A 144,179-nucleotide genomic window follows, 5' to 3' on the forward strand; every position below is an offset into this window, starting at 1 on the left:
TTGTTTCTTTGCGCCTCTTCCTTTCTCTGGTTATCTTCATGCTCCTCCTCCCCATGTGTCCATCTCACTTTTTCTCTTTCTGTCCCCCATCAAGTCTCTGTTGTGCTCTATTGCTTTGTTCCCCTGTCAGTCGATGGCCCATTGTGTGTGTCTCTCCATTTCCCTGTCTCTTCATCTCTCCATATGTAGTTCTCATGTACATATACAATGGTGAAGACAGAGCTCATGGTCAGAAAAATCAGTGCTGGAGTGTGAGGCAGCCTGGGAGAGCAGGATTCCGAGAAATTGGAAATCAGAATGGGAGAGAGGCTCAATGAGTCTAGAAACCTGTGTAGAAAGGCTCCACGAGTTTAGAAACAGTGCAAGGGTAGGGCTGTGACTTAACAGTGCAGGAAAGGTGTGGCTGGAGAGATGGTGCAGAATGAAAGGCTTTCAATTCTTGGCGCATTGGGACCAGTTCTGGTGGGGGGGGGGGGGGGGGGGGGGGGGGAGGAGGGGGTGGGATTGGTTGCACCTCCGGGAGCTGGGACTGTTCACATGGAGGTTCACTAGTTCTGTGGGAGGAGCAAAATAAGAAGGTGCATGAAATAGGAGCAGGAGTAGACCACTTGGTCATAGAGAGGTAGAGCATGAAAATAGGCCCTTTGGCCCACTTAGTCCACAGTGGCCATCAAGCACCCACTTTTACACTAATCCTACCCTAATCCACTTTATTTTACCCACATTTCCTATCTACACCGCCCCCTCCCCCCCTCAGATTCTCCCACTCACCCACACACCAGGGGCGACTTACAATAACCTACCAACCCGCACGTCTTTGGGATATGGGAGGAAACTGGAGAACCTGGGGGAAACCCATGCGTTGACCGGGAGAACTTGCAAGCTCCACACAGACAACACCGGAGGTCAGGATCGAACTCGGGGCCACTGAAGCCATGAGGCAGCAGCACTAACTGCTGTGTCACTGTCCTGTCCTTCAAGCCTGCTCCAGCGTTCAACAAAATCTGACTTCTTCTATCTCAGATCCATATTCCTGAACTATTTCCATGTCCATAGTTTCCCTTAATATTTAGAAATTCGTTGATCTTTGTTTTGAATACATTCAATTGCTAAGCCTCCATGGCTATCTGGGGTAGAGAAACCCATAGAATTAGTACCCTTTGAGTGAAGAGATTTCTCCTCATCTCAGTCATAAATGACTTGCCATTTACTCTGAGGCGGTGAGCCCTGTTTCGAGACTCTTCAGACAGGGGAACATCCTCCCAGCATCTAATCTGTCGAGCCCAGTAAGAAATTTTTAAGCTTTAATGAAATCTCTCATTCCTCTAAACACTGGAGAATATTGGTCCAGTTTACTCAATCTCAGTTTATACAGCAGACCCACCATCCATGGAACTGTCCTATACTCCGTCAATGACAATATATTCTTGATCATTTGGTAAGACAGGCGGAGCTGTGGCAGATGGAATTTAATTCTGAGCAGTGTGAAGTGATGTACTTGGGAGGGCTAATAAGGGTAAGAAATATACAATGAATGAGAGCGCCACAGGGAGTATTGACAAAGAGGGAACCTGGTGTACAAGTCCAAAGATCCCTGAAGGTGGCAGCACAGGTGGACAAGGTGGTGAAGAAAATGAAAGGGATATGTACTTTCATGAGCTGGGGCATAGAATATATATCAATATCATCCTGTCGCCTATCCTCTTCGCTATCAACAGCACTACAGATTTCTATGCCACCTGCACACTTATTAATCATATCTCCTACTTTCATATCCATATTGTTCAGGTATATCACAAATGGTAGGCTCCCAGCACTGATTTCTTTGGTACATGACTGGTCATAGACTTTAAATCATAAAAGCAACTCTCTGCCTCCTATTAACAAGCCAATTATGGATCCAATTTACTAAGTTGCCCTGGATCCCATGGACTCTAACCTTTTGGACGAGACTCCCATGTGGGACCTTGCAACGGTCCTTACCACCCTCCTCAATGCACTTTGTTGCCTCTTCAAAAAATACATTCAAGTTGGTCACAACGAGTCAGGCAGCATCCATGGAGGGAAATGGACAGTCGACGTTTTGGGTCAAGACCTTTCATCTGGTCCAGATGAAGGGTCTCGACCTGAAATATCCACTGTCCATTTCCCTCCATAGATGCTGCCTGACCCACTTGAGTTCCTCCAACACCTTTGTGTGTTGTTCCACATTTCCAGCATCTGCAGTCTCTTGTGACTTCAAGATCTCCCCCTAACAAAAACATGCTGGCTATCTTTGGTTAATCCCTGAATTTAAAAGTGCAGATTAATCCAGTCCCTCAGAACTTTTTCTAATAACTTCCCTATCACTGACATTAGACTCACAGGCCTGTAATTACCTAGTTTATTCCTGCTGACCTTCTTGAATAAGGATACTGCATTAAGGAATCATCAGGCCCTTCATGATGACGAGTATTTGTAAGTCTTGATGACATGACTTCTCATTCTTCTGAACTCTGGACAATTCAATCTCAGTAGTAAAATGACTGTTTAGCAATTTGAACTAACTGTACAAGGCAGAACTTCTAAATTTTCAGATAACATAAACTTCAAATGTAATGAAATGTAAACAGATTAGTACTAGACTTTTAAGAAGATGTCGTTAGTGGAATGAATGGTCATATCGCAGATGAAATTTGACACAGAAATTCAAAATGTTGCATTTCTATGGGAAGGACAATTAGAGGCAACATACTCCAGAGGACAAAATAACAACAGGGGTATAAAAACTGAGAAATCTCATGGCCTTCTAATATCCTCCTGATATGTTGCAACTTTTCTGCAATTCTGTTATTGGCAAGTGATTAGTATGTGTCTAAGCTTTGAAAGTAGCAGATTAGTTTGAGACAGTGGTTAAAAATTCATGTCAAATTTCAGGGTTCATAAGCAGAGAAAATGAGTATGAAAGTGAGGAAATTATGATGAACGTTTGCAGAACACTGCTTTGGCCACAACTGAAGTGTATCCAGTTCTTGATGTGAAGGCCTTGGAGTTACAGTAAACACTTGCTAGAATTGTCTCAGGGATAAGGGACATGAATTAAAGGGTAAAGCTGGAGAAAAGTTGGTTGAGGGGAGTTGTGATAGAGAAGTTCATAGTAATGAAGGGTGTAGACAGAATAGATGGAGAGAAACCACTCCCACTGGTGGAAGGGTCAAGAGCCAGAGGACACAGATTTGATTGACTCAAAAAACAAAGGCAACATGAGGTAAAGATTTTATGTACATGGAACATAGAACTGTACAGCACAGTGCAGGCCATTTGGCCCATGATGTTGTGCCGACATTTTATCCTACTCTAAGATCTATCTAACCCTTCGGTCCCACATAGCCCTCCATTTTTCTATCATTCATGTGCCTATCTAAGAGTCTCTTAAATGTCCCTAATGTACCTGCCTCCACCACCTCTGCCAGCAGTGCATTCCACACACCCACCACTCTCTGTGTAAAAAACTTATCTCTGACATCCCCCCATACCTTCCTCTAATCACCTTAAAATTATGCCCCCTCATGTTAGCCATTTTCATCCTGGGAAAACATCTCTGACTGTCCACTTGATCTATGCCTCTTATCATCTTGTACACCTCTATCAAGTCACCTCTCATCATCCTTCGCTCCAAAGAGAAAAGACATAGCTCGCTCAACCTATCCTCATAAGACATGCTCTCCAATCGAGGCAGCATCCTGGTAAGTCTCCTCTGCACCCTCTCTAAAGCTTCCATATCCATCCCATAAAGAGGCGACCAGAACTGAACACAATACTCCAAGTGTGGTATAACCAGAGTTTCATAGAGCTGTAACATTACCTCGTGGCCCTTGAACTTAATACCCCGACTAATGAAGGCCAACACACCATATGCCTTCTTAACAACCCTATTAACCTGCGTGACAACCTTGAGGGATCTATGGATGTGGACCCCAAGATCCCTCTGTTCCTCCACACTGCTAAGAGTCCTGCCTTTAACCTTGTATTCTGCCTTCAAATTCGATCTTCCAAAGAGTATCGCTTCACACTTTTCTGGGTTGAACTCCATCTGCCACTCCTCAGCCCAGGTCTGCATCCCATCAATGTCATGTTGTAATCTACAGCAACCTTTTACACTATCCACAACACCAGCAACTGCAAACTTACCACCCTTCCACATCCTCATCCATGTCATTTATAAAAATCACAAAGAGCGGGGGTCCCAGAACAGATCCCTGCGGAACACCACTGGTCACCGACCTCCAGGCAGAATACACTCCATCTACCACCACCCTCTGTCTTCTATGGGAGCCAATTTTGAATCCACACAGCCAAGTTTCCCTGAATCCCATGCCTTCTGACTTTCTGAGTGAGCCCTCCATGAGGAACCTTTTCAGATGCCTTACTAAAATCCATGTACACCACATCCACTGCTCTACCTTCATCAATGTGCTTTGTCACATCCTGAAAGAATTCAATCAAACTTGTGAGACACGACCTGCCCCTCACAAAGCCATGTTGCCTGTCCCTAATCAGCCTATGGTTCTCCAAATGCTCATAAATCCCGTCTCTAAGAATCTTCTCCAGTAATTTGCCTACCACTGAAGTAAGACTCACTGGTGTAATTCCCAGGGTTATCCCTACTCCCTTTCTTGAACAAAGGAACAACATTTGCCATCCCCCAATCATCTGGCACTACTTCTGTGGCCAGTGAGGACATCAAGATCATCACCAAAGGCGCAGCAATCTCTTCCCTCGCTTCCCGTAATAACCTTGGATATATCCCGTCTAGCCCAGTTGACTTATCTATCCTAATGTTTTTCAAAAGTTCCAGCACATCCCCTGTCTTCACATCGACATGCCCTAGCGTATCAGCCTGTTGTACACCATCCTCACAAACATCAAGGTCTCGCTCACTGGTGAATACCAGACACGTTTCCTTTTTTTATCCCTGAACTGAGGGGTTAGCATCTCGAATGCAATGCCTGACAGGATAGTGGAAGGAGATTCAGTCAGGGCTTTCAAGGCAATTGGATCAGTACTTGAAAGAAAAATAATTGCAGTGCCACAGGGTAATGGCGGAGGAAGTGGTACTGCCGGCATCGTTCTTGAAGACATGTGGCATGGATTTAAAGAGCTCAGAGGCTTCCTATTAGTTACTGTTTTGTTACATCATGATAAACATTGATGGAAACCAATTGAGCAATGTTCATGGGGTGACTGGTTGTTTGCAGGATTGCCTTGTATGAAGGGCATGAGATCAAAAATAGTACATGTGCTTGTAACAAGCTTAGTGCAACCAAAATTAAACATAGATAAAGGGTATCTGCAACATCACAAGCAGCAAAGTGGGGCTGTAGTTTCTTCACTCTTTCTTCTCCTTCTCCAAACTTTATCCCTTAAAATGTTAAGCTCTTTGCAGATTCAGCATATCAGAACCATACTGCATACCTTGACTCCTGTGTTGTGAAGGTTGATTTCCAATCTGACCGAGGGCTTTCAGAGCAACTGAATGGAGGTGTTCTGCAAAATAGTCACCCGATCTGCATTTGGTGTCTCCAGTGTAGAGAAGAACACATTGTCAACACTGATTGCCGTAGATTAGATTGGAAGAAATTCACATGAATCGCTCTTTCACCTGGAAGGACTCTTTGGGTCCCTGGATGGTGGGAAGGGTCAAGGTAAACAAGCAGGTATTATCTTTTTGAAATGGAAGAACAAACTGGGAAGTCATTAAGGGAATGGTCCCTTTGGAATGATGAAAGAGAAGGGAGAGGAAGTCAAGCTTAGTGGTAGGATCTCTTTGAAGAAGACAGAAATTGTGAAGGAAGAACGGTGAATGTGAAGGCTGATGTGCTGACAGAGGAGGATCAGGGGAACCCTATCATCACTCTGGCTGGGACAGGACAAGGTGAAAGCTGAGGATTAGGTGAGATGTGGTTGAAAGCTGTGGCTACTGTGGTAGAGGGAAGTCACAGTTAAGGGAAAAGGAAGACATCTCAGAAGCATCTGTGCGGAAAGTCTTGTTGTGAAAGCAGGTATGATGGGAGGCAGAGGAACTAGGAAAATGGAATTTAGCCCTGACAGGAGGCAGAATGAGAGTAGCATATGCAGTATAGAACATAGAACATTACAGCACAGTACAGGCCCTTTGGCCCACAATGTTGTGCTGACATTTTATCCTGCTCTAAGATATATCTAACCCTTCCCTCCCACATAGCCCTCCATTTCTCTATCAGTCATGTGTCTATCTAAGAGTCTTTTAACTGTCCCTAATGTATCTGTCCCCACAACCTCTGCAGGCAGTGCGTTCCACGCACCCACCACTCTCTGTGTAAAAAACTTACCCCTGACATCTGCTTATATCTTCCTCCAATCACCTTAAAAATTATGTCCCCTCGTGTTAGCCATATAGTTGTGGGCTTGTAATGATCTGTTTATTTTAATTTATTCCCTGAGATGGAGACAAAGAAATACAGAAAAAGTAAAAGGGAAGAATTAAAAATGAACCATGAGGGCAGGATGGAAATGAGTGCTGAAAGCAGAACCAATACAGTCATTAATATACTAGAAAATAACTGAGGGAAGGGGCCTGAATAGGATCAAACAAGGATGTTTCCACATATCCTCATATCTCATGAAGAGACAGGCATAGCTAGGGCCCATGTGAGTGCCCATAACTCTGCCCTTGAACTGGAGAAAGTGATTGGAGTTGAAGGTAATGTCCAGTCTGACAGCAAGTTCAGCCAGGTGAATGAGTGTGTTGCTGGATGGATCTGGTCAGGTCTCTGTTCAAGGAAGAAGTAGAGGGCCCTCAGACCCTCCTGGTATGCGAGGGAGGTGTAGAGAGATTGTATGTCCATGGAGAAGATGGGCTGGTTGGGACCAGAAAACTGGGGCCATCACGGTAGCAGAGAGCATCAGAGGTGCCACAGATTTAAGTGGGAAGGAACTGGTCAGGGGGCAAAGGGTGGAGTCAAGGTGAGTCAAGAGCAAGAGCATGCTGAAGCAATGGGGTTGTCTGGACTGTTCTGCTTGTGGATCTTGGTGAGGAGATAGAAGCAAGCTCTGCAGGTTGGGAGATTATAAATTGGAGCCTACAGAGGGTAAATCTCCTGAGGAAATGAGGTCAGCGAGAAACAGCGAACAGATGTTCAATGGTGTTGGCATGACCCAGAAGGATGTATGAGGAGGTGTCTGATAGCTAATGTTTAGACACTGCGAGATTGAGCTCATTTTGCCAAACCACAAGAGTACCAGCCTCTAATGAAATTATTAGGGTAGGTCCTTCATAAGCAGAGTTCTACAAGTTCAGAAGGGAGTAGGTTAGAGTGAGCAAGGGAAGTGGAAAAGTTGAGAGTGTCAATATTACATCAGCAGTTAACAAAGAATAGATAGGAGAGTAGAAGGACGAATTCTGGAGAAAGCAGAAAAGATCCATCGCCTGGGGAAAAGATTCCTGGTCAAGAAATGGGCATGGAGACAGAGGTGGCAGAAGAATTTAATGTCAGGCCAGACCCTGAGCTCATTAAGGTGGAATTAAGGGGATGTAGCTGAGGCCTCATTCAAAATTGGAGAGGGAAGGTCAGAAAGGATTTTGAAAACAAGGTAGGGATGGGAATAGATATAGTCTGAGGAAAGTGAAGCAAGATCCAGTGGAGTATTAGAACTTTAAGAGCTGTTGAAGTTTGCAATCTTTGATGTCCAATAAGAAGGAAAAATTCTTCTGTTGCAGCACCAAATGTGGCAAAGGATAAAGTGGAATTGACAAGCTTGAGACAGAGTGAAACAATTTTGTTGCAGAGAGAGGTCAAGAGCATGAATGTGCCAATGCGTGGAACTCAGGATGTCATGAGAACCGTCCCTCGAAACACCAGATAGTTTGAATGTACCTGTGACCTTGGGTGGATCCGAGTTGTGAAAGGTGGAGTTTCAGTGGGAAGCACATGGGATGAGCAGGACTATTAAAGTGAAACTGTGCTCTTGGTAGAAATCATCACTGAGGGTGATGGTCAGGGAATTCAAATCACCGTGACCTGAGTTTTGCAGTGTTTTGCCTCCAGCTCTGCCGCCATCTGCTGGTGTTTACCTTTGCCAGCTGGCATGAGACTGCAGCACCTACTTATCCAAATGTGAAGTCCCCAGTGGTTCTGTTGGCTCCGCGCTCTGCCATTCAACACTTTGTGGATTCCAGGAGAGGCCAAGAACTTGCTGGGATTGCCCAGCGTTTAAGTTGGGGACTCTATGCTAGTTAAAGTGTGACACAGGATCACCCACCCACCACCTCCCTGAGCCCAGTCATTTGAAGGAAGTTTTCTTAACTGTGAGGACGGAAGGCATGATTAAAGTAAGTCACAATTTTAAGATTATTTTTGTCTGCTGTAATATTTTTTAATAATTTAAAAATGTTTATGAGTTTTAAGTGATTTTTTTTTCTAATTTTTCACAATTGAAAATGTTCTCTGAATTTTTGATAGCTATTGGCATTGGTATTGGTTTATTATTTTCACTTGTACCGAGGTACAGTGAAAAACTTGTCTTGCATTCCGATCGTCCAGGTCAATTCATTACACAGTGCAGATACATTGAGTTAATACAGAGTCCATTGATGTAGTACAGGTAAAAACAATAACAGTACAGAGTAAAGTGTCACAGCTACAGAGAAAGTGCAGTGCAATAGGTGCGAGGTCACAACAAGGTAGATCGTGAGGTCATAGTCCATTTCATTGTATAAGGGAACCGTTCAATAGTCTTATCACAGTGGGGTAGAAGCTGTCCTTAAGTCTAGTGGTACGTGCCCTCAGGCACCTGTATCTTCTACCCGATGGAAGAGGAGAGAAGAGAGAATGTCCTGGGTGGGTGGGGTCTTTGATTATGCTGGCTGCTTCATCAAGACAGCGAGAGGTAAAGACAGAGTCCAAAGAGGGGAGGCTGGTGTCCCTGATGCACTGGGCTGTGTCCACAACTCTCTGCCGGTTCTTGCGGTCCTGAGCAGAGCAGTTGCCGTACCAAGCTGTGATACATCCAGTGAGGATGATTTCTATGGAGCTTTTAAATGCTTTTGAATATCAGAGACACTTAAGACTGGCGGCACTGTTTTTCATCTGTCACAGCTATTTTGTGGCAAGGCTTGTGATAGCCACCTCACATGACCCAGTTTTGTCACACAGATTTGGACTGTACTGGCCAAAAATGAACTTCAGGCAAATCCTGCTTATCAGCTCTTGATCCATAAGCATATGCCTCTTCATGTAGTCATCCAGGTACTTTTTAAATATGATGTAGATTTCTGCATCTACTACTTTCAGCCTGTGAGATGTAGCCCTCCATTGCTCTTGGATGCAAAAAAAAATCCCTCAACTTCCCTCTAGTTGTTCTACCAATTAACTCACATTTATGGTCTCTGGATATTGTTTTCTCTGGCAAGGGAAATGTGTCTTATTCTGTTTGGGGCTCTCATGAGTTGCACTGTGGGTAGTGCAGCTATCTCACAGCTTTCGTAGCTCAGATTCAATCCTGACATCTGGTGTTGTAACCCCTGGTTCTCTCTGTGACCATATGGGTTTCCTCGCTCTTCCTGGAATGCATCTTTCTGCTTTGTCGCTGGATTTACCATCAAGTAGCTCTTTCCAGCCCATCAGCTAAATCATATCCTGTTCTAGAATTGCAACAGCTAAGTTTTTATTTGTACTACCTCAATGTACTTATGAATGAAATGATCTGTCTGGATGACATGCAAACCACAGCTTTTCACTGTATCTCGGTACATGTGACAATAATAAATCAATTACCAATTACAAAGTATTGCACTTAAACTTGTTTCCCACCCTCTACCCTCTCCACAACCTTTTAGACACCTTACATACTGATTGAAACAATTCTACTTTAATCTGTGTCTTCTACACCCTAATTGTTCCTGTCCCAACTAATGTTAATGTAAGCTGAGGCTGTATTTCAATAACGGGCACCATATCATGCTTGTGTCCTCAGTTTATCACCCTTATTTCCCAGACTTTTTGCATGAAACAATTAGGCACAAGCAAAATACTTTGTTTTCTTTTTTCCACTTTCTATTTCCTCTGTCCTCCAAACTCATTTCTCTGCCTTATTGGCTTATTTACTGCTGCACAGCTTTCCGCATCCTCCTGACCAGGTCCCCAAGCTAGTTTAAGCCCTTTCCGACAGCACTGGAAAGGACTTCAGGCAACTAAAAGCATGAGGGCGCAGATGGGGATGTGGGACTATGAGATCCTGGCTAACGCAATGAAACATGACTTACAGATATTGGTTTCAGCCCTATTGAGTTAGAATCCCCAATACTGACTGCTTTGTTATTTTTGAATTCTCAGAACTTGTTCCTCTTGTTCCTCTATCTCCCTCCGATGGTTTTGTGGTCTGTAGTATACTTCCAGGAAAATTTTTAAGACTTTTCTGTTCAATTCAATCTCATGGCCTCAAATGTTAACCTTTCAAGCATATCATCCTTTCTCATTGTTTCCTTAACTAATGCTGGCACTTTTCTTCCTAATTATCCCCATGTCTACCTTGTCTGAAAACTCTGTTGCCAGGAATGTTGATCTGCCATTCCCATCCATCGTTGAGCCATGTTTCAGTAATGGTCAAGATATCACACATCTGCCGGTGCCCTTGTGGCCTTTATTAAACAGTCCTTGTATTAAATTGTAAATAAATAAACCAACAGTGAAATACAACAGATACTGGAAATCTGAAAAGAAGCAAAAATGCTATAAATGCTCAACAGATCAGACAGCATTTGTGGAGAGTAGTACAAAATTAATGTTTCAGGTCAATGACTTTTGATCAGAAATGTTAACTCTGTTTATCCCTCTACAGATGCTGCCCGACCCACCTCACAACTACTTCCAGCATTTTCTGTTTCACGAAACAACTTTGTTTCCTTTTTCCCAGCATTTATTTCCACTGTTGTCTAGGCTTTTTTATTAAACCTCTACTTTTCACTTCCAACTTTGCATCTTTATCTTCTGAATCTGCTGTCAGGTTACCAAGGTTGTTTAAACACTCTGTAATTGCACTAGAAAACCTTCTTGCAAGGTCCTGGCCCTGTTGAGATGTGACCCATCCTGTTTCCCTGGAATTGGCCCTGATGCGCCAAGAATCTAAAGCCCTCCCTCTTGCCCCATTTCTTCAATCACATGTATAGGCCTTTGTGTTGTTCCAGAACGTTCTTGGGTGTGGTTTTTGTGAAGGTGTTAAGCAAATCTGCAGCTTGAAAATTATGTTGTTGGTCTGTTTTACTTTTCCATTAAAGTTAGTTTTTCTCTGTTTCAAATCTGGACTATGCTTATGATCTAAAGACAAATTAATATAACCACTCAGCAAAATCTGGCCCAGTGAATATTGGGAATGTGCTATCAATGGCCACTCTTATAATCCTCTATTTGTTCTTCCAGAATGCCTATTGAAAATAATTTTCATACATTTTGTTTAAAGATATGTCTCAGTAATTTCACTATTAAAATTGTAGTTTATAAAGCTAATGGAATATGTGATCAAATAAAAGCATAATCCCTCCAAAAAGGAATGATAATACAAGATAATAATAAATGATCAAAGGAGACAAAGGGTATATTTGTAAACTTACAGGAACTGAAGGTATCAACATCCATGCCCATCATGCATTCCAAAGCTAATCCTTTTGAGTAATTAATTATGTCATAATAATTCACCCAGGATGATTCAGGCCAACACAGTGTTGGCAGAAATCCAAGTCTGGGAGAAAAGATAACTCACAAAGCTTATTGTCACTTGTACCGAGGTACAGTGAAAAACTTGTCTTGCATACCGTTCGCACAGATCAATTCATTACACAGTGCTTTGAGGTAGCACAGGGTAAAAACAATAACTGAATGCAGAGTAAAGTGTCACAGCTACAAGGAAGTGCATTGCAGGTAGACAATAAGGTGCAAGGTCAAAACAAGGTGGATTATGAGGTCAAGAGTCCATCTCATCGTATAAGGGATAAGTGTGATAAGTATAGAAGCTGGTGGTACGTGCCCTCAGGCTCCTGCCTGATGGGAGAAGGGAGAAGAGAGAATGAGCCGGGTGGGTGGGGTCTTTGATTATGCTGGCTGCTTCGCCAAGACAGCAAGAGGTAAAGACAGAATCCAAGGAGGGGAGGCTGGTTTCTGTGATGCACTGGGCTGTGTCCACAACTCTCTGCAGTTTCTTGCGGTCCTGGGCAGAGCAGTTGCCATACCAAGCTGTGGTGCATCCAGATAGGATGCTTTCTATGGTGCATTGATAAAAGTTGGTGAGTGTCAAAGGGGACATACTAAATTTGTTTAGCCTCCTGAGGAAGTAGAGGCACTGGTGAGTTTTCTTGGCCATGGTGTCTACGTGGTTAGACCAGGACAGGCTATTGGTGGTGTTCACTCCGAGGAACTTGAAGCTCTCAACCCTTTCCGCCTCAGCACCATTGATGTAGAATTGGAAACAGTGCAGTATTTTGCAAGATATTTTAACCAGCCAGCCTTTACAGATTCACATGGGAATATGACCTGGAAGATATGCTGACAGTGGAAAAGGTAATTCAATGTCCAACTAGAGTAGTTCAGTTGCATAACCACTGATTGAGTAGGACAAGTCTTGATGTCCTAGGAGCAGGCTGTAAGGGAACCAATGAGAAACTTTCTTGACTTTGTCTTCAACAATCTCACTAATACAGTTGGATCTTTCTTTTCATTTATTCATTTTCAAGGACCTGGACATTGCTAGCAATGCCAGCATTTATTTTCTGTCCTTTATTGTCTATGAGAAGGCTTGCCTTCTTGATGCACTGGGCTGTGTCCGCAACTCTCTGCAGTTTCTTGCGGTCCTGGTCAGAGCAGTTGCCATACCAAGCCGTGAAGGTACAAGAGCTACCTTCTTGAACTGTTGCAATTTTTCTAGTGCAGGTACTCCCACAGTACTGTTGGATAGGGTGTTCCAGGATTTAGATCCATTGATAATGAAGGATCAGCAATACGTTTCCAAGTCAGGATGATGTGCAACTAGGAGGGGAACATGTAGGCAGTGGTGTTCCCATGCACCTTCTACCCTTAACTTTCTGGTGGTCATGGGTTTGGGAGATGTTGGAGTAGCCTGGGTGAGTAATAGGAGGGTGCTTTGTAGATGTATACATTGTAGCCTTTGTACAATGTGATGGAGGGAATAATGCGTCCATCACATGTGTACAATTTCTGGCAGTTCATTCCAAATACATATCCCCCTTTGCATGAAGAAGTTGCCCCTGATGACCCTTTTAAATCTCTTACCTCTGATCCTAAACCTATGCCCTCTTGTTTTTAGCAACCCTTCCCTGGGAAAAAGACGATGTGCTTTCACCCTGTCCATGCCCCTCATGATCTTATATACCTCTATCAAGTCACCCCTCAGTCTCCTGCATTCCAGAGATTCCAGAGATGCACTGTGTAATGAATTGATCTGTACGAACGGTATGCAAGACAAGTTTTTCACTGTACCTCGGTACAAGTGACAATAATAAACCAATACCAATACCAATACCAATTCCAATGACTAAAGGTTTAATGATGAATCTGTCACTGTGGTACACTTAAAAGCCATTTAGATAAGCACATGGATAGGAGGGGTTTAGACGGCTATGGGCCAAATGCAGACATATGGAACTAGCTCACTGGGCAACACCGCTGACATGGACAAGTTGGGCTGAAGGGCCTGTTTCCGTGCTGCATGACTCTATGATATGTAAATGCCCAGGAATTTGAAGTTGTTTACTCACTCCACCTCTGACCCACCAATGAGAACTGGCATGTGGTCTCCGGTCTTCCCCTTTCTGAGGTCAACGATTAGCTCCTTGGTTTCATTGACGTTAACTGTGGGGATGTTATTGCAGCACCACTCAACCAGATGTTCTACCTCAATCCTGTACTCTGACTCATTGCCGCCTGTGACCCAGCCAACAACAGTGGTGTTGTCAGCAAGTTCACAGGAGGTATTGGAGCTGTGCTTCGCCACACAGTTGTGGGTGTAAAGAGAGTAGAGCAGGGGGCTAGGCACTTAGTCTTGAGGTGCACCCAACATCTCCTCACTGATTGAGATGTTTGCAGAGTGCCTGCGGATCTCCCCAATTCAAGCAAACTCTGGGACATCAAAATCACAAAATATCTGTCATGTTTTTTCTCCATGGTACCACAATTACTTTGATTCAAGAGCATATTTCTAAATAAAAGAATAATTTATGTAATTGTTAAGGGCGCATGTTTAGTTTCTCAGCAGCATAAGACAATTGAAAGCACAGTGAAAAACAGTGAAAATTCGTAAATAGTTCCATGCCCATTGATCGACAAGTCTAATTTCAGTGTTATAGAGATGTACTGAAAGTTACAAAAGTTAAAGTGATGTTATTGCTAATTTATAGGCTAAAGGATATTTCTCGGATCGTCACAAGGCAACCAGTTGGGGGCATTGTCCCCATTTCTTTGGAATTACGTGATTCTCTTTAATCTTCTGTAATATTTATTTCTGTTAATTTAGCCTGACATCAAATCATCTTATTCTTAACATGGTGCCCGTTAAAAACAGTCAAGGGATATTTTAGAAAGAGCAAAACTTTTTTAATATCAGTTTGTTACTTGGCTTACCTCCCCATTACCAGAGTCAGTAAGGAAAGGGTGTGGGCAGAAGAATCTGTCAATAATTACATTTACGCTCACTGCACGATGACTAAAGTTTGTTTAATTTATTTTTCTTCTTAATATTTGCATAGTAAAATTTATCTCCCAACACAAATCAAAGTTCTGCTGTTGATTGATCGGAATAGATAAGGGGACTCCTTTTAAAGGGAAACAGGTGATTATTTGCATCGTTCGTAGGAAAAACTCAGCAAAACCTAGAGGAATCGGCGTGGCTTGGGTGAAGAAGCGGGATCATGAGTGGGTGTCCATTCCGAGGGAATAAACCGATGTAAGTTTTCCTCTAATTCAAGAAAATAAACAACTGTAATTCGAGAATTTTAACATCTGTGTGCTAGATTTGAAGTGTTATGTTTTTCGACAGTTATGTACCTTTGGACCCTAAAATTACTGGTGGTTTCGCGAAAGTAAAACGTAAAAGTAGTCTAATTGACTCAGTGCCCATGTTGTTTTCAAATTAATGTGAAGGTATCGGGCCGCTGTAATTGTCACGTTGAAACCCTCAAATCATGTGAATATTTACATAACAATCACTACAGTTCAAAAGTAACTCGCTTGAAGCAATTTGAGACAGTCAACATGATAAGGCAATGTATGATTATAAAGACATTTTTTACGATTTGGCACTGTCTTGGTGTAATTTGCATAAATACATTTAACGTTTAATGATAGGGTAACTGTACTTATTAAATCTTTGATCCACGTTTTAAGCTATAGAAACATAACTGTTTGTCTTGGCCTTAATGAGAAAGCAAATTAATTTTCATTTTAATCTTTGGCAACAAAATAATGAAAATGGAAAGCAAGATGGTCTGACAAAATTGTCATGGTGTATTAGAAAAAGTAGTTACCAACTGGAATGTGCTGCCTGAAAGTGTGATAGATCCAGATTCACTTGTAGCTTTCAAAGGTGATTTGGATAAATGTTTGAAGGTTAAAAAATGTAGGGCTGGGGGAAAGAACACAGGAAAGGATTCTGCTTAAACGTGCAAGTATTGACTCAAATGGGCAAGTGGCTTCCTTTTGTGCTGTAATGAATTTGTGAACCAATCTATTGATTCTAAGTACAAGGTAGGAATAGGCACTTCATTTCCTCATGACTACTCCACCTTTCAGTGAGATCACAGCCTACTTCCAGCCCAATTGCACTTTCCTGCCTTTGCATCATATTTCTCTAGGCCTTTACCAAATATGTTTATTACTTCCACATTTGTGGTTATCAGTGAGACCAGAAGGATAATATTGACATGAAACAGGCCTCTACACAGTTCACCAGGAGTAGTTATGCACACAATTCCCAACTACCTGCTTTGGTCTTCCACTCAACCAACTCTTTGAGCTTTATTGTGCTTGAGGAAGAAGGAGTCAGTCATATCACATAGCCTCACAATATTATTGTCTCAGCATAATTTATTTATAAAATGAGACCAACTACTAGATTAGAACAAACTTTCCTACCTACATAACTACCATCTCATCACCAGTTTCTAATTATGCAGTTAGTTACAAAAATATTTAAAACTTTTGGCCACTGATTTGAAGGTTTGATCAGGTAAAATGTTACAACAAAAGAAAGACAAATCAAGAAACTGCTCTTCATCTGGTCATGACCCAATATGTTGTGATTACGAAAATGTTTGTACTATACTGCTGACTTTAGTTTGACCTGCAATCATTAAAAAATGTGGCTCTGCCAGCTTTCTATTACATTTCTCAAATAAACATCTGAGCTAAAATGGCCTTTAGTTACAGAGCTATTGGATTACAAAACATCATCTTTTTCTGAAGACTATATATGGACATCTATATTGGAAATTCACTGAATAGGTTAATAAACACACAAGGCATAAATTTACAATGGAATAACTTGTTCATTGTTTTTAATCTTATTGATGAATGGACCTCAAAGCATAATTTACCTTGTGGCAAAGTACGTTGGCATCCTAGCTCAAACTGAGTATGTACTTGCAGAGTAAGATCCAAATTTTAATATTGTTGTAGTATCCTCTTTAGTTTGAACATGCATGTTTTTCACCTGATGACTTTGCATTAGGTGCTATCTGATTCTGATTAAACTAGTTTGAACCAAATATGATGACTGTATAACTTATTATTGGATAACTTTGACTAAATGAATAATCCAGAAACAATTTCTAATACTATTATACTTATGTAATGGATAAATAGCTCCCATACAGATTTCTGTTCATTTTATCAAAAAACAAATAACTGTTTTACCAATCTGCAAATCGGATACAACATACAGTAAAACCGTGAGGTCAAATTTTACTCCACTAGTTTCCCAGGTGTATGTAGATGATCTATTCAGAAACATGCAGTGAGGTTTCCTGGATCATGTTTCTTCTTCAATGGGAAGCAGATAATTTAGTCATTCATTGAATTATTTGCTGTGACTAAACTTCAAATTGGTCATTGTTCCTAACACACTTTTGAACTTTGGGTAAGAATAGATAAATAAGTCTTTCCTAAATTAAAAATCATTGAGCAAACTCCAAACTTTAATTTGGAAGCTCGAGCTGTGAATTCTGATACCTGTAGTGCAGTGATCCTTGCCTCCTCCCTGATACTATGACCCCTGAATTTGACTTGAACTCATCCAGGTGAGATAAAACCAGCTCATAAAGCAGTACAACTCATTTTTCTTTTAATAGTTTATTGTATTTTAAAAATTGCACGAATTCCAACCTGCTATTCCCTTTAATTCCCCATGTGCAAGCAAAGTTCTCTTTTAAATGTGGTTGATTTTGAACACTGGTGGAGTCTTCTCCATGTGCATAGGTGATCAATCCTGGATGCAGTTCCCTTGCAAGTTAGTTTTTCCCCTCAAAGCTGCTGCTTTTGAAACATAAAATTTTTCACCCATGACAATTTGATTGATGCAGCCTTCGTCCTTTTTGCTGCACCATCTTGGTCACTTCTAATTATTGTAAGTGCATAGATTGGTTGATTTAGTTAATTAATCTATTGTAATCAAGAAAATATTATCCTATTTGATGGTTACTATTATCACACAAAAAAGTATTTTGATTAAGAGAAGTTCTCAGTTTATCAGCATTTTTGAAAGGTTGTTAAATGGCATATACTTTAATTTTACCACAATGTGATACTCCTTCATATGGTGAAATGCAGCAGAATGCTAGGTCCATTGTTTTTTTTCAAACATATGAATGACTTGGCCTTAGCTATAGGTGGCATGTTAAGAAGTTTACAGATAGTGACCGTATGTTTAAGAGTGAGAAAGGTGAAGATTGCAGGAAGATGTCAATGCAGTGATCAGATGGACAAAAATGTAAATGGATTTCACACTGTAAAAGTGTGAGTAATATATTTTGGAATGTTACACAATAAATGGTAGGTTACCAGAAATGTATAAGAAACACAGGAGCCTAGCATTGTATATCCACAAATTCTAAAGATAGCAAGGCAGCTAGATAAAGTCTATTCTACATATAAGAAACTTTCCTTTCTATGCCTCAGCCAGTAATGTGATCAGGAAGACAATTCTAAAGAGGGTGCAGAGAAGATTTACAAGGATAATGCCAGAGTTGGGGAAGTATGTTTATGAGGAAGAATTGATTGGATTGGGCAGCTTCCTTAAGAAAAGAAGAGGCTGAAAGGAAGTTTAATCAAAGTGCATAAAATTCTGTGAGGCCTGAAAAGGGTAAATAGGAAGAATTCATCAGAAAAGAGGTCAGCAACATGGAGACATAGATTTAACTTAACAAGTATGAATTAGAGGGGAATTTTTATTTTCACTCTAAAAGATGGAATTCATTATCTGAAAGGATGGTGGAGGCAGAAATCTTCAACACATACAAAAATGATTTCACATTATTTAGTAGTGTACTCCATAATGGAACCAAATAGCTATTGCACAATAGGATACTCTATCACATAACACACTGCACTATAGAACATCCCAATATACAATAAAACTGCAACACCTTGTCCTTAGAGCAGTGAAGCATCATAAGGCAAATCAAGGGAATAAAAAAATTGACATTGAACCTTTAAATTTTCTGACAGGTAATCACAAACTTGGGCAAGAAAATTAAATTTTTAATGTGTTTTAAACCATTCAGCATTTCTACAATATTTTGTGGAAGTAATTCCACAGCTTGGGGCCAAGACAGCTGAAGGTGTGACAGAGTGATGGAAATCTGGGGTGCACAAGAGTGCAAAGACCTCACAGGGTCATAGAGTTGGATGGGATGACAGAGGTAGGAAGGGAGTGATGTCATGGACAGATATAAAAACCAGGATGATAATTTTCAGGAAGCACCAGGGTGAGGATGTGAAATGCACCTGGGAAATGAGAATTTATTTTGCAAACATACAGGGAAACTTTGGAATAGTTGATGCTAGAAGTGACAAAGGCATGAGAGATTTAGCACCTTATGAACTGAGACAAAGGTGGTGATGGGCGATATTGCAAGATTCATGGGGTCAGAAGATAGGTTCAAGGGTTTACTGAATTATAGAACATCTCATTTTTAGTAAGATGTGATTATAATGTAGCAAAACACCCCATAATATTCTAACTGTAACTTGTGTCAAACTTGTTTCAGACATCCAATTCCTTCAGACGTGCAGGAAAACTATGACACATCACAAGATGGAACGAACAAAGCTAGTAAAGGTGGATTGATATATGTGGACTACCTCCAGGTACTAAGGAGCTTGCTGCAGTGTTATTCCTCACTGAATTTTATCTTTTTACCCCAATAGAATATCCCTACTTGCATAACTTTTTGTGTTAGTGTTGGTGAAACTAGATACAGCTAATTTCTCAACATTGGAAACCATTCAACTTTTAATGGAAAAGCTGCAGCACTGGGCAGCTTATCGCCACCTTTTTCTGTTGATTTCTTCACAGTTTACCACTCAAGATCACATTTTTTTTGCCCATCAAGAACTATTTGGCAAAATGAATAGCATTGTACCATATACAACATGTGCATAATCCATAAATTTCCACAGAAGATGCTTGATGGTATCAGTCCTCGTGCAATGTTTCTTTAACTCCTGCCCTGCCAAATTAGACTTCAGTAATCCAGGTAACCATTGTTTAAACCATGGACATGACCTAAGCAACAGGGAAAACCTTACCATGTGCTATTTAGAATCATAGAACTATTACTGTAATGAAGGTAAGGCATTTGGTCCATCATGTCTGCTTTTGCACTTAAACAGAGCAACTCACTAGTTCCATCTCTGTCCCCTTCTCAGCAGCCTCCACATTCTTCTTCACCAATATATTTATCCAAATTTCCCCTTGAAGGCCACAATAGAACCTATGTCTACCATATCTGCAGACGGTGCATTCCAAATTTCTAATTGTTACACTGTATTTAAAGAAAAGGCTTTTATCATCTCACTTTATATTATAACTGTGACCTCTAGTTATCGACTCCCATACCAATGGAAGCAACTCCCACAATCCATCCCGTCCCCAACTGCTCATCATTTTATGTATGTCTATCAGATCTCACCTCAGCCACCTTTTCTTCACAAACAGTCCCAGCTTTCCAATCTCTTTTTTTTAACTTTAGTCCACTCATCCCAGGAACCTCATTAAATTCTCCTCTGCCCTCTCCCCAGTGCCTCCACGTTCTTCCAATAATGAGGACTTTCGAAAACACTGATCCAGCTTCAGCTGGACTATTGTGTTCAGTTTTATCTCAGTAAAGCAAAGGTGTGGAAGAACAGAGGAGAGTCAGAGGAGATTTATGCGAATGTATACGTCTATCTTATTAACCTTCCCAAAATGCATCACCTTGCATTGTTCAGAATTAAACTATATCTGCCATTACTCTGGCCGTCTTACCAACTGATCACTATTGTTCTGTAGCTGAAGACTGCCTCTCCCCAACAGCAATTTTTGTTTCAATCTGTGAACTTTACTAATAATGTCCCCTACATTCACTTCCAGATTGTTAATGTGTATAAAGAAAAACACAGCAAGGGTTCCAACAATGATCTCTGTGGTACACCATTGTTCACAAGCTTCAAGTCGCAATAACAACCCTCTGCCTCCTAACACCAAGCCAATTTCAAATCCACTTCACCAACATGCCAAGGGTCCCACGGGCTCTTGCATTTTTGACCAGTCTCAAATGTCAGTGGCCTTTCTGTAGTTCATGTAGAGTCCATAAAACGCATCACGTTTATCGATGCACTAGGTTATCTCTTTCACTGCTTATCCAACTGCATATTAATCCTATTCCTCTGTGAATTTTTTTTCAATAATTTCCCTACCACTGATATTCAAGTCACTGGCCTGTAATTGTTTAGCTTATCCCTGCTTCCCTTCTTGAATAAAAGTACCACATTTGCTCTCCATCAGTCATCTGGCACCTCACCAGTAGCCATAAAGGTTTAAAAGTCTCGGTCAGGAACCTGGCAATCTCCTCTCTTACTTTCCCCTAGCAGCCTGGGATACATCTCATTGGACTCTGGAAATTATCCACATTTAAGTCCATTAAGACATCCAGTACTTTCCCCTTCAATAGTAATTTGCTGCAGCATTTCATGGTCCTCCTCTCTGAATTCTCCAACTGCTATGTCCTTCTCTATAGCAAATACTGATGAGAAATATTCATTTAAGACCTCACCTACATTCTCTGACTGCCTGCATAGATTGCCACTTTGATCCCTACTGGGCCCCACTCTTTCCCTGGTTACCCTCATGGCTTTAATTAAAATCCCAAAGAATTTTATAAGTATTTTAATTTTGTCCATCGCTGATATCTCATGCAGCCCGCCCCCCCCTTGCCCTTGTAATTTCTTCGTTAAGTAACCCCCACTACACTTTCTATACTCCTGAAAGACCTCCCCAGTGTTGAGTTCCTAATTTGCCATATGCTTTTTTTAAGGTCCAGCCCTCTATATCCCTTGACATCCAGAGTTCTGTGGACTTGCTGTCCATATCTTTCATCCTTGTGAAAATATGTTGGGTCTGAGCTCTTTTTTTTCGGTGTTGATTCCCTCCCTCTTGTAGGATGAAGACCTACCTATAAGTAGCTGCTGCCAATCTACTTTTGTCAGGTTCTTTCTTATCAAATTGGAAAACCTCCTACCCCCCAATTTAGGACCTGAATTTAGTGCCCGTTACCAGTGGAACAATCTATGTAATGGTTCAAAAGCATTCCCAAACAGACTTTAAAAATTCTAACCCTTCTACACCTTTCATATTAAATAGGGCCCATTCAATATTGGAGAAATTGAAAACCCCTATTACTATAACCTTTTTGCCCTTGCATCCCTCTGTGATTTGCCTGCATATCTGCTTCTCTATTTCATGTGACTGTTTGGAGGCCTGTAGTGTACCTCCAGCAAAGTGATTGATTACCTGCTGTCTGCCCCTAAGCTCTACTGATATGGCCTAATTTTCAGAGCCTTCTAAGATATCCTCCCTCATTACCACACTAATGGACTCCTTAATTAATATTGCAATGCTCTCTCATATTTTACATCCTCCCTACACTCCTGTCAGTGTACTTTGGAATGATGAGTTGCCAGAATTGCCCTTATCTCAACTTTTGCTCTGCGATAACAACAATATTATAATCCCATGTACTGATCTCCACTGTTGGTTTTGCCTTACTAGAGGACTCCTTGCTTTAAAATATACTGTATTTCTCCCATGTGCCTTATCATGTTCATGTCTGCTCTGCCTACTGGACTGACTTAATTCCTCCTATAATGACTGCATCTTCCCACATCCACCCACCCCCCCCCGCCCCCATAGTATATATATTTTGTATCCCACTTCTCTGCCAAATTAGTTTGTACCTTTCTCAAAAGCAGTAGGAAACCTCCCTGCAAGGATGTTGGACTTGGGGACGCAAGAGAATGCAGATGCTGGAATCTGGAGTGAAAAAATGAACTTCTGGAAGAACTCAGCAGGTCAAGCAGCATCTGTGGAGGCAAAGGATGGTCGATGTTTCAGGTCAAAAACCCTGCATCAGGATTAGGAAACCTTCCTGCAAGGATGTTGGCCTTCAGGTGCAAACCATCCAGCCCCACTTTCCCCAGAAATCATCCCAGTGATCCAGAAGTCTAAACCCCTACCTCCCACACGCTCTTCAACCATATATTCATCTGACCTATCCTATTCCTATACCCACTAGCATGTGGCACCAGAGGTAATCCAGTGATTACAATCATTGAGATCCTGCTCTTAATCTCTTTAATCCATGGTGTAGCACGGTAAATTCACGTTGCAGGACCCTGCCCCCGCCTCTCTTTTTACTTAAGACTTTAGTACAACCTCTTTTATCCTCTCCCTATAGAATGCTCTTCAACCATTCTGTTACATCCTTGACTGTGGCACCAGAGACTCAACATACCAACCTGGATTTTTATGTATGGCCAAAGAAGCTCCTGTCTGTTCCTCTCATTAGCAAGTCTCCCACCACTATTATCTTTGCTCCTCCACCACAACCTCCCCCCCCACCCACCACCACCACCACCCCACCCCCCCCCCACCAACTCCCTGCCGTGCAGTGGAGCCATCCACAATGTCATGATCTTGGCTTGGACTGGACTCCTCAGAGAAATGTTCACCTGTACCATCTTCCAACACAAAGAGTTTTGAAAGGCGATGCACTCTGAGGGTTCCCTGACTGCCTGTCTGCTTCAATTCCTTCCTGGTGGTCACCCGTTCCTTGTCTGACTGCTTTCCCTTAAGCTGCAGGGTGACCACCTCTAAAGATGTGCTTTCCATGTAAGTTTCAGCCTTGTTGACGCACTACTGCCTCCAGTGATTGCTCAAGTTCCAAATGGTCAAACCATAGACACCTCATTCAGATGTAGTTATCCAGATTGCCTACATGCTGTAAACTGTAGAACACAAGGGACTTAGCTATACTTTTAATTTAGAAAATGGCCCTTAATGTGATCCAACCTATTCCCACATTTTATGTGAACTATAGAAAAGTGAAAATACTCACTAATCGCCTTTCTGACTGTCATACTGTCCAACCAAAGGCTAGAATTGAGAAGATTCCACAGACCCTCCTCAGTGAAGCCCCCTCACTCACCAAAGCCCTCTCACTGAATCTGCAATACTCTCCCATCTGCTGTAAAAAATGGTTTCAATCAGTGCCAGTAGCTTTGGCTGATGCTGATGACTCACTGAACAGCTCCGTGTGGGTTGCACTAATGTAATAAATGTCACCGAGCCTGCACTAACTGTGCTGCAATCATGATACTGAGGTGAGAACACAAATTTTGAGTTCAAACAGAAAGTGGTAATATGTTCACTAGTTATTCCCACTTCACAATTCCAATGCATGTAAATCACAGTGACTTAATTTTATCCTGTCCATCTTTGTTTTTGTCACTGTGACTTTTGCTATATTTAAAAAGTTGATTATAAATTTAATCACATGAGAAAAAGGCATAGCTATATTGGATAGCCTCAGTAAATGCACAATAGGATAGTCATGCATGCTTAATTTGTGCCATTTGCTTCTGATGTAAACAGCTTACCAACATTGTGCTGCCTATTAATTTTAAAATGCTTGCTACGTACAGCCAGAGCAAATCTTACTGTTAACTGGAGTTTTGCTTCAATAGAAGGTCCAATTATGTGAGCGCTTAGCCCACTTAAAGCCTTTCTTGATGCCAACCTCCAGCACTTGTATGGAGGTGCTTGTGTTTGTAGCATGTGCAGGCATTCTGCAGACCATCGGGATTTGTGAAATATTTAATAATGGTCTCATACAGGAGCAAGTGGGCTCCAGTTTTCCAACCACACCAGGAACCTTTCTACAGAAAACAGAAGCAAAGGCATCCTGCTTCTGCACGTGGTTGAGAAGCCCTACAGGCACACATTGTCCAAATTCCTTTAGCAATTGTTTGCATCCTACTTCACATATTGTATGAAATGCATAGTTCCCTCTTTTCCAGGATAAAGTAGAAGCCATGGAGGCAAAAACAATAAACCAGGAGGGAAGAGGCAAGTGACCTCCTCTTTCTCTCCAGAGGGGACATTGGCTGACATAATTGGGGTGGATATTTATGAGACAGTGGTTGGAGCTGGGGCTGAAATTATACCTTTTCAATTCTCGCTTCTGCCTCATCTCAACATTATTTCTGTTTTACAAACCACTGATGGTTCAAGCATGCAACTTGAACAACTTCTTCACAACCTCTCACCATAACCCCTTTTCCTGACAGCTCATGAAGAACTGTATCTTGGTCAGAAGCTGATAGAGGAGTAAGAAAAAATGAAGATGGTGACACACAGGAAGCATCTGTGGAAAGCAAAAAAAAAGTTAACATTCCAGTTTGGAGACCCCTTGTCAGAACTGGGAAAGAGTTAAAATAAGTAATTTTAAATTGCAGCAAAGGTGGCATAGGACATGGGGAATATCTGTGATGGGGTGAGACCAAGTCAAGCAGATTAATGGGGCAGTAAGAAGGTAACAATGTTTCTTTGTGTTATGTGTTGCTAATAACAGGCAGTGGGTCATGGCCAGCAGGTCAGACTATACTAATAGAGAGACGGCAACTGAGTCAAAATCACAGGTGGATAACTGGCATTAGAAATGGACAGTCCCGATGCAGTCGGAAAAGGCTGTATTACCTAAAGTTGGAGAGTTTGATATTGTCCAGAAGGCTGCAACTTGCCCAAATGGGCACAGTGGCATTCATTCTTTTTTCCTCTCCCTTTTCTCCCAGTTCTGATGAAGGGTCTTCCACTTGAAATGTTAACTGCTTCTCTTCCCCGAGATGCTGTCTGGCCTGCAGAGTGTTTTCATATCGGATTTCCAACATCTGCAGTTTTTTCATAGAGCATTTTTAGACAGGACCATCCTAATAGAAAGTGAATGAAGGTCTGAGGTAGGTTTACAATGCATGCATGTAAACTGCAAGAAGTGTTAAGCAAGGTTTGTTAAACTGCAGGCACAATTAACCATAAGGAATTATCATCTGGCAGTAATAGAGACTTGGTTACCAAGGTGCAGGGATGGGTTCTGTGGTATTCCTGGATACATGGTGTTCAGCAAAGAATGTGAAGGGAAGAAAGGAGGGGAAGTGGCAGTACTGATTAAGGAGAATGTAGCACTATATATATATATATAGAGAGAGAGGGAGAGAGAGAGAGAGAATATGAGAGAATGAGAAAGTCTTGGTGCAATCAAGGACTGAAATTGATCTGTTTCAGCAAAAATAGAAGTATGATTACATTCTATAGGTCACCAGCCAGTGAAATGGTACTACAGAACAAGCTTGCAAGGAAAGTGCGGAGATGTGCTAAACCCATAGAATAGTGATTATGGGATCTCTGACCTTACAGACGTCCAAGTTGGGAGAACAACAACATAAGCTGGAGGAGGACCGTCTGAAATGCATTCTGGAGAACTTTTTTGCTCAGGATGTCTTTGGCTAGCGGTGAAGGACTTGTTTCTAGGAAATGAATAAGGAACACCAAAGAAACAGCAATCATGATATCATTTGGTTAAGAATAGATAGGGGGAAGGATATAAACCACTCCAAGTAGTGCATAGGAGAGGGTGTGTTGAAGTAATCCAACTATGTCCGTTTCAAGGCTGATTTTGTGACCTAGAGTCCAAGTGTGAGAAAAGTAATCTTGTCATATCCAGTGAGTTCAGAGAGTTCCTCACTGTACCGTTTCAGGTACAGGTCAATTATTTCAGTCGTTGCATTTAGTCGCCGTTTCATGTCTGCTCAAGCATGGCCTCTACTGGCAGAGGATGTATCCCTTCACCCAACCTTGTCTATTTAAAATTGGGGGCACACTCTCTCCTGCACTGTCTCTTGCTACCATATCAATTCAGTCAACAGAGAGAAAAAAAAATCACTTCCAATGAAGTATGAGGCTTGCTAGTACCTGGACATTGTTCTGTAGATAAATGGATTGATGACGGGTATTGGGTACTCAGCCACCAATCAGTGTGAAGTGCACATTTGGAAGAGAAGGGAAGCATAGTGCACTCAAGATTTTTACAGCTACAGAGTTTGGATATCATGTCCAATATTCATCAGCTTGAATAGAGATGTGTAACTGTGCTGCATTGTTTTAATGGCTCCATTTAGCAGTGATTCCACTTGCAGACAATATTTTGTCAACCTAACACATAATTATATACGTTAAGGATTTAAGTGTGTGTTTGAAAATTGTGGTAAAATTAATTTTCACAGTGCTTGTCAAACTGGAACTTGTGCAGAAGATGAGCAGACATACTGAAAGACCAATTTAAAATGGCATTTCTGCTGTTTCAACTGGTCTTTTCATGAAAGAATTTGGGAATTCTCTACAAAAACGTTTGTTCTTGCTGCCTCCCTTTCCTTCTGACTGTACTGTTTCTTTTTCTCCCTCTGTGTGATGTACTTGCTACAGTTTAGAGAATACGAAACAAAAAGCTACAAAAATACACAATCAGAATTCTTAGCTTTTTTAAATCTCTAAAGCACTTCCCTGCTGAAAATAAAACTTTATTCTTTTGTTAAAGTTGGATAAAATAATCAACGCACAAGAACTACAGAGTGAAAAGAAGGGAAATAAAATACACGATGAACACCTTTTTATTGTAACCCACCAAGGTGAGGAGCTAACATTTGTTATTAAAAATAAGTTTGTATTTGCAAATTGTTCATGAAATAATTCAGCATTAATTCAGTAAATTATTTGTAACTCTAACTCTATTTGTCTTTACAAATCGCAGCTTATGAATTGTGGTTCAAGCAGATTCTTTGGGAATTGGATTCAGTTCGGGAAATATTTCAGAATGGTCAGGTGAGTAATTTACATTGGTAACTATTCTGAATACACTGGAGCAGATGGAGGAGATGTTTTGTTCTTTTAAACAGTTGGGTGGATTTCTCCTGGGAGAGTAAATGGGTAAAATTTACCAGAGGACTTATCCATTGGAAGCAGGGGAGATGGACTAATTGGTTAATTCTTTTTATAGCTAGCACAGACATGATGGATCAAATGGCCCCCTTCTGTGTGTTTCCATGACATTCTAACCAGGTCTTGGTTTGTAATTTTTACAGGCACTTCTGCTTGTAAAGCTAAGCCAACCACTCAAAGCCAAATTATGCAGATCAATGTCAATATTGAATACAAGTCTGCCATTGTAATTTAAATTCCAAGTTGAGCAGTAAATTGTTGCAGTGTGGGTTTATTGGAAGAAGATAGAGGCACAAAGTGGCTCTTAAAGATGAGTCTTGTTTAATCACGTTTGTGGGCCTCCTGAGACCTTTTCCAGTGTGACAAAGTGCTACCAGTTAGCCAAAGCTACTCAACATTTCACAGGCTTACAACTTCCATCCATTCTTCAAGCATTGCAAAAATAAAATAAAAGACGTCTTTTGTAATGATTAAGCAGGCTTCAACATAATAGATAGCCAGGGTACACTATTTTGTAAGGGATCATTTGATTATATTACCTCTAATACTGCTTATTGCAAGGAAATGTGCTCAAGGCCAGATCAATAAACTGAGCTATAAATCTTCCAGATAAAGTGATAGGAAAGTGATTAAGTTGGTAGAATGGCAACAGAGGATTAGATGGGCTGAAGAACATTCTTCCTTCTAAAGACAAAACTTACTGTACATGCTGAAAATCTGAAATAAAAACAGAATATCCTGGAAATAATTAGCAGATCAGGCTGCTGAATGACACAAGTGACGGTGGTTCTGGCAGCTGTTCCTGCCACCTGCTTACAGCTTGGCACCACCACCATCATCAGTAGCAATCAGTAATTCTCGGTCTCCGCACTACACACAGATTCCCTTTGCTGTCTCCGGCCCTCATTCTCTCTACAACGAAACAGCCTTGATGTCTAACTTCCTTGTTCTGATGGAAGATCACTAACCTGGAATGAGAACTTTTTATTTCCTTCTCCACAGAAGCTGCCTGATCCATTAAGTATTTCCAGCATATTCTGTTTTTATTTCATTCTTCCTTCTTGCCTCTCAAGTGATTTTGCATCGAGAAAGCTATTGGCCCGTTCTTCCATTTTTCTTTTCAGTGAAATGGACAGGAATTTTTGTTGGAAATTCTTTTCTTCTCCTTTTCACCACTTTAGAAGGACGTTCTGGAGAAGCTATATCAAAAGACTAGAAATGGCCTTTCATATTTCTCCAGGGCTTTCACCAATCTCCCAATGAGTTCAGGATAGCTCCTGTGGGAATTCAAAGTCAATAACCTCAGAATTCTGATTTCTATACAGCTGAACTGACCAAATGCAGAGTAAGGGTCCCATTTCTATCTCTGTCTCTACCTTTTCCATCTCCTCCCCCTCCCACCCAACTCTATCGGCCCATTGTTTTCCTTATGTTTCCACCTATTACCCACCAGCCTCTGTCTCTAGACAACTCCTTCTCCTTCCCCTCCCCTGACCTTGGTCCATTTGCCCATCATCTCCCACCTCACCTGGTTCCACCTATCACCTACCAGCCCTAGTCTTGCCCTCCCTCTCACCTGTTTATGCTGACTATCTTCCCTCTCCAGTCTCATTCCTAATACAGGGTAATGACCCAAAATGTGAACTATTCTTTTGCCTCCACCGATGCTGCTCAACCTGCTGTTCCTCGAGCAGTTTATTTTTTGCTCCCAATTCCACCATCTGCAGTCTCTTATGTCTCTATAAAAAGATACAGTACTTATTATACTGTGTCATGAGAACTAAATGTTTATATTTGATATTACAGATGCTTAAAGGAGTTAGTTTATGAAATAACAATGTTTGAACACTTTCAAATCAGACTGGCATTTTAAGAGCTAATTCCCATGCTTCCAGCAGAGTGTACATTGTGGTATTAACTTCTAATACTCTTGAATAGATGATTACTTTCCCCAAATGACAGTAGCTTCTTTGATAATTCAGTAGCTTTCAAGGCTATTTACTAATACTAACCCTCAAATAGCCAGATTTAATTACCTCTGTGGTCAGTGGCAATCTGCTTGTACTTCCCTTGTGTGGTTCCTTCAGTGAGAACCTGCAGGCAATCAGATCCTCAGCAGCAAACCCCATATAGCTGCAGAGCTTTCAGCAACATATAATATGGAGGGTCCAGGAAAAAGTGTCTCCCACAAAACTGCTGAAAAAGATTTTGGACTGGCAGCTGAGCCATACCTCTTGGTTTAACAGGCTGTCAATACAGTCAAAAACTGCTTCTGATTTTCCAACGCTATAAGTAAAATGTAGAGGTCTTTAATGGGAAAATAAAGAATCTAAACATCTTAAAAATATTAAAGCATTTAAAAGAAACTAACTCAAAGGAAAACAATACTGACACTTAATCTCTTGCAGCCAGCCAGCCTCCATTGAATCAATGGAGAATAACTTCTTACATTGAATCCAACCTTGTATAAGTTGTTTCAGTGGGATCGCCAACATAAGTTGTGGAGAAATGCCACAATCATGTGCTTCCTCACTGGACACTATCGGCAGGCTTGCGATTTCTGTGTTAATTTGCATGTGCGACAGTCCCAGATTTGCTGGAACTTGCTCAAGGAGAAGTAGGAAGCTCCACACAGAAATGGCACCTTTTCTCTGCAAGATTTGGTGCCATGAATTTAATTGTAGAACTTCAGTGCTAGAGTTTATATTCACAACTTCCCGAATGTTAATCAGTGTCCTAACTGTTGGCACTTGAGAGAAAGCAATAGTTTTCACTTATTCTTTCTGAACAATTAAAAACAGATCAGAACATGTAATACAATAAGACCAAATCAGAAGTAAAGCTAGAAAGTATTCCTAGCCATTTAGTAAATTTGATACATTTCAGAATCTTTTTGTATTGTTTTTATTTGTTCTTGGTATGTAGGAGTTTGGACATCCCAACTTGTCTTGAGGATATTCAATTTTGTCTTTTTTTTAATAGAGTGAATAGTGAATTATAATCCTTGGAAAAATGTGTTCCAGGTAAGAGATGAAAGAAATATGTTGAAGGTGGTCTCAAGAATTCATCGAATTGCGATGATCCTTAAACTCCTAGTGGATCAGTTTGCAGTTCTGGAGACAATGACAGCTTTGGATTTCTTTGATTTCAGGTAGTAAACACTTACAATTAAATGCTAAAACAGAATGAAGGTAAAATAATGTACAATGCATCTGAATTTGGGAACAAAACCTTTGTCACTTGCCATTTTACTGGAGAATTTTCAACAAGTACAATTGCATTCAATTTCTGCACATTGGTATTTGTCTAATAAAGCTTTCCAAGTCAGAGAGACAAAAGACAGAGCCATGGGGTTTAATTAGTAATGTAAACTTAATGATGGATTTTTGTAATCTTCCGCCTCTAGAATGATCAAGTACCATGGATGCACTGACCAAATGAAAGCTTGCTGGGAACTCTGAGACTATTCCAAGGGACATTTTGGCCTGTGTCTTCAGCAGCTGCCATTGGTCGGAAGCACTCTAGTGAGGCATAAAGTTGTGATGTGACTTGCTGCTGGACTTGTGCCCCAAGTTATATAAATGGTAGAGAAAGGAAGTCCCAGTGATTCCGGGTCTGGTGTCCTTGTCTAACCTTGGTCGTATGATGGTGTAGGATTGAGGGGTTGTGTGAGGAACTTTGGGGAAGTAGAATTTTCAGCCATGGCTATGCTGGTTATTTTCCTGCCCCTGATATCCAGACATACAGAGATTCCTGACAGCAGTAGGCTGAAATTCTGCAGGGGTTTTTACTGGGAACTTGGAATCCACGCTGCAGCACTGGTGACTTTTGCTTTAATCTCACCAGACCCACACATGGCTCAGCATTCAAATGAGCCATACAATTCAAAGCTGTACCATGCTCAGATCTTCAAAGGACTTTGCACATCAGATGTAATATAAGCATGGTAGGAAGAAATTATCTGCCTCTGAAAATGTGTGGGGATTCTGGTCCAAATTAACCTGAACCCCTGTGCTGCTTTGTGGAGATTGGCTGAGAAATTTAAAAAGGTGAAAATCTGAAAAGTAAATCAATAATTATGATAAAGTTATTTCTGAATTGAGTAATCCATGAGAGCAGTTCTTGAGAGTGTGTTAGCACAGAGTGGATGCAGTTGCATCTGAATGTAAAAGTTGAAATTAGGCAAGTCTGGGAACTGGGTGAAGTGATGGAAAGAAGTGCCAATTTAATATTTTACAAAACAACTAGGGCTAGAACACTGAAAGGTGCTGAGTATAGAAAGTGTAGATTTGAATAATGCATATCCTAGGTATTTGGTCAGAGTGGGCTGGAGTTACTACTTTTCAACTAATGCCTCTATCTTAAACTGGAAAGATAAACAACATAAAAAAAAGACAGGAGCATTTAATGGTCACAATTGAATAAACATTTCTAAAAGTGATTAGAGATTCTTTGAAAGGACAGCTAAAGAAGTTTTGCTTGTAGTTCATGCAATATTTGGGAACTTCAGTATATAACATGTTTCTGCAAGGACCATATATGGAAGAAGTGATAGCAGGTGCTTGAACTTAAGGTCAAGATTTCCAAGCATGAGGGGCAACTGGACCACAAGAGGTTTGGGGTAACATGTTAGAGTTGTAGAATCATGCAGCACAGGAATGGGCTTTTTGGTCCACCATATCCCTCTTGGCTATTGAGCACCCAACTATATTAATCCTATTTTGCTTTCACACCTTGATCCAGGGTTCATCTAGACACTTCTTAAATGTTGTGAGGGTCTCTTCCTTCACCAGCCTCTCAACAGTGTGTTCCAGATTCAAACCTTCCTCTAGGTAAAAAATGTTTCCTCAGATCCCATCTAAACCTCCCATCCCTTGCCTTAAAGCTATGTCCCTTGGTTTTACATACCATGGCTATGGAGGAAAAGTTTCTCACTATCTTCCCTATCTATGCCCCTCATAATTTTGGATACCTCAGTAAGGTCCCGCTAAGACTCTGCTCCAAGGAAAACAAACCTAGTTATCCAGTCTCTCTTCTTAACTGAAATACTCTATCCGAGGCAACGTTCTGGTGAATCTTCTCTGCATCCTCTCCTTTGCACTCACATCCTTTCTATAGCGTGGAAATGCTCACAATACTCCAGCCTATCCATTGCTTTTTTTTAAATAGTTATATCATAAACTCCTTGCTGTTATATTCTATGCAGTACCTAATGAAGACAAATATCCCATATGCCGTCTTCATCACCCGTCTAACTGTGCTGCAACCTTTTAGGGATCCTTGGACTTGCACAGGAGACTTCAATACTCCTTAGGGCCCTACCATTCATTGTGTATGTTTAACTCTTTTTAGTTTTCCCAAAGTGCATCATGTTCCATCTGCTATTGATCTGCTCGTCTTACCAACTGGTCAGTATTATCCAGTAGCCCAAGAGAACCCCCTTTGTTATTAACATTACCACCAGAATTTGTAACATCTGCATCCTTAATAATCATACCACCTACATTTACAATCAAATCATCAATGTATTTAACAGACAGTTGGAGTCCTAGCAGGTCGACTACATAAGTCACACTGCCCTTATTAATACTACTTTGTGGTGAAAAGGGTCGGTGAGCTTCAAGTACAAGTAGCCATGTGGGAGTATATTGTAGCTATGATAATCAATCCATGACTTGGAAAAGAACAGGACTTGGTATCATGTGCCAGGATACTTAAGAGGAGATAAGGAAGGGAAAAAGAAGATGGAATGGCAGCACTAATTAGGATGGCTTTAAAATTCTGGAGATACAGGATGGCCTTCAGTGTTTAATTATAGAATCCGTTTGTTTGGAATTTGGAAACAAGAAGGGAGCTATCATTGCTTAGTGGGTTATACTATAGGTCACAAGATACTAAGAGAAGCTGAGACAAATATGTAGGGAAACCACAGAAACGTGCAACTTGTTGGGCAAATGGCCTGTTTCTGGGCAGTATATCCAATGTAACCAATGGGATAATAAAGGATATGGCTAGGATACTCTGAACCAAATATTGGTAGGTAAACCTGTAATTGAACAATGTGTGACTTTAAAGAGCACATGTTTCTGATAGTTTACAAGGGGGAGAGGGGTGGTGCTGGTGAAGGAGCCAAACCAGAACTCCTTGGACGACAAAGGAGATAGAGAAAAGTTAGGTGCATGAAGCATGTCAGGTGAATCCCTCTAGTGAGAAACAGGCTGAATATAGTAACCAGTGAGGAGCAGTATAGAGGAATATAAAATGATTATGGAGACTGCATGAGAAGGAAATGGTTCACAATGTAGTGAACATAAAAGGCTTGTACTCAGTAAGCATGTGCTAAGAGTAGGGATGGAGCTGATTAAGGGTAAGGAAGGGATCTATGTAGAATCTGATGGAATATTAGATGAGTACTTTATATCATTCTTTTGCTAAGGAAGATTCTGCAGCCAACATCTCAGTAGAAGGAGAAGCAGCAGAGAAAATGATGGGTGAGAATAGGGTACTGGTAAGGCTGGCTTTGCTTAAGCACCACAAGGTATGGATTGGATGAGTCTCTGTTGCTGGTGGAAGTGGGGGTGGATATCTCAGAAGGGCTTGCCATAACCTTTTAATCCTCTTTAGATACAAGGGAGGTGCCAGAGAACTGAAATGCAAATGTAACACTCCTTATATCCTAATATCTTATGAAATGTATGATTGTGTCCTTGCAGTTTTCCTAGCTTCCAAATGGTAACCGATAGATACTTTTGTGAGTCAATGTACCAGCTTATTTTTTCAAATAATGTATTAAGTACCAATTTCTAATTGTGCATGCAACATGCTAATTATTTTCTGTCATTATTTTTGAAGAAATCATTTAGTACCTGCATCTGGATTTCAGAGCCTACAATTTCGCCTTCTAGAGAATAAGATTGGTGTTCCAGAGAATCTGCGAATTCCTTGCAACAGAAGGCACTATAGGGACAACTTCAAAGGGAAGGATAATGAGTTACTACTTAGATCTGAGCTGGAACCTACGCTCTTGCAACTCGTTGAGGTATTTAGCCCTGAGATTCAAATATTACTCAATGACATTGCAGGACACAAATGATATCAATAATTGTGCTGTGGTGTTGATTGAGGGCAAATATTTGGCCAGGAAATTGTGGATAATTCCCAATGCTGTTCTTCATAATAGTGCCAGTTACATACACCTCAAGAGCAGGCAGGGCTTCACTTCTGATAATGTTTTCATTCCTTCATGGAATCTGGGTATCACCAGCTATGCCAGATTTATTTCTAATCACTAATTTACCCCTAAAATAAGTGGTAAGGTCTTCTTCATTGCTGAGGGTCTTGAGTCACACATAGACTAGATGGGTAATAAAAGCAAATTTCCTGCACTGACAAACATTTGTGAACCAGAGGGCTTTTATGACATCACCAAAGGCGCAGCAATCTCTTCCCTCGCTTCCCATAATAACCTTGGATATATCCCATCTGGCCCTGGTGACCTATCTATCCTAATGTTTTTCAAAAATTCCAGCACATCCTCTTTCCTCACGTCAACATGCTCTAGTGTATCAGTCTGTCGTACGCCATCCTCACAAATGTCAAGGTCTCTCTCTCTGGTGAATACTGAAGCAAAGTATTCGTTAAGGACCTCCCCGCCTCTTCCGATTCCAGGCACATGTTTCCTCTTTTATCCCTGATCTGTTCTACCCTCACTCTAGTCATCCTCCTATTCTTCACATACGTGTGGAACGCCTTGCGGTTTTCATTGATCCTACTCGCCAAGGACTTCTCATGCCCCCCTTCTAGCTCTCCTAAGTCCATTCTTAAGCTCCCTCCTGGCTACTTTGTAATTCTTCAGAGCCCTGACTGATCCATGCTTTCTGAACCTTGGGTAAGCTTCTTTCTTCCTCTTGACAAAATATTCTACATCTCTTGTCAACCATGGTTCCTTCACTCTACCATCCTTGCCCTGCCTCAATGGGACAAACCTATCCAGAAGCCCATGCAAGTATCCCTTAAACAACCTCCACATTTCTGCTGTGCACTTGCCCAAGAACATCTGTTCCCAATTTACGCTTCCAAGTTCCTACCTAATAGCATCATAATTCCCCCTCCCCAGTTAAATACTTTCCCATATCATCTGCTCCTATCTCTCTCCAAGGCTACAGTAAAGGTCAAGGAGTTATGGTCACTATCTCCAAAATGCTCACCCACCGAGAGATCTGAAACCTGATCAGGCTCTTTGCCTAGTATCAGGTCCAGAATGGCCTCTCCTCTAGTCGGCTTGTCCACATACTGTGTCAGGAATCTTTCCTGGACACACTGAACAAACTCCACCCCATCTATCCCCTTTACACTAAGGAGGTGCCAATCAACATTAGGGAAGTTGAAATCACTCATGACAACAACCCTGCTTTTTTTTGCACCTTTCCAAAATCTGCCTCCCAATCTGCTCCTCAGTGTCTCTGCTGCTATTGAGGGGTCTGTAGAATACTCCCAATAGGGTGATCGCTCCCTTCCTGTTTCTGACTTTCACCCACACTGACTCAGTGGACAATCCCTCCGGGACATCCTCCCTTTCTACAGCTGTGACACTGTCCCTGATCAGCAAAGCCACTCCCCCATCTCTTTTACCTCTGACCCTGTCCCTTCAGAAACATCGAAACCCCGGAATATCCAGCAACCATTCCTGCCCTTGCGACAGCCACGTCTCTGTAATGGCCACCATGTCATAATTCCACGTACTTATCCATGCTCTAAGTTCATCAGCCTTGTTCCTGATACTTCTTGCATTAAAGTAGACACACTTTAGCCCATCCAACTGACTGCAATTTTGCCCTTTCAAATGCCTATCCTTCCTCGCAGTCTTTCTACACTTTGCATTTACTTGTACACTAAATGAACCAACCTCTGACCTATCACTCTGGTTCCCATCGCATAATGGTTAAATAACTGGGCTAGAAGCCAGATTTCCAGACCATTTGATCCAGAAACATAAGGTGTTTTTCCACTATAGCATCTGGGGAATTTGAAAATTTAAATAATTAAATAAAATTGTAATATTAAAATAAAAAGGCTAGCATCAATAACCATGAAACTGCCAGATGTCATAAAAGCCAATTTAGTTCATGAATATCCCTCAAGAAAGGAAATGTGCCATACATACTTGGTCTGGCCTATATATGTTTAAAACAATAAGAAATGGGAATGGGAGTAGGCCATTCAGCCTCTCAATCCTGTTCTGCCATCCAATAACATCATGGCTGATCTAGCTGTCCTCAAGTCCATTTTCCCACCCTCTCCCCTTAACGCTTGATTCCTTTACTGATTTTAAAAATCCATATATCTTGGCATGGAATATATTCCCGGGGGAAGGAATTCCAAAGACTCGCAATCATTTAATTCTTAACTGATCTCCAGTCCAGGGATGGACAATAAATGCTGGTATTGCCTGTGATATGTACATCCTGTGATTGAATAAATTAAAGAAAAAGACCCCAAAATGGCAATGGTTAGTAGATTTTCAATCATGTACCAGTGAGATAGAGCATTATAAGATCAAAGGTAAGTACAGCTCCACAACTCAAGAAACTCAGCAGAATCCAAGACAAATCAGCCTACTTGATTGGCATGCCATCAACCACCCCAAGCATTCATTTTCTCCATTATTACTGCAGGGGGTCCCATGTACAAAGTGCACATCAGTTACTTGTCTAAGATACCCCAACATACCCATGACCTCTATGGTCAAGAATGACAAGGGCAACGGACACATAGGAACATTACCACCAGCAAGTTCATCTCGAAGTCACATGCCATGATAACTTGGAAATATATCACTGTCCTTCCACTATCTAAATCATGGAATTCCACATTCAGTAGCACTGTGGGAGTACCTTCATCAAAGGGACTGCAATGGTTCAAGAAAGCGGCTTGCCACCACCTCCTCAAAGGAAATCGGAAGTGCAGTAAATGCGGGTCTTGCCAGCAACACAAAGATCGCCAAAAATGAATAAATGGGGGGGGGGGGGGTGCTGAAGTCTTTATTTTGTTTGCCAGTTAATCCAAAACAATGATTGTCCAGGTTCCATCCAAATGTCAAGTAGCAAAAGTTGCCAAAGGCTGTAGAGTGCAAAGGGAGGTCAAATTAACAACTTCATACTACTGATAGAAATTGTTTCATGTCTGTCCTTACCCACTCTGGAATTTATGTACTTCAGACCTACCATTATGGTTGACTCTCAACTGCTCAATTTTAGAACTAGTAGGGATAGACATCCTAAAATTCAAAATAATCAGGTTGTCACAAATTCAAACCTCACACAAAGGAATTCCACTTCAGGGGATTCCTTTGTTTTCAGAGGACTTCGTTCTGTGAAACAGCATGATTTATTTGGTCTTGGGATGTGGATATTGCTAGCAATGGTAAGCTTTACTGTCTAATTGATCTAAAACTGAGGAGCAGTTAAGAGCTAACTGAAATGGTGGGAGTGGAGTCACATAAAGACCAGATTGGCTAAGGATGGACAAGAAGTAATTTCTGTCGGACAATTAACACAAACTTCTGAAATCCGTTGCACTCCAGGGACTGACTGCTGACTCCGAAGCCTGTTCCTGCTGACTGCAATGATTTTAGATGAAGTGCACAGCTACTTAAATGCATTAAACCTTTTTATTATAAATGCTTCATTGATGGTTCTATAGGGAGTGCTGCAGGAGGTGGAGCTGCAGGAGAGGGTCAAGGACAAGGCAAAATGCCCAATTACTCTGAGAATTGAGCAAGGTGGGCTACTATCTGCGTAAATAACTACAGTGCATTTTGTAGATGGCACACGTGGCAGCCACAAAGTATTGATGCAGCTGAGTTTCTGCTTGGTGGTGTCCCCCAGGATGTTGACGGTAGGGTGGTTGGCAATGGTAATGTCAGAGTAATGGGGATGGCAGAGTCGTGCACTGGCACAGCCAGTAGAGCTACTGCCTCACAGCTCGAGCAACCTGGGTTCAATCCTAACATCTGGTGTTATCTGCGTGGAGTTTGTGCATTCTCCCTGTGACTACATGGGTTCCTTCCTCTCGCATGCCTCTTCCTCTCACATCCCAAACATATGGTGGTAGGTTAATTGGCTGCTATAATTTTCCCTTAGTGTGTGGTAGGAGAATTGGCTGGATTTGATGGAGGTGTGAGGGAGAAAAGGTTACAGGGAAATAAGTGGGGAAATGGGACTGATGGAATGTTCTGAGAGATGTCATAGACTTGATAGGCTGAATGACCTCCTTCAATGTCATTATGAAATATTTGTACTATGTCTGGTACCTTATGGTATGGCACTTTTGTGACACAGATGTTATTTGCCACTTATCAGCCCGTGACCTGAATTGTTCAGGTCTTACTGCATGCAGGCTTGGAATCATTTAAAAAAAAATGTACAATACTTTCAGCCCATCATTTCTGTGCTGGTTGAAAATAACCCACTCAGCCTAATCCAACCTCCCAACACTAGTTCTGTGGCCTACCAAGTTCTGTTTGAAGAGGGTTTTGAGTTCCAGACCAATGAGTGAACGCATTTTATCTCACCTCCCCTCTCATTCTTCTACTGATTACTTTCACTCTCTCAGCCCCTTGGTTTTTGTCCCGTCTGCTAATTGAAATATGTTTTTCCTTTTACTCTGTCTGGGCTCTTCATAACTTTACATTTCTCAATTAAGTCTCACCAAGGCCTCCTTGGTTTAAAGAGAACAATTCTTACTTATCTGAACAGAAAATACTGGAAACACTCAGAAATGGGAAAGAGAGAAAAGTTAGTTTTAAGTTGCAGAGAGACTGGGAGATGAATGGATAGGCCTAAGGAAACATCTCTGAGAGGGAAAGGACATAGTTGCTGTGGAAATAAGTTGTTAATGAAGGAACCTGGGTTAATGGGTTCATGAGGGCCATTTATGAATGTGTGTGTGAGAAAGAACATAAACAAAGGAATGTAAAAGTCGTGAAATATGGAACTGTATGAAATACCCAGCAAATTTTTCTTTACAGGGAAGGTGCCTGACCTGCTAACTGTTTGCAGTATTTTTTTGTCCTTATTTCAGATTTCCAGCATTTGCATTTTCTTTGATTTTTCACTAACTTATCCAGTCTTTCCTCTGAGCTGAAATTTTCTAGTCCTGGCAATTTCTTTGTAAATCTGCTCACCCTCTCCTGTGCAATCGCATCTTTCCTGTCATCCAATGACTGGAGTTGGACACATTTTACAAAATTCTAGCGCATCCTCCCTGCTCTTATAGTCTGTGCCAATACTGATAAAGGTAAACAGCCCATACGTCTTTTCAGCCATCTTATTCACATTCTGGTTCCCTTCAAGGTAGTACACTCCCAAGTTGAATTGTTCTTCACCATTCAATGCCTCTTCATTTATCGTAGAATCCCTTGGTTTGTCACACCTCCTTAAGTGCTTGACATTACATTTCTCCAGGTTAAATTCAATTTGCCACTTTCTACCCAAATGATCAGCCCATTTTCACCTTCTGGCAGTCTAATACTTGCATCCTCACTGTTAACCACAAAGGTTTTTTTTACATCACAAGCAAACCTTCAACATTTAGCATAATGTGCCCTATGGAACTCCACTGTTAGCAACCTTCCAGTCACAAAAAGCATCTTTTGCTTCCTACCACTGAGCTAATCTTGGATCTAGTTTGTCTCTCTGTCTTGGATCCCACAGTGTTTTATTGACCAACCTGCAACATAGGAACACCAAAAACCTTGCTATAATCCCTGTGGACTACAGATCTAATTGGCCGGTGTGGGCTCGTTGGGCCTGAAGGGCCTGTTACTGCGCTGTATAAATAAAAGTTTGCATTAAAATGTTAGAAACTCTATCAGTGAATTATAAATAAACAGGGGAATCTGAACAGGAAGTAAATGGTGATGTAAACTCATCTGGGTAGGTTATTGTACATGCAGCAGCAGGGATTTGTTTGCTATGCACTCAGTATAATTTGGTAATTTCAGTGACATGGCTATTACATTACTAGGATTCCAAATTCCACATCCTGTCCAAAAATCGATGAGGTACTTTGAGTTGTTGCTGTTGAACTGTGTGGGTGGTGGGGGTGGGGCTGGGAGTGGGAACCCACTAACTTGCACACAAGAAGCTTTCAGAAACAGCAAAATGATAACTATCAGATCAACTGTTTCAGTGATGATTATTGAGGATCAAGTATCAGCCAGGTCATCAAGGTTAATGCACCTGCGATTCTTCAAAATAGTGTGATGGTATGTTCACTTAAGAAAAGGTCTTCATTGTAAGATTTTATCCACGGGTGCACGCTTTCCCAGTTCCATTCTGAGTTCTCAACCTAGATTGTACAAGTTGTAGAAAATGGTGGTAAAGCCACACTTGGAGTTCTAGTCACCACACCATGGGAAAAATGTGAGTAAGCTGGAAAGGGTGCAGAAAAGATTCAACAGGATATTGCCTGGATTAGAGGGCTTGAGTTATAAGGAGAGATTGGATTGGATAGGCTGGGTTGGCTTTCCCTGGAACAAGGGAGGCTGAGAGGTGACATGATAGAGGTAGATAGCCTATAGTCCGTTTCCCATGGTAAGGGTGTCTAAAACTATAGATTTAAGATGTGAGGGAGGAGGCTTAAAGGGATCTGAATAGTACATTTTTTATACTATGAATAGTTGGTACCTGGAATGAGCTGCCAGAGCAAGTGTTGGCGGCAGGAACAGTAACAACATTTAAGAAGCATCTGGACAGGTACTTGAATGAGCAAGGCATGGAGGGATATGGAATTATTGTAGATAAATGGGATTGGCATGATGGTTGACGTACGTAGGTGCAGTTGGCTGAAATGCCTGTTTCTATGCTGTACAACTCTATGACTCTAGATTTGTATACTCTGGAATGTGATTTGAAGTCATAATTTTCTGACATGGGGATGAGAGCGCTCATAATTGAGCCTTGGCTTACCCATTATATTAATTATTCTCTGCTCCTTAAACTAGATGAGGGTCATCCTCTTTACCTGGAGCACATGAGAGGCATTCATTAGGGTTGAGAGTGAAGTCGCATATGCCTGCATCTATTTTCAGTCATGATTAAATATTACAATTTTTCACTGATTTATTTCCTTCAGCAATGGCTAGAGAGGACTCCTGGACTTGAACCTGATGGGTTTGATTTCTGGGGCAAATTGAAAATCAACATTGAAAGAGGACTGAGAGAAGAATTCACAGATATTCAGGTAACTTGCACCTTCAGATTTAAACAAAAGCAGAAATGCAAAGCATATTCATGCATACACTAATAAAATGCAGTGCATTTGGTTGATTTTCTCCAATGTACGTTGATGCATAATTTAAACTGAGGAAAGGAATTAATCATTCTAGTAATAACAAAAAGTTATTTATAATTGGATAAATATATGAATGTACAAGATTAAAATTTAACATTTTTGTGGTACTATGATTTTAAAGCAAATCTACTTAAGAAACAAGGTTGTAAATCATATTTCAAGTTAAATGAATAAAAATTAATTTTAAAAGCTAAAAACATTTTCAGTCTTAAAGTGGTAAACTATTGTGCAGTTTTTCTGTCTTTCAAAAGTCAAAGCCTGCATTTGAGGAGAAGGAAGATATGCTCTTGGAACTTAACAAACAAAAGGAAGTGCTCACATCACTGTTTGATGAAAAGCGTCATGAACATCTGTTGAGTAAAGGTATGGATACAAATTGTAGAGTAGAGATTCTGATGTATGTTTTTTCTAATAAAGCACAATGTCATGAGGAAACTGGAAACTTTATGGATTCCTCAATCTCCTGCCATGGAGGTGCTTTTACCTTGTTCAGAGAGGAAAGTTCCAAACTAGTTTGTGCCTTGAGTTACTAGGAATTTTAGAAGGCAAGGATATCTGCCTAGAGCCAGTGGGGTGCATGTAGTATATACACAATAGGTTCTGTTCTGTTTTTCCTGCTAGCTTTGCTCTGTAGGATATTGAATTGAGCCTTGAAGAGGCCATGAAAAATAATTCAATGGCCTGGGTGTTAACAGGGCTGAATTATGTGGGTAGTTGGTGAGGTAACTTTAGAAAGGAAACAAGATGATTTCCCTGCAAACCACAGTTTTGACAGCTTGAAAACAGTGTGGTCCCAGTAACTGTGAAGACTCCAAAAGAGAACACAGGACACTCGAAGTGTGTACGGCCCAGAAACGTCTGATTCCACTGTGGGAGCATTTAATCTACTGGGACTGGGAGTGAGGTTGGAGGAACTTGTGGTGCTGTTTCTCCTGGCCCACAGATCATAAGAATAACAAAGAACTACAGATCTACAGTGAATGAGAAATTCAAAGAAATTGGACTTATAAGCAACTAATAATGGAGAAATTAATGGGTCTGAAAGGCAATAAATCCCCAGGAACTGAAGAAATGAATGCAATAGCCAGAGTTTTGAAGGAGTTTGCTGTGGAGACAGTGGGTGTACTGGTTAGTCATTTCCCAAAATTCCATATATAGTAGAACAGTTCCCATAGATTGAAAGGTAGAAAATGTATTTCCACTATTTAAGAAAGAGAGAGAACAGGAAATGACAGATCAGTTAGTTTGACATTGGTAATTTGGAAAATGCTAGCATCTATTAATAAGGAAGTGGTAACAGGGCAATAATAGGATTAAGAAGAGAAGTGAAGTTATGAAAGGCAAATCATGTTTGATAAATCTATTTGAGTATCTTGAATTTGTAACTAGCAGAATAGATAAGGCTGAATTAGTTGATATGGTGGATTTGGACTTACAGAAAGCTTTTGATTAGATACCACACAAGAGCTAGTTAAATTAAAATTAGAATACACAGTATTAGGGATAATATGTTGATTTAGTTTGAAGATTAGTTAATGAATATAAAAGGGAGATTAGGAATAAATGGGTCATTTTTTTGATTGTTAAAATATGACATGCATTTAGTGGTTGGACCCAGCTGTTCACAATCTATAAAAATGATGTAGATGAAGGGATCACATGTGATATAAACCAAGTTTGTTGATGATACATAACTAGCTGGGACTATGGGCAGCAAAGAGGATGCAGAGAGGCTTCAAAGAGCTCAGAGAATGGACAGAGTCATGGCAGATGGAAGGTAAATGTAAGGTCCTATACTTTGGTAGAAAAAAAATAGAAAGGCAGAGTAGCTTTTAAATAGAGGTTTAAAGCATTTGTGTCCGGAGGGACCTGAGTGTCCTTGTGCATGAATCCATACAAATTAACATACAGGTACAGAAAGTAAATCTGAAGGCAAACATAATGTAAGCTTTTCTTGCAAGAGGATTTGAGACCATGAGTAGTGACATCTTGCTTCAGTTATAGAGTCCAAGAATATGAAGTCATACAGCACAGAAACAGGCATTTTACCCACTGCCCTTTGGTCTACGCCAGCCACCAATTATCCATTTATTCCAATGCCATTTACCAGCAATCAGTCCATTGTCTTCCATGCTTTTGCAATTCAAGTGCTCATCTAGGTACTTCCTCAGGCAATGCATTCCAGATTCCAATCTCAAAGGTTCTTGCTTGGATTCCTTCTAAACCTCTTATCCCAAACATATCCCCTCTACTTTCAGACCTGTGAAACAGCCTAAATCAGATATCTCTGCCCCAGACTTGTACATCTACAGATCCTTAAGGGTAACTGGGATTAAACATGCAAAACAGACTAAATCAGTGGGAGGAGACACAAGAGACTGCAGATACTGGAATCTGGAGCAACACACAATCTGCTGCAGGAACTCAGCATTTCAAGCAGCATTTGTGGGGGGAGGGGGGGAATGTATTGTCCCCCACAAATGCTCCCCCACCTGCCGAGTTCCTCCAGCAGATTGTTTGTTCCTCTAAATCAGAGGGTGCTGCTTATTAAAGTATTTAAAACTCTGAAACTATTCTCCATTGTACTAACTGCCCTCACATGTTCTCTATAACTACCCTGTCAAATCTTCTTTGAATTTTATGTGTTTCATTATTAACGACTTGGGTGTAAATGTAGTGGGTATGATTAATAAGTTTGCAGATGACATGAAAATTGGCGGGGCTATGGATGATGAGAAGAGTTGTCTGGGGCTGTAGCAGGATATAGATCAGATGGAAAGTTGGGTGGAGTGTTGGCAGATGGAATTTATTCTCAACAAGTGCAAAGTGATGCATTTTGTGAAAGTAGAGGTAGGATATGTACAGTAAAAGGTAGGGTGTTCATGAACAGAGGGACCTTGGGTTTCAAGTCCATAGTTCCCTGAATGTGGCAATACAAATAGATGAGGTGGTGAAGAAGACATATGATATGTTTGCCTTCATAGATTGGGGTACAGAATAAAATAAAGTTGTCATATTACATTGTAGTTTTACAAAACATTGGTTAGGCCGTATTAGGAGTATTGTGTGCAGCTCTGGTGGCCATAGTGTAGGAAGGATGTGATTGTGCTGGAGAGAGTACAAAGGAGATTCACCAGGATTTTTTCTGGATTGGAGGACTTTGGATATGGGGAGAGATTGGATGGACAACAGGCTGGGCTTGTTTTCCCTGGAGCGAAGGAACCAAAAGGGAGAGTTGATAGAGGCATTTAAAATTATAAGAAGTATAGACCGGGTAAGCAGAATCTTTTTCCCATGGCAGAGGTATCAAAAACAAAAGGGCATAGGTTTAAGGTAAGAGAAAGGAAATGTAAAGGGGAACTTGAGGGGAAAGTTTTCATGCAGAGTGGTTGATACCTGGAATTCACTATCAGAGGAGGTGAAGGAGTCAGCTACAGTCATTCTGTTTAAGAGACATTTGTACAGGCACTTTAATAGGCAAGGCATAGAAGGCAAATGGGATTGGTTTAAATGGGCATAAGGGTTGGTATGGATGTAGTGGACCCAAGGGCCTGTTTCTGTGCTATCCACCTCTATGACTCTAAGATCATATCTTGGTCTTCTAAACCCCAATGGCTATGGACCCAAACAGCTACATTGTTCCATAAAGCACAACTGCTTCATCCCAGGAATCAACTTACTGAATCTTCACTGGACTGTCACCAGTACAAGTAAATCTCTCCTTAAATATGGTGAACATAAATGTGTACAGTACTTAAAGTGTGACATATTAATGACATAGTTCATTTGTGCTTGCATACTTTCATACTTTATCTCCTTGCAATAAAGACCAGCATTCCATTTGCCTTCATAATTACTTGTTGTACCTGCATGCTTAAGGTGTGAGTAACGCCTTATCCCTCAGTATAGCTACATTTTGTAGACTCTCTCCATTTAAACAGTATTCTAATTTTATTTCCCCTGCCAAAGTGTATAACTTCACACTGTCCCAGATAATATTCCAACTCTCATTTTTACCTATACAATGAACATATTTATAGCACTTTACTGACTGTATCCCCCTTATGGGGGAATGCTAGAAATACTCAGCAGGCCAGGCATCATCTGTGGAGAAAGAAAACGTTTTAGATAAATAACCTTCAAGCAACTTCTGTTGTTATTTCGGATTTCCCACATTTAAAAAAAACTTCTTGATTGCTTTACCAGCTATCTTTTTAATTGTTAGAAAATGTGTTTATAATCCACTCAGTCCTTTCATCTGGGTCAGTAAAGTAGTTTGCCAATAGTTGATGTTTCTGCACTGAATTGCATGACACCTCACCACAATCTGCAACCTTATGACTGATCAAAATAAAAAAGAAGGAAGAATATGGAAGGTTTAGGAAGAATATGGAAGGTTTAGGAAGCTGAAGTTGAAATTTAAAGGAAGTGGGAGAGAAAAACAAGGGATCAGGAGAGCCAAAAGTAGCCATGAAATGTCCTTGGTCAGTGGGATTAAAGAGAATCCCAAGGCATATTATGCATTCTTCAACAACAAAATGGTAACTAGGAGGAGGGTAGGACCATTCAGGAACAAAGTGGAATTTATGCCTGGAGCCAGAAGAAATGGACAAGGCATCACATCAGTACTCACCAAGGAAAAGGAAATGGAGGATAGCAAGGTCAGGGAGGGGCACAGTGATATTCTAGAGCATGTTGGTATTAAGAAGGAGTAAATGTTGGGGCTCTTAAAGAGTATTCAGGTGGATGTCCCCAGGGCCTGATAGGATTGATCCCAGGTTATTAAGAGAGGAGACTGCTGGGGCCTTGACACATATCTTTGTACCCTCTTTAGCCACAGGTGAGGTCCCAGAGGACTGGAGAATAGCCAGTGTTGTTCCTCTGTTTAAGGAGGGCAGTAGGGACAAACCAGGAAGTTATAGGCTAGTGAGCCTTGCATCAGTGATAGGGAAATTATTGGAGAAGATTCTTAGGGATAGGATTTACTTGTATTTGGAAAAACAGAGACTTGTTAGGGATAGTAAGCATGGCTTAGTCTGGGAGAAATCATGGCTTACAAACTTGATTGAGTTTTTTGAGGAGGTGATGAAACTAATTGAGGGTAGGGCAGTAGACGTCAAATATTTTACTGAAGTCCATGTAGACAAGGTTCCTCATGGTAGGCTGATCCGGAAGAATAAGGCACATGGGATCCATGAACACTTGGTAAATTGGATTCAACATTGGCTTGGCCATAGAAGACAGAGGGTAGTGGTGGAGGGGTGTTATCTTGACTGGAGGTCTGGGACCAGTGGTGTTCCACAAGGATCAGCGCTGAGACTTTTGTTGTTTGTGATAGATGTATAAAATATCTGGATGAAAATTACCTGGCCTGATTAGTAAGTTTGCCGATAACACAAAAATTAACAGAGTTGTGGATAGTAAGAAAGATTGTTAAAGGATTCAGCAGTATACAGACCAGCTGGAAATGTGCGCAGAGAAATGGCAGATGGAGTTTAATCCAGACAAGTGTGAGATGTTGCACTTGGGGAGGTCAAACCTAAGAGGAAAGTATACAATAAATGACAGGATGTACAGAGGGATCTTGGGGTGCATGTCCATAGCTCCCTGAAAGTGGCAACATGGGTAGATAGGGTGGTAAAGAAGCCTAATGGCATACTTGCCTTCATCGGTTGAGATATTGAGTATAAAAGTTGGGAAGTCATGTTGTAGGTGTATAGAACTTTAGTCAGGTCACATTTGGAGTATTGTGTGCAGTTCTGGTTGCCACATTACAAGAAGAATGTGGAGGCTTTGGAGAGGGTACAGAAGAGGTTCACCAGGATGTTGTCTGGATTAGTGAGTATTAGCTACAAGAAGCAGTTGGACAAACTTGGATTGTTTTCTCTGGAGCGTCGGAGGCTGAGGGGGCGACCTGATAGAAGTATATAAAATTCTGAGAGGTAGATAGTCAGAGTCAATGTCAAATACTAGAAAGCACAGCTTTAAGGTGAGAGGGTGAAAGTTTAAAGGAGATTTATGTGGCAAGCTTTTTACACAGAGTGGTAGATGCCTGGAACAAGCTGCCAGGGGAAGTGATGGATGCAGATACAATAGCAATGGTTAAGTGGTATTCAAGCAGGTACATGTACAGGCAAGGGATGGAGAGATGTAGACCATATGCGAGCAGATGTGCAGTTTAAATTGGCATCATGGTCGGCACAGACATTGTGGGCCAAAGGGCCTGTTCCTGTGCTGTACTGTTCGATGTTCTGTTTCCATGTTCAGGTCAGGGGATCTGAAGGAGGAGTACAGAAGGACATGTCAGAATGGCACCAGCCATATCTTAAAATGAGGAGATGCCAACCTAATGAAGCTACTAAACAACAATAATGTGTTGCAATAGAGAGTGCTAAGTTCTCCCTGTGGAACAATCAATGAAACAGATCAAAGCTCTGCAGTCTTATTAAATAGAGTAGTGAATGGAGTTGGAAAATTAGAGAGTTAACTGGAGGAGAAGGTGCTAAAATTGCTCCATCTCGTATGAATGTTAAAGATAAGGCTGAAGCATTCACATTCAGCCAGAAAATTTGAATGGGTGATTTCTTTCACCTTCATCTTGAGATTCCCATCATTACAGAAGTCAACAGCAACATAGCTGCAACTCTGAAGACCTGTGCCATAGAACTAGTTGGGCCCCAAGCCAAGCTATTCCATATAGTTGCCTCACTGGCATCTATCCAACATTGTGGAAGATTGCCATGATATGTTCTGTTCACAAAAAGCTAGACAAATCAAATCCAGCTAATTGCTACTCATTCAGTCTACTCTCAATCGTTAGCAAAGTGATAGAAACTGTCATCAGTAGTGCTATCAAGGAGCACTTACTCACCAGTAATCCAAACATTGATGCCAACTTGGGTTTCATCAAGGGCCCACCACTCTTGATCTCATCACAAACAAGAACAAAAGAACTGAATTCTTATGGTGAGGTGAGAGTGACTGTCTTTGATATCAAGGCAGCATTTGACTCTTCAAGGAACTCTTAAAATGGAAATCAATGTGCATTCAGAGGAAACCACTCCAATGGTTGAAATCATATCTTGTGTAAAGGAAGAAGATTGTGGCTATTGGAGGACCATCATATCAGCCCTAGGACATCACTGCAAGGGTTTGTCAGGGCAATGTCTGAAACCAAACCATTTTCAGCTTCCTCATTAATAACCACCACAAGGCTAGTGATGGGAATGTTTGCTGATTTCACAGTGTTCAATGGCATTCACAAGCCATTAGCAAATGAACCAATCCAAACCTGCATGTAACAAGACTTAGACAATATTCAGGCATGGATGATAAGTAGCAAGTAAAATTCACACCAGGCAATTACCATTTCCAGTAAGAGAGATTCTAATCAATTCCCCTTGACGCGCAATGGCATTACCATTGCCAGGTCTAGCGTCATCAACATTTTGGTAGTCACCAGAATCTTAGCTGTTCCACCCAGATAAATGTGGTTTTGAGAGCAGGTCAGAGAGTGGGTCTTTGGTGGCTTGTCAGGAGCTTGATAGAATACTTTACGTTTGTTTCATCTCCAACAACTCTCGGGAGGCTTGATTTGTCCAGGAAAAGAAAGCCTCTTTGATCGGCACCACTTCAAACACTCTATATATCAATTGCTGCACAGTGGCTGTGGTATGTACTGTCTGCAAAATGCACTGTAGTTACTGCAAGTCTATGCTGATAGCACCTCCCAAATGTGTGACCTCTACCACCAAGAAGGATTAGGGCAGTAGGCACATGGGTAACCAAAGCCCACAGTCTCTTCTCCGTCATAAACCATTCTAACTTGGAAAGATATTGCTGGCTCTTTGTCACTGGGTCTAATTCCTCTCTGACAACATATTACGAATACCTTCTCCAGAAGGATTGCAGCGAATCAAGAAGGCAGTTCCCCACCACCTTTTCTATGGTAATTAGAGAAGGGAAATGAATGTCGAGATTCCAAAAAAAAGGAATAAAAATTTGGTTGCCTGCCAACCTGAAAATAGCCCTATAAAATTTTTTATTAGTCAATCTTCTAATGAAGTTCATTAATTAATATTTGCCCCCAACTCTATGATCCTTAACTCGTGCAGTAATCGTTGATGTGACACCTTATTGAGTGCCTTTTGGAAATCTAGATTTGTATCAGTTCTGACGAAGGGGCTTTGACCTGCAGAATTAACTCTGGTTTTCTTCCCGCATGTTAAGTATTTCTGGCATTTTCTGCTTTTATTTTGGATTTCCAGCATCTGCAGTTTTTTTTCATACCTCTTGCATACACCTTGCCCTTTACATCCTCAGTAAATTCCAATAAATTTCTCAAACACTATTTCCCATTCACAAAAGCACATTGAGCCTACTTAATTGGATTACGATTTTGTTAGTGCTCTGCCCATTTTTCTTTCATGTATTCCAAAAGTTTCTGAATGACAGCTGTTAACGAACTTCCTGATTTTTTTTTTCCTTTCCCTCCTTTCTTGAAAACTGCATTCCATTTGGTTGTGACTTTTGCAGAATCTAGGGAATTTTGGAAGATGGCACAATGCATCTACGATCTCTGCAGCTAATTATTTTGAGACCTTGGGATGTAGGCAATCAAATCCTCAGGGCTTTAGTTCCATTAGTTTGCCTAGTAATTTTCAAGTTCCTCTTTCCCTTTTACCCCCTGATTTTCTGTTATGTTTGGGTTGCATATAGTGTTTTTAATGTGAAGAGAGAAAGAAAATATTTGTTCAAGGTGTTTGTTATGTTTATGATTTCCCATGACCAATTCCCAAGCCTCTTACTCCTCTAAGATGAGAATATTTACTTTAGCAACTCACTTTTATATACTTGTAGAATCTCTATTTTTTATAGTTCTACTCTCATAATCTTTTTTTCTGGCTTTTTTTTTAGTCATGCATGGCTATCTCAAATGTCTTTCTTTCAGTTTGATACCATTGTTAACTTTTATTCGTTAATCATCAATGAATCATCTTTCTCATAAGGCCTTTATTTCTCAATGAAATATTTCTTAGAGCAATCATCATAGAATCATACAACATGGAAACAGATCCTTTGGGCTAGCAAGTCTACACTGACTGTATAGCACCCATTTACACTAATCCTACACTGATCCCATTTTATTCTTCTCATTTTCCCATCAACTCCCTGTGATTCTGCCACTCACCTGCACACTAGGAGCAATTTACAGTGGCTTGTTAACTTATCACCCTGCGTGTCTTCGGGATGTGGGAAGAAACTGGAGCTCCCAGAGGAACTCCATGCAGTCACAGGAAACTCCACACAGACAGCACAGCAGTTTAGGATTGAATCCGAGTCAGTAGAGCTGTGAGGCAGCAGTTCTACTACTTGTGTCACTGTGCCTCCCACCATGCTTTGTTGTGAATTATGAAACCTTTCCTTGAATATCTGCCACTACTTATCTGCCATCTTACCTTTAATCTTTTTTCATGATCGACTTTATTCAACCCTGCTTTCAACTCTTTGTAATTGCCTTTATTTAAGTTTAAGAGGTTAGTTTTAAACCTAGAGTTCTCGCTCTCAAACTATATGAGAAATTCTAACATGTTATGATTATTCTTCCCAATGGATCCTTTGCTACAAGACCACTCATTACACATGGCCAGACCTAAGACAGTCTGTTACCAGGATTTTTTCTGGCATAAATTTACTCTGTGACCTTGTCTTCAATCTATATGAAGATAAAAATCACTCATGATTATGTAGTATCTTTCTCACAAGTCCCTAAATTTCTTGATTTAGATGCTATCCTGTTGTGTAACTACAGTTTTTCCTCATAACTGAGACACTTCATCCCAGGCAGCATCCTGGTGAATCTCCTGTTCAGCCTCCCTCAAGCAATCACGTCCTTTCTATATTGTGGACCAAAACTGCACACAATATTCCAGGTGTGGCCTCACCAATGTTTTATAAAACTGTACCACAATTTCCAAGCTCTTGTATTCTATGCCCCAGCTAATGAAGGCTGGCATCCTGTATGCCTTCTTTACCATCCTTTCTACCTCTGCTGGCACCTTCAGGCATCTTTGGATTTGTACACCAAGGTCCCTATTTTCCTCAGTAGTTCATAGGGTCCTACCATTCATTGTGTAAGTCCCACCCTTAATTGACCTCCCAAAATACATTAATTCACACATATCAAGATTAAATTCCAGCAGCTATTGCTCTGTCCAATTTATCAGCTGATCAATATCTTTCTGTAGCCTGAGTTTATCCCCCTAGCTGTCCACGACGTCCTCAATTTTATCCATACGTTCATGCCGATTGTTTTGCCATGTGAAATTCACACTGTTTTATAACTCTCCAGATTCCATGAATTCCCAGTATCTCAGCAAGTGAATGTGAGTTAAGTGCGGCAATGCAATGCCTCCCTTGTTGCTGAGAATAGACTCTTCAACAAGGCCAAGCAGAGTGCTTGGCAGGTGGAATCTCATGCAGTCCAGGGCAAATTGGATCTAAAATTGGCTTGTTAATTGGAAGTAGAGAATGGTAGAGGTTTGTTTTTGTGGTTGGAAGTCTATAATCAGTGGTGTACCATGGGGATTGGCGCTGGAACCCATACTATTTGTTACAAACATTAATGATTTGGATGTGAATGTTGGAGGTAAGACTAGTAAGTTTGCAGATGACATGAAAATTGGTGCTGCTGTCAATACTAAGGAGGATGGACTTGGGGTGCAGGATGATATTAATGTGTTGGTAAAGTGGGCAGAACAATGGCAGATGGAAGTATGAGGTAATGCATTTTGGCAGGACTGATAAGGGTCGGGCAGACACAATGAGTGCTAGAGCTGTAGAGAGTATTGATGAATTGAGTATTGGTTCAAGAATCCATGAAGGTAGCAGCACAGATACTGTAGATAAGCTGGTGAGGAAGCCATATGGGATACTTGCCTTCATTAGGCAGGGCAAAGAATATAAGAGCAGGGAGGTCATGGTGTAATTTCATAAAATATTAGTTTGATCACAACTGGAGTTGTGTGTTCAGTTCTGATTACAACACTATAGGAAGGAGAGGGTGCAGAAGAGATTCCCCAGAATGTTGTCTGGGATCAAGCATTTCAACTGTGCAGAGAGACTGGATAGCCTGTGTTTGTTTTCCTGGGGGCAGCAGAGAGGGTAGATCATAAGAAACTTTTCCCTGTAGTAGATGTGTCAATGACCAGAGGGCATAGTTTCAAGAAAAAGAGATTGGAGATTCAAAGGGGATCTAAGAAAGGAATTTTTTCACCCGGGGGAGTTGGAATCTGGATAGCACTGTCTGAGAGTGGTGGAGGTAGAGTAACCCACAACATTAAAGAACTATTGTGACAAGCTCTTGAATCAGCAAGGCATTAATGGCTACAGAGCATGTGCTGGTAATTGGAATTATTATAGATAGCAACTTGATGGTTAGTATGGAGATGGTGGGCCAAAGGGCCTGTTCATGTGCTGTATGTCTGTGCAACCGGTTCATTCTGCAGACACTACATGTGGATGTGCACTTAGGTTGTATGTCCACACTGTATGTTCACATACGCTAAAAGCCTAAACTCTTTCTTTACTTCTTTGCACTGTGCTACTACTTCTGAGGAGATAATGATCAAATGTTCTTTCAGTAAATGATTATCCAGAAGCTCAGTCAACAACTGGGATCCAACCATCAGTATTGTTATAACTGAAAGTGCTGAACTGAGAAGTTTTCAGTCGAGCATTCCCTTCATAAAAAGAATGTTGAGGTGCAGAAGTTCATAATAAGCATTGTTAAATGAGCCTCAGATGTATACGTGAAGAATTAATGGTCTAAAGGGCAACAATTTATAATAAATATCATTGGCTTTTACATTTCAACTGCTTATGATGAATTACCTTTTTTTGAAATGCTGTGACTACTCTTGCATGGAAAAAAACTTAAGCTGTTGTGTGACTGGCACTAGGCTTACATAAGCAACAATGGAAATCCATTGCAATCCTTGAGAAATGTATAAATCTATTCTATTCTAATATCTCATTTACCAAAGTCATCTTTGTAAAATTCTTAAACAGTACAGGTAAAGATAGTGAGTATTTACACCCAAAACTAATCATTATGTTTTGAACTAGCAATCTCCATTTTTGAAATCAAATTCCTGATAACATATGAGAAGTGATTTAATGACTCAATGTTTCCAATGTGGTTCAGTGTACACACTGTACGCATTTCTGGAAATCACAGGAGCATACCTAATGTTCTCTTTGTACACTTACTTACAATGGGCAGTAAGTCACAGGAAACGTGTTTGCCAATTCCTGAGATGTTCTTTCTCTGATCACTACTTTCTGCTATGTGCAACAGATGATTATACCATCCCTGTAGTACATTTGTCTTTCAACATTTCATTTAGATCATAATCAGAAATAATTACCGAGGAAATTCTTTTGTGTTGCTCACTATTTTAGTGTGCTATGTGTGTGAATGTTTTGGAATTTATGGATGAATTACTGAAATGCAGTCATTCTGCATGGTGCGCTAAGTTCCAGAGACTTTGTCCAATGTGTATGTTTGCACTACATACAGGGATGTACACATCTGGCTTATTGGACATGCACAGAAAGATCACAGGGCAGATCTTCTTCTACCTTGTGTTTGATGGTTGTCTACGTCCAGGACCACAGTGTTCATTTTGCACTATCCACACCGCAGTCTTCTGTGGAGAGCTCAATCTACAACACATTGGTGGATGTGGGACAACACAGGACTCTTACTGATACAAGTAGTCAGCCACAGGGATACAAATGAGGTTGGCAATGGTGAGGCCTGCCTCTGACCAGTGTCAAACCAGCTGATTAAATTTAATGTTTACGAATGTCTTTGATATGTACAAACATTCCTTATTGCTAAGGACCTATGAAAGATTGAAATTGTGTTTAAAATGTTTATAATTGTTGAAAATAATGAAGTTAAAAGTGTAAAATCTTAATTAGACCAATTAAAAAAAAATAAACTAATGAAATCAAGTATAAACACTTTAACTCATCTTTTCCGTGGCAGTCAATTTCTCAGATTGATGTTAATTGTCTTGTTACTTGCTGTAGCTTCAGCCAGTGGATTTTTCTGCCAGAAGGTTGGGAATTCTGAGGAAGCTTGCCCTGTCTGGTAGGGTGACCAGACAACATAGACATCCCACGTCTGGCACTCTGGCATTGCAGGCTTCCTCCTGACGTAGGGTCTTTGACCTGAAACATTAAGTCTGTTTCTCTTTCCACAGATGCTGCCTGATCTGCTGATTTATTTCCAGCATATTCTGTTTTTATTAATCTTCAAAATTGTCCAGTTTCTGGGACGTCTGCTGACAGATCCAATGTAGATCTCAGTGGAAGATTTGTCCCAATATTCATCATGTCATGCTTATTTGGATGATTTACAGTGGAAATTGGATTTTTTTTCTGATTTAGAAACATTGTGGCGTGCTCACAGAGAACCTGGATTTGAAGACAGTTCATTCACAGCAGCTTTGCCATTTATACTGCTACTCAGCCACTTCTGCAGAGTGCCCCACTGCACAGTGGAATCTTACTAGGGTAGAGAGACCATCAAAGACTGTCCCTAATGCAATTGATGAGGTGCATGGTCTTTTTTCAAGTTATCACCTCTTTTTCATGGGTCGCCCTGCTGGGATTACTGACAGACGTGGCCAGGGACTTTGTGTTATGAAGGGAAAGAGGACTTGAGTTCTTAAACCACAAGAGAGCTGAGAGTCACACTCTTACCTCCAGCTCCCTGAGGACCAATATATCCATAGATTTTCTAAGTGGGTATATATAAAGATCTTTTATGGGCAGACCTCTGTCAATGCATTCATGCCTGGACTCCACTGCCTATTAGTTGCATAGAACTCCATTCATGCCTGGACTCCACTACCTATTAGTTGCATAGTTGCATAGAATTTTCTGGCCTTGTAAAGCATTTCACAGTTGTGCAGCAGGTTGAGATACTGCCTCTCAGTGCCAGAGATCGGGTTCAATCCTGACCTCAGGTACTGTCTGTGTGGAGTTTGTACATTCTTCCTATGACTGCGTGGCTTCCTTCGAGTGCTCCAGTTTCCTCCCATATCCCAAAGACGTGCAGCTTGATAGGTTAATTGGCCACTGTACATTGGCCCTGGTGTGTAGGTGAGTGGTTGAATCTGAGAGTATTGATGAGAATGCAGAGAATAAAAAACTCGGTTAATGTAGGATTATTGTAAATGGATGGGTGATAGTCAGTGCAGAGTTGGTGGGCCAAATGGCCTGTTTCTGTGCTGTATCTCTCTATGACTTTAGGAATCATTTGAGACTGCTGTGGCTAAGCAATGCTACATTTCCCTGTTTCTTGCTTTAGGAAGGTCCACTGGTGCTCTGTACTCATAGAAAAGGGACTTTGTTGAGCAGACATATTAGTTGGAGTAGACAAATGGATTTGTGAGGATTACGGACACCATGAAAGTTCAGGCTCCACTTAAGCGCACAAAGTAAAATGAAGTGCCAGGGCAATTATTTCCAGAATTTGCAGCTGGAGTTCTGTCCATGCTTTGTGGCTGCAGCGTGTGGCATATTCCTGCTAGAACCTCCTTACTATTGTCTCCTATCATGAAGTTGAGATGACTTTGTAGACTTGCTTCCTGAAGACCATTGATAGATAGGGAATAACTGTTGCGAGCTCTTCCATTCCTTCTGCTTCTTTCACTTTCCTCTCTGTTCTTGCCCTGTCCACATTTTTGTAATAATGCTGGGAATGGCAACAAAAGCACTCACGTATGGGTTTTGCTCAAGTTTTGAAAGGAAAGCACACGGTTCTTCTTCATACTTATTTATTTAACTCCCCTTGTAATGAATAATAACCTTCTGCTAGCTTTCCTAATTACTTGCTGTACCTGTTTAATTGTCCTTTGTGAATCATGCATGAATCATGCACTGGGACACTAGGATTCCTCTCCATCTCAGAGCTCTGCAATCTCCCACCATTTAAAAAAAAATGTTTATTTATTTTTCCTGCAATGGACAACATCATCTGTCAGTGAGTGACTAAAATGTGCTGCCCATGTTGATGATGTCAACATGTGCACAAAATACGACAGAGACATAAAACTCATGCTTGGGTGAATTGTGACAGGAGGTGTCCCGTCCGGTTTCCTGATGGACAGGACTTCAGTGGGAAATGGGCATAGACATTTCAAACCAAGCACAAAATGCTTTTATGCAAAAAGTATGTCTATAAAGGAGGTGCAAATCAGTCCAGTTTCCAGTTTGTGTCCAGAAGCTGAACTGTGGGTTCCAATCTCAGTAAACTTGTGCTTTTTCTCTTCAGGTGAACGGAGAGTATCATACAAAGCATTGCAAGGGGCTCTCATGATCTACTTCTACAGGTTAGTAACATCAAAATAATAGGGGGAGAGGTGGAGGAGGTGTAGGTGTATCAGCAGATGTCTACAACCTCTGATTAAATTTAGTCAGTTTATTTCACAAGCTTTGATTCCCTGCTTATGTACTTCCAACAGGTAACAGATGGAAAGTTCTTTGCTGTGTACTTACATTTCCCTCCACATTCTTCCTGTGAGTGCTACTTTGGCAGGGTTGGAGCATGGAATTGGTCATTATAACATCCAGAATGAATATTGACTGCAACAAATGCAGAATTGTTTAACAATGTAAGCAATCACAGTACACAAGCATTGCTGGTTATAATATTTGTAGTATGAATCCTGATATGAAATTAGAATAAGTAAAAAAACAATAAGGGGTTAAACTTTTTGAAGAATTCTGACAGTGAACCATAACTTAATTGGAAACCCCTCTGGAATGGCATTATTAGCCAGTTATCTTGTTTCTTCAGTTTCTAGTAAAGTTATAGAAGGAGATTTGGATAACCTCTGCATAATGTTTGGATGATTCAGAACAGGGCGTTATTGCATATATTCCTATATCCTAACTTGCGAATGCTTCGAGTAGAGGCTATTATGGCTAAGCTTTTGACCCGGTTGAGGTTAAAAAAAACTGCATTAGTAACTGGCTGCCTATTATAAAACCATACTGATTTTTGGATGGGGTGTAGAATGAACATCTGAGCTGACGCATTAATTTCTTATCCTTGTCAAAGCTGAAAATTGATCCTGCATGTACAGAAGAAAATTTGGATGTTTGTGGCAGGGGAAGAAACATATTTATGAGGAAAGTGTGCAGACATTTGATTCTTTGGATTGTTTGGCCAAAGAACCAATTGAAATACAGTGAGCCAACTGAACTCCTTGTGTGATATAATTCTCAATCGTTTTACATTAAGCACAAGACTTTCATTCAGGTTCCTGCAGAGAGGTGAAGGCAGACTTTTTTGCTCACTCTTTTGGTGCATAGCTTCAGAGGACTGAATATTGAACTAACTTTAAAATGGAGATGAAATTGTAAAAGGTAACTATCATTTACTTCTACTGTCTCCAGAGAAGAACCACGTTTCCAGTTGCCATTCCAGTTACTGAATGCACTCATGGATGTTGATGCACTTATGACTAAATGGAGATGTAAGTTAGTTATCCTTCAAACTATATATATTTGCATAAGATGCATAAAAGCATGTTATTGTTAAAGTTGTAATTCTTGTTTTTCCTAAGATAACCACGTTTGTATGGTGCAAAGGATGATTGGTGGTAAAGCTGGCACTGGTGGATCATCTGGTTATCAATATTTACGTTCTACTATGAGGTAGGTTAAAGGACAACCATTTCCCTGGCCTTCCATTAATCTTCTCCCAAAGTTGCAGTGGAAAATTGACAGAACTCCAATAGAATTTGATGATGGTTATTACAATTCAATATATATATTAATTTGAACACTGAAGTCACATCTCCTTTTTGCTTCTCTAGGTAAAATAATCCCTCATTTTTCTCAAGATTTAATTGTGGTCAGTTCAATGGTGCTTGTCTGGACTGCTTCTTGATGCTGAATATCTTTGCTGTGGTATTATAGGATATGTCATTATCATGTTAACTGTATCCCTCTGGCTATACTACTAATTTTCAATTAGCTTTCCTTCCTACAGCTGAGTATTGCATTCAGTTTCATCTGATAACCACAAGTTGTCTCTGAGTAAATTCATCTATTCTTTGCTAGCATAGTTACTGCTGGTTCCATCATCCATTGGAGAATCCACCCAATATTTATTTAATTAATTTTGTGGGTTTTGCCATTACAGGTGAGATTTGACATTACTGATGAAATATCAGCCCGATCAGGTTGCTTGAGTTACATGATCAGCTTTGACCTAGTGAAAATTTAATCCACTTATTGCCATATTCTAATCTTGTTACCTTACATTTGTCTACACAGTGTCATTTGCCAGCCAGCATCCCACTTTTACAATTTCTCAAAATTCCTTTGTGTTCAGTTTGCTTATTTGGCCACGTCTCATTGTGTTGCCTTGTGCAAACTGTGAATGGTTTCTTTCTGCTTCAAGTTCAAATCATTAATGTACATTCTAAACAGCAACAAATTCAGACAGGGCATTAACCTGTGATTTCGCTGCGAACACTGAGATCAACTCATTAAATTTGCTAATTTTTTATCACACTCTTCAGTCAGACTGAAAACTGAAATCTAGCTCTTGGTTATAATTTTGGTTCAGTCCACGGAAGTACCATAGATTCATATTTTGAAATAATGGTGGACAATTTTTGTGTGATTTCCCTGAACCTCTTGTACAACCTTGCTGAAGATTGGCAGATACTTTGGAAGAACTGCATAAACAGCATTTTCCTGGGCCTTCTCCAAGGTTACTAGTGAAAATTGGGAAAAATCCCAAATAAATACCTGGAAAATCTTTTTATATCCCCTTTTCTCCATTACTTCCAAGAACCTTTCTATATTATTTGAATGCACTTCTAGACATAACTGAATTTTCTTCAGTTGTCGAGAGTGGAGAATTTTGATCTGGGGCCACAGTCATAGTCTAAGACAGAAGAAAAATATTTTTAACTAAGAGGTTTGTAAATCTGTGGAGTTCTTTACCCAGACAAGCTGTGGATACGTAGTCATTGAATACACTCATAGTTGAGATTGATAGACTTTTGGACATTAAAGAAATCAGAAGACATATGGGTCATGTGGGAAAGTGGATGAGGTGCATGAATAGCTATGACCTTATTGAATGCTAGAGCAGGCTTGAGCGGTCATATAGTCTATTACTGCTTATATTTCTATGTTCTTGTATTCATATTCCTCACCTACTACTGTGCCAAACCAGCTATTTTATCTAGACTTCAAAATCACCTTTCTAAAGCTGAACATTCCTGCTGTATTTGTTTTCTTTTCCATCATAGGCAAAGTTCCACTATGCTGTGAAGCCCACTGCCAGGCTGCCTCCCTTTCTGATCATTTCTACCCTCATTATTATATTCTTTGGTTCCTTGACCAAATAGAGGAAAATTGAATTGAGAAAAAAAATAGGTAAAGTGTAAACTGGGGCTGCTTATCTAGAGTCTAAGTCTAAAACTCACGCTTAAGACCAAATTAACCCCCATCATTTCAGTTATTAATTCAATATTGTGTCCAGGATCTTGCTTTCACTGTTATCACATCTTTTATTTACTCTTATTTGTTCTTTGTGATAAAAAGATTACTGAGAATACATTGTTTTTTTTAAAGTTCGAATAACATTGTGGTCTTGGATGTTTTTTAACATTGATATGAAATTCAGTACTTCTACAACTTATTAAAAACACTGAGTTCATTTTTTTCTATTATAGCAAGTTGATTTATGTGTTTGCAACTGAAGAATCAATATGGTACTTTGGTGAAGGGAGGACAAAATGGGGGAATAATTGGACTAGAGCACACTGGCAAAATCCAGTCTGCATTTAAAAACTATGTATATGTAATGTTTTCACATTTTATAAAAGAAACATTGGGAACAGAGACATCAGGGCAGTCAGATAGAACATAGAACAGTACAGCACAGGAAGAGGCCCTTCGAACCATGATGTCTGTGCCGATCACAACGCTGAATTAAACTAAATTCATAGGATGAGTTTCTTGATAGTACAGACTGAATAACTGGGAGATGCAAAATTAAGGTGCTCTGTAACTATGTGCGACAAAAGTTAGCGTGTTTCAACCTGCAGAGTTTATATAATCAATGGTTTGGAAGCTGGCTTGTAACAGGAGTTGATTCTTATTGTGCATGTCTCTTTGCATGGCAACAGACACAGGGTGTAATGATGAAACTTCTCGTGTAGGACTGAACTTCTATGCTTTACACATGAATAGTCCTTTGAACTTTCTGAAAGGAAACTATGTTAATACTATATGAGGTGGCATTCAGTTTGATTTGCAAGCTGTGTATAGACATACGGAACACAAACATGATTAATGAGGGATGATTAATAAATTTGGTATAAAAGTATGTGCACATTTAAGCAATAAAACTTGTTCATGCTATCTTATTTCAAAAATCTTTTAATAAATATAAGAGTATAATCTCTGATGAGGAATAAGAATGCTGTTTCTTAAAGCTGCTACTTGCCTTTCTGGTGCTTATTCTGCTTTTTAAACTCTCATTGATACACAGAGGTAAATATATGTGAACACCAAAGTATTCAACTTCCTTCAACATATAAACATTATTAAAGAACTATCAAATATACTTCGTAATTCTCTCTAATAGCTTGTATTCATTTGAAATATTAGAGCAGTGACCACAATCCAAAATACTTTATTGGTTATGTTGTGCTTTGGGAAGTTGTTTTATTTATTCATTTTCTTTTGGGGGATGTGGGTGTTGCTGGCAATCCCTTATTGCCCATCCCTAATTGCGTTTGAGAAGTTGATGATGAGCCACCTTGTTTAACTCTGCAATCCTTCTGATGAAGATATTTCAGCGGTGGTGTTACATAGAAATTTCCAGGATTTAGACTCAGGGATGATGAAGGTTGTATATTTCTAAGCCAGGATGGAGTGCAGTTTGCAGAATGTGCAAATTCGTGGTGTTCCCATGCACCTGAAGTTCTTGCCCTTCTTGGTGGTACAGATCTCAGGCTTGGGAAATGATGTCAGAGTAGCCTAGGCAAGTAACTATAGTGCATTTGTTGATAGTACACATGGCAGCCAGTTTACACAAGGAGTGAAATTTAGGATAGTAGATGGCATAGCAATCAAACAGGGTCTTTTGCCCTGGATAGTCTCAAGCCTCTTGAATGTTATTGAAGCTGCACTCACCCAGGCAAGTGTACTTCCTGATGTCCCTAGTGGAATGGCTTTGTGCTATCAGGCGAGTCACTTGTTGTAGGGTATCCAGTGTCTGACCTACGCTTGTGACCATTGTACTTACACGGGTGGTCTGGTTAATGTCTAAGCAATAGTGATCTTCAGGATGTTGATGTGGGGGAATTGAAGTTGGTAAAGCCATTGAATGTCAAGGGTGGTTGGTTTAACTCTGTTGTTGGAGATTGTCATTGTCTGGCAGTTTTGTGTTTCAAATATTACTTGTCATTTGTCTGCTTATGTCTGTATTTTATCTAGATTGTGCTGTGTGTAGACATGGACTGGTTCATGTACTGAGGAGTCAGGAATGGAATTGAACTTTGTGCAGTTATCAGAGAACATCCCCACTTTTAACTTGATGTAAGGGAGGTCAACAATGAAACAGCTGAAGATGGTTGGGCCTAGGACACTGTGTACATAACAGTGTTGTTGGTATACTGGAACAGCTTGGCTAGAGGTATAACCAATTCTGGGGCAAAAGTACTAGAGCCAGGATGCTTCTGGTCTCACAACCTTTGATGTACCCAATGCTCCCAACCATTTCTTAATATTATGTGGAGTGAATTGATTGGTTTCTTTAATGGTGAGGAAGCCACGACAGATCACTCACTCAGTACTGAATATGATTACGCTTCATTCAGTTTTGCCTTGAGCACTTGCACATAAGGCCACACCATCAATGAGAAAGCAGATATTCTTGGAGCTTCCTCCTCATGTTTGTTTTTTAATTGTCCACTACCATTCATGATGAGATGTGGCAGAACTACAGAGCTTTAATCTTATCCTTCATTTATAAAATAGCACAACTGTGCCTATTGCTTGCTGTTTTGCTTGCTTGTAGAACTTTATTGCAGTTTCCCCTGGGTTGTGCCTCATTTATGATGGTGTCCATTTCAGCCAATGCTGATGGTCTGTAATGCTTCATGGATGCCTATTTTGAAACTACCAGGCCTGGTCTGAGTCTGTCTCATTTACCACGATTGCTATTGCCACAAAACATTGGAATGTGTCCTTGTCTGAAGACAGGGCCTTGTCTCTAGTGCAGCGGTAACTTCCGCCAGTCCTGTTACGGACGGGTGCATCTGCCACAAGCTGATCGGTAAGGATGAGGTCAAGCAGACTTATCCCTTGGGTTGATTCGCTTGCAACTTTTCACCTGCCCATTCTGGCAGCTGCATCCTGCAGAACTCAGCCAGCTCGGTCAATGGTGGTGCTACCAACTCCTTGTTGGTGATAGACATTGAAGTACCCGACCCAGAGTACCTACTGGGTGGGGGACTTAAGTGCTTCTTCCTATTCACCATGGAGGAGCACTGATTGGACAGGTTAAGGAAGTGGGTTATCAGGAGGAGATCCCGTGTCCATTGATGACCTGAAGGCATGAGGATTCATGGGGTCTAGAGTCAATGTTGTGGGCTTTCTGGTCTCTTGTTCCTACCTGTATACCACTGTGCCACCCCCCATGCCAGGATGTACCCAAGGAGAGTGATGGAGAATCTAGAACACTGTCTATGTTGTGGTGCAAAGGATCTTTCACACTGGCTGTTCTTCAAGTCAAACAGAAACACATTTATTCTCATCAATCTTACACTTGCAAGTGAGGGAAGGTCTCTCTCACTGTACCAGGCGTGGTCCATACATTTTCACTCATTATACAGAACATAGCATTTTTAAGCATAATCAGAGACATATTACACCACCTTCATCCAATGCACAGACATATAGTTAGCAGCCATTCAGGTACAGATGATGTTACACCAGTCGATTCTGATATCATTACCCCTGAGTGATCAACATATCTGAAGACACTGGTAAACTCATGATCAGGTTTCCTCTCTTTGGTGGGTGGCTGCACTAACTGGGCATTAAACTCCCATTACTCTGACATTCATCCTTGGAGGCTTTCTGGAGCTATCTTTGCTACTACCCTTCAGCTAGCCCCATTATCTCCATATACACTAACACAGAGGCTGTTTAGTCTAGCAACTCCCTGCAGTGATAAAAGTGTCTCTAGCAAATGATATTATATGGATATACTATTACCATTCAAGGTCAAGTGTGCAATCTATGTGTCTCTTTCCTTGTCCTGTTCCAGCAAGTCTGTTGCCATGCTCATCGAACTGTTACTGCAAAAATTTTAACTACTAAATAAACCACACACCCCATCCCTTAATGACCAACAAGAAACAGCAGGTATATACTGCTACAGTCTCTTTGTGCTCATAGGTTAATGAACATAGAACCTAGAACAGTACTGCACAGAACAGGCCCTTTGGCCCACAATGTAGTGCTGACATAGCTAATCCCTCCTACTTACAGAATGCCCATATCCCTCTATTTTCCTCTTATTCATGTGCCCATCTAAGCCCCTTTTAAAAGCCCCCAATGAATTTGCCTCCACCACCCTATCAGGCAATGTATTCCAGGCATCCACTACTCTCTGAGTAAAAAAACGTACCCTTCGCATCTGTTCTGAACCTACCCACCCCCCCCCCCCACCTTAAATGCATGCCCTCTGGTATTGGATCGCTCAATAATGGGAAAAAGATATTGCTTATCCGCTCTATCTATGCCTTTCATAACTTTATACACTTCAGACAGATCACCCCTCAGCCTCTGCCACTCCAGAGAAAAGAGCCCAAGTTTGTCCAGCCTTGCATTATTGTCCTATTATCCTGTATAGTCCAAGTTCCCACTTCAGGCTACAAGATATAACTTTTGTAAGCGGGAGTACATCAGGCTCTTGCTTCGCTGTGGAATAGATATTTGAACTTGAACACTAGTCTCCTGTTGTTTGTAAGGAGGACTTTGTAAGATCCATTGGGCTGGGGACAATCCTCCCAGTCAGAATTCAATGGCGAGACCAACGTCGGGTGACCTGTCTGATTTTACTTTCTTTCTGTTTTAATGTTATGGTACAAGTGAGTGACTTGTTCAGTCAGTTTAGAGGGATATGCCCACAGCATTGAGGGTCTGGATTCACATATAAACTAAGACTGGGTAAGGACAATGGCACATGGAATTTAATCCTGGAAAGTGCAAGGTAATGCATTTTTGGAGGACAGTTAAGCCTGAGATATACACAATGAATGGTATGAGCCTCAGAGGGACCTTGGTATAAGTGGCCAAGAGGAGGCTGAATCAAAGGGTCTGCTGGAACTGTCCTGTTTGTGGATCTCAATTAGGAAGCAAAAGCTGGCAGTGTGGGTATGGGGCATTACCAGGTTGGAGGCTGTGGAGGGAAGATCCTCTGATAAAATGAGATCTACGACAGTCTGGGAGACAATGGCTTGATGCAGTTTGGTGGGATCATGGCCCACAGGGAGGTATGAGGTGTGCTTGCTGCAACCTAGTAGAAGACTGGTGCACACCAGGGTCGGAAAGTTCATGTGTGAGAACTGACTGCTGCCACCTCTGGGAGCAGAGTGATGCTCTTCAGAAATAGGTGGATGTCAACTGAGAACACACTATTGCTGTTGGGGACCAGAATTCTGCCTTTCGTGAGTAGATTGCAGTGTGTTGATATGGGTCTGGAGGGAGTGACTGCAGGAGTACTGTCTGAATCATACCACACATGAAGCATGTATACTTTAGTGTATGGACATAGGGTGCTCGGGAGAGTACCAGTGGCATTATAGAACTGGAAAATGCTGTCTTTTCTCAGGGGACCAGCATCTTTCTTTCCACCACTGGTTCCCCAGAGACACCCATCCATGCACCCACAGTCAGCTACCCCAGACTGTGGCTGCTCAATTTGGTGCAGTTTCCAGCCAGGCCTGTGAGAATTGTGCTTAATTGTCATCAGTAGATGCAAACGTGAAAGGTATAAAGCATCTACCGCCTTGGCTGTAACGACAGGGTAGGCGCTACACTCAAGCGGCAGCACAGGTAAGCCAACTTGGAAGGCTTCCACTGAGGGCAGACACAAGGGTGTCTCTTTAGTAACTTTCATTTGACTTTTACATTGGAAAAACTTGTGTTCTTAGAATTTCTCACAATTTCTTTCCAGAACCATCTCCCATCTTCTCTTCCTGCTGCTCCTCTTCATCCTCCTACTGGAGGACCTTGTGCAGCACACCCACCAAGAGTACCACAGAAACATCTGTGGCAAAAGTGTATTAAGTACAGAAGAGGCAGTGCATCTCACCCAATGTCACAGTTGGGTATTGTGACCCATAGCATCCTCCAAAGTTCATTGCAGAATTGAGTACACTGTGGCTGAGTAGTTGCAGCTACAGAGAATGGAATGACATGAAAAAGAAGTCCTCTGATTGTTCTGTAGGGCTTCCAAAACAGAGAAAGATAGCCCAGCTTCAGCTGCAAAATAAACTGCAGACAAGTGTTGTATAATTCCATGCACATCCCGTACAACTGATGTCTTAAGCAGATTGACATGAACTGCACCAAGAAATGCAGGTCTGAATTTTGTGAACTACATGCATCACAGAAAATGGCAATGTTTCTGCAGGCAATACAAAAAAGCATTGAAATTCATTTGCATTGAGTAAGGCACCTTTTTCTCAGAAGCCATCTTGATGTGGGATTGTATCCTAATCTTTTACAAAATGAAATGGTCAAGGAAGCCTAATGCATGATAAATTTATTTTTTTTCCAGTCACTCTTCAGAATTGCCTGAATTGCTGAGGAGGAACTTATCTGAGACTCTTAGCTGGGAATGAGCTGACACTGAGGAGAATTGTTAAATAGGACTGACAATAAAATTGAGAAACCACAAAAAGGTTGACTTTTCAGAAACCTGATATGACTTTTGGTATCAGTTGTTATGGTGATGAATTTTTATTGATGCATAAAGATGCATTGGAACTAAGAAGGATGTTTGGGGACTTTGAATTCTTGGGGAGCAACTTCTTTTAATGATGAATGGAGTTTTCCAATGGATTGAAAATTTAAATTATGTGAAGAATCCTGGCTAGTACAAATATACTACCATGATGAAATAATTAATGAGAAGCCATCTACTCGGCTCCACCCTCACTTCTCCCACAATGCTGTCTGTGACCTTGCTATTTCTAATTCATTGCCATATTCCATGATCTAATGCTGCTGGCTTTTCTGGAATCAAGAATTCTCTTCACTTTTACCTTTTGTGCTAAATTCATTTAAGCAACTCTTGCAAGCTAACACCTCAGAACTAAAAATCTAGTATCATAGAACCATTACAGCACAGTAGGAAGCCAGTTGGCCAATTACGTCTGTATTAGCTTCTTGAAGAACAATCCCAGCAATCACATTCACCTTTTTCTCCATGGCTCTGCAAATTATTTTCCCAAAAGTGCTTATATCCATGCTTTTTGAAAGATGATCAACTTGATTTCCACCACCCTTACTGGCAACAAATTCTGGATCATCATGACTCTCAGAAATAAAGCTTTTTCCATACATGGTCTGTATTTTTTCCTCGTCAATTTAAGTCTGTGTTCCCTGGTCATTCAACTATCCACAAAAAAAGGATAGCTTCTCTCTGTTCATTCTATCCAAACCTTTTTATTAGTTTTTTTTCTTTTTCAATCTTTTTATTAATTTTCAAATTAATACAGATTAATATATAGCATCAATGTTTGTACATGTAATACAAAGCGATCTGGATAACAATCATAGCATAGATAATCATAAAGAACAATAAGATATAAAAAAATCTGTAGATCCAATGATCTCTTAGTAAATGAATATAATATAAAAGAAAGGAAAGAAAAGGATTTATTATATAAATTAAAAAAAGAAAAAAACAAATCAATAAAAAAAATTATAAACAATATAAACTAAACAGAAATTTCGAAAACAAAAACAAAGAAGAAAAAAAAGACTGGGCTAAAATTTCTCAGTAGAAACAGAGCAATATTATGTTGTCAACTCTGTTCCTCTAAGTTGAAAAGTTATTGAAAGGGGATCTACAACATGTGAAAATATTGAATAAATGGACTCCAAATATCTTCAAATTTAAGCGAAGGATCAACAGTACCACTCCCATGGTGCTGATGTGTGTTCCATTCCCTCTGTTGGCTAATGTCTTTCATAATCATTAACAATATTTTCCCGTATAATTAAATAATATTTACCATAGTTAATCATAAACTATTGAATTGGCTGAATATTTGCAATTTGCTTCATTTTCATTAAGACATTATAAAAGGATTGTGAGGGAGCTTTATTCATTTGCTCGGTCTTCCATGAATTGGCACGATTGATTTATTGATCTTGAACCTGCCATGTTTCTAAATGTTCTTCTAGGCTAAATAGCTATTGACTGAAACGTACCTCATATATATTGTATCATATTTTCATCCATCAGACTTGCTTATACTAACCTTATGCCATCATTAAACAGCTTCATGCATTGGAGTTGGGGTCTTAGGTTTGAAGAGTAATCAATTCTTTTGTCACTCTGACTTTTCTAACTGCTGTGTTTATTCCATTTCTGAAATCTACAGCTACAATCTCTCCTTTATCTGCATAATTTCGATGAAGGTAAAATAAGATGCATTTAAAGTTACTCTTGGTAATGTTTGCAGTTCTTTTGACTCCATTTCCATGTACCATTTCTTCTTCCCATTTGCTAAATTGTGTTTAAAGCTATACCAGTTTAATATATTTAACTTCTCCAGGAGCAATGATATCCCTGCCATCCCCACATGATTTGTGGGACAACTCGATACATCTAAATATTGGCCAGCAGGACTTTGTCTTTGTCCCCTTCACTGCAATTCCTGCTGAGGATTATTGGATTCAAAATATTAGGACAGCTATTAAGGAGCACTAAATTTTCATCTTAACTCTGTCGTAATCTTTTAAGTCTATTTTGTTTCAGCATTAATTCCAGTTTCAGTGATTGGAAATAATTTGAGGTGTGTATTCTTTTCTGTGCTTTTAATTTATTTTCAGAATCTGAAAGGATCAGACTGAGATAACGAAATAAAATTATACAGAACTTAAACTCATGGCTTTAAATTCAAACAGAGTTGTCTGATTTGCATCAGTTCAGATAGAATGATTGTCACAGATTGAAGAAATTCAAAGTTTGGGGTGCACTCCATTTATGGGTTGGAGGGGGTTGGTGCTGGCAGCATGGAGGAAAGGGTGCCATTAAGTGCTTCTCTTATTGTTGTAACTTAATCCCCTGAACCCTCATGGAATTGTTGGAAGATGCTCATAAAATGTGCATTTTTTAATTTGTTCAGGTTTTGAAAATTGGGCAATGCTAACAAGGATGACATTTTTACCCATTCTTAACTGCCCTTGGGAGGGGTGGTGATGAGCTACCTTCTTGAACTGTTACAGTCCTTCTGTTGGTGGTACTCTCACAATACAGTTGGGTAGGGACAGTCAGGACTTCAATCCAGTGACGAAGTAGAATTAGTGATTATTTCCAAGTCAGGATGGTGGAGGTGTTCTTGTGCACCCGTTGTTCTTGTCTTCCTTGGTGGTAGAAGTCATGGGTTTGGGAGGTGCTGTTGGAGTGGCCTAGCTGAAACCCTGCAGTGCATTTTGTATGTGGTACGTAGTGCAGCCATTGTAACTGGTGGTGGAGGGAATGAAGATTTAGGATCACTAATGGGGTACTAATCAAGTAGGCTGCCTTGTTGTGGATGGTATCAAGAACTTTTGGAGCTGCACTCCTGAACTATGCATTGTAGAAGATGGAGATGATGTGAAGTGTCAGAAGGTGAGTAACCCACCGCATGATACCCAGCCTCCTACCTGCTCTTGTAGTCAAAATATTTGTATGGCTGGTCCAGTGGAGGTCCTGAACAATGGTGAGCTCAAGATGTTGATTGTGGAGAACATGGTGATACTAATGCTATTGGATGTTAAGAGGTGTTTGTTGGAAATGGTCATTGTGACCAGAATGTTACTTACTTGAATATTGACCATGGCTTGCTGCATGGAGGCATGGACTGGTTCATTTGCTGGGGAGTTTTGAATAGAAATGAACATTCCATAATGAATAGTGAACATCAACACTTTTGATCAAATGATGGAAGGAAGATCATTGATGAAGTAGCGGAAGATCATTTGACCTTGTTCACAAATCTCAAGAAGTGATGTCTTGTAGCTCTCCTGTTTGACCTTGAATAATCATCATCCTTTGAGCCACTCTAACCATTGAAGTATTTTTGACAATGCCCATTATCTTCACTTTTACCTTGGTTCCCTGACACCACACTTGCTCAAGTGCTACTTTGATGTCAAGTGCAGTCACTTTCAGCCTATCTCTGGAATTGTAAGAATTTAATAGTCCCAGTATGCATGTCAAAGTTGGAACTACCCTCAATGTACCTGCCATTATAGGACACACATTTTCTCTACCATATGTAAATGTAGAAAATCATTCTCCCCAGTGTGTTTTAGTGCTGTTGGAACTTTCTTCCCTCCTTGAGCCGGTCATTCTCAGAATCGCTCTTCTCAGTGTGTTTGATGTTGTCAGAACTCACCTCAATCTGCTGGTTATTGTCAGAACTCACTCCCCTTGGTAGGTCTGTTGTTGCCATTCACTCTCAGTGTGCCTGTCATCATAGCGGCTCTCTTGCTTCAGTCTGCCAGTCATTATTGGAACCCGCACCTCTCCATCTGTGCATCATTGTAGGAACTTACTCCCCTCACTGTACCTGTCATAGAGCCATGAAGACAAGAGTCATGCAGCACAGAAAAAGGCCCTTCAGCCCTCTAAGCCAGTGCGGACCATCAAAGTGCCCAATTTCACCAGTCCTATTTATGCTCTCCCCTCATTCCCATCAACTACCCTCAGATTCCACCATTCACTTGCACATTGGAGGCAATTTCTAGTGGACAATTAACCTTCCAACTCTGAACTCATTCTGATTGGTACACCTGTCATTGTGGGCACACACTCACATGACAGATGTCAACCTTGCCCTCTTTTATCATAATGGGCCATTAACTAAATTACTGCTAGTTGTGCATTTGTCTTTACTGAGGATTTTTACAAAATGACAAAAATTGCTTATTCTTTGGTGAGTTACCTTTACCTGCAGTTAAGAGATTACTGTAATCTTAATGTACTCAGTGGTACTGAAGGTAGAGCAGATGTCTCACAGCTCCAGTCATCTGGGGTTGATTTTTACCTCCAGTGCTGTCTGTGTTGAGCTTGCAAGTTCTCCATGTGATCTCATGGGTTACCCCTGGCTGGTCCAGTTTCTTCCCACATTCCAAAGACATGCTAGTTGTTGGGTTAATTGGCTTCTGTAAGTTACCCTTACTGTTGGAAGAATTGGGGGGTTGTTTATGGGCATATGAGAGAGAACAGACTACAGGGAAATAAATGGGAGGAATGGCATTCACGTGATTGCCCTGAGAGCCAATGGGTCAAAGTTGAAGTCGAGTTTATTGTCATATACACAAGTATATGTATGCACAGGTGCAATGAGAAAACTTACTTGCAGCAGCATCACAGGCACATAGTATCAGATACACAACATTCACAAAAAAACTTAAATTAATAATATAAATTATATAAGAAAGAACACAATTAGAACAACAAAAACCAAAATCCATTGTAGTACAATCTGGTCAAAGTGGTCATAGTGTTGCTGTACTGAGGTAGTGATTAGGGTTGTGCAGGTTGGTTTAAGAACTGAATGGTTGAAGGGAAGTAGTGGTTCTTGAACCTGGTGGTGTGGGACTTCAGGCTTCTGTACCTCCTGCCCAATGGTAGCTGCGAGAAGATGGCATGGCCTGGATGGTGGGGATCTTTGATGATAGATGTTGCCTTCTAGAGGTAGTGCCGCCTTGAGGCCTCCTCAAAAAGCCTCCTTCAATGTTGTGAGCTAATACACTTTCCTTCTTCTACCTACTTGCTATGAGCTGAACCCTGCACATACTCATGTCTGTCCTGGGATAATCCGCTAATGAACCAAATGGTGCATGACTTGGCACAACTGACCAAGTCACTCCTTCCCTGACTGCAGCCCTGTCTCGGTGCTGACATCTATTGGTGTATAACCAGTTCACCCTTCCTGGCTGCAGTGATTCTGTAACTGAGAAGTCTCCTAAGGGAAACTTTACTGTTCTAAACAGTAGAAAATGCAACTTCTGCTTGGACCTGACATTAAGTTTTGCACTCTCCCCTCCCCTCTGGCCCAAACAAATAGTACTTCCCTGCCTGGTAATTGTGTCACCTCTTTGATACAAATTTTATACAGGCATAATTTTTCAATTACATTGTGGCTCATTGAACATAGTTACAGTGGGTTAATTAGATGAATTTTTAGGTGTGCAGGTGGTTTCATTGAGTTACATATTCAAAATGGGTTATACCTTCGGTGGGGAAATAAAACCTTAAACTTCCCAGTGCCTGTTTTCTATTGTTGAGTCAAGCTATCACAAGGTCACATGCAAACAATTTCTACATGTTAGCATTTCTAAAAGTTAAGGGTTTTGCAAATGTGGGAATAAAGACATTTGGTCCCCTTAGACAAATTTTTCATATAGATGGTGAATAGCTGAGGTCTACTGAGGCCTAGAGTACCCCACTAGTCATCACCTGCCAACCTGAGAATGATTCCTTTATTCCCACTCTGTGTTTTCTATTCAATAGCCAATTCTGAGTCCATGTCAGTATATTACTCCCAGTTCTATGTGCTCTAACTTTGCTGACCAACCTCCTGTGTGGGACCTTATCGAAAGCTTGCGATTTGTGTTTGTTGTTCAACTTCATAGTTCTCCCTTGAGAGTCATGGTTGATCAATTTAAAAAGAAAATAAATTGGAAAATCACTTCCCCAGTGCAGAATCTCCCAGCCAAATCTGCCAATGGCAAGGGTCCACTTTAAACTCCTGCTGCAGGCTTCTGTAATGCATAATCTGGTGTTGTTAAGGCATTCTTGATTAGTTTGCCACAGTATGCACACATGACATTAGTAACTGCTGAAGAATCATAAGTAACATATTCAAGGCAGTTTCTCTTGTGATTTGCCAGAATAATTCTCCTCCCCAGCAACATCCCTGAGGAAATGATGCTGGGGCTTTTAGGTACTTCATGAACATCATCCAACAAACATCAGTAATCCTACCTGGAGAGTGCAGGAAAATCTTTAAAGGCAAGAGTAATTATGTAATGATTGCTATAAAACTACTATTCCAGTAATCTGCCCTTGTTTTAAGTGATTTTAGCCAATAAAAAAGACATTTCAAACATTGTTCTTTTCTTTTTAAATCTCTATTTTAGCGATCGATACAAAGTATTTGTTGACCTGTTTAATCTTGCAACCTTCTTGGTCCCAAGACATTGGATTCCAAAGCTGACATCGTCAATCCATAAATTCCTCCACACTGCAGAGTGCTGTGATAGCTCATACTTCAGCAGTGAAGAATCTGATTGAAGTCAAGATCAGCTCAATGTTTTACATGAAATATTATTCAGAAAGGAAAGTACACAATGTTCAAAATATTCAAAGTTTTTAATGTCTCCTTTTTCTCAAATAAGTCACTTGTACATTATCCAGCAAGACAGAGAAAGATTTTGGGGTAAATCTTGAATTGTGTGAGAGTGAAATGCAGGTGATAACAAATTGAGAACCCATTTTACATCTTCCCTGATTTTTATTTCTGTTGATTATCTTATACAGTCAATGTAATCTGCTTGTCTAGCATCCAGCTAAATGCTGGTAGATGTAGCTGGTTTCTTGTACCAAGTTTCACAAATATTCATAAACCCCTATTTACGTTATATATTTAAGTAGAGTATGTAAAATTATCTTCATTCTTTAATTGATGCATGCTCTTAAATTAAGGTTATATTTCAAAAACTATTATTAAAGGGCATATTGCTTCTGAAAATTAATGGACAAGCCTTTTCACAAAAGTACTGTAAATATGAAGAGTGATATAAATGTGATCAAAAGGTCTTGTGTTTGATAAAGGTCTCATTCTATCTGTGTCATTCCAGTCACCTCTCCACAAAATGGTAATAATTAAGCAAATCTAAACACATTTTAAGGTTGAATGATTATTGTTAAGCTACATAATGTGAATCAAAATTCATGTAATATTTTAAAATATATTGATATTTTTCAGGTGGTGTTGAAATACTGGCCTAACATTGATTAGCGGATGTCCTGTCTACTATTCTGCCTTTATTTTGCAAACCACAATTCAGCTCCACTTCTCATCTCCATGGAACTTCTCACCTAGTTTGTACAGCTCCTCTGACCCCCCCCCCCTCCACTTCTCATCACATCGGTTTTACAACCATCTGTCCTAGCTTACTGTACCATATCCTTCATTCTGACATCTCAACATCCACCTGCTTCTTGACATCCAACCCATCACAGGTAGTTACTCTTTTAGCTGTCTTCTTCTGGAATTCCCTCTTCAGTAATCTCCTGAAAGACTATTCACCTTGTTGCAATTTAAAGCATTTTAATTCCCTTTTCCAGTTCTCCTGGTTGCTTGTGTACTTGTTTGTCTACCGATAGGAGTGCTAATTGCATCATTGTAAACAAAACTGAAACGTTGAAACCAATGTAATATTTTGTTAAACCAGTTAAAATATTTAAGTTGGTATTATAAATCAATTCATATAAATAAGTTATTTTAAATCAAATGAATTATTCATTTGTGTTTACCGACAATATTTTTTTTACTGTGATCATTACTTCCGTAAGTAGATCTTTACAAATTTGCAGTATGATGCAGCTATTCTATAAACATGACTACTTTTATAAACAAAGCTTGCATCAGTCTGAAAGGTATTTGATGTTGAAGGCACATTGTGTTTTTTAAATTGTGTTCTTGCCATCCAACAAAAACTTGGAAAACCTTTTCAGATAATGGAAGGTCTGATGAAAGTTCAGGGACCTGAAGCAATTCTGTTTCTCTCTCCATAGATGCTGCCTGACCTGCTGAATACCTCCAGCACTTTCTCTTTTAGTTTCATATGATTGGCCAGCTCGCATTGGTTCTGATCATTGCCTGTACTAGCTCTATAGGTACACTAAACCTTTGCAACTGTGAAGCTCCCTGCACGTTGCTGGGATCACTGCCACAGTCCTTCCACAACATACAGCAGTGACAAGGCTGTAGGCAGCAGAGACAATACTCCCAATATGGACTACCTTAAAGCCACCTGAAAGTTCCAAGGATAGAATTTTTTTTTTGAAACACTCACAAAAAGTGAAGAAATTAAAAACTGAAAAAAATTTACATAAAAGAACATGAGAATGCTGTTAGGTAATAGAAAACATATGTTGAAATGAAAAAAATATCTTTTTCCAAATTTCAACAAAAGTGGTCCCATTCAAATGAATGTGCTTGGTTGGTGTGAAGGTGAAAGGCCAGATATACAGGATCACCCCAGCAATATGGTTAGACCTGTTTTGAAAAACAGAAGAAGCAATGTGTGGGGGCCAAGTTCAGGAGCCCTTGAAGAGAGCCGAGGGAAAACTCTGTGTGATTAAACCTTGCTGGTTGTTTTCAACGCAGGCATCATGCCAAGTTGGTGCTGCCTGCTCTTTTGCATGATTGGTTCATACAAACAATTCTAACCTTGGTGGTCACTTGCTGCACTTTTCAGCAGGGCACCAATATTGAGTGGTCAACAGTCAGGTCTACTCCACCATTTGATACTAGCATGGCTGATGCTATCAAGATCATATTCCTCTCTCCCTATACACTGTGGTTTTGTGGTCTAGCAATCAGTCTATCTCCTCAAACGTATTCAGCAGCTTGACTTCTTTGAACCTTCTGTGGTCACTGAAATTGTTTTCCTTGGTCCTAAATGTCCTTTAGGGGCCAAGCCACTGAGCTTTGCAGTATGCCACTGGTCACCGCCTGCCCCCCCCCCCCCAAGGAAGTTCCATTTATTTCTACTTGATTTTATGTCTGTCAACCAATTTTAAATCCATGCCAGTACATTACTCCCAAAGCCTACTTGTTTTAACTTTACACACTAACCATATATTTGGGAGTTAATCAAATGTCGATTGAAAATCCAGATATATCACATCCACTGGTTCTCTCTTATCTATAAAGAATCAGAGGAGTCAAGGATCCAGTTCTACTCATTACATCCTCAAATAAAAAACAAGTGTTTTTCCAAACATGATTTCCCTTTTGTAAGTCCATGACCTTGTCTCATCCCATTGCTATTTGCTAAGTATTCTACTATTACATCCTTAGAACATATTCTAGCAATTTCTCCATTTAGGAGGAAGTAGACCGGTCTATATTTCCCTGTTTACTCTCTCTCTTTTTAAGTAGTGAGCTTTCTGACAGTAAGGAACCTACATTTGTCTTCACAAATCTTTTCTGTTTACATACTTGTAGAATTATTTACAATCCACTTTTATGTTTCTTGCAAAGTTGATCCAATACTTTCCTTTCTAGTCAAACTCTTGATCCCTTTTTGCTGAATTCTAAACTGCTCCTAAACCTCATGTCTATAACATTTTGTTTTTTTGGCAGCTTGATATGCCTTCACTTTGGATCTAATGCTATCTTTAACTTCTTTGGAAGCCAGGATTGGATTGCTTTCCCTTTTGCATTTTTGCTGCAGAAAGGAGTGTTTAACTCTTGCAGCTCCTGCATTTGTTCCTTAAATATTAGACACTGCCTGTCCACTGACATGCCTTTTGATGAAGCTTCCCAATCATTCATTGCCAATTCACTGCTCATACCTTCGAAGTTTCATTTGGCTAAACTTAGAATTTCAGTTTTGAATTGAACTTATTTGAAGAATTCTATTGTGTTATGATCAGTCATCTCTAAAGGATCTTACACAACAAGATTATGAATTAGCCCTTTCTCACTGCAGAACAGCTAATCTGGGACAGTCTGCTCCCGATGCCCTGGTCTAAAAAAATGCTTCGTACACAAAGTGGAGATGTATTGAGAATAAGTAGAGGTGCATAGCTTCTGGGACAGATGCTGGCGAGGCATTCTGCAATTGAAGCTGACCTAAAAATTATAAGGAATTGCACTGAATGGGAGGAAGCAGGCTACACATTCTTGAATGCTGCACTGAGGTGCACTAGTGGTATGCGACAGTATCACTTTCATAGTATCCATGCTTCAAATGCACATGGGCCACACACTCGTGTCACAAGACAAAGTGGATGGATCTGTTGCCCCATAGCAACCACTGCAGAAATGTCTCCCTACTTAAAACTATTCTCCCCTTCCTCCTGTGTTTTCTTACAGCTTGTCTTATTTCCCCAATCACATTGCTGTCCAAGGAAAATGCCAAAAAATTTGGGAGAAATTATATTTTTTTTGGTTTTAAACAGAAATCCTGAATTCGTGTCAAAATCCTTCACTGCCTAACATACTTGCTTCTTGTTCAGGGCAGAGTGATCCTACTGGCTATCGTGGAAAAGGGAAAGACGGCCTAAATTTAGGGCACATTTTCTAGCCTTCCTCCCATGGATGGTGAGCAGAAGGAACCCTAAAAAGGACTGTTCAACGACAGTAGCAGCTGTAAAAATGCACTTGTCACAATTCAGTTGCAAGGTCCCTCGCTAACCTCCACTTCCCACGTTTAAATTTGTAGCTGTAGATGATCAGAATCACAGGTTCTGTCCACTAGCTTCCCATTGTAGGGAATGAAAAATTGGTCAAGGCTATTGTGGTAAATCCAAACTGTGACTACCATTCACAAAATGAAAAAAACAGTGTAGCTGCTCCTAATTTTATTGGTTGTGGACATGTGCATGTTAGAGTCAGCAATTATGAAACACAAAACTCTGCAAATTGTGCTACAGTGATTAAAGCTGATGATTTCTTTAGAAACTTAAGCTTCATCAAAAATAGAAATGTTTGGTAACCTTATTATAGGTTGTAAATACAGTGCAGTGTCTGAATAAACTACAAGGTTAAGGGAACAATTGTTCACAATAAGTTTGTAAATCTGAATTTGTTTTAGGCATTGGGACAAATCTCCCCTCAATATTTGCGTGGATCTGCCAGCAGATATGTCTGTAACTAGCCAATTCCTGAGCAGATGCTGCACAGCCTTCTCTCGGTAGATGTGAGCATTTTGTCTTTCACTGCATGAGTGCTTGTTGGAGGCCAAGCTCCAAGCCATCAACAACTTGATCTTGCTATATTACAGTGTCCCCCCAACAAAAAAAGGTCCATAATGAGACCTAAGAAACAAGGACCATTTCCCATAACTTAGGAGCCTCCTCTTAATGAAGGTACCATCTGGCCATCTAGCCCTTGGCCATCTGAGGAACAGAATGTTTGAAAATCTAGCCTTCTAACCTATGATAAACATGGTTACCAGATAGCAGTGGCCCATATCCTCCTGCTGGCTTCTGAAATATGGACTACCTGCAGAGGCACCAAAGAACTGGAAAATTACCACCAATGCCTAGATCCTCCTCCAAATAAATGAACCAACATCAGTATTTTCTCCTAAGTCAACATCCCCATCATTAAAGACCTAATTACACTCATTCCTAAAACAGACCTCTACCCTGAACTCTGTCATGGCAAAGCATTACCAAGTGCCAGAAAACATGATTCAAAAATGTTCTCTAAGCCTCCTTGAGAAAGAGTAATATCACCAGTGACTGAGAGGAATCATTGGCCCAAAGTGAGAGAGGAGCAGAAAAAACAGGTCCAGGCACAGGCCAGTCAGCCCTCGAGCCTGTTCCACTGCTCATGGTTGATCCAATCCCGGCCTCAATCACCACTCTCCCCCTTGTGGTCTTTTCTGCATTGGAGAAACCAAATGCAAATTGAGTGACCACTTTACAGAGCACCTGCATTCAATCCCTTGGGGGCTACCTGCCAGTTTAATGCTCCATTCCTCTCCCACTCTGAGATTTCTGTCTGTGCCCTCCTGCACTGTTATAACAAAGCCCAATGCAAGCTTGAGGAACCCCTCAACAGCAGGATATAGATCAGTTGGAAAGCTGGGCGGACCATTGGCAGATGGAATTTAATCCCGCCAAGTGCAAGGTGATATATTTTGGGAAGTCAAGTAGGGATAGGACATATACAGTGAATGGTAGGGCATCGAGGAATGTTGCTGCAGAGAAACTTAGGGGTCCAAGTCCATAGTTCCCTGAACAGTGGTGACACAGGTGGATGAGGTGGTGAAGCAGGCATATGGCATGCCTGCCTTCATAGATCTGAGCATAGAATATAAGAGTAGGGACATTACGTTGTGACTTTACAATACACTGGTTGGGCCAAACTTGAAGTATTGTGACCATTTCAGGCCACCACACTATAGGAAGGATGTGCTTGCGCTGGAGAGTGTGCAGAGGAGATTTGCCAGGATGCTACCTGGATTGGAGGACTCTAGTTAAGGGGAGATATTGGATAGGCTAGGCTTGTTTTCCCTGGAGCAAAGGAGGCTGAGGGGTACTCGACAGAAGTATGTAAGATTATGAGCAGAATAGATAGGGTAGGTAGTCAAAAAATCTTTTTCGCATGGTAGGGATATCAAAGATAAGAGGGCATAGGTTTAAGGTGAGAGCTAGGAGTTTTAAAGGGGATCTGAAGGGCAAGTTTTTTCTTACACAGAAAGTGGTTCTGGATCTTTATTCCTTGGAGCATAGAATGAGAGATGACATGGAAGATTATAAAATCATGAGGGGTATGGATAAGGTGGAGGGTCATAGTCTTTTCGCCATTGTTAGGGAGTCCAAAACTAGAGGACACAGACACAAGAGGGGAGAGATTTAAAAAAGACCTGCAAGATAACTTCTTTACAGAGGGTAGTGAGTGTCTGGAATGAGCTGCCAGAGGAAGTGGTCAAGGCAGGTACAGTTGCAACATTTAAGAGGCATTTGGATAGGTACGCAGAGAGGAGGAGCTTGGAGTGTTATGGGCCAAACATGGGCAACTGGGACTAGCAGGGAGGATGCTGTGGTTGGCATGGACCATTGGGCCGAAGGGCCTGTTTCTGTGCTGTATTACTCTATGACTCCATATCCGGAACATTCTGCTAGAGGAGGTGGTGGAATCAGACACAATTACTTTGTTTAAGAGGCATGTAGACATGTATTTACATAGGCAAGTCACACAAGGATATGGTCCTAATGCAGGCAAGTGGGATTAGTGTAGATGGGCAAAACGGTCAGCATGGATATCATGGGCCAAAGGAAATATCAGGTAACCCACACCCCTTCTGTTCCTTCTCCAATCCCACCACCAATTCACTCAAACTCTCCGTTCCTTTGTTCACCTTTTCCATACCTCCCCCCCTTTGTTGCCTAGACTTGTTACCCTCCCAAATGCTCACCCATCATGCACATACCTACCTGGGCTTCTTCTCATTTACTTCATCTTTGTTATCCCCTCCTCCACCCCCATCTGGTTCCATCCACCCAACAGCCCCACCCAACCCCCCCCCCCCATCATCCCCACCCACTGCCCCTCCCCCCATCATCCCCACCCCAATCTGGTTCCACCTATCACCTCCAAGCCTCAGTCTCAACACTCCTCTGCTCCCCACCCCCCATCTGCCCATCATTTCCCCCCACCCTTCCATCTATCACCTCCAAGCCTCAGTGTCAACATTCCTTCTCCCCACCCCACCCCCATCTCCATCTGCCCATCATTCCCCCCCTCCCCCTCCACCTGGTTCCAACTATCACCTCCAAGCCTCTGTTTTACTCCTATAATCTGGCTCTGCTCCCTCTATCCTCTCAGTCCTGATACAGAGGTCACTACTGAAAACGTCAGCCATCCCTTTACCTCAACAGATGCTGTTTGACCTGCTGAGTTCTTCCTTCATCTGCAGTCTCATGTCTCTGTTCCTTTTCATCCTATCTGTCCCTCCCCCACCTCATCTCCAATTTAAAACTAACTTGATTTGTCTCTTTCACAGTTCTGAAAACTGCCTTCAATGTGAAATGTTAACAGTTTCTCTTTTCACAGATGCTGCCTGATCTGGCATTTCTGGTTTTTAGTTTAGATTTCCAACATTTGCAATTTAAAAAATTTTTATTTCGGGAAATTTTCCTTTCATATTTACCCTGTCAATCCTCTTCAGAATCATATGTTTCAATATATTCACCTTTCATTTTTCTCAACTTCAAAGAATAAAGTCCTAATCTGTTCAAGCTTTCTTCATTTGTCATCCCCACATTTTAGCATTCAGCCTAGCAAATACAGAGACAAACATTATACACAGTACCCAAGTGCAGTTTCATCAGTGTCCTGCAAATGTTGCATCAAACCTCCCTATTTTATCCTCCAAGCCCTTTGCAATAAAGGCCATTACTCCATTAACCTTCCTAATTATTAGCTGCATCTGGCTCTTCCTGACTTGTTAACCTACCTTTCTTTGCATCATCAGCAAATACCACTACGGGACGCAAGGTTCCTTCATCAGAAATGCTGGAAGAACTCAACCAGTCAAGCAGCATTTGTAGGGGGAGGAGTGAGGTATAAGACAAAAGCCCCATATGAGATAGGTTAAGGCACATCAGGTGATAAGGAGAATGAGTACTAACTGTTAACAAGGCATTTTACAGAAACAGGGTAAGGAAGATAACAGGTAATAAAAACAGGTAAAGAAAGAAACATCAGCATGATAATGGGAAATGATAGATTGCAGTTTACCTGAAGTTGGAAAATTCATTGTTCATTCCACAGGGTTGCAAAGTGCCTGGTTGGAAGATAAAATGCTGTGAAGCAGGCTGCAGACAGACAAGGTGGAATAGGGGTGGGATTGAGAATTAAAGTGGCATGCAAAGGGAAGCTCAGGATGATCCCTGCGGAGTAAACCAATCTGTGTTTGGTCTCTCCATTGTTGAGAACACATTGTGAATAACCCATAGACTAAATTGGAAGAAATGCAAGTGACTCACTTCTTCACCTGGAATGATTGTTTGGGCTCGTGGATGGTGGGAAGGGAAGAGGTGAATGGACAGGTGTTGCATCTCCTCTAGTTGCATGAGAAGGTGCCACAGGATGAGGAGTGGTGGGTGGAGACTGAGGTACAGACCAGTGACTCACAAAGTGTGGTCGCTGCAAAATGCAGAAAGGGAAGGTGAGGGGAAGATATGACTGGCGGAAGGAAATTGTTGGAGCTGGTGGAAAATGCGAAAGATAATGCATTGGATGTGAAGGCTGATGGGGTGGAAGGTGAGTACAGGGGAACTCTATCTTTGTTCTACCCCGGCAGAGAGGAGATGAGAGCAGAGGTGCGGGAAATAGAAGAAATGTGGTTTAGGGCTCCATCCACTATGGTAGAGGGGAAGCCACGTTTCAGGGAGAAGGACATTTGAGAGGTATTAGAGGGGTAGGTCTCATTATTGGAACAAAATACAATGGCGATTAAACTGGCGAAAATGAATTAATTTCCAACTTTAAAACACCACATCTATTTTGTTTTCAATATTGTCCTTTCATGGGCTTAATAATACTCAAGCAGTTTTGTAAACGTCCAAAATAACATAAATTACATAAAGAAATCACATGACTCAACTGAATTCTATGGAAAGCTGTTCTCCATGTTCAGTGAGGAATTTTTAGTATTAAGTATTATGAATACTGACAACACACATACTATTTTGACTTAGAAGTTGATCCTTTCTTCTTTATGACACTGGGTCAAAATACTGGAAATCTCAACCTAACCACGGTTGAAAAAGGTGGCTCACCAATAACTTCCCAAGGACAATTGGGGATGGACATTAAATGACAATCTTGCTAGTGAAGCCAAAATTCTGTGTATAAAGCAGAAATGTTAATACCTGACTAATTTAATATAAATACACTGTGGCGTTAATTTTCTGAGGCTAGTCCATTGTGAGGTAGCTTGCCCAATGGCAACGTACAAGAAAAATTAGCACCATGAGCTGACGATTTTCTGGTGCTGCAGGAGAAACCTTGCCACCCACATAGATTTGAAAACGCTTGAGGTGAAACCCTTCTGGATCCAAAGGCAAAGGACCTCAGAGGGTTTTGGGAATTTAGTCTGTGGTGACCTGCCTGAATCTTCTCCGCAAAATCTCCTCCATACAAAGAAAGTCAGGTGGGTTCCTTTGTAGTTGTATACTTTGACAAGTCTACTTCTCCACTATACCCTGCAGACCCAGTGTAATCAAATCCTTCAGATTTGTGGTAAGAGCCTGTCCCACAGATAGATATCAAAGGAGTTTCTTCTCACACAATTCCTACTGCAATTGAATCAGCAATACCTAGAAAAGCAAAGAGAAACACCATTTCCCATTTATAATAATTTCCAATATTTAATTACAAATTATTTACTTACTTTGTTATTTTTCCCCCACCCAAATACAATGATGAAGAGACCTGCTTCGATGACTTATTTAACACCTCTCATCATAACCAATAAGGAAAAGATGACAGTTCTAGTTCATAGCAGCAAGAATAACCCATCTACTTTGGGCTGCACCATCTATTTGGAGACCTTTATGTGAAGGAATTTATCTTGGAGTACGTTGGTATTGGCGGCCGGAAATGAATGATGTAGTTTGTTGAATGCCAGCTACCACCTCAGTTAATGGGCTACTGTATCGCTGAAATGAATAGAATGAAAGGGCTTTCCTGACAACTATCTGGATGCTAAGTGAAGTAAATCAGGACAACTGATAAGTGAATGAGCTCCAAGAACAAACACCTAATTAATTTTTGCATTAAGTGGATAATTCAGAGGTCACAAGAACAGGAATGTGTGAAATGGCTAACTGGGAACTGTTCCTGTTTGAAAACTGGATAATGTGAGGACAGTGAGCTTTATTCAATAATAGCCCCATTTCTGCAATATTCAGATTGTTTGGAATTGGAATTCATTTATTATTGTCATATGTACCGAGGTACAGTGAAAGACTTGTCTTGCATGCTGTTCATACAGATCAATTCATTACACAGTGCATTGAGGTAGTACAAAGTAAAACAATACAGAATGCAGAATAAAGTGTCACAGCTACAGAAGAAGTGCAGTGCAGGTAGACAATAAGGTGCAAGGTCATAACAAGGTCAATAGTGAGGTCAAGAGTCCACCTTTGGTGTTGGCACTCTTGTATCTGAGTCACGGTTGCGTGAGTTTAGTGAATTACTACCAGCACTAAGTAACTACTGGGGTTGCATTCATTGTAAAGGCCAACCACTTTTATTTAGCTTGCTAAATGCCTTTCTTTGGCTTCTTTCCATGGGACTAAATAACTGGGATCTACTTTGCTGGATCACCGAGACCTACATTAAATAAAGGAGTCTTTAATTCATGGATGTGGTGACATGAACCACCAGCCTTAGCAATGGAAGGGGTGGTTGGGTCTTAACTTCATTACATTGCAGAAGGAAGAAAATTGGACTGGTTCTTAGCAGGTGCTAAACTGAACAAGGAGGAAAGTTATCATGGAGTGTCTGAACAAGGAAGTTATTGCACAACAGCATATCTTGAGCATTAAAATTCATCAATGTATATTCCCCAAATGATTGATAACTTTTTAATGAACCACACAGAAAACTTACCACAAATATTCCTTCCCATTTTGATGTATACATAGCCATTAATTCCCCATCTGGCTCCCCATGAATTCCTTACTATCCAGTAAGGAATATCACCTGTTTACAAAAAAGAAGGGAATGTATGAATTTTATATCATACTCGCCTGTTTTGTTTCACAGAAAATTAATGCTACAGGCCGTTGGTATGAACCTCCCCATGTCTGATCAAACACAAGACTACATAACTTAGATTGTATCTGTATTGAATGCTCATCTTGTCTTTAACTTCACAATGGAACTATTAAAGATGTAAAAAAATACTCTGATATAAGTGATCATATGTCAGAAAAATAATTAGATTTAAATGCTCTTAGGCTGTGCTCGGTTAATATTAGACGCTTTTGAGCTGTTTACCTGATAATTAGATATTAAGTGCAAAAGGATGTTGAATTGTAATGTGAGTGTTCATTTGAAGATATAGTGTCATCAATATTTGTAACCATGTTGCATAAGTAATACATTACTTGAAAAATAGTGTCGCAAAATGCATATTCAGTTGTAGGAATATGGATTTCAGTCACTAAACAACTTAAAATGTAAATCAAACGTTAAATAAAAAATGATTGTTTGCTTTTAAATTACAGACTTGTGAAGCTTCATGTTTTTAAATTATTAACAAATGATCTTTTAAACACTTCAAGACTTAGAAAGGACAACTGTGTTGCTCAGAAAGGATCTATATCCTGTTATCTCTGCAAAAGGTCATACATATATGGTATAAAGAGTAAATAAATCCACCAGAAACCAAATGGAAAAGAATTGATAAGAGTCAGGAACTTGATCCAATCAGGGAACATGTTACTTCAATAGAAATGTTAAGGGATCATAAAATGAAGACTGGAAGAAACATCAGAATGATTTACAAATTCTTCAGCCATTGTTAAGAGAGTTGTTAGAAAATTTCTACTGAGTGTTAAGAACAGTAATTTTGTGAAAGAGGAAGAAGTGCTGCTTGGTATTTAATTTATAGGGTTAAATTAATAGGAAAATAATTACTTGATGAGTAACTTAAAGAGCTTTAACAGTGAAGTACAGAAATAGTTCTAACAGGGTAGCAAATGAATAATAATAATAGCTAAAAATGGGAGAGAAGTTTTCTTGGATCATGGACCGGCATCTGAGATCTAGTGTTTGGAATTCCTGCACCGTGTAGGAACTTCATAATGCTTCACATGTCCTGGGCTACCATGTTTGTACAGGCCAAGTGGGATGCACCTTAATGGATCTGAGACCAAATCCTCACCAATAGTTTTTCTAGTGCTGTGGGGAAGCAAGACTAATTTGCCAGGGAGACAGGCACTGGGATATACCACTGAGAACTAAAATAAAATGGTGCATAAAGAATTGGAGAGATAGCACTCGAGCAAGATATAGTTAGGCAGGACTAGATATAAGAGTCTATAAGAGGTAATATTGCAGGTTTACCGTGTATGAAGATAATTGCATTGTATTTTAGACAAGCTTGGAGACACATAGAATTCCAATGTTATGGCAATAACATTGACTAAAAAAAAGGGCAGGATTGGGTACTAAATGTTCCTGGAGTAGTCATAGGACGGAATCCGGAAAATGCTGGAGAGGTACAGCAGTTTAGACGCATCTGTAGAGAGAGAGAAGTGCCATTACACCACTCAAAGTATTCTTTAGCTGCCAAATAATGAGAAGGATATAGGGGAGCAAATAACAAGGGATATATAAAAGACAATAAAGATAATGGTGAACTTCATCTAATACAGAATGGAATTGCATTCACTTAAGTGGCAGAAAGCTGTAGCAAGTTTTGAGAACTTGGTCAGTAAACTTCTAGCCCAACAAGGAGGGATACATGGCTGGACTTGGTTCTAAGGAATGAGGCAGGCCAAGAATTATTAGATGAATTTCTAAGGAACATCATTCATCGTATTGTAAGGTCTAGAATGACTGTGGAAAAGGATAATAGCAAATTGATTCTAAGGAAGGAGAACTGATTTGGAATCAAAGGTTGGCAGCCAAAACTGTAACTAAAGAATGGGCAGGCTTTGAGGACGAGATGGTTCAAGTATAGACTATAACCTACATTCTCATGAGGGAGAAAGGTAAGGCAATTAACGAGGGAACTCCCTGGATGATTAAAAAGATAGAGAGTAAAGCAAGGAAAAGGGCATAGGACCGATGTCATGTTGATAACACAAGTGAGAACCAGGCTGAACTGAAGTGAGCAGAGCACATTTTCCCATTTTACTGACATTCTGTGACACTTCCACAGTATTCCATGCAACATCAAATCTTCAAATGTCTGCAATGCCACAGAGATAAATCTGCAAATTTAAGCTACATCATGACAGTTACTAAAGTTAACATTTTGAAACCACGTATATGAATTGATGATATTCTGCTCAAGCTGCAAGTCTGCATCAGTGATTGCTTACTTTAAATTTAATTCAAAAGGGGTCCTGTTTTAGCTTAAGTCACAAAAACAGTTGGGTAGCTATGACATGTATGTGGCCATTAAAAGGATCATGGAGGAGGGAGGATATCTGAGAAGGAAACATAAAAGTATGGGGGAAAATTTAGTATCGGCATGCATTTGTGTGGGTCCAAGATGATATTAAATTAGAAGAGGCCTTCAATCTAAACTAAGATTTGGTGGTCAGATTTGTACTCTTGAATCTGATTTAACAAAGTGGCAACTTGCTGTGTTGTGTTGAATGTTAATTTGGATCCCAGATGAGGATCAACATAACCCAGCAGCAGCAGAAGCTGGAGCTTGCTGCTTAGATACCCACAAATCTAAAGGAAAGCAGAGATCAGCAAAGGACACAAGACACCATACTTAGCCCAGTGGGTGTACAGGCAGAAGATAAGCATCCCTAAATCTGTTAAAAGATCAGTGTCCGATAAGGTTTTGAATCTCCTGTTAATTGGTGGCTGACATTTGAAGCCTGCTGGAAAACAGAACTTGCTGCTAAATGGAATTTGTGGTCACCCCTTTCCAGTGGCTGTCAAAGTCAACTTCAACCTCAACTTTCCTGCCTCTTGATTCTTCAAGGCAGTTGCTGGATGATGAACATAAATTCATTAAATACAAGATAAAGGTTACACATATAATCCTAGAAAATCAAATGAATAGTTCTCAACTTTGTTCACTGTGATGGGCATTTGTAGTTGGAGGATTCATGGTGGGAACAGTGGAATTCCAGAACAAATTGCCATCGAAATGGACGAGGTGTCAGATGTCTTAGTGGCTTAAAGGTGAATAAATCCCCATGGCCTGATGAGATATATCCCAAATTGTATCCGAATTTTATTCAGAATTGGCTTTATGAGAAGGCAGAGGGTGATGGTTGAGGTTTGTTTATGTGTTTAGAAGCCTGTGCCCAATGGTGTACCGCAGGGATTGGTGCTGGGACCCTTGCTGCTTGTTATATACATGAATGATTTGGATGTGAATGTGAGGTCTGATTAGTAACTTCAGAGATGGAGTATTTCAGTTGTGAGGAGAGATTGGGCAGGCTGGGTTTGTTTTCCTTCGATCTGAAAAGACTGAGGGGGAACCTGATTGAATTATACAATAATACAAGACAGTGAGAATTTAACGCCATCTATAAATTCGCCAATAACACCACTGTTATTGGTAGAATCTCAGACGGCGACGAGGAGGTGTACAGCAGTGAGATAGATAGGCTGGTTGAGTGGTGTCACAACAGCAACCTCGCACTCAATGTCAGCAAGACCAAGGAATTGATTGTGGACTTCAGGAAGGGGAACTCGGGAGAACACACACCAGTCTTCATTGAGGGGTCATCGGTGGAAAGGGTGAGCAGCTTCAAGTTCCTGGGCGCCAACATCTCAGAGGATCTATCCTGAGCCCAACACATTGATGCAATCATGAAGGAGGCACACCAGCAACTCTACTTCATTAGGAGTTTGAGAAGATTTGGTACATCACCAAAGACTCTTACAAATTTCTATGGATGTATGGTGGAGAACATTCTGACCGGTTGCATCACAGCTTGGTATGGAGGCTACAATGCACAGGAATGCAAGAGGCTGCAGAGGGTTGTAGACTCAGCTAGCTCCATTACGGGTAGAATGCTCCCCACCATCGAAGACATCTTCAAGAGGCGGTGTCTCATGAAGGTGGCATCCATTACTAAGGGCCCTCACCAATCAGGATATGCCCTCTTCTTATTACAACCATCGGGGAGGAGGTAAAGGAGCCTGAAGACCCACACTCAATGATTCAGAAGCAGCTTCTTCCCCTCCACCATCAGATTTCTGAACTGTCCATGAACCCATGATCATCACCTTGTTATTCCTTGTTTTTCCACCATTTATTTATTTCTGTAATTTGTAGTAATTAATTCTTTGCACTGTACTGTCATCACAAAAGAACAAATTTCACGTCATGGAAGTCAGTGATAATAAATCTGATTCTGATCTTTTTCCTCTAGCAATGGTGGCTATAACCAGAGAACATAGGTTAAAGTAAGGAGGAGAAGATTTAGAGGGAATTGATGATTGAGAGTGGTTGAAATCTGGAAGGCACTGCCTAAGAGCGGTGAAAGTAGGTTCTTAAACAATATTTAAGTTTTTAGGTGAGCACTTGAAATGCCACAGCACTGAGGGTTAGCGGCCAAGTATTGGAAAACGGGATTCGTATAGAAAGGTACTTGATGGCTGACACAGCCATGGACATAGTGGGCCGAAGGTGCTGTGTGACTCTATAAATGCCAATGTCCTGTCCTATCAGAAAGAAGTTAGGGTACTGTGAAATTCTGGTGCACAGCATATGGCCTGCTTTGTGGTTTTCACAAGGTTAATGAAAATCTAATAAATTGCAGATGTTGGAAACCCAAAATAAAAATGGAAAATGATGAAGCACTCAGGATAAAGGGTCATCAACCTGAAGAGCTAATTTTCTCTATCCTAACCTGCTGAGTATTTCTAACATTGTCTGTCCTTATTTCTAAAGAGTTTATTTTTGATGAGACCATTCATTTTACTAACAGCAGGTTTGAGGGCTTCTCAAAGGAGCAATGGAATTGAACGTTTTTGGAAAGATGGGAAGGAACCACAGAGACACAACGAAGGAGCAATGAGGAAGACAACTGAGAGGTAGTGAGGCTGTTGGTAATAGTTTGACTTAGTAATTGAAATTCAATTTAATTTTGTAAAGCTGTATGTATTTTACATTTTAAAAAGCCATGATAAAATCTAACTTATAACAAACTCTATAGATTGTGACTAAAAACATCAGTATCTGGGATCAGGCATGATGAAAATAACACATGTATGACCCTTGGAAGAATCTCAGATTTTCAGATGTATACCACTGTTCTAACTTCTTTATCTGATTTTCTGCATTTACAAATGCACTTTAAATTTACACCAGAACAAACTCATCAGGGGAACAAGTTGGGTGTTTCAATCAAATGGTGGCATATCAATAAAGTGAACTGTATGCATTTCAGTTTTGTAATTTCATTTCACTTACCTGTTCTGTCATAACCAGTGATAACTACTGCATGATTTGGTTCTTCGTGAGAGCAATGGTGCTGTATAATGCCACCCAGATAATCCTGCCAACTGACTGCATCTACAACTGCCACCAAGGGTCCCCATTCCAATAGTTTTTGCATCAGTTCTTCCTCATTGTATCTGCATGAGAGTAAATTTTACATCAATGGCATTTCAAAGATCAATTTTTAGGAATGATAGTTGCAGGATAAACATAGGACACAAAGGCTCTCCTTTCAATTAGCAGAACTAATTTTAATGTTTTGTCCAAAAGAGGGCACATCCAACTGTGCTCCACTTGGATACCAGCCTCAATTTTCTGCTTGAATCTGCCAAGCAGAACAGTTACTAGACAAATCAGCCATAATCCAATTGATTGGTGAAATGGCTCACTAGGATGAATGGCCAATTTCAATTTTTCTCTTTCTATTCCCACAGATGTGGCCTGACCTGGTGAGTATTTTCAGCATTTTCTGTTTTTACCTTTGATTTCCAGAATCAGAAGTTTTTTTCACTTTCATTTTCTATGTCCTATTTACAATGTCTATTTTTTAGAAAAAAATGCCAAGATTTTTCTAAAAGAGGTAATCAAAAAATAAAAAAACAAAAGTGCCTCTCTGGTTGGTGAGAAAAAACAGATAAAGACACCAATATTAAGTATATAATTTCAGTGTATGAGAACATAAAAAAGAGAAAGTACACAAGGGGAAATTACCATGGACTAAAATTATAGAATTTACACCATGAAATGTTTCAGTTGACCAGATAGTGCATAAATTTGTAAAGGTTAGGTCATGCCTGATGAACGTGGCTAACTTTTTTTAAGAGGTGACAAAAATAGCAGAGAGGGGAATATCCATGGATATTATTCATGTGAAGTTCTATAAGGCATTTTTTAAAGTCTGTCCTAAGAGCCAAAATTGAAACTAATGGAATTGGAGGCAAATTATTTGCCTGGCTAGCAGAAGACTGGAAGTAGGGATAACAGCCAAGTAGTTAAATTGGCAGAATCTAATCAGTGGGCCAGGATGCCCTGTAGGAATCCACACTGGAGTATCAACTGTCCTAAAAAATTTAGGCAACAGTAAAAAACAGCCACATATCTAGAGTATAGTGTTGATACAAGGATAGATATCAGCATAACTGTGCAGGTAGAAACATAACAAAGAAATATTAATATGTTAATTGAATGTTCAAAACTATGGTAAATGGATTTCAATGTAGGCAAACATGATGTTATCCACTGACAGTGTTGAAAAGATAGAAAGTGAGGTCAAAAGAGATTGAAGTGTGTGTGTGTGTGTGTGTGTGTATGCGCGCGCGCATATATACACTGTTATTACAATTCCAGCAACATGCACTGAAAATAATAGAAAGGTTAATGGAATGCTAGCCTTCTTATCAGGAAGAAGACTACTCAACATGGTGGTTGGTAATGGCATTAAAGAAGAGCCCAGTGCATGAGCAGGAAAATTTCCTACAGTGGCTACTGGTCCTGTCGTGAAATGTGGCATGCACCACTTCCTTATGGGCTTGTGGGCCTCAGCCTGACATCTCAGGTGGCTCTCCGTGGTGAATGCAGTTTTCTCAGTGGTTGTAGGCTGGGTTTGTCCAGATGTTCAAGGAGGCATTTTACTAAGTATGGGATCAAGAAGCCCTGGTAAAACTGAAGTTAATGGGCATCAGATTTCCAGCTTCTACTGTTTTTTTGATTTTCATGGATGTTGGTTGACCCAGAGACAATAAGAAACTCCAGCACTGATGAACTGGGACAAGGCCAACTAACCTCCACCAACCACAACCAACATCCTTTTTGCGAGGTATGACTCCAGCCATTGGAGTGTTCAACCTTTGATGCTCACTTTCTTTAGTTTAACCAGGGCTCATGATGTCACACTTGGCCAAATGCTGCTTTGGTGTCAAGGGCAGTCACTTCCACCTCACCTTTGAAATTCAGCTTATTTGTTCATGTTTAGAGGTTGCGATGAGGTCTAGAATTCAGTGGGCCTGGGGAAACCCAAACTGGGGATTAGTGATAAGGTTATTGGAGAGTAGTTGTCACATGATAATAATGTCAACAATACATTCCACCACTTTGTCTGACTGGGTGGTAATTAGACAGATTGGATTTGTCCTTTTTGTGAACAGGAAGATTATGCTTCATGTTATTGCTGTAGAGGAGCTATAGCCTTCTGCTACATTGTGTGGAGTTCTAGACTTTGTCATAGAGCATTGGATCCCAAGGGTTAAGTTTCAAGGATAGAGTACACATTGTATTACATTTTACAAACACTGGAAACTTAGAAGTTTTAAATGATTTTATCAATGTTTCTCAGATATTTTGGGAAATTGATGAAGGATAGCTAGAGAAAACCAACAGATGATTAAAATGAAGTACATTTATTATGTGAGTGTAAGAAAGGCAATTTTTATCTAAATTAGGACATTTCAAGGTGATGATATTTAGTGATTAATTGTTAATGCAGATAATACGGAGGTGCATTTGCTGACTATACCTTTTTGGCGTGATTTAAAAAAAAATTAAATTTCATGTATTTAAAAGCCACAAACTGAACTCAGCACTGAGAAACAGAGCTTGTTTGAATGAGGCCAATGGTGAACACTGTCCAATAATCTGTAAGAAATGGATTAGTGCAGAAATGGGATTAGTGTAGATGGGAAAAAAGGTTGTCATGAACGTGGTGGGCCGAAGGGCCTGTTTCTGTGCTGTATGACTCTATGAACGTAAGTAATTACTTACTTCATTTGAGATGAATACCATGTCTCTGATAACGGGCATGACGAGAACAGGGCACATGGCTCATTAATTCTTCCAGTTTTTGGAGGAGGTATTTTTGGGATCCAATGGATATCTTTTGGAGAACCACAAGGTTTAGTCCTTAGGCCTCATCCATTTGCATTGAACATAATCTTCTCCTATCACTGGAGTACATTACATCTGAGTTTATTGAAGGTACAAAGCTATGTAACAAAGTCAAACACAAGGACAATTCAAAGAACTAGCAAAGGATCAGAGACAGATTAAGTTGTATAAGAAAATGGCAGATGGAACAGAATGTGGGCATCTACGGACTTATCCACAGACAGGAAGAGTGAAAAAGCAGATTATTTGCTGATTAGTAAATTTGTTACATTGAGAGATTTTTTTTGGGGAAGGTTTGTAGTCCCTGTACACAAACCACAGAAAGATAACACAGATATAGCAGCCTACTACAAAAGCAAACAGTAAAATACAGGGATGGAGTATGGGATCTAGAAACTCTTCCATGCTGGAAAGATAATGATTTTAAGGACAGTGAAGAAGGCTTCAAATGGTTATGTGGCTGATTCTTACTCCTAATCTGTATGTAGTATGTAGCATGGTGGTGTAGCGGTTAGCATAACACTACTACAGGGCCAGCGACCCAGGTTCAATTCTGGCCACTGTCTGTAAGGAGTTTGTATGTTCTCCCCGTGTCTGTGTGGGTTTCCTCCAGGTGCTCCGGTTTCCTCCCACATTTCAAAGACGTACGGGTTAGGAAGTTGTGGGCATGCTATGTTGGCACCGGAAGCATGGCGACACTTGCGGGCTGCCCCCAGAACACTCTACGCAAAAGATGCATTTCGCTGTGTGTTTCGATCTACATGTGACTAATAAAGTAATCTTCTCTCCTCTTCATATATGCATAGTTACTGAGCCATACAATACCATTCATGTAGTCTGTTGCTCAATTTAGTTAGAAGGCAGTCATCCTTAACATGTGACAAAATTTAGGTTTTGCCACAGCTGCATTCTGGGTTGTCACAAAGACCCCCTGTGGTGAAAGCTGACTGCTTGGATCTTGGCCTGAGCAGAATCCATTCAATATGTCTCATTGATGGCATTGTTGAAGCTACATGGGAAAGCAGTGGAACTGTTTGGTGATATCAAACTCCATTTCCTTCACCATAAACTTTGCAGTATCAGGTTGACAGCAAAGAAGTAACAGTATTCAATGACAATCATTTCAAATTGCAAGACCCAATGAACTAAAAGAACAAGGATTACCTGAAGCTGTATGCCCTGTAGCTCCTGATTGAAACACCAAATGCGGATTTTGGAAAATAATGGCATATTCCAGTTTTTGCAATGAAGGGATAAACTGACTCTTCCATCAACTTTGTTTTACTCTGTAAACAAAAAAAAATGTTTATATATTAGCCAAGGAACAAAACCAACAGGTTCAAGACTGCAAATTTGATGGAACTAATATTTATTTCAAGTCATGCAAAATTTTCATGTGCTAAGCAACTAAATGTTATCTAAGACCTGATCCTATGTGTGCATGGAAACTTGACCCTGGTCATTTGTGGCCATGACTTGTATAGGAAAGAAGACAATCCAGCATGTGGAGTGAAGTCATGAAGTGATGTAACAGGTGTAACAAGTTGGAGCCTGATGAACAGAGAGCCATTCACACCAAAGGAAGTCTCAGGCAAAGATTTCCTGGCTTGCTGGGAGGGAGTCTGAGCTGTTGATTTTGTTCCAGGTGGGTCCTTTAAAAGTTTGCATGTTGTTCACCTTTTGTACTTCATGAATCCAACCACCAACACAGGATCACAAGCCAATTCTGTCTGCTCTTGCACTAATTGTTTCACTGTCTGCCCCCACTCCACATATACCCTGCTACAATACCTGAGTTCAATTCTGAATCTCCCCCTCCCTGTCTGATGACATCTGCAACCCTCCCACTGCACTCTTGCTGTTCTAACATCCAATGCCTCTGCCACTGATATCACTCCATCTCCCAACTCCAGGTCCACGTACCCTACGCATATCCTCCCTTCTGACCTTCCAAAACCAGTTCTCCCTTTAAGTACTCCACAGTCTTACCACAATAATCCATGTCCTATGGCAGCTCATACAGTCCTTGTGGAGAAAAAGTCCCATTTTCACACTGAGGATACCATTCATCATGTATTATGGCATTACATTTGTGCAAAATGGGATAGATTCAAAACAAAATTGGTAGTTAAGAACTGGGCATCCCTGAGATACAGTGGACCATTAGCAGCTGCATGAATGTACACTTCATATCCCAGACATCCCTCCCTCTTCCATTATAAGAATCAATCTGCTTCAGTGAATGCAGAAAAACTGGATGGGATAAATGCAGTAAAAAGACAGGAAGTATTATTGAATAGGATAAACCACCAGGCCCAGATTAAATATATCCCAAGACTATTAAAACAATTAAGGGAGGGCAGCACAGTAGCAATACTGTTACTGCTGCTATGTCATAACTCCAGGGACCAGAGTTTGATCCTGACATTGGGGATTATCTGTGCAGAGTTTATATATTCTTGCTGTTGCTTTGTGGATTTGCTCTGGTTTCCTCTCACACCCTAAATCTGTGCATGCAGGTTAATTGATGGCTGCCCTATAAAATAATTTTAAATGCTATCATGTTGCATGTTCAGTAAAATTTCACTTCACCTTACCTTATTCTTCTGTTTTATAATGCCCAAAAAATGCAACTTAGAAATATTTAACCCTATTATTTTATACAGGCCGCTCTGGGAAACAAATGTGACCTGTTTTTACAGTCCATAAGTTGATTTTGTACGTAAATCAGAAAATACACAAAAATCACTTGATATGGTAACTGTACCTCCACAGTATTGTAATGAATGGCATCAAAAGCACATAAGACTTATAAGAAAGAAAAATTACTATAAGTGAAGAGAGAGAGGAAACTAGTTCTGCCGTTCGTAGGAATGAACATATGTACGTACATCGGACTTCTGAAGTTAAGAATATTATGGGAGTTTGTTCCTATGTAGGGACGTCTATAAATTGGGCATTCATAACTCAGGGACAGCCTGTATTATTTAGTTCAATACATACAGAATCATTATAATCTTAAATAGGAGGTATCCATGAAAACATTTAGACAAAAGGAACCTCAAATTTGACAACATCTTTCTTATGTTACAATGACCATCCCCCTCCAACCACTCAACACCCACCTAACTCAAGACTCAGTCTGTCCAGAAAGCACTCTTTCCCAGGTCTCACTCAGTCTTCACTCAGCGACCCAGGTGTGCAGGAAGTTCTCAGCAGAGCCTGTATGCTGGAAGAGGAGGTCATTGCAAAATTTGGTTGATTTAGCTTCCAGTGGCATGGACAGGATAGAGGAGGAGCAGTGGAAATGGATTTAGAAGTGTTTGGTTATGATTCTGTACCCATGAAGATTATTACACAAGCTTAATAGATTAGCTGACCTATCTTCTTGTATGTCATTTTCATAAATTTACTAAAGGCAGTCTGACAAGAACACTGGTAAATGATCATTGTGAAAAAAAGTTTTACCAACCTCATTTAGCCACTTCAGGGCACTGATTGGTGAGCCACCATTACAGCCAGCATCTTTGTAAGAACAATCTATAACTTGTTGTGCACTCAGCATCTTTAGTTGTCCTCTTTTAATTGCGAGAGAAGATTCAATACTCTCCACCACACTGAAGGCCCAACATCCTCCACACTATTGCACAAAATAATCAGAAATTAGTCCAATGCAGCCTTATTCCCCCAACAGCAATGTCCAGCACCAACATAATTTTGACTCCTGGAACATACATCTTAAAAAATATATACTGGAAGTTTCATCAGAGTTCTTAATAATGATCAAAGATAATAAATATGGGAAACTTGCATTCTTTCTTCACCTGTGACACTGTCAGCTCCTGGCCTGCCTAACCCCAGTGTCCATAAGGAGGAGGATCCTCTCCTCTAGCCTAGCAAACCTTTGACTCAGGCAAGGCCTCCTCCCATGTGTTGTGGAAGCTGCCTATTGCAGGCAATCTAACCCTGCAAGACGAAGTGCAAAGTTGATTTCCATGTGTGTGATTTCAAGTTACATGATTGCTGTAGTTCAGTTGTTGTGTCCAGTGTATGATATGATCTGTGAGTTGTTTGAGCTTTTAAGGTTACTAGAGAAGCTAGGAACATGCTGTCATAACAGGATAACTCTGTGCATCCGTGTGTATATTGTGAGCTGTGAAGGGTGTGAGTGCTGCTGCAGTGTGGTTTTGCTGCATGGTTGCATTTGTCAACTATAATTAGAAGGCTCGCACTATTTACTTTGATAAAACAAGAGAGACCGTGGAATTATTTCCAACACTTCTCCAGAGGTGATTTAATTGGTACTCTGCTACCACTTGTATTTCACATCTACTTTATGGGCCCTTTTACCATGCTGGTGCAGAGCACATAGCCTTTTCTCCATCTTATCCACTTGGTAATGAGGGTATCTTGAAAGAAAAAAAGAGCACGCCCTATCCATCGCATTGTCTCTCTCTGCAGCCATTTCAAAATACCACACCACAGATACTACTGAGAATTCTTGTGGTCCAGTGATCTCAACTGTGCTGCAGTAAATGCCTGGTACCATGGCTCAAATGATTTGTGGTAATATAAGAAACTATGTTTTGCATGTTCATGGACGTAGGTTATAATCATAGCACTAGCTTCGCAAATCTATTTAAATGAAAATGAATTTTTCTTAATATATTTTACGTCACACTGTTTTTGAAAACACTTTCTTAAGCTGCATGAACTACATTTTCATATGTATCATCTATAAAAAAAATCAATAGGTTCTTTACAACAAGATGTCATGTTGAAATCTGTATTGACTATACCTTAATGAACCATATTTTTCAAAGTGTGTAGGAATTTCATGTTACATTGCATTATACACTCTGATAATGAACACCAACTGAAGTAAAATGAACTGTTCTAGATTATTTGTCTCATTTTAAAAAGAATTATAATTTTTCAAAATTTAGTGAAAAGAAAAAAGTAAATCAAAATAGCAAGTTATGAACTGGTAAATATTAGCTTGTGATTTCATTAGATCATTTTCTGGTTTCTCCCAAAGAATGAAAAGAATGAACCAATGTGTCTGTGAGCAATATTAATGAAATGACTCTTCACAGAGTCATGGACTAATGCAGCAGAGAAACAGGCCCTTCGGCCCAACTTGTTCATGCCAACTAAGGTGCCCACCTGAGCTAGTCCCATTTGCCCACATTTGGCCCATATCCTTCTAAAGCTCTCCTATCCATGTACTGTCCAAGAGGCTTTTAAATATTGTTATTGTACCTGCCTCAACAACTTTCTCTGGCAACTCGTTCCATATATACACCACACTCTGAGTGAAGAAGTTGCCCTTCAGGTTCCTTTTAAATCTTTCCCCTCTCAATTTAAACCCATGCCCTCTAGTTTTTGGTTCCTTTTCCCTGGGAAAAAGACTGTGTGCATTCACCCCATCTATGTCCCTCATGATTTTATACTCCACCTTAAGGTCACTCCTATGTTCCAAGGAATAAAGTCCTAGCCTGTCCAATCACTCCTTAATCTCAAGACCTCAAGTCCTGGCAATATTCTTGTAAATTTTCTTTGTACGCTTTCCAGCTTAATGACGTCCCTCCTCTAACAGGGTGACCAAAACCGTACACGTTACTCTAAGTGCTGCCTCAACAATATCTTGAACAACTGCAGCATAATTTCCCAACTTCTATACTCAATGCCCTGAATGATGAAGGCCAGCATGCCAAATACCTTCTTCACCACCCTGACTACCTGTGATACCACTTTCAGCGAACTATGTACCTGTACATCTAGGTCCCTCTCTTCCACAATACTCCTGAGGGCCCAACCATTCACTGTATAAATCCTACCCTGGTTTGGCTTTCCAAAATGCAACACTTCGTGCTAATCCGAATTGAAAGTCATTTGCCAATCGTCAGCCCACTGACCTAACCGATCAATACCCCTCTGTAATTTTTGATACTTTCTTCACTGTCTATGATACCACCTATTTTAGTATCATGTGCACGCTTACTAACCATGCCTTGTGCATTCTCATACAAATTGTTTATATAAGTAATGAATGACAAAGGTCCCAACACTGATCCCTGTGGCACACTAGTAGTCACAGGCTTCCAGTCTGAGAAACGACCCTCCACCATTTGCTTCCCATCGAGCCAATTATTAATCCAGTTAGCTAGCTCTCCCTGGATCCCAAACTAACCGACCATGTGGGACCTTGTCAAAAGTCTTGCTAAAGTCCATATAGACAATGTCCACCGCCCTGCCCTGATCTATCCTCTTGGTTACCTCTTTGAAAAATTCTTTCATTACAGAAAATGTTAGTATTAATTGGTAAAATGGTTTATTATTGTCACCTGTACCGGGGTACAGTGAAAAACTTTAGTTTTGCATGCCATCCATACAGACCATTTCATTACCTCACTGTAGTGAGGTAGTACAAGGGAAGTCAATAACAGAATGCAGAATAAAGTGTTACAGTTACAGAGAAAGTGCACTGCAGGCAGACAATAAGGTGCAAGGTTATAATGAGGTAGATTGTGAGGTCTAGAGTCCATTTTATCATAATAGAGAACTGCTCAATGGTCTTATAACAGTGGGATAGAAGATGTCCTTGAGCCTGCTGATATGTGCTTTCAGGCATTTGTATCTTCTGCCCGATGGGAGAGGGGAGAAGAGAGAATGTCCTAGGTGGATGGGGTCTTTGATTATGCTGGCTGTTTTACAGAGACAGTGAGAAGTGTAGACAGAGTCCATAGAAGGGAGGCTGGTTTCCGTGATGTGCTGAGCTGTGTCCACAACCCTCTGCAGTTTCCTGCAGTCTCAGGCAGAGCAATTGCCATACCAAACCTTGATGCATCTGGATAAGATGCTTTCTATGGCGCGTTGATAAAAATTGGTGAGGGTCAAAGGGGACATGCCAAATTTCTTTAGCCTCCTGAGGAAGTAGAGACACTGGTGAGCTTTCTTGGCCATGGTATCCACATGTTTGGACCAGGACAGGCTACTGGTGATGTTCACTCCTAGGAACTTGAAGCTTTCAACCCTCTTGACCTCAACACAGTTGATGTGAACAGGAGTGTGTGCACCCCCCCTCCCCCCCCCCACTTCCTGGAGTCAATGACCGGCTCTTTGGTTTTGCTGTCATCGAGGGAAAGGTTGTTGTCATGACAGCATGCCACTAGGATCTCTATCTCCGTCCTGTACTCCGACTCATTGTTATTTAAGATTTGGCCCATTACGGTGATGTCATCTGCAAACTTGTAGATGGAGTTAGAGCAGAATCTGGCCATGCAGTTGTGAGTGCATAAATCTGACTATGGTACTGCAGCCTTAAAGATAAAAAGAAACTTACTGTTTCCTGATTTCGCACAGGTGTAACAACATTCTTGTCCCGCCAGTTGAATTTTGCTGGTAGTGCTGGCTTCTTGCTGTCCTTTAGAAATGACATGTACTTCGGAAGTGGCACTGATCTCGAACCCAAATATGTTGCTGCAGATTTAATTGTCAAAAAAATTATTTCCTTCCCGCCTCATATTAGTTTCTAGTAAATGTGTCATTTCAAAATCACACATTAGTCCACATCTAGTTATAAAGTGGTTAAACAGAAGTATTTCCAGAAAGCAAACTTGCACAAATAATCATTATATTGTTCACTAGTCACTAGTGAACTAATTGTGCGTTCCTGTATTTTCATGTGCCTTAAAAAATTTAAATATGAAATCGCTCAACACCTGTATCGAACTACAGAGAGGAGCAGAGTATGAGGACATTGACCATTTATGTGAACATCACTTTTAAACAGTCCTACCCATATACTGTGTACATGCAAGTCATCTATAATGTAATCAATGTGCATTACCGACTACAAGACTGAATATGCACAGGAGATAATAGGCAGAACTTTTCTATGGGTGGTACCTATTTCAGAGTCAGTTTCTGGTCCTAAAGTAGGTCTGTGTGTTGTCACCTGTGCTCAGTCAAATAAAGATTGCTTGAAAGCACTACTTAGTGATCTACACACATGTAGCATTCTTGCATATGGTATCACTTGGGGATATTGACTTAGAAATGACTGGTAGAAGCATTTGCGGTGATTAGCAGGGAGAGACCTCATTGTGAAACAAAATAGAAACTAAAGATGAAAGTTTTTTAGTGGTCTAATGACAGAACAAATTAGTGCAATGATGTGTTCACTTTTGAGGTGATGTACAATTTTTTAAATGTCAAGTTTCAGTCAAGGATGATATGTGGAGAAAATTCAATATGGCGCTGCAACTATTGATGTGGAAGACTGCCAGAACAGTGAAACTGTACTCTCTCTTAACGTTTCTACTACAACCTGGGCTCATTTTGCATTTTTTTCATCATAAGCCAGCATATTACAAATTTGCAGTTTGTTCAAACAATTTTCAGTTTGTTAAAACAGTGTGTCAATGGCATATTTAACTTTAATTATTCAAAATATAGTAAGGGTGGTCCAAGCCTTAATAATAAGAATAATAGTATTAAAGAATTATTGAATATTAAAACGTAACTTCACCTCTGAATACTTCAGGTGATATATCAGAAAACTGGTTAATTCCATAAACAGCAGAGTCACTTTCATTCGACAAGTTTGAAGAAATAAGATTCATGGTGTAATGTCTCTGAATGCTTTCCTGAAAAAAAATTCTTAAGGTCAAGTGTGATAAATTAAACAGTTTTAACATATCCAATTACTGTAGTGGTTAAAACCAGTCCTACCCACTTTCATAAACAAATTATATGTTATTGATATTTTATATTGTTGGGCTAAACTAGAGACAACTGCAATGTGTACTTTAGTCTTTAACTGATCATAGCACACGTGGCAACATCAAGGAAATGCTAATGCTATAATGCAGAACTTCTGCATGGTTGCCTGCACTTTAGTGAGACCTACCCTGCCCCTACCCTCTCCAACTTCTCCATAAAATTCCCAAGCCTGTGAGCAATGGGACAGCATGAGTTTCCCAGCTCTCTGTCTTGGAAATCTCCTTCATAAAAGCAATTGGAAAAAATGCTGTTGCAAGAAAGGTAAGTAGGCCCTTTTATTTAATTTGCTTCAAATAGTTGAAATATATTTAATTGTTTTCAAGCATGTTCCAGTATGCATTTTTAATTACTCATTTAAGTTTTAATAATTGCTTTAATATTCATTTTATTTTTAAATAGTTCTCAAAGATTTTTGAATGTTTGTGAATTATAAAGGTATTCAGAAACACTTAATCTCAGTGTCAGCTTTGACAGCTGGTGAGCCAAGGAGCAGAGCCTCATCAGCTGTCAAAGCCTCCGTCTGAACACAGCCAGCTGCTTACACTGGGAGAAACCCTGTACTTCACTACACTGCACTGACCTATGCCAGTGTCCTGAGGGTTGGCCTCCCATCAGAAGATCACATCAGAAGGAACGGCGCGGCTCAAGGGTAGGAAACTAGTGATCTTGGAGTAGTGGAAAATTAGTCCCAAAATAAATTATCTTTTTGTTTCAGAAAAGGCATGAATTAAAATATTTTGCTTCAATACCAAAATGATAGTGTTTTGATTCCAATGGGTAAGGCTTAACAACTCATGTATAGAATTAATCATTTAAATTTAATACTTCTGTTTTTTATTTATAGTTCTCAGATGTTATTCAACATCTGTAAACTCCAAACATATTCAGAAACATTCAATTTCACCAGTCCAGATGAAGGGTCTCGACTTGAAATGTAGACTGTCCATTTCCCTCTACAGTGGAGACACAAGAGACTGCAGATGCTGGGATCTGGAGCAACAATCAATCGACTGGACAAGTTCAGCGGGTTCAGCAACATATATGGGGGGAATGGAATTGTCGACATTTTAGGTCAAAACCCTGCATCGGGACAAAGAGTGGAGAGGAGAGTTAGCCAGTATAAAGAGGAGGGGGGAGTGGTGAGACAGGGGCCAAAGGTATTTGGTGGACTGAGGAGGGGGTTATCCGCCTCCATTTATCATCCACCTGCCTCCAGACTCCATCCCTCCCCCTCCCCTACTTGGCTCAATCTGCCTGTCATCCTTCACGCCACCCCCCTCCATCCACCAATAACCTTGGCCCCTGTCTCAGCCCTCCCCCTCTCCTCCTTATAGTGGCTATCTCCCCTCTCCACTCTCAGTCCTGATGCAGGGTTTCGTCCCGAAACTTCAACAATTCCTTTCCTGCAAAAAGATGCTGCTTGACCTGCTGAGTTCCTCCAGCAGATTGTTTGTTGCTCCCTCCACAGATGCTGCCTGACCTGCTGAGTTCCTCCAGCAGCTCGTTTTTTGATTCAATTTCACCGTCAGGTTTGACAGTTGTGTGCTGCGGAGTTTACTTATGCTCATTTTAGTCTCACGCATAAGAAACAAGAATGAACTCAAAATTCTACACATAGCACTTCAAGCATTACACACTAAAATACTGTTGGACAATGTAACATGTTTTTGGTAGGACTGAGTTACATAAATTAAGCAGCAAATTAGCTTGTTGGTTAAATCAAGAATTTGATTAGGTATATACTTAACCTCCTAGCTTTCAACTGGCTGGAAATAGGAAATAAGTTTCATCTTAATCTTTGCTGTGCAATACATCTTCAGAACAGATAATGGGACTCAGAAATACCAGAAAAAATTAAAAGTTAGTGGTATTTTAAAGCAAAATGGAAACAGAAAAAAGGGATTAGAAAGTAGGTAAAAAGTGAAAAAGGATGGGAAAAACATGAAAAGTTATCACGTTTTTATAGTATTTTTTTGAAAATTAAAATTTCTGTCAATGTTTTCAGAATGAAGCATAAAAGAACCAAAATTTCTTATACTGGTCCACATAGGAAGTCTGCAATTTCCCAGAAATCTTTCACTTAATAGAGCATACACACGGTAGTGTAGTGGTTAGCGTAATGCTTTACAGTGCCAGTGACCCGGGTTCAATTCCGGCCACTGTCTGTAAGGAGTTTGTATGTTCTCCCCATGTCTGTGTGGGTTTCCTCCGGATGATCCAGTTTCCTCCCACATTCCAAAGACGTACAGGTTAGGAAGTTGTAGGCATGCTATGTTGGCGCCAGAAGCATGGCGACACCTGTGGACTGCCCCAGAACACTCTACGTAAAAGATGCATTTCAATGTGTTTTTCAATGTACATGTGACTAATAAAGATATCTTATCTTACATTTAAAAAATTACTCCACACATTGGTATCAAAAGGAAGTAACAATTGAAAACTGCACATAAGTTCCACACTTCAAAATAAAACTCAACAGATCCTACCTAAAATAATTTCCTATGTGGGAAGTGCTATATAAATGCATTTCATTACTGTATCTGTAAAGATGATGCTATTGTAGTCTTAGAACATTTTCTCAGCACTGAAACAATAGAGATACATCACCAGAATCAGAATCAGGTTTATTATCACTTTCTTATATGACATGAAATTTGTGGTTTTGCAGCATCAGTACAATGCAAAGACATAAAATTACCATAAATTACCGTAAATTACAAAATAAATAGTGCAAAACAAAAGGAATAATGAGGTAGTATTCATGGGTTCATGAACCATTCAGAAATCTGATGACAGACGGGAAGAAGCTGTTCCTGTATCGTTGAGTGTGGGTCTTCAGGCTCCTGTACCTCCTCCCTGACAGTAGTAACAAGAAGAGGGCATGTCCTGGATGGTGAGGGTCCTTAATGATGGATGCCAATTTCTTGAAGTACTGCCTCTTGAAGATGTCCTTAGTGGTGAGGAGGGTTGTGCCCGTGATGGAGCTGGCCGAGTCTACAACCCTCTGCAGCCTCTTGCGATCCTGTGCATTGGAGCCTGCATACCAGGATGTGATACAACCAGTCAGAATGCTCTTTGTCGTTTATCTATAGAAATTTGCAAGCGTCTTTGGTGACATACCAAATCTCCTCAAACTCCTAACAAAGTAAAGCTGCTGGCATGCCTTCTTCATGATTGCATCAATGCGTTGGGCCCAGGACAGATCCTTGGAGATGTTGACACCCAGGAATTTAAAGCTGCTCGCCCTTTCCACCGCTGACCGCTCAATGAGGACTGTTGTGTGTTCTCCTGACTTCCCCTTCCTGAAATCCACAAGCAATTCCTTGGTCTTGCTGACATTGAGTACGAGGTTGTTGTGACACCACTCAACTAGCCGATCTGTCTCACTCCTGTACGCCTCCTTGTCACCATCTGAGATTTTCATCGTCACATCCTTGAGGTGCGCCTGTGTTGATTGTCAGCAAGGAGGAGATATTATCACCGATCCGTACTGACTGTGGTCTCCCGATGAGGAAGTCGAGGATCCAGTTGCAGAGGGAGGTGCAGAGGCCCAGGTTTTGAAGCTTGTTGATTAGTACTGAAGGGATGATGGGATTGAACACCGAGCTGTAATCGATAAACAGCAGCCTGACATATGTTTTGCTGTTGTCTAGGTGCGCCAAAGCTGAGTGGAGAGCCAATAAAATCGCGCTGGCTGTAGACCTGTTGTGGTGGTAGGCAAGTTGCAGCGAGTCCAGGTCCTTGCTCAGGCAGGAGTTAATTCTAGCCATATCCAACTTCCCGAAACACTTCATTGTGGTAGATGTGAGTGCTACCGGTCGATAGTCATTGAGGCAGCTCACCCTGCTCTTCTTGGGCACTGGTATGATTGCTGCCCTTTTGAAGCAGGTGGGAAACTCTACCGCAGCAGTGAAAAGTTGAAGATGTCTGTAAACACTCAGCCAGTCAGTCGGCACAGATTTTCAGTATCCGGCCAGGTACACCATTGGGGCCTGACGCCTTGCGAGGGTTCACTCTCTTGAAGGATGTTCTGATATCAGCTTCCGAAACAGAGATCACAGGGTCACTGGATGCTGTGGGGATTCGCAAAGGTGTAGTGTTATTCTCCCTTTCAAAGCGTGCATAAAAGGCATTGAGTTCATCAGGGAGTGATGCATCACTGCGATTTATGCTGTTAGGTTTTGCCTTATAGGAAGTAATGGCGTGCAAACCCTGCCACAGCTATTGTGCATCCAATTGTGTCTCTAATTTCATATGGAATTGCCTTTTCGCTCTCATGATGGCCTTCCATAGGTCATACCTGGACTTCTTGTAGGGTTCTGAATCACTGGTCTTGAACACCACAGATCGAGCTCTCAGCAGACTGCGAATCTCCTGGTTCATCCAGGGCTTCTGGTTTGGGAAAACTCGGTATCCTCAGAGTGACTCAGAATGACCATGCAATCCACAGCATTTAGTCTACAAGTCAGATCCAAATGATAACATAGGTCCTTTTAAGGAAGGCAATAAGAGAAAGCTAAAACATAGTTGTACTTATGGTCACTTCCACTGAAAAGGAGCTAAGAGACATTTCTGTTGAAAGTATTCAACGCCCTTTACTTCTGCTACCTAGCTTCATTTTTCGCATCAATTCTGCTCACAGTAATCTCCATAAGTACAGAAGTATTTATACATCTGGTATTCACTGAATATAGCAAAAATGAGGACCAGACAAACAACTTGGTCATAACATTAAGGACCTGTGTACCAGAACAAGCTATTCTGGTACATTACAAAACTGTCATTTACTTGACAAGTGGAACATTGCCGAGGTATACCTCAATCACAAAATGCAGGACAATTCCTGACCAATTATCACATAATCTGTTTAATCTAAATCATCAGCAAAGTTACGGAAGATGTTGTCAACAAAGCAAAATACTCTCCAAAACCCTCTAAATCTCCATCAACGCCCACTTTGGATTTTGCCAAGACCAAACGGTTCCACACCTCATCACAGCCTTGGTCCGCATATGGAGTAGAGAGTTGAATCCCAGAGTTCAGGTGAGAGTGGCTGCCCATCACATCAAGGCATCAATTGACCAAGCATGACATCAAGAAGCTCTGGTAAAACTGAAGTCATTGAGCATCAAGAGGAAAACACTTGAATGGTTGGAGTCATCTCATGCACGAAGGAAAATGGTTGCAGTTGCCCCAGGACACCATGCAAGTAGTTCCTCAGGCCAATGCCCAAACATCTTCAGCTATGTTATCAAAGCCCTTTTTGCAACCATAAGGTTAGAAGTGACGATGTTCACTGATGATTGCACAAAGTCCAATTCTATTTGTAATTATTCATAAATTAAATAGCTTGTACCAACATGCAACAAGTCCCAGAAAATGTTCAGGCATGGGTTGATAAGTGGTGAGAAATATTTGCACCACAAAAATGCAAGGCAATGACTATCTCCTATTGGAAATTTAATCAGCTATCCTTGACATCCAATGGGTGCACCGTCATATCAACATCTTGGGAGTAACCACTGACCAGTCTGGATTTAGGAACAAGTCAAAGTCTGGATATCCTGCAGCATGTGACTCGATTTCTGCCACTTTAAAGCCTTTCCACCATTTGTAAGGAACAAGTCAGGAGAGTGATGAAATACAATCTGCTTGCCTAGATAAGTGGATTGTATTTCTTCACAAAAACACTTAAGAAGCTAAGTATTATTCAGGGCAAAGCAGCCACTGGATTGGCATCCTGTCAGCTATCCTAAACATTCCTTCCCTCCACCACTGGCATACCATGACTACAGTGTGTGCTAGCTACATATTGCACTGCAGTTCCTAATCTAGGCCACTCCAACATGATCACCAAAACCTCCAACCTCTACCACCAAGAATGAAAACAGCAATAGGAACATTGGAACACCATGATCTGCAGGTTCCCTTTAAGGTCACACACTAACTTAGAAATACATGGATGTTCCCTCATTCTCATGGGGTCTAATTCTTGAAACTCCCTACCCAACACAAGGAATGATACCAGATCTGAGAAATATCAGCCATCAGGAAAGATTGAAAAGGTTATGTTTTTTTCCCTAAAAAAGAGAAAGTTTAGGGGGACCAAGTAAAGGACATCTTCAAGAGGTGGTGCCTCAAGAAGGCGGCATCCATCACTAAGGACCCTCACCATCTGGGACATGCCCCCTTCTTGTTACTACCATTGGGGAGGAGGTACAGGAGCCTGAAGAGCCACACTCAATGATTTAGGAACGGCTTCTTCCTCTCCGCCATCAGATTTCTGAACAGTCCATAAACACATGAACACTACCTCATTATTCCTTTTTTTTTGCACTTTTTATTTAGTTTGTAATTTATAGTAATCTTTATGTCTTTGCACTGTACTGCTGCTGCAAAATAACAAATTTCACATCATATAAATCAGTGATAATAAATCTGATTCTGATTCTGGAATTATGAAAGAGGTTGATAAGGCAAATATAGGGAAATGTTTCCCCATGTGGGGAGTCCAAAACTCTAAGTTGTAAATTTATAGTTGTCACTAGTAAACCCAAGAACGAATAAAGAAACACCTTTATTCTTGGGACACAGTGGCAAATCGGATAACTTAAGATTAGTATAGATGATGGAACTGGAGAGTTAAATAAATGAGAATGGAAAGGAATGCTGTTGGAGTTACATTAAATTAGAATGGGGAAGGCTCTTAAAGCAAAGACCAGTTGGGCCAAACTTAATCTTGTCCATATAGTCCTGAAATTCATTATGAGAGGTTTATGATTACGTTGTGCTTTTCCATTTTATTGTGTTTTCATATTATTTTATCCACAAATATATTCTCTGCTGTTTGCTATTTCTTTCAAAAATTATTTTGGCTGTTACTTTTCTTAACTATATTCTGCTTTGTTCTTTCTTTTTCAAAACATTTTGCCATTATCAGTTTTGACTTCCAATTTAAGCAATTTTGTTTGTTCTTAATCCACGATTTTTACTCAACGATTTTGTTTTTTTTCCGCTTCTTCTTTGCCTTGATGTTTTGAATTTCATTTTTAAAATTATAAACATTTAAACTCCTTTTATATATTACTATTTCTATGAAAATCAAATCAAGATTAACTGTAGATGCTGGAAATCTGAAATAAATACAGAAAATGCTCAGCAGGTCAGACAGAACTTGTGAATTCTGCCTGAACATTTCAGTTCCAAGACCTTTCATCGGAACAAGGGTTGTCAGACGAAGAGTGTCTGAAGTACAGGGTGACCTCTCCTGCTGATGTTTTTTCGTCTCTTTTAGCAAGCTGCCATGGCTCTTGAACTGTCTTGCACAATCACTATGCAGCTGCAAAGGTATCTCCATGATCTGCGCATTACTTGATCTGATGGGAACTGAAAGAGGAAAGGCAGCGGGGCCGCATCTGCCCTGAGGCGGCCTCAAAGGGTAAGGAGAGGTACGGCGTCCCGCTGCTTTCCTGTTGACCTTTCAATGAATATCGCAGTTAAATCATTTTGGAGTTTCTACCAAAACCATTTGCATTATATTAACCATGTAATGTAAAAAAAATTAATCAAATACACTCTGAAGTTTTATTTTCACTGCCAACTTTGCATATCCATGAGAGCCTCATTTTAAACCAAATACTGTCAGATCCGGAATATCTCAATCAAAACTTGTTCATTCACTGTCAGTAATCCCCTCCCCCACCCCTCCAGTATAACAATTCCCGGAATATGCAGAATCCGGCAGAATTCCCATTTCCGGTCTGATGTTGGCAACAGTACACTTGTGCCGCCAGGAAGGTACAGGGACGCCGTACTGTACCTGGAACACTCGGTATGTTTGAATAAACCGGGGGCTCCCTGGCTTGTAGTTCCGGTCGTGCTCTGTCACAAACTGCTGGAAAAGCTTCTCCAGGGCGCCGGTCGGCTTTCGGCGCTCTTTTCCCGGCTGCTGGACACGGAGCTGTTCCCGGGTACTGCCGCATTCGGGCTGAAGGAGCTGGGCGCCCGAGAGGCACAAGAGCAGGAACACCCTGGACATTCTGCTGGACCTGAGAGGCCGATTGCAGTGGCCCCCTGAGTGTCCTTCAAACTGTTGGCTCTTGCTCCCGCCCCGAGTCCGGCCTGTAAACCTCGCCAACATCCGCTGCTTTCACTTTCACTTCACCAGACTTCCCCTTGAGGAGCCCAAGGTATACACCAACGTCTTAAAAACAAATCTTGCATTTCTCCCAAAATGTATTGCTTGGAGGTAATGGTGGCACTTTGAAAGAGAAACTTAATACAAATAATGTGATGATGGTCATGAAAGGAAGAACAATAAGAGACGGTGTAGACTAAATAGTACAGTTCCAGTGGGTGTCCAGGGACAGAGGAACTTGAGTATGTGTATGCATGAACATGGCATGTTGAGAGAGCAGTTGATGAAGGATCCTGGGATTTATGAATAGGAGGATAACAGGCCAATGATCATGATTACAAAGGAGACACAAGAGACTGATAATGCTGCAATCTGCATCAACGTCCTGCCTCAGGACAGGGTTGAGTCCCTGCCTCAGATGCTGATCATTGACCATACCTTTGCAGGCACAGATGGGGAAAGGATGCAAAGGGACTGTGAGGTAAAAGTGTTCTTACACTGAGAGTAATTGTGACCTGCCAAGCAATGCACCAACACTGCTGTTTATTACATGGGTGCAATTCTGTGAGTGGCTAGCACCAGTTGAAACATGGTGGTATTTATTGAAGCCATGACTGCATCTTTCAAAGGATGGTGCACAGGAAGTCCTCAGGTTATGACAGGGTTCCATTCCTGAGAACTGTTCGTAGCCCGAGCTGTTTGTAAGTTGGAAATGAATAGAAACAGTGGTGATGGGACAGCCATTGTCCCGCAGGAAGAATAGCTGTCAGCTGGTTTCACTGACTCAGTGAATGAGCGAGTAAGTGAGTCTGGTCAGTGATCCCAGCTCTGCTCGCATGATGTGGCTCCCACCCGGCAGAAGATGCATGCAGCCCCGCAGCAGGCAGCAAATCAGACCTGTTGGCCTCCCAAATGCTCGTTTGTATGTATGGGCTGTTCATTAGTCAGACATTCGTAAGCTGGGGAGGACCTGTACAATGTTTCTAACTATGCTGGAAGTTTTCCCAAAGTTTTAAAAACTCCACTGGAATATAGGGACAGGAGCAGGACAGAGGGTAGACATGGCTTACAGATACAGCTCTGGATGCCTTGATAGGGTAGATAGAAGGAAACTTGTCCTCAAATGTTTAGGGGTCTAGGATGCCATCCAGAACCATCATGAAGCACAAGTTGGAGGATGTCATTAAGTAACTCAGGTTCTTGTTTATCATTTGGCAAGAGTTCTGGTTCAGGGGGCTAAGATGAAGACTTCAATGGGTCAGCCCACAGATGAAGGTTGGTGGGCATGTGCAAATAGGTTCTTGAAGCTAGGCAAACCTGCCTGAAAGGATCTGCCAAATGTCAACAATGCACAGGAGTCTGGTTTCTACATAGACAGGGCTGCTTAGAATCTACAGCCACCTTTTACGGTGTAAAAGAGATCCATTTTTATTTCAATAATTATGGAAATAGGCATCATACAGATTCTGATGACCAAGGTGCAGCTTCCATTTGGCACAACAGAAGCTGCAAAATCCTGCTGGAAGTCTGAAAGAAAAGCAAAAAGCAGGAAGGGAGCATCTGTAGACAGAGAAACAGTTAATGTATCAGGCTGATGTCTTTTCGTGGCAACTGGGCAAAGATTGCAGAGGAGGGTGTCTTGCCCAGCGCAGATCTCCACAGATGATGCCTACCTGCAGGATATTTCTTGAATTTATTTCAGATTTCCCATAACAGTCTTCATTCATCCCCTTTTACTTGCATTTCCTTCGGACAGATCATCTGCAAATAATAGGCCTTCACTACCCTCTGTTAGCCAGCACCACCACCTATTTGCATTACAGTCTTTCTTGGTCTCCACCCTATCATGGACATCCCTTTTGTTCTCTCCAATTCTCCCCCTTCTCCACAATCTAAAGCATGCTTTCTTTGTAACTTTTCTGAGTTCTGATCAAAGGTCATTAACCTAATACATTAACTTTTGCTTCTTTTTTTCACAGATCATTAGTCCAGGACTTTAGATGAACAGTACAATAATTTAACCACAAAGACACAAGAGATTCTTCAGGTGCAAACACACTGGAGCAACACACACAAAATGCTGAATGAACTTAGCAGCTCAGGCAGCATCTATGGAGGAAAATAAACAGTCGACATTTCGGGTCAACCTGATTCTCCCCTCTGTATACAGGAACATCAGAAGGAAGATTTAGCCCCTTCAAGCCTATTCCAAAATGTAATTGATTATTAATGATCAGTGGCCTAATTCAATATAGCCCTATTGTCCTGAATACCATCACTTAATAAGAACGTAATTTCCATTTTAAAATTAACCACTGACATAGCATCAGCTGCTGTCTTGAGGAACAGAGTTCCAAAGCTGTGCATAGAAGTGCTGCCTAGCAATTTTTATGCAATAGCCTTGTAGTCTTGGCTTCATTCTCAGCAGAAATATTTTCTCTCTAACCACTTTAGCATTTGTCTTGAAATTTTTTTGAAAGCTTCAAAAGAATTACTCTTCACCTTCTAAATTCCACGGAATGTAACATTTATTTGTGATATCTTGTAATTTAACTTTCAGGATCCAAGTATAATTCTAGTTAAATCTACACTGCACTTCCTCCAAGGAGAACAGAGATGTCTGCAGAAGTTCATGCCACTTTTTTGGACTCTGAGTATTCTTCTGGTGTAGCACAGGTGTCCTATTGTCGGTGCTCTGCTGAATGGAAAGATGTTCTACAGCCTTAGCTTGAGGTAAGCCCAATTAAGGGCTTATTTGCCAACAGATCTCAACAGAAGATCTATCCTGTTGCTGATTAATGTGATTTTTGTCCTCTCCTTACATCCAGAGGCATTTTCCAATAAAATTATTAAGTTATGATCAAGACCAGGAACTCTTATTGTTAAGGCAACCCAGCAGCAGAAAACCAGAAAGAAGTGCTGAGTTGCAGGTGCCCATCCTCGACAACAATGATTGGTTAGATACAGAGAAAATCTGTATTAATTATTGGTTATCTTTATTGGTTCAGTTAGAGAAAGACATGCAATTCATATAGTTTGGTTAAAAGCAAGCATGCAATTCACATAAGACTAACAGTCCGTACACACACCCACTAGGTTTCCCTGACACTCCCTGAACAGTCAATGAGAATAGAAAAGTCAATACCCAGGAATAGGAGCTTACGCTGGCTAGGCATCTAACCCCCTCCCCCCCTCCGATCCTTACGTAATTGCCATGTCTCAGACATGGGGTCATCCACTTAATTGAGATAACAGGGTTGTTTTCCTGCACTTCTGCTCTTGTCCCCACCATGCCTTCTAATGTTACGATTAGATTTCTCTTGTCCCTACCTTTTACTTTGCTGATCTTCGAATTCAGTGGATCATTTTCCACTATTTGATGCATCTTGAAAGCAATGGCATTACTAACGCATTCTGCTTCACTCCCTCCCTGCATTTCAAAGGAATCAGTCCCTCATTGACACCCTTGTTGGTTTCTCAATCACCACCAGCATGCCCTTCCCATCCCATGGCACTTTCCATGCAAACATGGGAAATGAGATATCTCCTCTTCCCAGTCTGGTACCTCAGACACTTTTTGCAAGTGAAACAACAATTCCCTTCTATTTTCAATTTTGTATATCGCTTTTATTACTGCTATTGTGATCTGTCTTGCACTGGGGAGACCAAACAGAGATTGGGACACACTTTTGTGAAACACCTGTTTGGTGCACAAGTATGATTCCAAGCTTCCATGTCAGTCACTATAACTGTCCATGCCACTTCCCTCAAACCTCCCTGTCCTTAGCTTCATATTTTCTACCAGTGAAGCTCAACGTGAGCTCAAAGAACAGCAATTTTTCTTTTGATTACAGCCTTCTAGGCTCATCATTAACACATAACAATTTCAGATGATTCTACTGTTCACATCAAAACATTCTTGATATTCATTTTTATTTGTGTCCCATTACCATCTCTTTTTTGCATTGTACCATCAAACATTTTATCATCTAATCTCTCCTGTCCTCCACCCTATAAGAGACCTCTTTTGTTCCTTCCTCCTCTCTCTCCTTTAACTTTTTTTTTCAGTTCTCAGGAAATATTGGTGACTTGAAATGGAACTCTGCTCCTTACTGCTTGAATGCTGCAGATTTTGAATAACTTCTGTTTTCATTTCAGATTTCTAGCATCTGAATCATCTGAATCTTTTTGTCATCCTCTTGAATTAAGCAGATGTGTTGACCTGCGAATTTCTATTTGATTCTGTAAATTATATACATCTATGAGGCAATAAAATCTTTTGGGTCATTGGGGATACACCATCCAAGTTTACAAAAGTAAATGTTCATAATGTACAACACTCTGAACATAATGTTGCTTGTTTGAATTGGTACAAGTCAATATAGCTATTGCAAATATTTATTAACACTGATAAGATAATAGCCACAATGCAATACAATGACCTGGTCACCAATCCAGGTGAGTCATGCGCCTTCCTTGTGTTGTGCTTTCAAAGGAAAAGGCAGAGGCGATATTAGTAATGGGGCTTTTGTGAATGTAGAATAACTGCAAGATAACACCTCTGTAAAGGAATGTTGATGAAGTCTCATCCTTGGATTGCTGTAAAACTAATTAAAATAATAAACATTCTGAGGATAAATATGGAAAAGGAATTTATTAAGATGATTTAAAAAATGATTTCAGTATTCTACCTTAAAATTCATTTTAATTATAAAAATGTTCATATTCCTGTGTTGCCACCCTTGTCTCTGCTCCTCACTGCATACCCTTGCTCTACCACTGAAGCCCAACCCAGCCAAAACTGCACTTTTATCGTGTTCACTGAGAGAATTTCCACAGAAATCACTGTGATGGTGTGAACTCGGGGTAATAGTAGTCTCAGTTTAAAAATGACTGGGGAGATTGTTCATCAGGAATAACTAAGTTTTTAAACAGAAAAGCAAAGTGCTACTAAATCACCATTCTGATCCATTAGAAATAATTTGACAAGGAATTTTATTTCCCAAGAAGAAAATTTAATAATGGTTATATAGTTTTGTTCTGTTATGTGTCTTCGTTCCATATATATATCCTAATCTTTGGTTTGTTTTCTCTTAGACAATTTAAATGATTTTGGAATTTTAAGGTCAGTTTTGCAGTGAAGATTCTGCAGTCTGATTTATCGAACTCTTTCCTTGCTGCTTGGCCATGGATCCCTGTAGAGGGCAGCATATTCAAAGAGATACAGTAGATGGTTCCACTGACAAACATGCCAGGGAAGCACAATGTATAGTGACAGTCAGTTCTCTGCTGGTCAGATCAAAATCCAGGCCAGTATATGCTTGGAATGCATAGTGAGCACAGGCTCCCAAGAGAGGAAACTGTAGAATAGCAAGAAGAATGTAATTTAAAATCTGGTGTTCCATTGAAAATTGTTGAAAATGAAGAAGGAGCAATGCTTTGATGTATATACTGAGAGAAAAGTTAAGATGAGGCTGAAAAATAGATAGCTTTGATCTCCAGTTGTAAAGGAGTATTATTTTGTCACATGGTTTGCTGATTCTGTGGACCTGGCCTGCTGCTCATTTTCATTGCTTGTGTTGTTTAGCTGTTTGTGCTTACCTTTCCTGGATGTGAAAAGCAGGCAGCCCGACTTCTGCGCCGAGAGTTGTCCCGTGAGTTAAAGCAGACTCTGGCAGTGAAGTGCTGAATCTATGACCCAGAATGCCCTGGTGGTCTTCAGTAGCTTGCCACTGTCAAAAAACATTTGAACTGTTTTTAAGTGTCTCTGATAGTCAAAGAAATTTAAACACTAATCAAATGGGTTTAAACATTAAAACAACCGTATTTTTAAAATAAAATTACATTATTGGATTTAATTAAAAATCACAGATATTGGAAATCAGAGATAAAACAGAAAATACTGGTAATACTCAGCAGTCAGGCAACATCTGCAGAGAAAGAAACAGAGTTAACATTTCACACCAATGACCTTTGATCGGAGTAAATCTGCTGATTGGTACAAGGATCTGTGATAAAGCCTTAACTTTTCATGGTATTAACAACTTGAATAAAGGGATGGAAAGACGCGCTTCCATGTTTGCCCATGATGCAAGGTTAGGTGGCATTGTAAGTGCCATTGTGGAGATAAAGGTATTAAGTTCAAAATAGCAATAAGTTAATGGTTGGGCAAATTCTGGCAAATGGATTTAAATGTAGGCAAGTTGAAGTCATCCACCAAGGACCCAAAGAGGATTCATGATAAGGCATAGAAGCAGAATTAGGCCATTCAGCTCATCAAGTCTACTCCATTTGATCATGGCTGATTTATTTTTCCCTCTCAACCCCATTTTCCTGTTTCTCCCCGTAACCTTTGACACCCTTATTAATCAAGAACCTATCAACCTTCGTTTTAAATATACCCAATGACTTGGCCTCCACAGCCGTCTGTGGCAACGAATTACACAGATTCACCACCCTCTGGCGAAAGAAATTCCTCCTCATCTCTGTTCTAAAGGGACGTCCTTCTATTCTGAGGCTGTGCCCTCTGGTCCTAGACTCTCCCATGACTGGAAATATCCTGTCCACGTCCACTCTATCCAGGCCTTTCATTATTCAGAGGCCTGTCTTTAACTCCCATCAGTGTCTTTTTACCCTCGCAGTTTCTTAACTCTACCCACAAGGATTCTACATCTTTTGATCCTATGTCACTTCTTGCTAAGGATTTGATTTCAATTTTTTTACCAACAGAGCCAGCCCACCCCCTCTGCCCACCTGCTTGTCTTTTCAATAGGATGTGTATCCTTAGATGTTTAGCTCCCAGCTGTGATTTTCTTTCAACCACGACTCTGTGATGCCCACAATGTCTTACCTGCCAATCTCTAACTGCACGATGAGCTCATCTACATTATTTTGTATACTGCGTTCATTCAAATATTACGCCTTCGGTCCTGTATTCACCACCCTTCTTCTCAAATTTGTCTCCATGTTGCCTGAAGTTAAATTCTTAACCCTTTCTAAACTTTCTGTTTTATTCTTTATTCTGGAGACTTCAGTAGCTTCTCCTGCACTTTCCTTCCCTTTTACTTTATCCATACTTTTCCAATCTGTTGAATCCACCCCCTATTATTCAGCCAAAGCCCTATCCACAGCCCTAGTTATGCGATTCGCCAGGACCCTGGTCCCAGCATGTTTGGGTGGAGCCCATCCCATCAGAACAGCTCCCTCCTTCCCCAATATTGGTGCGACTGTCCCATGAATTCAAACCCACTTCTCCCACACTAATCTTTGAGCTATGCATTTAACTCTCTGATCATATTGACCCTGTGCCAATTTACATGTGGCTCAAGTAGCAATCCAGAGATTATTACCTTTTTGGTTCTGCTTTTTAATTTAGTTCATAGCTGCTCAAATTCCCTCAACAGAACCTCTTTCCTTGTTCTACCTACATCGTTGGTACCCATATGGACCACGCCAACTGGACCTTTACCCTCCCACTCCAAATTCCTCTGCAGGTCAGATGAGATGTCCCAAACCTGGGCATCAGGCAGGCAACACAGCCTTTGGGACTCTTGATCCTTGCGACAGAGAATTGTGTCTATTCCCCTGACTATACTATCCCCAATTACAGCTACGTTTCTCTTCTCTCCCCACTCTTGAATGGCTCCCTGAACCACAGTGCTTATCCTTCCTAGAGCTCCCACTCTCATCCACATGGAGCAAGAATCTCAGACCTGTTGGACAAGCTCAAAGGCTGAGGCTCCTCCAGCACTACCACTTGGATCCCCCTATCTGCCTCACTCACAGTCACAGCCTCTTGTTCCTGACCACAGACCAAATTTGAAGTAGTTACTCTAATGGGTGTGACTACCTCCTGAAACACAGTGTGCAGGTAACTCTCCCCCTCCCTGATGCATTGCAGTGTTTGAAGCTCAGATTCCAGGTTAGAATAGTTTCTGAAGGATTTAATGCCAGAAAGGGTGGAGGTTTGAAATGACTTGTTAGTCCATGTATAAAGATCATTAAATTGCTAGTGGAGTATTGCCTTTTGTATCTATGATCTGGGCTACAAAGATACTGAAGTTAGGTTAAAAGTTATACAAAGTTCAGCTCAACTGGAATAATGTGCTCAGTTCTCTATACCACACATTAGCCTTGGAGATATTGGAAAGTAGATTAACCAGAATGTTATCAGAATTCCCAGGGTTAACTTGTAAGGAAGAATTATACTATCCAGTGTTGCGTTCCCCAGAATTTAGAAGTGAAAGGATAATTTGATTGGAATGTTCAAGGAAAACTAATAGGGCAGGCAGGGAACAAATGTTTTCACTAATTAGAACTTGCTTTTGAATTTCCCATACAAATATCCTCCCTGATTTCCTAAAGGCTCTGAGTTAATATTAGTATTCCGGAAAAGTCCTGACTATGTCCTTGAATGGAAAATGTAATGGTGTATAGTAACAATGATCTTCACTTCTGGAGAATGCAATCAATAGCTTATGCAACACAATACTGAAGCATCCTATAGAAGTAAAACTGATACACCCACTGATATCCCAAGAAAAGAAAATCACGTGTATATAATAAAATCAATTTTCTGAGGCATATTTGTAGTACATTGCAAGTCCAATTTCACTCCATGATTCACAATAATATGTACAATAACGACTTCTGCTGCTAGTTGCCTCCTCACTTGATGACTTAGGGTATCAGGGTTGACAATGCCTCATTAAGCCTACATTAAAAGTGACCTCCAGTTTTATACTAACCTTGACATCAAACTATTCAACCACCAAGATGTCTGAGTTATATCAAGTGCTCAGTCAACAAATAATATTAGTGTGAGTTAAAGTATTGGTGCTCAAGAATAGGAATCCTAACTATTTTCAGAAGTAATTCAGGGATGCTGAGGTGAATTTTATCATCCTGACTTGTTCTCTTGTTTGAAAACAACTAACTCAGGAAAGACTATCAAAACTTTTGGTCTGCAAGCTTCATTTCTATTTCTATTATTTTTGTTCTGTTGTGAGTATAAATGGGAACTATTTAGAAATCAGCAAAGGACTACAAAAAAACATAAAAAGGGAGAAAGTGCATGAGAGCAAGCTAACAAATATTATATAAAAAAACAGTAAGAGCTTCTGCAGATGGATAGAAAGAAAGAGTAGCTAAAGTAAATGTTGGGCCCTTAGAGGATGAGACTCGGGAATTAATAATGAGAAATCGAGAAATGACAAAGATTCTAGATAGTTATTTTTGTTGGATGATAAATAGATCACTTGGATTGCTGAGCAATAATCAAAGGGATCTCACAGGGATCAGTGCCAGGATTTCAACTAATTGCAATCTATTTTAATGACTTGAATGACGGGACTGAATATACTGTGGCCAAATTTGCTGATGCAAAGATAAATAGGTTAGCACGTTGTGAAGCAGACACAAAGAGCCTTCAAAGAGATATAGTTTGGTTAAGTGAGTTGGTAGGAAGTTGACAGATGAAGTATAATGTGGGAACATGTAAGTTTATTCACTTTGGAAGGAAGAATGAAAAAGTAAATTGTTATTTAAATAGAGTGGAGCTACAAAACGTTGTGGTACCAAGGGATCTGAGGATCTTAGTGAATGAAACACAGAGGTTGGCATTCAGTTAAGAAAGTTATTGAAATGTTGGTCTTTAATGCAAGAGGTGTGGAGTATAAAAGTAGGGATGTTTTCATGCAACTTTGCATGGCATTGTTGAGTATGTACCTGAAATATTGAACACAGTTATGGTCACCATATTTACTTGCATTGGAGGCAGTGTAGAGGTTCACTTGATTGATTCCTCTGTTGAAGGATTATCTAATGAAGGGCAGATTGGGCCTATATCTGCTGCAGTTTAGAAGATTGAGAAGTGATCTTATTGATGAGGTAAGATCTTTATTAGTCACGTGTGCATCGAAACACACAGTGAAATGCTCTTTTTTGTGTAGAGTGTTCTGGAGGCAGCCCGTAAGTGTCACCACACTTCTGGTGCCAACATAGCATGCCCACAACTTCCTAACCCGTACGCCTTTGGAATATGGGAGGAAACTGGAGCACCTGGAGGAAACTGGAGCACCTGGAGGAAACCCGTGACACGGGGAGAACGTACAAACTCCTTACAGACAGTGGCCGGAATTGAAACCCGGGTTGCTGGTGCTGTAATAGCGTTACGCTAACCGCTACACTACCATGCCTGCCTGGTATCAATGATCACATTGATATAAGGTCCTGAAGGGGATTGGCAGGTGGATGCTGAGAGTGGGGATATCTTTGCCCACTTAAGGCAGAGATGAGGAAGTATTTCTGCTGTCAGAGGGCTGTGACTTCTTGGAGATATTTACCCCAGAGGGTTGTGAAGGAGGAACCACTGAATATATTTAAGACTGAGCTTGATAGATATTTGAACTATAGAAGGTATGAGGAGAGAGAGGGAAAGTGGTGTAGAAGCCAGGATTAGATTAGCCATGATCTTATTGATTGGCAGAACAGGCCAATGAACCTACTTCTGCTCCACTTTGTTAGTTACTTACATTCCATTATCCTTTCACTTTCCATACATTCTTTTGCCTATTTTAGCGAACAAATATGAGCAAATGAAACCGTTTTTAGGGAAAAATTATTGTCAAAATTCAGTAGTAATACAGCACAATAATTATATTTTTTGATGACAATGTACTAGGCACAAAACACGCCAATTACTTGCCAATGCTGCCCTCTTCCTTTCCAGTCCTGATGAAAGTTCTCGACCCAAAATGATGTCTGTTTATTTCCCTCCATAGATGCTGCCTGACCTGCTGAGTTCCTTCACCATTTAGTGTGTGTATGCCAATTACTCTTCAGTGATTCCCATGTTTCTGGAGATTTCAAAATCTGCACAATTGTGGGCAGTTTCCATGGAAACACTAGCAAAAATCTGCATTGTAATATTGCAGAAGCTTTTACTGACATAACCTGAGTTATTTGATATATTTAGAGATACATATTTTATAATACATGCTGCCAAATGCTCCTCTTTAAGTTCCTGAAATTCAGCTGTCATTAATGTTCTCTTTAAATCAACTAAACTGCTGATCTGGCTTAAATGCTGCAAACCATTTTTAATTTTGCAGCTGAAATAACACCCTGTTGATACATTGTTAGCAACACAAAATTAATTGGAATTTTTTCTTAATTGTAATGTAAAGACCATACGTAAAGAAATGTATGGTAGAAGTGTTACTAAATAGAAAATGAAACAGGAAATAATAGCTAATCCATATCAAAATATTCTATCTTTCAACCTGTAGAAACTGCCAGGTCCATGCCAGCAAATATATGTTGCAAGTCAGTATTACCTGCTTATTTGGCACATTAGTCATACAGTTGTACAGTATGGAATCAGGCTTTTCAGCCGACCATCATTCCCATCTATCCTAATCCTACTTGTCTGCATTAATTCCATATTCCCTATTATTGTAATGGAAGCCTCCTGTTTCCATCTCAGTTCGAAAGGTGACTATAAATTTGATTTTCACCCCTACCCCCTCGTGTAGTACTAATGGGGCAGGCAGTGTGAGGTCATTAGCCTAATAACACATTACCATTATATTACTAGTTCCAATACAGCGAGTGAGTGAGAACACAGGATAGGGAAAATATATATCCAAGTGAGAATGTTGGTACTGGAGTCCACCATGCAGGTGTTAAAGTATCAGAGAAACAAGTGTCATTTTTCCAGATGCTCCAGGTTGAATCTTTGCATTGTAATGGGAAGGAAAATTTCACAAGTTGTTGCCATCTTGTTGGGGGAAATGTTCAGGCTTCCACTTGATATAGGTGACCTTTGCCAGCCTCACCATTGATCATTGCATGGTGGAAAAATCCTGGTGCATTTGGGCATGAACAGCATCATTCTTTGTGGCATGAGCTACTAGAATGGGCCTTCAAGTGAACCTCAGGGATAGAAAGCACTGATAGCATGTCTAGAGAGGGCTATCTTCAAGACCACCTGCTGTATTTCTCATTCTCTTCCTCTCCCTGCTTTTCTCTCCATGTCTTTTTCATTCTTCCTTTATCTTCCTCTTATTCCTGCTGCTGCACACTGAGCAAGTTTTGGGCCCTCATTATGGTCAGATTATTGTCACTGACAGCACACAAAGATGAAGTGTGAGACCCTCTCTGGATGCATTGCAGGAAGGCTCCTGAGTGGTCCAAGCAATGAAAATGTATCTTGAAGACTCTGGTGGCAGTATCCAGTAAACTCCATGCGGCCCCATGGCTGCAGTTGCAACTGTACTTTCCATCACAATTAGGGGACCGACTGATGTGAAAAGTTAAAAGTGGAGAAGATCACTTTTTCTCATAAGAGCAATTCATCAATCCAGTGCTGTTGCCTGAGAAGGGATACATCATGTGAGTTTCCATAGTGTTTGGTAATAACCATGTGGAGTTTTTTGAGCTTGTTCTGACATAAAGTGAATATTTGGGCAATGTTCACCATCATGGTTCTTGAGGAGCTTTTGGCTCACAGAGCACCATATGAACATGGTCTATCATTTACTGAATCTAAAGGAAGCTGTAATCCTTGCTCTCAACTCAGAACAAAGGGAGTGAAGTCATCACTACCTAGAATGATCTTTTGATAATGAATTCAGAGGCAAGAATGATCTTCATCTTTATAAGCAGGACACTCCAGACATGACTGAAGCATTACCTGCAGAGGTTGACAGATCCTTGACAGCGCTTGGTTGGAAGATCTTAGCTTTCAGCTGCTGGATTCAAGAGATTCAGTTTCAATTATGTACAGTAAGAATTAAATGCCAGAGCATGGTGACAATTTCATGTTAAGTCTTTGCCTTCAAGAGATTTAAACTTAAAACATTCAGATGAAAAACACTATGATGCTGGTGGAACTCATCTGTGTTTTTCATCTAGATTCCAGCATCTGCAGTCCTTTGTTTCTCTGAAACATTCAGAGTTATTCCTTATTTTCCAAAGCAAATTGTAATACGCAAAAGGTCATATATTGATTGGAAGTACAGGCTGGTGCTGTTTACTGCAGTTAAGGGAATAAACTTTTAGCTGGAGAAATGAAACTAAACTTTGACAAAAACCTGTCAATCCACCAATGTTTATCTTTGAAATTTTGAAAAGAAAATATTAAAAAAATGGACAACTGTGCAATACATTGTGATATTTCTGAAACATTTCCAGGATGTAAAATTTATTAAAAAAGGATGTGCTAGTAACTTGGACCTCATAGGAATATATGATTAATGTTTTAAAGGTGCGATGGAAATACTGTATTGGACAGTAAAGCTTTTCCAGAGCTTCCAAATTAGATGAAACATTAACAATTTTTAATAAAACATTCTCAATCACAAGCAGTAAAGTTATCAAATGGGAAGTTTTCTAAAATTCACAAAATCGTAAAATGGATGCGACACAGAAAGAGGCCATTTGGTTTATCCTGTCCACACTGGATGTCTACCAGAGCAGCTGCTTAGTTCCACCGACCAGTCCTTTATCTGTTGCAAATATTTTTTCACCATACATTTTTCTAATTCTCCCTTGAAAGCCAAAGTGGAACCTGTCTGCACCACATCAAAATGGAATTAACGTATCTGAGACAAATCAGAGTCAGGTATAAAGTAGTATGTAAATTTTAGACATGGGCTTGTGAAGCTAGGGAAGGTGATACTTTGTATAATTGATCTTGGAATGAATATGTTGAACAAATAGCACAAAACATTTTTCACGTCCATTTTTCCAAAGCATTATGATTTTTTTTATTTGCATGTGTTACTAATAACTTTTAATTGAGAAGTTAAGAATCAAGGATGTGAGCAAAGATTGTCAAGGGTTAATTGTGATAACTCAATACCATCTCATTGTGCAGATAATATTGAGTTATAGATTAGTTGGTAGTATTGTCAGAAAGGACGAGTTATTATTTCCACAAAAATATGAAGTACATAATGTAATGGTAGTGGTCAAGAGACTGATCAGGGAGGAAATTTTGAAAGAAATAATGGAAGAGCATTGAGTCCCTGACCCTAACTTAAAAGCTTTCAATGGGTGTCTTTTTCAGCAGAGTGCTAACAGTATCAATTTGTACTAGGTCATATATCCTCTGGGGAAACAATAACTCAAAGACACAGATAAGGGAAACTCAAAGACACAGATAAGGTTGGTGTCTATACCTAAATTCAGATAAAGTAATTGAATCAATTAAGTCTTAAGTCAATTAAGGCAGTGTCCTCAGTGCAGGTTTACTTGAAATAGTTGTCTAAACAGGACATATCAAGACCACAGGAGCACAGCCAGAGATGAGGTAGGGTCACAGCGTGCTGGTCAAAGCTCCTTTAGCTCCTCTTTGAGGGAGGTTTTGTATTCTGCTCTTCTCCTTTTTCTGGATCTGCTGAGTGAGAATGATTCCAAGTTTCTGCTACTCAAAAGTTTTGTGTGGCTGGCTCTAAATGACTACTCAATAACCTTGTGAGTAGTAGATGATCCTTCTAAACAGTGCAGTGCAGTGCTTGGTTCAGCTGTTCAGACATGTTATCCTGTGCATGGTATGTACAGGCTGTTAATTGCATGCAAAGGAATCATTTTTATGGTGGGGCATCATCACAAGTACATAATGGTCATTTAGACCAACATATTGAGGAAATGACAAGAGGACAGGTTACCCCTGACTGCGAATTGAGCAACAGGAAAGGAATAATTAATATACAGATGACTTAGATGAGGGGGTGGAAGGCTGGGTTAGTAAGTTTGTGGATGACACTAAGATCGGCGGTGTTGTGGATAGTGTGGAGGGCTGTCGGAACTTACAGAGGGATATTGATAGGATGCAGAGCTGGGCTGACAAGTGGCAGATGGAGTTCAATCCGGAGAAGTGTGAGGTGGTACACTTTGGAAGGACAAACTCCAGGGCTGAGTACAAGGTAAATGGCAAACTACTTGGCAGTGTAGAGCAGCAGAGGGATCTTGGGGTTCATATTCACAGTTCACTGAAAGTTGCCTCACAGGTGGATAGAGCAGTTAAGAAGGCCTATGGGATGTTAGCTTTCATAAATCGTGGGATTGAGTTTAAGAGCTGCGAAGTGATGATGCAACTTTACAAAACTCTAGTTAGACCACATTTAGAGTACTATGTTCAGTTTTGGTCACCACATTATAGGAAGGATGTGGAGACGTTGGAGAGGGTGCAGAGGAGATTTACCAGGATGCTGCCTGGATTAGAGCGTATGGAATATGAGGAGAGGCTTAAGGTGCTAGGGCTTTATTCACTGGAAAGGAGGAGGATGAGAGGAGACATGATAGAGATATATAAAATATTGAGAGGAATAGATAGACTGCCAGCGCCTCCCTCCCAGGGCTCCAATGCTCAAGATGAGGGGCATGGCCTTCAGGTTATGGGTGGGAGGTTCAGGGGAGATGTCAGGGGGAGGTTTCTCACCCAGAGAGTGGTTGGTGCATGGAATGCACTACCTGGGGTGGTGGTGGAGGCAGATACATTGGACAGGTTCAAGAGTTTGTTGGATAGGCACATGGAGGAATGTGAGATAGAGGGATATGCGGGAGGAAAGGGTTAGATAGTGTGAGGGTGGTTTGATGGATGGCACAACATGGTGGGCCAAAGGGCCTGTTTTGTGCTGTATTGTTCTATAATCTTCTTGTGCAAGGTCCTTTAGGGAAGAGTGGCTATAATATAATAGAATCTTCATTTACATGGAGAGTGAAGCAGTAGAATTACAAAGTAGGATCCTGAATCTGAACAAAGGAAACTGCGTAAGTATGAGGTGTGAATTGGCTCTGGCAGATATGGGAACTTTATTAAATGGGTTGATAGTGGATAGGAAATGTATAATATTTAAGGATTAAAACAATTATGGATGATTGTTATAAATATTGTTATAAATAATTGTTATAAAAAATAAATGGTTAATATTTAAGGATTATAACAATTATTCATTCCTGCCTGGCACAATAATGTCAGGAAGAAGGGCTCAACTGTAGCTTGTGAAAGAAATTAAAGATAATATTAAATCCACGGAAGGGACAGATAAAATTGCCAGAAAAAGCAGCTGGCCTGAGGGGACAGTTTAGAATTCAGCAAAGGAGGACAAAAAGATGGATTGAGAGGGGGAGGAATGAGCATGGGAGTAAACTTGCAGGGAATATAAAACTGTAAAAGCTTCTACAAATATATGGAGAGAAAAGATTAGATAAGGCAACTGTAGGTCCCCTGCAGTCAGAAACCTGTTTGGTGGGGGGGGGGGGGGGTGCTGGGAGGAGGTTGCAGAAGGAAACTATAATTTAAAACAAACAAGTGCCTGAACAATTAAACACATGCTATTATTTTGTCTTTGTAAAACAAAAAAAAGCTAACAGTGTCAGAGAGCTTCTTAATCTGCCCATTTTCCACAGAGGAAGGAAATGGAAGTCAAGAAATGGAGAAAGATAAGGATGGATTGAAAATTCAGGTTCTGAATTGGGGACTTTAATGGGATTACATGATCATAACATAGGATCTGGCAAAAGTAGATTGGGGGCACCTACTTGGAAATAACTCTACATCCAAAAGGTAGGAGTCATTTGAAAGTGAAATAGTGAGACTTCAGAGGCCAGTGTGTTCCTGGAATATTGTGAGCAATTTTGGGCCCCCTATCTAAGGAAAGATGTGCTGGACCTGCAGAGGGTCCAGAGGTGGTTCACGAGAATGAAATGGAAGCTTTAATGTATGAGGAGCATTTGATGGCTCTGGGCCTATACTTGACGAAGTTCAGAAGGATGAGGGGGATCTTATTGAAACCTGCCAAATATTGAAAGACCTGGATAGATTGGAAGTGGAGAGGATGTTTCCATTAGTAGGAGAGCCTAGGATCCAAGGTCATAGCCTCAGAATAAAAGGATGTCCCTTTAGAACAGATGAGGAGGAATTTCTTCAGCCAGAGCATGGTAAATCTGTGGAGGGCCAAGTTATTGGGTGTATTTAAGGCAGTGATTGATAGGTTCTTGATTAGTAAGAGGGTTACGGGGAGAAGGCAGGAGAATGGGGTTGAAAGAGAAAATTAGCCATGATCGAATGGCAGAGCAGACTTGATGGGCTGAATGCCCTAATTCTGCGCCTATATCTGATGTTCTTATGATCTATACAAGGGTGAAGGGTAAGGACAGTATTTCCAAGGAATCCTGGATGTCAAGGGATGTTGAGAGTTGGATAAAAAATAATGAAAGCACATGGCAGGTATAATGAACTTAAAATTAAGGAGGTTCAACAGGAGTATAAAAGTTGTAGGAGGTACTTAAAATAAGAAATGATGAGGGAAAAGAAGATATGGAATGCTTTGGTATATTGTTTTCATATATTAAGAGCAAGATGGTTACCTAGGAAAGAGCAGGGCCCAATAATGACCAAAATGGCAATCTATGTGTCGAGCCTGAGGGCAAAGGTGAGGGGTTATGTGAATATTTCTCATCTGTCTTCACTGAGGAGAAGAACATTGTTGTTGGAGGATTTAGGTAGGAGGTGGGATGGGTGGTACAGTGAAATTCTGGGATGTGTTATCATTAAAAAGGAAGAAGTATTAGATGTGATGGATCCTTGGAGCCTGATGGATCTATCCCAGGCTGCCAGGGGAAGCAAGGGAGGAGATTGCTGGGGCAATGAAAGAGAATTGTAAATCTTTACTGGCTGCAGGTGAAGTTCCAGATGACTGGAGGTCAGCAAACATGGTCCCTTTATTCGAGATGGGCAGCAGGGATAAGCCAGGTTATTACATGCTTGTGAGTCTAATGTCAATAGTAAGGAAGTAATTGCAAAAAAAAATGAGTGAGAACTTAACCTACACTGGAAAGGCAAGGATTAATCAAAACTCGACAGCACGGCTTTGTTAGGGGGAGATCCTGTCTGACCAATTTGAATTAATTTTTCCAAGAAGTAACAAAATGTATTGCTGAGGGCAATGCTGTTGATGTAGATGGGCACTCGAATGTCAATATTGACGTGGTGGGCTGAAGGGCCTGTTTCTGTGCTCTGTGACTCTCTGTTTAGGAAATGCAGAATGTTAGCAGATATGATTCTCACCAACATCCTCACCTGTCTCCAGTAACCCAGAGGTAAGCATAGTGGTCACTCTGTCATTAAAAGTCAATGGCCCGTATTCTGCTGAGTCCATATGATGTCTGGAAGCAGAGCTCATGACAGAATTGCTGGCAGCAAAATGTCAACAAGTCGGAATAATTTTGCCTGATTAAATATGTGCCAAACTTCCAAACTTGCTGGGATTTATATAGCTCAATGTTCACTGCCAAATTGCTGTTAAAATTTATTTTCACTGACTGTCACCAAACATCTTTGCCAGAAGCCCTGATGGGTAATTTTATTAAATTTCACTGCAACAGATGAGGCCCACCTATCTGTTGGCACTCACAAGTTTACTCTTTCAACAGAAAAAAACTTCAGCGCTGACAATAATGTATGCATTTCTTTAAAAGCTGATTGAAATTTTCCACAGCCCTCAACGTAGACAATTCTGACATCTGTGTTGTGGATTTATCTGGATGTCTGTCTTGTGGCTACTCTTGTTGAGTATCATTTTTCAGTCATTGTCAGGGTTTTCTTTAGTTATAAAAAAGCTTAAGAAAATTTTCACATTAATTCATGGGAGCACTAACTTAAAATGTTAAAACAACAGCTGTCATGCTGTTGATCATCATTTCACAAGAATGGAGTACAAATCCTCAAAACTGATGTGGAAGCCCTTTTATCTATGGCAAACTTAGATGCTGAAGACATCACAGCCTACAGCAAATCATGGATTATATTACTTAACATTTTTTGTGGAATAACTTCTGTAGAGAACTGCATTTAACATTCTGATTTTTACGAAGCCATTGTTTCATCTCTAGAGACTCAGTATTTCCCAGGAGTAATGAAAAGCAAAAACTAAAAGATGGTCCACATTTACATGGATGGAATTTTAAAATATTCCCAAGTACTTCTTCGAATCCATATCAAATGAACTTTGGTTTGGTTCATCAGTTAATCATTTTAAGGACTATTTTGCTGCATCTGCTGATCTCAGAGTTTTACCTCGAGTATAAAATGCAACCAAGAAACCACACATCACTAATGATCCCTCACTTGCAATTGCAATGTTCCAATATTAATAGAGCTCTGGTGCTCAGCTGGTTATGTCTTAAGATTTATGAGAATGATAGCTTCACATTGTTCTCATCTTAAGCTTTCCCTTAATGTCCAAATGCAGTGATGGGTCTCCTGAGAATTTTTGAACTTGGCTCAATGGTGGGCTGGAGATGTCAGGGCTGATATTACTCATCTCCGAACAATCTGTACTCCTCCCTCCCTGAGGTTCCTCCATGTACTTTTCCAGATAATCCAGTCTGTCAAAGTGCAGGTGCATCTTTGTTAGGCTGTGATTAAATTTTGAAAATGGAAAAAAATAAACATTTCCAAATTCTGTGCTGAACTTAATGTTTAATTTATTCTTATGTAGTGATGTTTTAAACCTTCTCTCACTGTCTACGTAGCAATGCCTGTCCAATATAAATTCTGCAAGGTTTCTGTATTTTTGAGGGCTCAGGATGCAACTGAGACTGAGACTATCTCCACTCCTAGAATACCCAGGAAGAACAGGCCTTCCTGGTTGTCCTCCTGTTTCTTCTGACAGCTTGGCCTAGTCTTCAGGCCCTCTTCTCCCCCTCCTCTCTGATACGTTATTGGGCCTGCTGAACAGTCAGCAAAGCATCCTTTTGTTCCAGAAAAAAGTTTGGACACCGCTGATTGCTTACCTTCTTCAAAACTCTCAACTATTAGAGCTCCAACTAACCAACTCCATTCCCAGTCACTCCTGGAAATCACTGAGGATTTAAAAGCACAGGTTGGAGTTTCTTCCTGCTTCTAAATGTAATGTTTCCTGTGACCATCTCAGTCCAGTGAAGTGTCAAGTCACTTTTGCAGATAGATTGACAGCATCAGCTCTGGAACTCCTTGCATGCACATGATGCATGGGTGGCTGTGCTTGTCAATACGTCAGCTTGTCAAGTGGGTGAGTAAGGCCACCATAAAGTTGAAGAAGTCTGGCAACCACATGAACTGGCTATTGTTTCTCAAGCTGGAGGAGCAACACCTCATCTTTCATCTGGGCATGTTGGAGACTTCCAGACTCAACATTCTCCAATTTTAGGTAACTCAATCTTTCTTCCTGTCTATATCTGTACTCGCCATTTCTGCCTGTCATCATTTAGGCTGTTTTTCTCCTTCTATTGGATGGTTCTGTCCAGCTGGGTATGTGACACAGCATCAATATTAGCAACATGTAACACAAACAAAGAAGAATAATAGGTTTCTTTGAAAACTGGCTAACTGTACCTACTTTAATAGGGGAGTGCCCCTATACTGTAGAGGCACTGGTCTCACCCTATTTGTGTCCATTTGGCTAGCTCTTCCTATTTGTTCTACCCATTTCTCCCTAACAGGGTTGTGGACACAGTGATGGATATTGTCTACATGGACTTTAGCAAGGTCTTTAACAAGGTCCTGAATGGTAGGCTTGTCCGGAAGATGAGAAAACATGGGATCCACGGTGAGCTAGCCAATTGGAAACAAAATTAGCTCGGTGGAAGGAGTCAAAGGGTGGTAGTCAGTAGGGATGATGGCATTGCCAGGGTTGGTTCTTTGTGTTCAGAATGCTGTAAATTTAGGGAGAGATAGGTTGGAGTGGGTAAGCGGAGTGGAACAATTGGGCTGATCAACGTCACATAGGTAATTAGTGATGAATAGATGAGATGAATGGCACAGGTGATAGAAAACCAGAGAGAGGGGTCCAGATTGTTCAGGAATTATGAAGATGAGAGAAAGGCCCACTGTCTGAGATGAAGGCTACTGGCCAAAGACAGAGAGATGAAGGTACTTGAAGTAGAGCTGATCCTCATTTCGGTCTTGGAACCTATTTGAAAGGAGATGTAGGGAGATGAAGCTGAGGCTTCTGATGACCACAGATCATTCGGCATCAATGAGAGTAAGGTCCAGAGTGGTTGTGAAAACATGATAAGTGGTAAGATTGCTAAGTGGAAGAAGGACAGTAAGGATGTGTAGAAGATAATTAGTTTGTATTTTCCTGATTTTTTTTCACTATTTGTTATGTAAATATGCATTTGGAATGCTCATTCAAGTTGGCCTTGTATTCACAAATTGTAAGCAATGAGAAATTGAGATGATTAGTAATAAAGGAAAGAAAAGGTCAGAAATGGGCATTTCTTTTGATTATTTTTACTCAGTGTTGAGATGTGGGTGTTGTTAGTAAGGCCAACATTTAACGATTATCCCAAGGTTCCCTTGACCTAGCTAGGCTGACTCCTGGGCCTGTTGTATTGCTTGTATACAGCTGCTCCCACAATGATTTAGGTAAGGATTTTTGAAATAGTGATAATTGAGGAATGTTGACACATTTCCAAGTCAGGATAATGAGTGAGTTGAAGGCAATCATTCTGCTTCCTACCCTTGTCCTAAATAGTATATGACCTGCATTATAGCAGTTGTTGTTAAAGAAGTCATTCCAAGATGCAGCAGTGCATTTTGTGGGTAGTGCACAGAACAGTGAAGGTATGTGGATAATGGATGGAAATAATGAGCAGACGATCCATGGTTTGCTAATCAAGCTAATACACAATGATCTTAAGCTTCTTGTATATTATTGGAGCTGTAACTGCTGAGAATTATATCTGATAAGGGGTCTTCATCCTGAAACATTAACTCTGTTTCTCTTTCCATAGATGTTGCCTGACCTGCTGAGTGTTTCTAGCATTTTATTATCTGAAAGTTACATCATATCTTGAATCATTCCTGGTAGGTAGGGAGTTCATGGGTAGAGTGACTTGCTAGAGAATACACTGATGTGTTTTGTAGCCAGTGTGGCTGATCCAGTTAATTTTTCAGTGATCCCCAGTATATTGGGTGAGAGAAATTCCATTGAATACCAAGGGGGTTGTAGATATATCTCAAGAAAGTTCATTAACTGTTCCTGCATTAACTAGACCAGGCCACTGTAGAGAAGAAACAGTTTCTGGGCCATCCAGAAGTTGACCAAAAGATTAATATTCCAGCATGAGAGAACTAAGGATTCTGTAAATGTACTAGCTGTGAGTAGAAACAAAGAGAGACATATATTTGCTAAAGCTGACCTGTGTCTTTTCTTCTCTGTCCTATCTCCCACCCCACCCCACCATGGTGGTTGACTATCCATGTCTATAATATTCACATTGCAGTAATTAATAGGCTCCATCTAGTTCTGCATTCAAAGCCTTTGGAAGTGTTAATAGTCAGAAGATGTTGAACTAAAAATCATTAAAGAACACTTAAGCTAAGCTAACAAACATACGTACAATATTGGAAATTGCTGCATTTTTGAAGTTTTTACAATATTTTTATTAATTCTGCAAAGAAAAAATATAGAGTACATGAACCAAAAAGGTAAAAGTACTACTAAATACATTGTGTTAAATCATACTTGAAATCACAATACTCTATATTAATAATCACACATGATAATTAATTAATAACAAATAAATTGGAATAATTTTATTATAAAAAAAATCTAAACCCACTACCAAGACCGAAGCTGTTTAATAAAGGAAAGGACAAGGAAAAACCCTTGACACATGGCGATATCAGCCAATATCTGTATTTTAGCCGCCAAATCAAAAGTTTTGAAAATAATTCAAAAAAGGTCCCCACAGCATTTGAAAATCTAAGTTAGATTCAGAAATTGAACAATGGATCTTCTCTAAATTTAGGTATGCCATAATATCCCGTAACCATTGAGGATGAGTAGGCGGAGTAACTTCCTTCCATTTAAGCAACACAGCCCTCCTGGCTATAAGAGAAATAAAAGCCAGAATGTGTAGGTCAGAAGCCTCCAAAGTTATATCTTTTTCTCCAACAATCCCAAATAATGCAGTCAGAGGATTAAGTTTAAAATTTATTTTAAAGAGCACAGAAAAAGTTTGAAACACTTCTATCCAATATTTTTTAAGACTCTGACATGTCCAAAACATGTGAATTAAAGAAGCCTCTCCATTATTGCATTTGTCACAATAAGGAGATACAGCCAAATAAAAATGGGATAACTTGTCTTTAGACAAGTGAGCTCTATGGACCACTTTAAATTGAAGGAAAGAGTGACAGGTGCATAATGATGAAGTATTGACCAATTTAAAAATTTCATTCCAAGTGTCCTCAGAAATTGAAATTTGCAAGTCTTGTTCCCAAGCATTTTTACTTTTATCTAAAGGAGCCTTACTCATTCCTAATAACCGGTCATAAATATTAGATATTGAGCCATCATAAAAAGACTTCAAATTAAAAATTACATCTAGTAAGTTCTTATCAGGACTCATAGGAAAAGTGTGTAATTGAGATCAAAGAAAGTCTCTAATTTGTAAATATCAGAAGGAATGAGTTTTAGGTAAACTATATTTGGTTGACAATTGTTCAAACGAGGAAAGATTTCCTCCAACAAACAGATCCTGAAAACACATAATACCCAATTTGTCCCACTCTTTAAAAACTACATCAGTCATAGAAGGTTTAAAAAGACAATTAGAAAAAATGGGATGAAGTTTTTTTCACACTTGGTATTTAAGTTACCTCACTTAAACAAAAGAGATGTGGGGGGAAGTTTTGTAGTTTGTATTTTCCCATCTGAAATATAACTACTTTGTAAATTGGCTCATCCCACTGTAAAACAAGCTGATGAATAGGCAAGGACTTAACAGATGCAATAAAATGTGGAAAAACGTGAGGTTATCCACTTAGGTGCACAAAGCAAAGAAAGCAGAGTATTTTTCTAAATAGTGGGAGATTGGTCTATGTTGATGTTCAAATGGACTGAAGTGTTCCTCTGCACAAGTGACTGAAAGCCAATATGCAGCTGAAAGCAAGTAATTAGAAAGGCAAGTGGTATTTTGGCCTTTATTACATGAGGAGCATGGAGGGGTGAAGAGAAGGGGAAAGGGACCTTAGTTGCAGCTTTTACATTAAAGATAATGTAATCTCTCAATTTCAGGTAAATGTATTTCACAAAGGATAAGGAATCATTGTCTTTTGTTATTTCATGGGTGCATATAGATTTTCCCCATTAGAAGAGAACTATTACCTCATTCAGGTGAATAGCAATCCAAAATGACTTGACGTTCTGCTGATGGGATCCTTAATCACAATGGAGCAGACTATTAAGAAATTACTATGCATGATGTATCAGAAGAGTTGGTCTTTGATGACTGTTCTGCAGTTCCAGTCAGCCCTCTCTGCAGCTTTTAAGTGCAGCAATGTCCATTTGCACAGCTTAATGTCTCCTTGTTAGCCAGCATCTATTGGCGAAACCAATAGCTCACTTCAAACAGTGAAAGAAATGTCAAAAATTAGGAAGGACCCATTGGACAATTAACCTAAGCACTTGGTAAACCATTAGATTGCATTGTTTCTTCCCAATTATCAGCTGGATCCTCACTATACCACTGGACATCCTGTAGCTGATATGCTTGTGGATTGCTGCCTTAGAAAGAGGTTCAGTCTTAGGAGCACCACATGTAGGAGAAGATGGAAGAGAAGGAGAACTAGAGGGGACAATTCCCAGCATAGAGATCAGAAAGCAATTCCAGGTAGGAGATTGAATGAGGGCCTCCAGGGAAGCAGCAATTGTTAGCTTGGAATCATTAAGGATTAATGACAAGTACAGGAAAATTCATGGTTTCCACCCACAATGCCAGAGAGGATAGAACTGATGAGGGTCAGTGATACGAGTCACTGGATGATTATGTGGAAGTGGTCAATGAAGAACAGAAGGCATCCCGAATGAGGTTGTGGCGCAGAACTCGGGAGTTTCTATGGGAAAGCAATTAACCAGCATCGAGTAACACACACTAATGTTGTGTTAATTGATAGAATTTCTAGACCTAAAGGTTTTGTTTACCATCAATTGCTTTGAAGATTGAGTCTCCTAATGCAAGTCCAAGAAAGTATTCTTAAACTGAAATTCATGAACTAAACATTATCTTTGCAAATCCTGAGAGATTGTGTTATTTCAGCTGAATTCCTGTGAATCTCTGTAATGGGTGTCAATAGATTTAATGGGATTATGTTACACAAATGGCTTTAAAAGCATAACATTTTATTCATTCAAGAGGCTAATTTAATCCATAAATGTACTGTGAACCAATAGAAAAAGAATATTTTTACTGGAAAAAATGACCCAGTTAAATGCTAATATGGGAAGATGAAACAAAAAGCTCTGGAAAAGACAATAACATGGTGATTGTAGTATTTACTCTGAGAACAAGTCAGACAGTTTAATTGCATTTGGCAGGGTTCTGTGGTCAAGGAACCATCCAATTTCAAGTACAGTAAATGTTTCAACGGCTTCTGCTAATGGTTGTCTGGGCAGCAGATTTAACAGTACAATTACTGATGAGCTTTAATGAAAAGAATGTTCATACATAAACTTTCTCCTGAATGGCATCCCTTACTTCTCTGATTGAACCTCTGATTTCTGGTTTGCAGATTTCCTCAATAGCATATTTTTCTGGCATCATTCATTTCAAGAAGGCTGTTTAGCACTTGCTTGTCAAATACAATGGCCTAGAGATTCCACTGCATAATTCAATATAATAGAATTATATCTAATAGCTAATTGTGAGATCTGTTAGCATGTAAGTTTGTGCACAGCTCGCTTCACAAAATTGTAGAGCTGTCCTCCATATGTTTGACATCCTCAGGCATGAGAGTTGGCTCCCAACATTAGAAAGAAGTCCACATTTTCCAGCGCCTTGTGAGCCTTCATTGTTGTGTTGCAGTGGGGGCAGTTTGGGAGAGGACCTTGTTCAAGTAAACCCTATTTTGTATGCTTTGATGAATGAGTTGATAATTTCCTGGAGCTAAGCCTCTGAGCGTGCGCAAACATAAGCATTGTGTGCATATGGCAGTGTAGCAGTTAGTGTAACGCTATTACAGTGCCAGCCACCCGGGTTCAATTTCAGCTGTTCTCCGTAAGGAGTTTATACGTTCTTCCTGTGTCTGCGTGGGTTTCCTCTAGGTGCTCTGGTTTCCTCCCACAGGTCAAAGACGTACTGGTTAAGAAGTTGTGGGCATGCTATTGTTGGTGCCGGAAGTGTGGTGACACTTGCAGGCTGCCCCCAGAACACTCTATGCAAAGATGCATTTTGCTGTGTGTTTCGATGTAGTTGTGACTAATAAAGATATCTTAAACTACTGAAGTGCAGTTGACCTTATTTCTGGAGTGTGGTCTCCTTAGTTTGAATGGTTTCCCATTAGTTCCAAAGGTTAGCTCTACTTCCATGAGAAGATTGTTGGAGATGAGCTATAACATTATGGCAAGAAAGATTGAAAAAATATCAACGATAAAAGTCGCCATGACTTTCAGTCTTTGGTCTTAAGGAAAAGGTTAATTGAAGACCAAGACCTCAGACCTGGCACAAAATCCATGGATATTGGACAGCAGTGATCCCTGTCTTCCAATATGGTTCTGAGAACTGGAATACCTACAGCAAGCACCTCAAGACACTGGAAAGATACCACTAGTGACATCTCCACAAAATCCTGCAAATTCACTGGAAGGATAAAATCCAGTGCTTTCTGAGTAATACACACAAAAGTGCTGGAGGAACTCAGCAGGTCGGGCAGCATCTATGGAGGGAAATAAACAGTCCATGTTTTGGGTCAAGACCCTTCATCAGGACTGGAAAGGAAGAGGGCAGAAGCCAGAATAAAAAAGTAGGGGGGGAGCACGAGCTGGCAGGTGAAAGGTGAGTCCAGGTGAGAGGAGGAAAGCAGGTGGATGGGGAGGGGTGATGAAAGGGAATGATGCAAGAAGCTGAGAGATGATAGGTGGAAGAGACAAAGGGGCTGAAGAAGAAGGAATCTGGTAGGGTTGGACAGTAGACCATGGTTTCCTCCCACATTCCAAAGACGTACAGGTTAGGAAGTTATGGGCATGCTATGTTGGCACCGGAAGTGTGACGACACTTGCACGCTGCCCCCCCAAAAAATCACTACGCAAAAGATGTATCTCACTGTGTGTTTTGATGTACATGTGACTAATAAAGATCTTATCTAAGAAGGTGGGGAATAGGAGGGAGATAGTGGGCAGGTCATGAGGGCAGGGGAGGGAAAGAGAAGGGATGAGGGGGCCACAGAAATGAGGGTTAGAAAAAGGTGGGGGGGGGGGAAGGGGAGAAGAAAACAAAGGGGAGTGGTTACCGGAAGTTAGACAAATCAATGTTGAGGCTGTCAGGTTGGAGACTACCAAGGTAGAATATGAGGTGTTGTTCCTCCAACCTGCATCTGGCCTCAAGGTGGCAGTAGAGGAGGCCTGGATGGACATGCTGGTATGGGAATGGGAAGTGGAATTAAAGTGGTTGGCTACCAAGAGATCCTGACTGTTGCGGCGGACGGAGCGAAGGTGCTTGACGAAGCAGTCACCCAGTCTGCGATGGCTCTCACCGATGTAGGGGAGTCCGCACTCGATGCAATAAATGGCACCCTCGGATTCACAGGTGAAGCGCTCCCTCACCTGGAAGGATTGTCTAGGGCCCTGAATTGTGGTGAGGGAGGAGGTGTAGGGATAGGTGTAACACTTTGTACAGTTGCAGGGATAAGTACCAGGTGGGGAGGGACGAGTGGACAAAGGGGTTGTGGAGAGAGCGATCCCTGTGGAAGGCGGAGGGGTGGGGAGGAGGGGAAGATGTGCCTGGTGGTGGGATCCTGTTGGAGGTGGCGGAAGTCGGGGAGAGGGGTGTGTTGGATGCAGAGGCTCGTGGGGTGATCGGTGAGGACAAGGGGAACTCTGTCCCTGTTATGTCGGGAGGGAGGGCACGGATGGGGTGAGGGCAGACATTTGGGAAATGGAGGAGATACGAGTGGAGTTTACATGTTCTCCTTATGACCATGTGTTTCATAGAGTCAGAGTTGTAGAGTCATATAGCACAGAAACAGGTCTTTTGCTCCACCAAGTCCTTGCCAACCATCAAGTACTCATCTACATTAATCCCATTTACCGACATGTGATTCATAACCTTCTATGCCTTGGCAATTCAAGTGTTTGCCTCGATAATACTAAAGTATTCTGAGAACTTTTGCCCCCATCAGCATCTGAGTGAAAAAAAATCCATCTCAGATCCCCTCTGAATCTCTTAACCCTTATCCTAAATGTATGCCTTCTAATTTTAGACACATCTAGTTTCCTCCAGGTCCACCAGTTTCCTCCTGCATCTCAAAGATCTTCTGGTTGGTAGGTTAATTGGCCACTTTAAATGGCCTCTAGTGTGTAGGTGAATGTGGGGCGAGTTGTTGGGAAAGTGGAGAATAAAAAAAATGGACCACAGTTTCCTTTCCATTTATTTAAGAATTTTGTGTACAGTGAGACCAAATACTCTACAGTGACAACAAATACTCTATGGTTCCTCCTTATTATCCTGAAAAAGAGGCAAAGAAAGTTAGTTCAAGTGAAGTAAGAGAGCTAAAGTGACAAGAACAATAAGCAAGGATGAGACACAGAAAACCGCTGGCTCAACTCATTGCTGTTCTGTAGCTGTTTAACAGTCATTGATTTCTATGTCCACATCAGGAATGGATTTGTCATCACACATCCCTTGTCCATCTCACTGCAAGCATCCAGGCAACTTGGATACTTCCGATATCTTTTTTCCTCATTGTCTACCAGATACTATTTCTGACTACACTCTTGGACTACTTCATTAGTGTCTCTGTGTCACAGCCTTGCTCACTGTTCTTGTCACTGTAGCACTTTCTCTTCATCTGAATTATCTTTCTTTGCCTCTTGTCATTACCTCTTGCTTTAATTGCTGTCTCACTACTTTCTCTTCTAAATTAGGCTGAACTAAATTTAATCATGTACGATCAAAACAATGCATTAACAGCTCTTCCGGGCTGAAACCTGTGGTAGAGTGTGGCTTCACAGGGTGTTTCAACAGGAAGTTGGTCAACCAACGATTCATTGTGGAGCTACTTCGAAGCTTCTTTCAATACACACAGTTTTCACTTCTGCCCTGTTGGAAGTAGAATGAAAAGGAAGGAATCATAGAGTTTCATGTCATTACATCATACAAAGCTCTCAAACAAATGCAAGGAAAGCTGTGGTCCGTTGTCAGACATTAGCTCTCATTGTATTCCATGTGATGAGAAGATCCAGTTCAGCTCTTCAATGATACGTTCCTCTAATGTTCAAGTATTTACATGACTGACTTCAATCCATTTCAAGTGCACATCAACGAGAACAAGGAAATTGTTGTTTCCTTTTTAACAAAAATCAATAGGAGCTCCATCGGAACATTAAGGTTATCTATGTCTAATGGTACTAGTGGTGTCTTGGGTGGTATTGTACTGAACTTTTAGCAAACTGTACACTTGGTGTGTCTTGCTTGCCAATATACAAAATATCTGGCAGTTGCTTTCATATTGACAATACTGAGGATCTGTTTTCTAAGAATGTGTGCAAAAATGACTTACCATCCTCACAAACTTAGTCAGTTGTATAATGGCTGTGGGTCTTCACTGGGACATTTTCCCACATGAGTCCAACCTCTCAGGAGTACACCTTACTGATTATCCTGAACAATATCTATCTGATTGTGACCAAGAAGTCCTTGTCTAAAAATTGCAGTATGATTGTTGTGCATTCACTACTCACATCTTAAATGTTTATGAGATAATCTAGATAATGCATCAGCAATTGTATTTTGCTTCAATGAATGATATTCCATCGTAAAATGGTAAAACTGCCCAAATCTACCTTCTGGAAGTTCTGCACTTGCATTAATCAAATGTTTTTTGATGCATCTTGCTATTTAGTAATTTCTTCCAGAAGTTCAAAATTCTCTATTTGAATTTTTTCAGTTTGATGGAATTATCTACTTTCTTTGGATCATTAATTGAACAGTAATGAAAAAGTCACATTAGAGAGGTGCAACATTTTGCAAGTATGGATGTACAACATTTACTATTCAGAGATTTTGTATAAATGCACAAGGTCCTTATTTCATAGTCAGTAGAGAAAGGCATCAATTATGTTTATCAAGTTTCAATTGTTTTGACAATTGAATCTGCTGTGATTTGAACTCATTTCTGCTCTGTACCCCTCTACAGGAAATCCAGCACCTTGAACAAACTAATCGATCAAACTGAAGGATTCTGACTGAGGCATGTAAATCTGAATCAAGAAGTGTCAGTTAGAATGGCGAGTTACATATCAAATCAAACAGAGAGAAAGGAGAAAGGATGAAATTAAGAGGAAAAAGGATCAAAGAGAAGGAAAGTCGAATAGAAAAACTAGTTAATTTTTTTATATCATTTCAAAATAGCAAACAGCTAACATCTGAATGAATGAGACCACATTTATAAAAGTGAATTATCATTGGCTGAATTTCTTCTAGTGGAAATTAAGATGTTGCACTATTATAATTCAGGTAAGCAAGGTGACACAGTAGTACAGCTCGTAGAGCGGCTGCCGCACAGAAACATAGACAGGGGTTCAATTCTGACATTGGATGCTGTATGTATGGAATTTTTACCTTCCTGTAACTATGTGGCTTTCCTCTGGGTGCTCTGATTTCCTTCCACATCCCAAAGACATGTGGGTTGGTCGCTTAACAGGCCACTTTAAATTACTCCTAGTGTGTAGGTGAGTGGTGGAATCTGGAGGGAGTTGAAGGAAATCTGGGGAGAATAAAAAATATGGAGTTAATGAAGGATAAATGTAAATGGAAGATAGATGGCTGGCATTGACTTTGTGGGCCAAAGGGCCTGTTTCTCTGCTGTATCACTCCATGAATGGCCCAAACAAATGTTAACTTTTTCTGTAGTATTTAGCAGCATCTAGTGGATACGTGCTGCAAATTCATGCCCTTTACGCACATTGTGCTGAGTTTTCTGCATACTGCAGTAGAGGTGATTGAGAAAGTTCCTGACATTGACTTTCCCTGCCGCAGACAGCAGAGAGGCTTTTCTGTAGTTAACATAGATGGACTTGTCTCCATTCTTGAAAATGGTCATGATTGCAGAACCTCCTGAGTTCCCCTTTTCTGATGCAAGTGATTCAGGCTGTGAATTTGTGATTAAGCTCAGTGCATTGAGTCTGAAGATTTCAGCCTGGATGCTGCCTTTTCCCAAGACCTTGTTATCTTGTGTTGGTTCTCAGTCAGAAGCTGATCTCTAAGCCATAATCAACATTTCACTGAAGCGTATAAGAGGATGGACCTTTCAATCCACATTTGCAAGACTAATGTCCCCTACATCCTCCTATAATTTAATGTTCATGGTGACACTCTGAAAAATGTGGACCTCTTCCCATATGGGAGCTACCTCTCAGTGAGGACAGTCATTGATGATGAAATTCATTTTTGCCTTCAATGCGCCACCACAGCCTTTGGTTGATCAAGGAAAAGGGTATATGAAGATCAAGACCTCATATCTGGCACAAGCTCATGATCTATGGAGCACAAATGATCCCTGCCCTCCTCTATGCCTCTCAGACCTGGACCAACCACAGCAAGTATCTCAAGATACTGGAAAAATGCCATCAAAATCCTCCAAATTTACTGGAGAACAAACAAATCATTCTAATGTCTTCTCCTGGACCAACATGCCCAGTATTGAAGCCCTAGCTACTTTCAGTCAGTTACATTGAGAAGGCTGCTTGGTTCACATGTTTGATATTGGACTCCTGAAATATACACTCTATTCTGAAACAAAAAGCAAGCAGGTCAGGCTGTATCTGTGGAGGGAAATGGACAGTCAACATTTCAGGTTGAAACCTATCTGAGCTGAAAGAGTAGAGGGGAGATAGCCAGTATACAGAGGTAAGGGCAAGGAGTGGGGGCAAGAGTTGGCAAGTGATAGGTGGATCCAGGTGAAGAGGGGTTGATTGGCAGATGGAGTCAGGAGGGGAAGGGAAGGGTGGAAATAGTGACAGAGGCTGGGAGGTGATGGGTGAAGGCAAAGAGGGCTGCAGATGATGGAATCTGATAGGAAAGGAACATAGAGCATGGAACCAAATAAGGTAAGATGGGGAGAGGGAACCCAGTGGGATGAGTGTGTGGGTGATGGACAGATGGAGTAGATGGGGGAGGGAAAAGAAACTGGATGATGGGAGGCTGGGGGTGGGGTGGGTGGGGGTTGTGGGTGAGAGGACCTAGGTAGATCAGAAGGAGAGGGAAAGGGACAAAGGGCAAACAGTTCATGATTGCTCGATGAGTATTCTGAGTTGTACGGAAGAAGTTCACCACCTCCCAAGCTCTTCACCTGGCTGCCCCATCAGTTACCACCGGCCCCATCAGTGGAAGGGACTGCCCACATTTAAATTCATTAGCCACCCCAGAATCCAGAAAATCAGAGTAAGTTATCTTTGATCTCGGATGGCTGCTGTAGAGGAAGAAAAATCTAATTTGAGCGTGAGGTACCTGTACAGTCAAGCTTTTGAGATGAAGGACAACTCAGGCAGCGATTAACTGCACATACGCATTTGTCAAAGGTTGCTGCTCAACGACTTAGTACTGTAACTGAGCATACATAAATTACTTTTTTTTTACTGCATATCTGGGCTTAAGTTATATTGCCAACTATCATCTTCTATCAAATCCTGGTTTATATTTTTCAAAGCATTTCCTTTACCATTATACGTAAATATTGCCATTTAAAAAATGTTCAAGGTCTTTTAAGATGCATATAGCTTAAACTTATTAAATGTCTTAATTTCCACTGAATTGTTCACCTTTACCAAATAAACATATACTTAAAATTAACAGAGGTAGAAATGTGTCCTTGGCTACTTGTGTAAAATGCACCATGTATGTTAATTGATTTTGACATTTTTTTTCAATTGACTTCAAAAATCCTTTGAAAAATGTAAATCTAGAATTTCATGGAAGATGGCGGTTAACAAGTTAATACCAGAACTGCAGTAAAAATTGATTTATTTATACTCAGTCATTTAGTTGTTCACTGAATTTCATTTGAGCACAATGCATAGCTGCGAGCATGCTATAGTTTTAGCACAAGGGTTAATGGTAAACTTATATCCATGGTATATAAAGTTAAACATCATCCCTGCATTCAGGAGAAGGCATTTCATATTGTGGATCCAGAATTATGTGGTGATGCAATCTCAGTGTGGGGATGGGTGGGAGTAGTGTTTTGGGAAACCCTAAAGATCAGTTTGTTTCAGGGCTTTTCAATTTATTGAATAAACTGATTACCATTCTTTTCTGGTTGTAGCCTGCTGGATAGGGAGTGACTGGTTGTCAGATGGATAGACCTGTAGAGCATGGAGGAGGGAGGGAGAAATTGGAAGTTAAATGCATATTTACGGAAGGGAAAAGAGAGAAAATCACAGGCAATCTCCTGAAAGGGGATGATTTTCTGTGGTGGAGAGCACCGGAACATGGGGTGAGAAAGGTGTCCAATAGCTCGGGTGTTATTAAATGATTGTTTGAGATCCTCCTCATTGCCTGTAGGCAGTGCTGAAAATGTATTTTGTTTCATTCTGTAGTTCTCATCTCCCTTCAGCTGTTGCATTTCCTGAAGCCTGAAAAACCTGCCTGGCCAACATTACAGCTGAAGTTGAGAAAGAATTATAAGGCATGCAGCCTGAATGAAATAAGAGACCCACACCTGACAATGATTGATCTCCATGGTGTATGGCCGGTTGGGTTCGAGTTTGAGGTCCTTTATATGTTTTACCTTCTATGGCCTCAAACCCTCTTGATTTTGAGATTAGTATTTCCCCTTTTCTCTCTGCAACTACAAGTGATGGTATGCAGAAATGATATCATTCAAATGTTGAGAAATATTTTTATCTATCTGTGCATAGAATCCATCATTTTATTCAGATATGTAAACATATCCAAATGTGAAAGGCTACTTTTTCAAACAACTCAAGTGTTCTCAAATAAGCATAAACTCAGTCCACTTCAGTTTTGGGTATGGTTCACCATAGATCTTTATTGAACTATCCCTCTACAGTAAAAATTGTTTGTATTTGATGAATGATATAACCTTTTATTTTGTGTTGTTTGCACTTATTCTTGCATGATCCCATAATGCCATTCTTTACTT

The 144,179-nt window shown here is 40.5% G+C and overlaps 2 protein-coding genes across 4 annotated transcripts; one reads left to right on the forward strand and one right to left on the reverse strand.

Annotated features, from left to right (window-relative positions):
* The first annotated feature begins 14,809 nt into the window (after positions 1–14,809).
* LOC127581534 (tryptophan 2,3-dioxygenase-like) lies at positions 14,810–80,513 on the forward strand. The gene is made up of 12 exons (XM_052036026.1): positions 14,810–14,967; positions 19,286–19,385; positions 27,203–27,293; positions 27,416–27,486; positions 30,627–30,754; positions 34,456–34,642; positions 41,740–41,847; positions 42,210–42,321; positions 57,308–57,365; positions 58,435–58,514; positions 58,605–58,695; positions 73,450–80,513. The coding sequence occupies exons 1-12, from the start codon at positions 14,933–14,935 to the stop codon at positions 73,601–73,603; spliced, it is 1,215 nt and encodes a 404-aa protein (XP_051891986.1). The 5' UTR covers positions 14,810–14,932; the 3' UTR covers positions 73,604–80,513.
* A 311-nt stretch (positions 80,514–80,824) lies between these two features.
* Positions 80,825–110,069, reverse strand: ctso (cathepsin O). 3 transcript variants are annotated; one of them, XR_007955879.1, is made up of 9 exons: positions 109,706–110,069; positions 101,633–101,750; positions 100,445–100,581; positions 96,572–96,739; positions 94,264–94,385; positions 90,193–90,356; positions 86,142–86,316; positions 84,681–84,773; positions 83,358–83,383 (listed from the first exon to the last, which is right to left on the reverse strand). XR_007955879.1 is itself a non-coding variant. In XM_052010419.1 (8 exons), exons 1-8 carry the CDS (start codon positions 110,024–110,026, stop codon positions 83,349–83,351), a joined length of 1,158 nt encoding a protein of 385 aa, XP_051866379.1. In that variant the 5' UTR covers positions 110,027–110,069; the 3' UTR covers positions 80,825–83,348. The 3 variants fall into 3 exon arrangements, 2 of the variants coding, with proteins under 2 accessions (XP_051866379.1, XP_051866378.1); XM_052010419.1 differs by lacking the exon at positions 86,142–86,316 and having other exon boundaries at positions 80,825–83,383; XM_052010418.1 differs by lacking the exon at positions 86,142–86,316 and having other exon boundaries at positions 80,825–84,773.
* Positions 110,070–144,179: the final 34,110 nt, after the last annotated feature.

This window comes from Pristis pectinata, chromosome 2 (genome assembly GCF_009764475.1).
Source record: "Pristis pectinata isolate sPriPec2 chromosome 2, sPriPec2.1.pri, whole genome shotgun sequence".
Lineage (NCBI taxonomy): Eukaryota > Metazoa > Chordata > Chondrichthyes > Rhinopristiformes > Pristidae > Pristis > Pristis pectinata.

Excerpts from the sequence above, each read along its gene's own strand:
- LOC127581534 (XM_052036026.1), top strand. The coding sequence starts at position 14,933 with ATGAGTGGGTGTCCATTCCGAGGGAATAAACCGAT. Across the intron at positions 19,386-27,202 it reads TATATGTGGACTACCTCCAG|TTGGATAAAATAATCAACGC; the intron begins GTACTAAGGAGC and ends CTTTTGTTAAAG. Across the intron at positions 30,755-34,455 it reads TTGGATTTCTTTGATTTCAG|AAATCATTTAGTACCTGCAT; the intron begins GTAGTAAACACT and ends TTATTTTTGAAG.
- ctso (XM_052010418.1), bottom strand. The coding sequence starts at position 110,026 with ATGTTGGCGAGGTTTACAGGCCGGACTCGGGGCGGGAGCAAGAGCCAA. Across the intron at positions 101,751-109,705 it reads AAACATACCGAGTGTTCCAG|GAAAGCATTCAGAGACATTA; the intron begins GTACAGTACGGC and ends ATTTTTTTTCAG. Across the intron at positions 84,774-90,192 it reads CACTGGTTATGACAGAACAG|GTGATATTCCTTACTGGATA; the intron begins GTAAGTGAAATG and ends TTTTGTAAACAG.